A 131,642-nucleotide genomic window follows, 5' to 3' on the forward strand; every position below is an offset into this window, starting at 1 on the left:
TCTACTCCTGGGTCTTCTGTTTACACTGTGAAAGGATGTGAAATCTCAGAAGTATTACTTCTTGTATATTTACATGCCATGAGTACAATGAATTTGCTTGCTCCCAGGGGAAAATCATAGAGCATGCTTATTGCTAGAATCAGAATGCACTAAACTCAGGTTTTGATCTATTAAAATAGACTATTTACAGCAAAGGTTTCCTTTCTGAAGGAACTTCCCTTGTAAAATATCAAAAATTTTTGCACTTGTAGAGTTTGATGGTACCTATATGCTTAGGTGAGGTTCCATCTTTACGCACAGTGCAATTACTGTGGTTTTGGTACTAAAGCTGATCTAGCATAACCCATTTTCTTTTGAACATATAGGCCCTCACCAGAGAGAACAACCAGACTCACCTGAGAAACCCACAATCCCTGTTTGCAGAGGCACAGGTATTTTCTGGAGTAAAAAAGAAAATAAATTGCATTTCTGATGCTGTAGTAAAACAAATTAAGTGAAAAATAACTTCCATTCACCAAAAGGCAGAGAAAATGCCTGACTTTAGCAGATAACATAAGGAAATTTATTCTTACAGCTCTGTAGGCAGACAGAATAGGGTTTTACATTTTTGTCCTGTTCTAGTTCATTTTACACCACTCACCTCTCCAAGTGGCCAAACATCTTTGCAACATCTCCTTGCTCAGAGTCTCTTGGCAATCCACAGCCATTCCACAGCTGCTGCCAGCCATCCCTACCTTTCTGGCAAGTGTCTGCACCATGTAAAAATGACTTTTGGCCCAAAATATCATTTCTACAAAACCAATTTTTAATCAAAATTTCATTTGAGAATCCCTTCTTACCCTAGAATCTGAAGTTACTTGAAGCTAATATTGTGCATATATTTATGATTCATTAAATACTGACCATCCCTTTTAAGTTGGTCTGGTTTTAATTTTTAAGCCTCTCTTAGGAAAAAAAGTGACTTCTCTGAAAGAGTGCAAACAAGAGGTAGGGGTTCATTCTAGACTACATGCAAGGTGAAAGAGTGCATCAGTTCTTTTCAAGGGCAAAAATAGAGATCATGTGAGGAATGTGCCAACTTTCCATAAATAGCCAATGGACAGCAATTCAAGTTCCTAATTGTATTTCTGTTTTCCCAAGGACAGGAGAAAGAGAAGGACTTCAAGGAAATGAAACTCTCCAAGTACAAGTATCAGCATAATTACATTTGCAATATCTGAAAAACATGCATTTTTCTTTCTAAGGACAGAAATAACATGTTCTAACAAGTGACCCTGAGGTAAAGGGCATCACATGAATTTTCTGGTTCACTCAGAATTAATATTTTGGAGTACACAGATTCTCATCTAAAAGGCACAGTAAGCCCTCCTGATGCTGGATAGGCACAGGAGCAGGCTCTTCAGTGGCTAATGCAGCCCTGCTATTCCCAGCCTTGGAAAAGCAGATGAATCAGCTCTCCAGCACCATCTTCCTTATCAGTGCCTGCATGGAAGACATTTATTTCATGGCTGAAGCTCATTGGGCTGAGGTGGAGCTCCTTGTGTAAAATAAAAATAGACCTGGCACACTGCAGATGGTGTTTCACCTTGCTGACCTCATAACCACATTTTTTCAATGTGCATAGAAATGTTTTACTGTACCCTGCATCTCTCCTTAAGGAAGTATTTCCGCTGTCTTGTCAGTAAGTTAGTATTCAAAGCCTAACAAAATAAAGACTATGGATTTTCTTTCAAAATCAGCTTAATCTTTTCCAGTTATAGATACACTAAAACAGCACTGAGCCTGTGTCACACCGTGTTTAGAGGTGCAGTGTGCCAGGGAGGATGGAGGGGAAAGTGGGGATGGTGTGGGCAGGAGCTCTGAGACATTTCTTAACAAATCCCTTTAAAGTGCTATTCTACCACTTATGTGGAAGCTCAGGGGAGGAAAAAGCTCAAGCTTGGATATCAAGCTGAAGATGTCCAGCAGGTCTGAATCTCAAAGTAACCTTTACAGGTGGCTGACTCCCAGCTCATAGAGAGTCTTTGCATTAACTCTGAGGGCAGGACAGCTGAAATTTCTACCTTGTTTTTAGGTAGAAGTTATCAGAATCCAACAATTTTCTGTTGTTTTTCTGCAAAGGGTGATAAACAACAACAATCAGTTCTCAAAACATGAAAACTTCTTTACAGTGTTGGTTATTACAGAAAATTGTTCTTGTGTCCACTCCTACACCTCAGCCAGTGAACAGGACCCAGTTTGGAAAACTTCAACTTTTCACTTGCAGTCTCAACCTAAATTGTGCAGTTTTCCTGGTTTTTGTTTAACTCAGGAAACAGAGTCAATAAGGAGCACTGTTACAGGCAAAGGGAGAACTCATTATTTGAGCTGGAGTGCCACAAAGCTTAAATCATTCTAGTGATTGAAAAGAAACTTCTAGAAAATAAACTTGAACTTGCACAAATTTTAAAATCCTAGCAAGCAGATTATAACTATTTTACCTCAAAGCAACAAATTGCTTCCTACTTAAGGTGATACCTTATTGTGTTCTGCAAGAGCAGTTTTGTGACTTCATAACCAGAATTCAGATTTGTGATACTTAATGAAATTCAAAATATGTATTAGTAGCAATAAACCTGTCTGACAATAGAAAACATACATTTCCTGACCCTGTGAGAAGAACTTGTAGTCTGCAGTCAGAAAAGTGGATTGTTACTCTGATCAGCTGTAATTGTCATTCTGATAATACTTTACCAGTAAGACAAGGATTTAAGTTCCTTCTCATTCCTAAAGGTAACAGTCCATGCAGGGGATCTGTGTAAAGTGCTTGATGCAATAGTTTAAAATAAAAGTTTACTTGAGAAAAATAAATGTTTAGGCCTCAAATCAATAGACTTACCACATTTGTGGTGTTCAACCTTTAAGTTTATATCCTTCTCATTGTAATAAACATTTTCAGAAATCAAAAATGAAGTTGAGTGGTAAAAGCAATATTTTTTTAATCTTTGAATTGCTGGAAGATCCTTTAAAGATTTTCCCCCATGTTCATTAAACACTGTTTAACGTGTTTACATCAATCCAAGTGAAGTGATTTCAGTGCTTACACCAGAGGGTGTTTGATTTTCCAGGCACCCAGAACCCCTGGCATGTACAATTTAAGTAACAGGATGTTTCACACAGAAGAGTAAAGCTAAAGCAGGTAAAAGCAAGGCACATCCCCAGCCAGAATCACAGCATGTGTTGGTAAGGGACTTTCTTACAAGGAGATAAAAAGGCTGTCACCACTGAGGAATTTCATGAGCACCTTTGCTAAAAGAATCTGAAACAACTGCAAGATACTGTAAAATAATTACCAGTGTTTTTGACAGAAGGACCTGTTTGAAGTGTTTGAAACTTCCAACCAAATTTCAATGCTTAAGGAATTTCTCAAGGAGCAAACACAGCAGTTTCAAGAGCACAGTTGTAGTTTTTTCCCCCATTAAAAAAAGTACAGATACAATGTCAAATGTCCTCCATCATCTTCCCAGGGCCTAAAGCAGGGAGATGTTCAGCACAGCTGTGGCAGGGCTCCAGCAGTGGTAGGAGGAAAGCTTTGTCCTGCCTGCCAAGAATGTCAGGCAGGAGATGAGGAGCAGCAAGCTGAACTTTGCCTTACATAGTGGCTGACAAGGCCAGAGGTCTGTACAGCTTTCATATTTTCGTTTGGCTTTACTTGCTTACAGAACTGTTAACTCTGTGGGAATCCAGGGGAAAAAAGCTTTCATTGTAAGTAACTAATTCATGCTGTGCTAAGCCTGTAGTCAGAGGTCAGCTTTCACTCTAGTACCCAGCTACTACAGAATTCTTTTAACATACCTTCTCAGAAAGACTTCCCACACACACCACATATTGCCTGACAGGGTGGATTTATTAATCTCTTAACCTAAAGAGCCCTGATTTGTCAGAAACACACAAGAGAAAACCTCACATGACATGTCCCACGTTTGCATTTCACTGCTGAAGTTTTTCATCTTGCTCGTGAGCAGCTGAGGGAACATGGGACCCCCAAACCTTCAACAGCCATTTTCTTGTTACCTTTACCAAAGGACAATTTATGTATTCTTGGAAGAGTTTTATTTTGTTAAAAACTTCTTGGTTTGTTGCTATTCTGGTGCCATGATGTGACATAACACTCATTCTTTGCATTTCATTTTCATAAACCTTTTACCCCTCTAAAATAGAAATGACTGGGCTGGGGCTATTGCAGTAAGGAAGTTTTGGTGGGAATTTGTTTTAAATCACAGAACAGCTTCAAACAAAATACATAGATTTTCCTCTTCACTGTAGTAAAGAAAAACAAGCGAGTAAGTTGTTGGGAGTCTGACATTTTGTAACATTTTAATGTTCTACTTTGCAGAGTTACTCTTGTTTAGAGGTAACTTTGTATAAGGCTTGGTATTTTGTCTTTCCCAAAATATATTTTGAAGTGTGTGTTCTTTTGTTGGTAATTTTTTGCTGGTTTTGCCAAGAACATCCAAGTGCTTGAGGCTGAGTGAGACCCATGTGTTTGGGATGTTTTTCACCTAGCCAAAAGTCTCTTTTCCCCCAGCTCAGTCACTGAATCAATATCTTGTTCCACTGACTAATGGACTCTTCACATTAGCTCTAGATCATGGACTGAAGCTGCAAAGGCATTTTTGTGCCTGACTGCCACATGAACAACAGGAATCACTGCCTCCACTGAGAACTGGCTGATTATTTTTCACCTTTTCAGCAAGCACTGCACTATCAGGTTGGATTCTTTCCACCTCTCATTCCCAGCCCCTCCCTGCAGAGGAAATACCATGAAATGTTTTCCCAGAGGAACATGTTTGATTTCACAGATACTGGAAATTGCCCACACAGGCTCTTTTCCTCTCCATGCAAGGAATGGGGTGAACATGCCAAGGGGCATCAGATGTGCTTTACCCTATTTCCTGCCTGGAAACTGTGAAGGAACCAGGAAAGCTGTAGCCAGGAGGCCAAAAGGTTTTCCCACAGTGCAGGATCAAATCAGGATTGCTCCCAGGGAAGGTCCTTCACATGCTATGAGCCAGTAGCCACTGAGATGGCAGGACAGGGGGGAGAGGGGATCTGTGCAGTGCTCAGTGTGAATAAAGAAAGGGGATTTAAACTGCTCAAGTTTCTATCATGGGAGTTTTGTTTCCTTTTTAGTTCTGATCAGGATATTTATGGCAAAGGCAGCAGGAACACTGTTTGCCTCTCATGAAGCTGTATTTCTCCTATACAGAGTGAACATGAGTAGTGCACCCCTGCCTGCAGATTAAACAAGAGCTTCTCACACACCCCCTGCATTTTATGATAGTTGAATCCTGGCCTTTTCATTATGCTTATGTTCATCCTTACACCAACAGTTCAAATTTCCAGCCTTACAGCTGACCTCTGTGTCTTTTCTTGACAATGTCAAATGAATAACTGCAACCAGAACCCCAATCCTAAAAAGACATACAAGTTGGTATTAGTAGCCTTAAGAAGGTTTCTAACCTTCCTACCTGCCTGCAAAGTTAGTAAAACTGATATGTTAACCCTGCCATGGGTATATTTAATGGATTTCAGTTATCTTTAATTCAAATTAACTGTCTCACAAGAATTAAAGTTTGGTAAAGAGCCCCACAGATAATTCTATTCAGCAGGAACACCTTTAGTGATCACTGTATCCATTTGACTGATTTCTCCCACTATATTGTATAACTCAATGTTTTCCCATACTGACTAATGAGTGATGCATTAATGGAATTACTATATAACCACAGATAAAGGAAGAAAGGAAAACCATTACTAAGAAACATGTGATACCATGAGTATTAAAATACTCTTGAGATAGGTCTGCACTACTTGCTGGCTAAGAAACTGCTGAATCATGCCTTGAGACTCATACCAAAAATAGCATTGCATTTGGCAGAGCACACACAAGCTATCAACATTCCCTATTATTCCAAACTGCTGATTAGCTGCTGGTCACAGAGCATGAAAAAGCATTCTCTTACCTTTTCTGTCTCCTTGAGAGAAAGAGGACAGCAAATATGTTTTCTCCTACAGTGATTCTCCCTTTCACAATATCAGCTTTTAACGGGAAGTTCCCAAAACCTTTTCAAAGCATTCTGTGAGCTCTCTGCATTTAACACACCTCAGAACTGGTGTGCCTTCTTACCTAGAATGGATGGGTAGCAGATGTCACTCATCTCCCAGCTGTACTCCTCCCTGGTGAGACTGATTTTCTCAGTACATGATCCATAAGTTATTTCTTAGAACTAAGGCGAGAAAAGAACATTTCTTGGTCATTTAAAGACTGTATTAATATGAGGAAAGTGATTCTCTCTGAGATCTAGGAAAAAGTCACTGCTTAATGCCCTTAATGAGGAGGGAAAGGTTTTAAAAAGTTGAGTTGAAAAGCTCCAGCTGGAGTTAATTATGTTCTCTAAGAGGCTTTGTAATTACTGTGTTTCCTGGCCTTCAGCATCACGCAGGTGAAAGGACAGACAAGAGCTGCCTTCTGAGCTTCTCTGTGTGCCTCATTACCTACTCCCTTGGAGTGGCCTGGAGTGCCAGAGCCCTAGACTGAAGTCCTGGGTTTATCAGCAGCAAGGGTGCCATGCAGGCTGCTGGGCTGGACTTGGGCACTGTGGAGGTGGCTGGACACCCCTCTCCCAGCAGCACAGGTGCCACCCTCTTTCCAGCCCCTGTGCCAGTGTGCAGGGCCTCTCACTCTGGCCCTGTTGTACCACAGCTGCTGACAGCCTCACCCTGGCACTGCTAAGGACAGGAATGGAGATAAGGGAAGGAATAAGTCAGGTAGAGCAACCTCTCATCAGAAGTGCCAGGGGACAGGCAATGCAAAATTGTAGAAGGAAGACTAAGAAGGGAAGAAATATTTTCTGAGTGTGAGAGTGCTACTTCCCACCTCTCTGGCTGACTTAACCTCTCCACAGTGGCTGACTGCCATCCATAGAGTATCTGACTATTTAAAACATCTTTTAAGAAAAACAGAAAGTGTATTACCCTTTAACCATCTGCACTGTTACCTTTACCCAGGAGTTTGGGTCTCACACAAAGAAACATTCTCATGTCATTTTTCATACAAGAGGGGTAAGAAAAATGTCTGTGGTGCCACAGCAACTTGAAGCTGCAGCTCTTGCATTTTATCTGTAACTTAGCTGTCATTACGTAAATTTTCTTACAAATAAAATCCATCTTTGAAAAGCAAAATAATCACTAAGCAGGAATAGTGGGTGGCCCAGCTCCCCAGTCTCTGTGGAGGCAGTTCACTCAGAAAGCAGAGGGTGGTGTTTCCAGAGCTTCCTTTACAGAACTGTAACTTGTGGGAGGCTGGGCACATGGGGTCTGTGGAAGAGACAGGCTGAGTTAATTTGCTGCTTTAGCAAAGCTGCTGTGTTCACATAGCATAGGAGGTTATAGGTACTCTGTGCCACATATTTCTGCTATACAGAATGAACCCCCAACACATGATAATCACAGTTAACTTTGTGCTATGTATTTCTCACAAGTTCACGAGTAACTCGTTGAACTCTTCAGCACAAATCTAACTAGGTAATTCCTCTTAGCCTCTGCTTGATAGGCTGCTCTTTTTGCTGAAATCCCCAAACATGTTTTGCTTCATGATCCTAGTCTTTTCGATTTCAACAGCTAGTAACTGAGACATTCAGAATCCAGAAATGGTGATCCCCTGCACTCACTGAGCCTGAGACACAACCTGTAATAATTAGCTTTCAGTCAGTGTCAGTAGGATGGTACACAATTCTCTCAGTCCACCTGACTTCAGAGGCAGCAGGAGGATCTAGAGGCAATTTACTGCAGGGGACTAAGTGATGCTTCAGACCAAGGGACCAGGGAAAGATGGGAATGTTCATGGAATAAACTGACGGTCTGAAGAGTGCAGAGATTTAAATGAATAAAAGAGAAGCAACCTCATGAAACCAATAATCCTTAATCTGCAGCATGTCCTGTGTCACACACTCCTGCTGGGCTGCTGCACTTCCTTCTTCCTTTTATCATCCCAGGCTCCCGTGCCTCTCTTTTCATCAGTCTTACTTTGCTTCTTTGTGAAACCCAGCCAGAACTGTCTTGCTCACTTCAAACTAATGGTTGTACTTCATCCTCCAGGACTGGCTTACTTTCCCTGTCTTGTTGTAGCCAAACTTCTGGCATAATTTATTTAGCATGATGTAACTTAAGAATCACTGAGTCATCCTCAAGCACATCTAATAATGCCCTGTATCACTTCCTCAGGATGGTCTTGAGAAACTGGTCTTTTCCCTTTTTATTAACAGTGTCATTTGCAGAGGTAAGCAAAGCTAGCTGAATAAAAATGCACTGTAGGAATTGATACAGTACAATTGATACTGACTGAAGTAAGATATTTGTCACTATTTTATGGCTTAAACTTTTACTCAGTAACAATTTTCACAAGCAGCAATATATAATAACTAAACTGTTTTTAATGTATCTAACAAGAAGCAGGAAAGCATACTAATATCCTCCTATTCTGAACTATTAGCAAGGAGGATTAGAATTGTAAATTTTGTTATTGATTCTGTCTTTTAATAAAGAGAATTAGAAGACCAAAATGGTAATAATAATTCTCTGAATATGTATTTTTGTTAATTCAGTACATTTGCTTATTGTCCTCTCCCAGTGTGAAGGTTCTTGGAATTTATAATAGTGTATGGAGATCTTCATAGAATTACCTCAAGTAATGCTGAAGTATGATCCCAAGAAATGCTGCACACCTTAGGTGAACTACAGAAATAAAAGTTGCTGTTGCCTTGGCCACCATGTTTGGCACTAGGTCACAAGGGTAGTCCATGAAAACCACTGAGAACCCTGCTGGGTGCCCCCAGTTGGCTGCCCTCTTATCCCTCTTTCTGGTGTTAAATTTGTCAATGCATACAAAGCTATCTTCAGCAAATACGTGACGCACTGGAAATGTACAGACTCAGAAACCAGCACCTATCCTGAACACACAGGCACAACCTCCATGGTGTGGAGCTCTGTGGATGTGGAGGAATGTGGCAAGGCTTGAGGAGAATGCTGACCTGTGCTTCAAATCCTTTGTGACATTTGAGACAATATGCCAGAAAGTGCTGAGGTTACTCACGTGACCTTGCAGCACTTCTGTTTCCATGCTCTGATACTGATCTAATCTCTGTCCTCTGTGACCAAGTGGGAAATGCCAACTAGAAGCAGAGGCAACATGAAAAAGAAGTACAAAATCAGCCTGAAGTTACAGCTTTCTGTTGAACATCCAGCTATCAGCCTCTGGTCTCTTTGCCCTGTTCCATTTAGATAAGACAACATTTAGATTTTATCACAGCTAAGCAGATAAAATGAAACTGTACATTCCTATATAGTCCAGAACTTCAACTGGTAACCTGTACTAAAAATCCAAGTAAATAAGCCATGTTACCGTTTGCTTACTGAAAATTTACTCTATGTTAGCAAAGCAGAACTGGATAAGAATTCATTATTTGTGGAGGGAGGACATACCTAAGCAATCACCTTAAGAAAAGGACAATATTTCTTCTTTTCTAATCAGGTTGCCTTTGGTGTGAAACCAAAAACTAGGCCTCCTCAGGTCTGATTCTGCTATTCACAAATTCTGTTCCTCCTTGGGTCCATACAGTCACAAAGAAAATAAAGAAAATAGAGGAAACAAACAGTGGGAGAACAGTTTCTTTTCCCTCTTTTGGCTTAGATGAGCCTAATGACAGATTCAGGGGAAGGAATGAAAGGTGATGAGATGCACCTTTTTCTTTTGTAGCTACTGTGAATTTTGCATGGAGGCTGTTGGCATCTGCCAGCATCAGGCACCAATCAGAGCAAGAAAGAAAAGAAAACAAAAAAGCCAAAGCATGACTCTACTTCTTTGACAACTGAAAATCCCTGACAAGGCTATCCTTGGATAGTAAAGGCATTAAAATTATAGATAAAGTTCCTTGATGGATGCAACACAAAAATGGCTTTATAGTAAGATATAAGAGAAACAGTGTCTTAAAATGAAGTAAATACAGGCTTCCCAACACATACAAAGTTTCTTTGTATTCCAGAGGGGGAAGAAACTTTTCAAAAGACATTCAGGAGATGTCCTTATACAAAACCTTTCTCCCTGGAGAAGTATTTAATTTTTTTTCTTTTTTTACATTCCTTTGATGTGCATATACTACCAGTGCTATTTTGTGCATTTCTCTCCAAGAGCTGTTTGTATTCCAAGTGCCTCACTGTGTGCAGGGGCACACAGAGATTATGCACAAGGTATCTGTGGAGTGCAAATTGTGAAATTTGCAGGGGGTTTGTGCAAAGCAGCTGTGTCTGTGCTTTGACAGCCACTAAGGAAGCCCCACAACCTGGATGGGCTGCTTGGTGTCTCTTTGCTCCCCAGCTGTGTCACGGTTTGCTCCCATCAGGCATGGCTAAACAATGCCAAGGTCAGTACAGGATGACAGGGAATAGTATGTTGCAGTCAAGCAAATAAAGCCAAAACTGTCCCAAAGAATGGATTCTTTATCTTGATTGGTTATCTTTAGAAGATAAATGAACTGCAGCACACTTCATACTGTAAACAGTAACTTTGACTGGCCTTACTCCAATAGCAGCTGAACAAATATTTCTAACATGGACTTCTTCTCCTCCCTCTTTCCCAGCTGGACAGACCACATATTTGTACAACTCCCTGTCAGTGATTTGTACAACTCCCTTACATGTGATGTGGTCGGCCAGTGGAAGGAAGCTCACAGAAATTAAGGAATTCACACATGGAATTTACTTTTTCAGCAGCCTGAGAACCAAGTTGGGCCTTTTTAGAAGCAGGCCCAGAAAATACACAGTCCCAATTCTCGAAGAGCTGCAGCTCTTACCTAAATCAGCAGGGTATCAACAGCTAAAGGAGCCCAAAGAAGGAGGCTGGACAGGAGATGTACACATTAAATGCAGGCAGGCTCTGCACAGGAATATTATGTGAGCACTCTGAAAAACAGTGAAGATTTGCTGTATTAGCGCTTGTGGTAATTGTGAAGTTTTGACAGTACTAAAAAAATACCCTTAAATTCTTAAACAGGCCTCCCAAACATTTTACTAATCCTGCAGAACTACTTTTATTTGCAAATCCAGAAATTGCTTATGAACTGAAGGTGAACAGTAAGACTAGTCCACTGCCTCAGCAGCAGTACTAGAGGAAACACTGAACTGAAAGAACTGTAGAAATACATCACATGCAATTGGAGAAAAACAGAGCAGGGAAAAAATCATACCAGCTCAGGATTGGAAACTCCACAACTGTTACAAGTATGCTGTAACCTGACTTGGCTAATGCTTGTCTTCTCAAGCAAGATTACACATTATTTCCATCCCCTTTTACACAGGCAGGTATGGTTAGCACTTCACCTCAGTCTCTAAATGTCCTGAATTCTTTCACTCATTTCACAGAATTACAGAATGGGTACAGCTGGAAGGACCCCTGAAAGTCACTTAGTCCAACCTCCTTGCTCAAACGAGGTTCCCTAGAGTGCTTTGCTCAGCACTTCCCAGAGCTCTGACTGCAGCTGTTACACTGTTCTAGCTTCTCTTTGATTATTATTGCTGTTCAAGACACATACAAGGGAAAAATTGGATACAAGTCTCCATTTTTTTCAGTTTCAAAGAGAACAGCACCCTGTATGATTCAACTAATGAAGCATACATGCTACAGATCCCATTTCCATTTATTTTTTCACATTTACCTATGTTTTCTCTTTGTTATGCTATAACCTCACAATTTCTTTCTACAATAGTGGATACCCATTCCCTACCCAGTATTTGGGGAGTCAGTTGGTTGTGCCTAAATATAGGGCCTTGCATTGAATTTCATCTTTTTTTTTTTTTTCTGGACTACTTCATCAGTTTGTTACAATGTGCTGTTGGCAATAGACGTAATGACATTTCACACAGGACATATTTTTACCCACTTTTTCCCAAGGACACAGAACTTGCTCAATCACACTGCTCTCTGCCACCTCCTTCACTTCCTGACAAACAGCTTTTGAACCACTCGGTTAATTCCATCCAAATATGATGAAAGAGAAAGGTCTCCAAGTTTGATTCAGCAGGTGGGCAGAGAAGCCTGGGACTGTTTGGGCTCCCCAAGGTCTTTGGCAGAGCACAGAGCCAGGCAAGGGCTGTTTGTCCTGTCAGATGGTCCATCCCTCCCTCAGAGCTCTCATGGGCCCTGTGCACACGTGGCACTGCCCAGGATGGGAGCAAGGGCTCTGCTCTGCTCTGTGGCACTGCCCAGGATGGGAGCAAGGGCTCTGCTCTGTGGCACTGCCCAGGATGGGAGCATGGGTTCTGCTCTGCTCTGTGGCACTGCCCAGGATGGGAGCATGGGCTCTGCTCTGGGGCACTGCCCAGGATGGGAGCAAGGGCTCTGCTCTGCTCTGGGGCACTGCCCAGGATGGGAGCACAGGCTCTGCTCTGGGGCACTGCCCAGGATGGGAGCACAGGCTCTGCTCTGGGGCACTGCCCAGGATCAGGATGGGAGCACAGGCTCTGCTCTGGGGCACTGCCCAGGATCAGGATGGGAGCACAGGCTCTGCTCTGGGGCACTGCCCAGGATGGGAGCACAGGCTCTGCCCTGCTCTGGAGCACTGCCCAGGATGGGAGCATGGGTTCTGCTCTGGGGCACTGCCCAGGATGGGAGCACAGGCTCTGCTCTGCTCTGGGGCACTGCCCAGGATGGGAGCATGGGTTCTGCTCTGGGGCACTGCCCAGGATGGGAGCACAGGCTCTGCTCTGGGGCACTGCCCAGGATCAGGATGGGAGCACAGGCTCTGCTCTGGGGCACTGCCCAGGATCAGGATGGGAGCACAGGCTCTGCTCTGGGGCACTGCCCAGGATCAGGATGGGAGCACAGGCTCTGCTCTGGGGCACTGCCCAGGATCAGGATGGGAGCACAGGCTCTGCTCTGGGGCACTGCCCAGGATCAGGATGGGAGCACAGGCTCTGCTCTGGGGCACTGCCCAGGATCAGGATGGGAGCACAGGCTCTGCCCTGCCCATAGACCAGGGGAGGGGCAGCTCTGCGGGCCCACCTCGTGGCAGGCACAGGATGACACAAGGCAGGGGCAGGAGCCACAGCTCCTGCAGCTGGCACGGGCCAAGGACACACACAGGGAAACCCACACTGCGCTGGTGGTGCTGCTCAAGGCAGGACTCGCCCTCAGACTCGAGTCTGGCGGCACTGGGATGAGCATATCCTGTTATGCTGTCTCCCTCCCTGCTGACATCAACAATGACTTACCATGAAAAAGTTGGGATATTTCTGAGCCACTCTTTGCTGTTGTGGGTGGGGTTTTTTGATCTTAATGAGTTATGCTTAGATATCTACTGTACCTTCTCTTTCCCTTATCAGCCAAAGGAAGCGACTTCAGATTTTGTAAATGAAGTAACTTCCCTTACACTTTATACAAAGGATTAAGAACTCTTAACACTGCATGTATGAAAACAGATTGCTCCATCACCCTATACCAAGAGTAAAAAGCACACAGTTGCATGCTTCCCTTGTGACCACAAGGGAAATAAAGTTTAACTAGAAAGAAATATTGACCCACACAAGGACAACCTGAAGTATTTGAAAAAGCATTATTGAGCAGCATGCACTTTGTCCATACTGCCTGCAAGCCCTTAGGCAAATATCCTTGTTCAGTTTTTTCTGCCCTTCAGAGGGGCAAAATTGTGTCTTCAAAAGCAGAAGCTAAAGGCATAGTCTTATTCCAGGAATAAAATACTTTTTATTACACCATGCAGTTAAAGCACTCACAAGCAGGAAAGAGAATGAGTAACTACAGAGGGCAAGTGAAAAAAGGACTACTACTCTAATACTTACTACTAACGTCTCTAGTACTGAGTACTTGAGAAAGACATGAATGAAGACAGAGTACAGCACAATATGTTCCTGGAGAATCTGAAGTAGGCCAGCCTTGAGGCAGATAGAAAGGCATTACCACCTCCAGAGTGCTAGACTCAGAAAAGCTACACCACTAGTTGCACTCTTCCCTAGCAGAAACAGTCTTTACTCTGATTCCTAGACATCCACCATATACTTTAAAGAAGCAAATACAGAAGGGACTGTAGTATTTTAAAATTACTTGATATGAACCTACTTTCTCCTTTGGAATTTCTGAGTTAGATTTCTCACCAAAGAAACAAAACAGTTTAAAGCGAAGGGTCTGAACTCACTCTTTTTCCTTTAGGAAGATTCAACTTTCATACCCCATTACCCATGCTCACTTTTTGAAAATGCTTTTGAAAACAAAAGCAGTTAAATATTTCAGAGGAGAAGAATACAGTACAGAATATACAATATACCTTGCCCTCCACAGGCAGGGCTGATATCTCAACTACCTGGTAGGCAAAGTAGTGCAACAAGCAAAAAACAGTGGTAGGTATCTCCTATCATTTTACCTTTAGTTGCTGAGCAGTGAATTCCTCAGGGGCTTCAAAACCTCAAAGCTGTGCAAAATGTTTACAGCTGAGTTTAAAAAAACAGTGAAACCATCAAACAGTACATTGTGAAGGGACTTCTTCTGTTTAAAGAAGTATATTCTTTACCTGTTAAGTACACAATATCATTCACAATCTTTTTCTCTGTACTTTTATATTTACAGGAGTGGATATGTATACCTACATTTTCAAATCAGTATTCTAACACTTGTTCTTAATTTTAAGTGGCAGTGAAGAAGGCAAACAACCATAAAGGTCTGTTTCTAGGAAACTCTCAGTTCGAAGAGGAATCAGTACAGAGAGCTCCTAGTGAACCAATGCAACATCCAAGGCTGATGCTTTGTGCAAACATATCCTAAATGCACAAAGCCAGAATCAGTCCTATAGGAAACATTCTGGGTTTAGCATTGAAAAGTACTTGACTACTAAACCTTGACCACTCCTATCCCCAGAGCTCTCACCTACAGGTTGCTGTAACAGAAGGCCATAATCCCAAATTCAGTATGGTAAAGATACATGGCAAAGTAAAATAATTTGCTTTCTGTTGCTCAGCAGGCCAAGACACAAACCTGTTCTCTTGCCAGTGCAAGATCCAGGATGAGGCTGCAAGAGCTTCATCTATTGTGTCTTAGCTTAGCACGGTGGATGGTAAATAAAAATCAATTCATCAAAGAATAACAAGGTCATTGAAAGTTTTAACATTTGTCATTTGCATCCTCCTCAATGCTCTTTGTTTGTGCTTCATGGCAGTTCCAGCCCATCATACAAAATAGCTTTCTACACAGGATCCATGATAAGTGTAGCATACCCAGATACCCACAAACTGAAAAATACAGGACAAATAAGTTTTTATGCAAATTTATTAATTAGCTTTAACAACAGTAATACATAAATCAATACTATGTCCAGCATAAGGTTGTATAATAAAATATTCTGGTAAGATTGATTTCTAGTGCGTACATTTTAAGGGCAGTTTTCATCCAATTTGGACTTCTTTTTTTAAAAAAATAAATAAATACAAGGCCAAAAATGCTTACTTAATGAAATCCTGCTAAGTAAGACTTCAGGCTCCGTACTGCTTCAAAGCACTACTGAGTACAGGTGTCAGCACACATCTTGGATTCACACACAAATGGGCTGTGCTCAAGCAGCATACAATTTTTTTGACATCCAATGCAGACCAATACACACAACTTTTCCAATTTAAGCTTCCTTGTTTGTCTTCAAACTAGCATTCACTTTTCTATTTTAGGATTGTCTTGCCTTCCAGCTGTGATGTGCACATATGAATCCTAACCACATCATGTTTACCCAGGACAAGGCTCCAGTCCTCTCCTAATAGTACTGCACTATCTAGTGGAACTATTTATGAAACAAATTGCTACTCAAATTAAACAAGACTAAATTGTTCTTGGAGAAAGGAAAAAAAAAAAAAAGCCTTTGGAAACAGGCAGGAACATGGCATGCTCCAGCTCTATTTGTCACATTTTTAGAGCTCTCTAGACTTCAGAAATACATCCTCTCTAGGATGGCTGGTGCTTAGTGCTACAGCATTACATTTTAGGCACCCTGGGTTCTGTGCACTGTAGACAGCACAAAAAAAGCTGCATTTTCAGCTTTGTTTCCCTGATGGCCAATGAGTCCAAGATATACAGTGGCATTCAGATGTTTTTCAAAGTGCAGTATAGAGGCATTCACTGACATTTGGACTACCTTTATTTATATTTGACACTATTACAATCTGGTCCCAATTTAAATTAGATACACATGAGAAAATATATTTGGCAAATCAGAGCTATTTTATTTACTAGTGTACTTATCATATACCACATAAAGCTATCCTTTGGACATATTTATTCTACAAATCTAGATAAGCTTGTTTTATTTGTCTTCTGACAAATTCTGCTGATGGCAAAATTCCCTTTTCCCTAAGTTAGACTCAGGATTGAGTCACAAATTTAAAACCTATTCTAAATTACATATTTTACTTTATTATATCAAAACAAAACCCTAATGCTTGGTTGAAGTATAAACACTTATAAACCTAGTGAAAACATCCCTGAGAAGCTTTCAGCAACATAGAGTAATTATTAGGTTTGGTCCATTAGAGGAGAAAAATCATTACATCCAGTTATTGAAAACTATGGGCTACAAGTGCATTGGTTGTACATTGGATTCCCATTCATTCCATTTCACACCTCTCACAAAACAGTATATCTGAGACAAAAGCCACTAGAGGTTCTTTACATGCTTTGATGGATAATGTCATTGTTACAAAATCTGTGATGACTGGCCTAGATTCAGCCCTGGTGTAACGCCTTTAATTTCAATGGAGTTCACACACTTACATTCCAGGGCTGAGTCTGGCAGCATATATGACCATGAAGGACAGTACCTAAAATTAAAAAAACCCTTAAAAGTTACAGAGGATACTTTTCACAAGTTGCTGACATTATGTTTTCACATACTACTTCTTCTGCAAACAAACATTTTACCAATATTTAAATTTAGAAGTCAGACTGCCAAGCCATAGGAAAACTCAGAACACCACCAGGTTCAACTCTACTGAGAAAGCAAAGTGCGTAATTTCCACAAAAGTGCACGTAGGGTTAATGACTATGGAAGTACTGTGTTAGTACACATGCAGGGTAAAAAAAACCAAAAGAAAACTAACAAAAAAGGCAAGAACTTCTTGAACAGAGGGGAGGTATCATTAACATAGCTCTAAAGTTGCTTTAGAGGGCCTCTCAATCCATCATCTCATTGGTTTAGCAGTATTTTAGAATAAAGTCAAAATTCACATACACATCAGATAAATGCAAATAATCCAACTTCTGCATGAAATATTAACTATTTTCAAATGCAATTGTTTTCAGAAACCCTAATAAAGCCTGATATATTGGAAAATTAACTAAAGCTGCTTGTACTCTGAGGCAAAAACTAAGTCAGCACTAGAATTTATCTTTCTGTACCAGTACTCCTGACCTTAGCACTTTCTGCTACATCAAACCCGAGCAAACCTGCCATTTGTAATTTAAAAGCCATGCTTTGTAATATTACATCAATAGCTTCTGCTAAATGAGGCTGCTTTACTCTAAGAAGTGCAACAAAAGTGTAATACAATATCTTGTACCTAACAGTATTCTAATTTGTAAGGAAACATGCAAAAAACCTGCAAAGGTGTTTCCATAAAGTTAAACCAAAACATAAAATACTATAAAGGTTTTGGGAAAAAAAAAGATAAAATTGTTTATTAGAAGAATCAAGAAGGATCATAGAATACTGTGAGTGAGAAGGGACCCACAAGGACCATCAAAGTCCAATGTTTAGAGAGGATGTTTACACCAGTTTAAGAATAAAGGTGAGCAGAACTGTTCATGGTAAAGGAATATTGGAGAAAAACTCCAAACAATCAAATACTGTATAAAAAGTTATTGTGAAGTAACTAAAAAGCAAAGACCTCATTTTACTCAATGAACACAAGAATTATTCAGAATTCATGGTAAATTGAGTATGTATAACCACTTAACCACAGTATCACTGTAGGGGTCAGCCATGGAACTTGAACAGTATTTTTGTGATCGAACACCAGACTTGTGGGGAACCTTTGATACTGCAGCTGTCAAGATCCAGCCAGGCTGTCCTCTGCCAAACATGAAACCTTTACAGGGTCACTGTAAAACTAATTTTTTCTCTTGGGAAAGCTTCCCCAAAGAGCTAAGTTATGCATTCAACTCTAGAGAAACACCTCAAACAGGGTCATAAAAGGAAGTATATGTGCTTAACCATGGTATTTGTGAAACCAAGTTAGTAAAGAGAAGTGGATCCTTTCAGACAGTAGATGTGTTACCAGGTGGTGAACTGTCAGGGGCTGCTTTGGGATCAGGAGTGTGACAAACAAAAAGTTGTTTTCCCAAGCTTTTTTGAGCAAATCTGAAGTACATTATGTGGCCCATTGCAACAAAAGACACAGAAATAAGCACCAATAAGCCGAAAGCTTCAGGGTTTGGGGCCAAGATGACCATGATGAAGTGCAGCAAGTCAAGAAGATAATTCATGGAGTTTTGGACACCGTTTATGATGCCTCTTTCAGATTCTATGACGTTTTCTTGGAGTAACTGTGTGACAGTCAAATCAAAGGACCAAAGGCCTAGGGAGAGAGAAAACAATTATCCATACTGCTGGGCTTCCCATGGCAAACTCATCACGGGCACAATTCATCTTCCAAGCACTCACTTCTGCCAAAAATGCACAGCATAAGATATCCTCTTGTTGACTAGAAATGATTTCACATTCACAGTCTAGAGCAATTAACTTTCCTTTTACAAAAAATGTCATGAAATAACACATAAATAAACTTGATACATGAAGTTGCCTGTCACATGCTGTTTCATCATGACTAAGGAGTCAATGTTTTACTCATCCTTTTCTTGTTTAAATAGCTGGCTTACAGCTATTTACAGTGTATTCATGCTAGGTGCAATCACTAAAGTTCTGCATTAAAAAAAAAAACCACAAACATCTTTTAAACTATGCAGAATACACATTTCAAATGGGTGATATCAGCTTCCATATTGGTTTAGTCTGTTCATGACTCAGCTTTAGAAGCCTATCTTGCAAAAAACTTAATGCATGTGAATCAAGTATTTTATTCCTCCAGAATTCAGCAAAAACTGCAGAAATTGAGGATAATGATTCTACAGATGACCATTACTGTTCATTACATTTATATGTTAGACTGCCTATTCTGTTGACAGAAACTAATATTATGCTAACCAGCAATACCCCAAAAACTTAAGCTGTCATCCAAATCAAAGCTTCCCTTCTAAATGCCAAGGCAATTTAAATAAATGGAATAATTTAGTAAACTCTGAAATGCAAAGGTTTTCATAGCAGATGTGTTGGGTGCTGTTTCCTAGTAACAAGTGGTTTCATTTGGTTGCGAACAAAAATAATTTAGAGATAAGCTTTCCAAAAAATATGTTACAATAATCTCCAAATGTGGTAACTTTTCTCCTATTAGTGACATAAAATATACATGGAGTTAGTACTGCAGTCTTCACCCTAGTGATACTCTTGCAGCATCATTTCATTTTTATGTGATGTATAATCAACTGGCCCCAGAAACAAGGTGTAACATTCCAATTGTTGGAATTCTCCTATTAGTGACATAAAATATACACGGAGTTAGTACTGCAGTCTTCACCCTAGTGATACTCTTGCAGCATCATTTCATTTTTATGTGATGTATAATCAACTAGCCCCAGAAACAAGGTGTAACATTCCAATTGTTGCCTCTAATTCTAAAGTTCTATTTAGTTGACAGGCACTGTAACTTTTAGAATTAAAAGTAGATGTTAAACCAAATTGTAGAAACATAATACTTACCAACTCTAGCAGCAATGACTCCTGCAAACAGGAGACTAACAGAGATTAAAGGCACAGGCTCAGGACTCATCTCTGGGTCACTGTTAGCAGGAGCAATAGACCCGTTTACCAAGTTGGGCATTCCAGTTGCAAAAATCCTTTCAGGTTCTGGAGATGCTATAGTAGGCAATGGCTCATTTTCAAACAGCCTGGCACTGATGTCAGCAAATGGAGAAACAGTCAGATCCATAGGACTTCCAGGCATAAATACAGAGACGACACATAAGATCAGACAAGCAAACTGAGCGACTCCAGAAATAAGGCCCGTGCGAATGAGGCCGCATTTGCGCCGAAGCCAAGTGAAAGCTACTGTTCCCATGATTCCAGTGACTGCTGAGGCACCCATGAGGAGGCTTAGCACAGAGCCACTCAGCCCCTGAGTGTATGCATAGCCTGTAGTGATACAATCGAACCCAGAACAGTCATATAGAGAAATGCAAGGCCCATGCCTGCAAGGAACACCGGCTGGTTGTAGTACGCAACCCATCCGTCCCGGAAGGTTATGAAAGGTTCGGCAATCCGGGCAGCGCAGCCGACTTCCTTCTCCTGCTGGGGCTCAAAGCCAGCTACATCTTTCTCAATAATTAGCTGCACTCCTTCAGCAGGTTTCATGTCACTCTCTGTGAACAGAAATGGAGCTGTCAGATACACTCCTGCCTGCAAAATGCACAGTGTAAAGCAACAGATGATTGTTTGCCAGAAGTTCACTACTGCAGAAGTGCATCCATCAAGCTCCACTGCCAAGCTTTCTCTTAATTACCTAAACTAAAATCATTTAAAGCCTTCTAAAATCCTATCTGGGGAGTAAGATCAAGTACAGTTTATCCCTATCAGTTTAATTAATTAAACAGTGATAGGAAAAAGCACTGCCTGCTTCTAGACAAGAATGCCCCAGCTCCACAGAGAAATTATTTGTTTAATGAATGCCAGTGTCAGTTGGCATTTTAACACAGCTTTGTATGCTTAAAAGCACTGAATGAAAAAAAAGGCATACTTAAACATCTGTCAGTATCTCATGTCAAGGCTGAAGCCTATCCAGAGTCAAGAGCTTTCAAAGCTTGACTTAAAAAGAAAGAAACAACAAACCAAAAACCTATGCATTTCTACAATTCCATTCTCACTGTACTGAAGGAAAAAGGCACTTCCACTGATCATAAACAAAAATCCAAAAACTCACAGCACTATTTACACTACTAAGGAGGACAAATTCCACAAATGTCTGGATAGCTGAGCAGTGCTTTTACACTATAAAGTTCAAAACTAACTCCACATACAGCAAGTGAGACGCATGAAGTACTTCAACTTTTAAAAACAAGTCTTCTAATGAAATCAGAATATTGCAACAGCAAAGATTAGTAAGTGTTTCCTACATATTGACATTTGCTAAATGCTTCATTCTCCAGAAGTATTAAAAAGCCAAAGCTTTGGAGCCTTCTACACTCTCTTGTTCTCTAATACTCAACTGCCACCAGTCTGGTCCAAAGCTTACTGGACCAGCTATTACCACCATGGATCTGATGGCTGGGAAGACAGATCTCTTCAGTAGTTTTAGTAGCAGCTTTTTAACTCACCATATATTGAAACAAGATTGTTAGTTAGCATTTAAACAAAACTCAGGAATTCTTCATATTTCAAAAAAACCCTAAAAAACCAATAACAAAAGACAAACAAAAACCCACCACCTATGTTACAGCTCGGGGCCATAACATGAGCTTTCAGTAGTGTTATATACTGCTACCTTAAAAATGGGGAAACACTTAAGTTTAGTATTTCAGGATCTGACATTTCTACTACTTCACAATAAAAAGTCAGCTTCTGAATTTAAATTTCTGATATTGAGTCTATCTAAAGTAACTTTAGTATCAATTTCAGTGTTACTTATAGTAATAGCCATAGTCATCTACACTGCAAATCCCACTTATACTGCTTGGCCAAGGAAGCAGAGCTGAAGGCCAAAAGTTTATTTTTTTTCCTCCACCACTTCCTGCAGCATGTAAAAATCATTAAGTCATGCCAGAATAGAAGTATGACCATCTATTCTAGAACCTCCTGAAAGCCTGTCAGTGCTATGTGTAAGCAGAGATGAATTAGCAAGGAATAGTCTTACAGAGGCTGTAAACACTACTGAGCCAAGGGCCTGGTCCAGCTTATTGATGGGTAGGAGTATTCCTAATGGTCAGCCTGAAGTTACAAGGCACACTTGCTCTAAGGGGTTAACAAAGAAAAGACAATTCATTCTGTGGCTGCATTTTATGAAATTATTTTACGAAAAAGCTGCACAAAGTAGTGTTGCTTTGATTAGAGTCTCTAGTATCTATACCCCAAACCTGAAATCTCCAAGCTAGGAGTAGAAAGCTATTTAGCCTCAAAGCAGTGCCTGTGGAAGACAAAAGTCAACACTTGGCTTGACTGATGCAATGAATATACAGTGAATTTGAGTAGTTACATTTCAGTGTTTTCAATACCTTTCTTTACATTCAGCTGTTTCAGTTCCGATGCTTCAACTTTTGCAGATTTGTGAGCCAGAGTAGGGGTTTTCTGGTAAACCTTCCAGAGCAGCAGATATTCCACACACATGGACATCAGGTTCCAGCCAGAAATGAATCCACAGCCAATCATGGGGGAGCCAAATGTCATTATCTGACCAACAGCCATTGGGGCCAAGATATTGGTCAGCTGATCAATTCTTCTTATTGTGGCATTCATATCTGTCAGAAATTATTTGATGATGAAATGACTGGTGAACACTTACAGTGAAATATTCATTGACATAATTGTGAATTGCACATATATAAAGGTAAAGCTACAAGCCTTGCTCCAACTGTAATTGGCTCCAGAGGTAACCAGAGGCACCTTCAGACCGTTTCAATATTTAAGTTCACTGCAATCAACCAAGGTGCTTGTAAGCCAAAACACAACTCCTGTCAGTTTTGCCTGCATGAGGTCTTCCAGGTTTAGCATGCTGGGCTCACAGTGGCACGTTCATTATGAGATGACATCACTTTTACACAGCACTGACACTGTGGACTCTGAGCTCTAGCCCTATAACACTCAAACCTAGCATGCACAGCTCCAGGAATCTCAGAAGGTGGAATTGTTTCTTGGGAAGATAGATTACTATCTCCCAACACTGGAACACTGTATTCTTAGCCTCCTTCATTCACTTCTAATAACTGGTGGCCAAAGAACCACTGTGATAGCAGCAGAACTTTGAAATGGCTTTTACATTTCCTTGTTAAGTCACATTGGTTGATGGCAGTTGTAGGCATCCTTAGATCTTACTGAGCAAAGTCCTCACTCCTTTCTGGTCCTTTGATGTTTACAGTCAAAATAAGCAACCCATTCTCAGCACAAATGCATCTTTCATTTGCCTCACCCTCAATCTTATCTACCTTACTGTCATTAAGCTGTCTGGGTTACAGTAAGTTTCCAATTAATAGCGCCATTCTTCCACTCCTACAAATTGCTAGACAGTGGTTTCACACATGAAGCCCCTTTTAGAGTCCTACTGTAAAACTAGAGCTTGTGAAGGCCAAGTGAAATTCTACATCAGTATGAAGCTGCCTTCATTGAATCTGTAGAGAATTAGTCCTTATCATTCAAAGAAACATTTGGGTTACTCTATTTCAAAGTAAATTCAATGTTAACCTAGTTAACCCTCAGTCAAATAGTCAAGTGAGATACTTGCATAATATTTGGCTCTAAAAATTCCAACCAACTAACCTTTGTTTTTTGAATTGAGTTATAATTCTACTCAGAAAAGGTACAAAGAGTGAGCAGAAAAACTAATCAAGGGCAACAAAGGAGAAGTTAAGGTAATTTTTTATTTCCCTACTCCACTAACTTGCATTACTAAGATTTCTCTTTGAGGAAAGGTAACAATGCAGAGATGGACAACAGTATTTGCTGCAAAGTCAGGGTCAGCACTTTTAATTATTTTTTTCTTTTACATTAGGGAGTTTCAATAGTTTCCAGATTACATCATGGTTAAACAGAAAACAAGCCTGTTCAGTCTGGAAGGGATGTCTCAGATAAATCTGTTGAACTAAGGTGCTTAATCCAGTGATTGTTTTCATTCTCAATCAAGTCATAAGAGAATTCACAGTAATCTCTTGCCTGATTTCTCAGTACAAAATGTAAGTGGTCATACAATTGTGCCTGAGCTCATGAAGCAGTAAAGAGGCAGGACTGACTCCCAGGCAGCAGTTCTCTGCAGGTGTGGTCTGTGATTTATCTCATGTGTTATGTGGGACAGGGATGGGGGAGATGATTTGCTGAGTAAGATCTGACACAGCAAGAAAAGTTTTAATAGTTCTCATTAACTTAAGACTTTTACAGATAGCTGCTATTTTTCTACCTGTGATTCACATGTGTAAAGAAAGTTCACCTGTATTACTGCTCTACAAAAGGCATGACCTAGAAAGGCACTGCAAGGCCAAAATAAAAGATTAAGGAAGATAATTTGTAGACTGGGAAATAAAAGTATGACACTTTTAATGCACCTAAGAATTAACCTTTCCTGGGATGAAATTCTTTCATTGGAGATAAAAATCTGGAATACAGGATTGAAATTTCCAAAAGGACTCTGAACTCTATGGGCAATTCAGGCAGCTTTATACAAAATTAGAGTCGAGAAGCTGAAATGCTGTCTAAGCCTGAAGGTATCTAAACTATAGAGGTGAGCTATAGAGGTCTGGGTAATGTTAAACTGCTCTGTGCCTTGTTTGCAGCTCAGTATCAGTTCCTCTATCTGAGAAGGCTTAAGTCCCCTTATGGGGTTGATTCAGAGTCTATAGAGCCTGGCCAAATTCATCACAAAAAATGCTGCTTCATTACAATCAGAGGAGCAGCACAGCCAAAGATTGCTGTAACACCCTTTGATGCAATTTGTATTGTGCAGCCTTGGTGAGTCCCAGTCTCTCACATCCAAGAAGTCTCAAAACTACCAAGCTACAATAGGATATAAATGGGAATTAATTCTCTCTCCTAGTAGTATCAATGTCACTGTGCAAGTGCAGGGCACAGGGAGAGAAGCAAACAATCTTTTGCCTAGAAAGTACTTCATCTGTAGTCTATGCTCAAAAGTACCCGATATCAAAGGAAAGCAGAGCTTCCAATTCTAGCTGAAGGGAAGTTCACAGCTCTGAGTTAGACATCTAATGCTAGAGAAATGCAAGGTTTCAAATGTGCCTGCATGCACAGTATTACCTACTGGCAATTCCCTAATATAACTACATAACTGTTCTGGACTTCATTTTCATGCATCTTTGTTTGATCCCTATGAGAGGAGCCCAGTTACGCAAGAGTGCTCGGTTTCATTCCAGGGACCTAAAAATAAAGTATTGCAACACTTGGCTTGTTCAGCAAGACTAGTTTTCCTAACAGAGCTGCAGCAGGACTAAGAGGAGGGCAAAACAAGTTTGGGGATACCTAACTGAATTGCAATCACAACAGTAACTTGTGATCTTGGTAGCTGTAGTCCAGAGTGAGGAAGAGCAAAATAAAGGCTGCCCGTTTACTTGTTTTTTTTCTCATAATATCTGGAATTCAAAGATGCACTGATCTCTGTAAACCTCTAGTCTTAAAACAAGAATAAAATCAAGCTTGGAAAGTAAGACATGCAAGGTATTATAAAGGCAATATATTTCACCTGCCAGTTTGCTTCTGTCTTCCCCTGCAACCACAACAATCCAGTCCCTCTGAATTGTGATCGCTGTGGCAGTGCTGGCCAAATTGGCAATATTTGCTATTGTGATAACCAGGATATAGCACAATGTCTAGAGAGATGAGGGGAAAGAGTTATGTGAGAAAACTGATGGACATCTCTACTTTCTACACAAGCAGAAAAGACTTTTATATTTCATTCCATACATTTCAGCATTATTCTTCACACAAAACAAGATCAAATCTACAATTCCTAGCAGAAAACAATCATCATATCTGTTTACCAACAAGTACAGTTTCATTCGCCAGTTTTGGCTCCCAGAAATGTCTGTACAGATTAAAGAATTAAAGATTAAGATAAAAATTCATCCATCTCCCATGCTTCTCAAAGTTTCTTCATAAGCTAATTTCTTATTAACAAGTTGAAGCACTCACAAGAAGCCATCCATGGTATAATGTCAAGAGCTGTGTCTTAAACAAGAAGATAATCATCAGGATAACACCACACAGGATGACAGATGAATTCTGCACAACCAAGGATGTCTGGGCCACTGTTTTAAACCAAACAGAGAGCAACAGTTACGAACATAAGAATGAGCTAGCTATAGCCTTAAGGTGGACATAATTAAGGAACACACACAGATTTATTAAATAGCTTTGTTTTCCTAGTCTCCCTCAAAAGATAAGTGGCAAAAGTATACTTTATAGTAGATTCTGAATCTTCCATTGTCTTAGGGAAAGAAACTAATGTCTAATGTAACTTTGTAGCTCCTGATTTACACTCAATGTAGGTCTTCTCTCAAAGTCCCTGTTTCAAGTCAGTAAAAACCTAACTCAAGCCTCTGAAATTCATCTTCAACCTACCATGGAAAAAATACTATTTTGAAAATTTTTGGAAAGTAAAAATTCATTTGAAGAACTTGATCCTATTTTATTTGTAAAACAGACTACAGTGTATATGCAAAATGCATAATGCAAACACAGTGTGTTTACACTTAAGTGAGAGATGTTTGTATCCAGATAAAAGACGACAAAAATACAGGTGTATGTTAGTGTTTTAACGTAAATAGAATTTGGTCTGTAGCCCTTAAAGTTACATATATTTTACCTTTTGTGTTTCCATACATCGCTACACATCACATGGATTTGGCCTGAGTAACAAACACATGACTTAAAACTGTTTTCCTCTTGTCTTTGAGAGTATCTCTGTGTAACCATCACCACTCTGAAACCATCTGCCCTTCTTAGATGAGCAAGCCTCATTCTCATCTTTGACTTGAATTAACTGCCAGCTTCACCTTTTAAACATGAATTTGGAAGGTAAATAACCTGCTCAAGGCATCTAACCTTTGAGCCTGGAGTTCTTGTCCACCCAGTCTCCAATAAGGGCTCCCAGGAGAAGAACTGATCCCGCCACAACCAGGCCATAGACCGCAGTCAGGAGCAAGCTGTTGCCGTAAAGTTCAACCAGGAACACAGACACGGCAAAATGCCACATCCGATCTCCCTTGAAGAGTAAGAGAACATACACAACATTACTGGTTGCTCTTTACAGGTGCACAGGTTCACTGGTTTACTAAAGCTCTGCCAAAAGTCTGGACTAAAATAGAGGTTTGTTACACGTACAGAGGTGCTGTGGGGTTTTTGTGGTTGTTGGTTTCTTAGGAGTTTGTTGATTAATACATCCTGTCACCATTGATTTTATCCCAGTGTCATTAAGATCATCTATCCTAATCAAGTGGATCATTACAGCTTGTAATACCACAAATCCAAAAATCCCAGATATTTTCTATTAGTATATTACTGGACAAAGTCTGTCACCAGACACATCCAACAAGCCTCAAAAAGCTTACACAAATTCTCTGGCACAGATCAAATATTAACAACAGATTTACCATCACTATTTAAATAACTTTTCAAGGCAGCAGTTTGCTCTTAGATGATCAAAGCTTAACTGCTGCTTTATAACACAAGAGTGAGTCAAGTGAAAACAAGTCATCATACAACTCAGGATAGATATAGGTAAATGTTAACTGAAGTTTCTAAAATCAATGGACTTGAGCTGTTTTTAGTGTTCAGCACTGGCATATTACTCAAGGAGGTAGAATAGCATAGCTCATTTAACCTGTTGTAAACTCACTGCTAGTTCAGCCTATTGCTAATTTAACCCAGTGCTTAAAAAAAACCACATTCGTGTCCTGATAACCACTTGCTACACGTACAAAAAGGACACCCAAATTGTTACACACATCCAAGTGAAGTCATTTTCATTCTATTCAAAACATTCTCAGGTTTGCTAATAAATACATGGAGGTATTTTTGTCACATCTCACTTCACTTTTGAACATATTGCAGAAATACATGACAGAAAAATCCTTTCTGTCATCAGTAAAAAACCAGATGAATAGAAATCATTCATACCACTCTAAGGCACACAGGTTGTTTAATAAGGGTCTCTAACATGAGTCTCCTACAAACCAAACATGAAACTGTTTTCTTCTGTTGCCTTATCTTAAATAAATAGTTGCTATGTGATACAGCAAAGAGTGCAAATTTCTAAAGACTTCAAATATTCGGAAGGGCTGGGGGAGGTGTAGCATAAAACAACTTTTAAAAATCAAAGCCAGCCAGATCTAACCATGTAACACAGCAATCAAAAGCTACATAAAAAGCATACTATTTGGAGGGTCAGAATAATTGCAAAGTGTGATTAGCCCGCAGTATAGTACAGACACAAAAAGCACTTGCCTCTTAATGTTATTTGAGTTCACTGGAGTTTTCTGCAAACATTGTAACATGTAAACTTTGATACTTGTTTCCTTAAACACAGGCTGAAAAAAATTATACTCCAATCATGGGAAGAAAAATTCCATCTTTCCAAATAAACCCCAGGGTATTTTGTACGCTTTTTTAAACTAAATTGACAAATGTTACTATAAGCATGATCATCTTGTGTCTCCTCATATATTATAAACAATTTTTCACTCAAGAGACACCTAAAGACTTCTGTAAATATGTTCCACTTACATTCCATGGCTAGTTAGCAGAAATACATAGAAAATATCCTAGCAATGAATCCACAGGCATATCATTTCCCAATTCCAGCTTTCACTTAAATTTAATATGACCTCCTGAGATGGTACTTTATAGAATTTCACTTAAAACACATGCAGGTGAATTAACCCGGATAACTGTTTATTGAGCTAGGAAAATGATCAAAAAAACCTTTCATATTAATTTTGGGTTTTTTCTTTATGCATAGATGTTCCAGACAAAATGAAAAAGGCACTTTCAAAAAAAAAAAATCTAAGCACGTGCAAGTCAGTGCCAGTCACTACTGTCAGAGTAAAAAAATATGAATTTCACTTCAAACTCACAGAAAGGTTCTTTTGATTCCTGCTTTGCTGCACACTTATCTGAGAGCATGTGAACACTGTTCAACTTTATCCAACACATTTACCCAGAGTATTTTGATCAGGTCAACCCACAGAGAAGATTTCTGGGGAAACCACAGCTGTTACAACCAGAAAGTATGATTTTCTTTCAAGAATTAAAAACCATAAAAAATAGGCAAAGATAAATAAGAACAATATTAGTGAATTGCAGAGCTTTGTAACAGGTATGTTATTTCAAGCTAAGAGCTATTGAAATTTGAACAGCAAATATTCTTTAGAGAAACAGACAGATCCTTCATTACATACACTTAGTCCCACCTTCAAATGTGCCTTTTTGAGAACTTTTAAATAGCTACAGCTGTTCAGCATCACTATCCTTTTAAAGACAGCTCCTCCCCTTCTGTAATTATAATTACCCTTATACTGAATGCATACAATCCACGTCAGAACTCAAGCCAACAAGTTGAGGAATAGCCAGGCCACACCTACTGCCAGCCTCCTGAGGGGCACAGATAAGGCTGGAAGTCGGAATCAGCTGATCTCCAGGAAAACATTAGGCCTGACACCAAGAAGGTGAACCCAGTTCCATGCTGTTCCTTTATTGCTGAGGGATAGACACCAACAGCATAAGGTCAGCCCATTAAGATCCCTGAGGCCAGGCACACATTCAAACACTTGACTGAGCAAGGGCCCAACAGAGTCTGGACTTTGTTCAAGTCTGAACACTTCTGGAGATGTGACATGTTTAATCATTTACAACTTCTCTTGGGATTTGGGAATGGCATAGTAACACAAAAACCTAATCAGCTCTCTCAACAAAGCAAAACCCCGTTTCTCTTGAGTTTTGCATTGTGGACAGAGCCATTCTAAAACAAAGATGATCTATTACTTGGTGTTCTGAAGAGTCAGGTATTTGTTTACTGTTTCTGGTAGCAAAAACTTTCACACTACAGGAACACCAAAGCTTAGGAGATACAAAAGGTGAAGTCCTGCACCCAGTTCTGTCAAAACAAGCTATTGCAGAATAACTTCTGTTGTTTGAGCAGATTTGGTTGGGGGTGTTTTGAGTCAAGATTTTCAGCACAAAACCCACCAGGACCTGACCAGGTTATATTAATATTGCTAAACAGACATCTTGTAGTCTATCACTTGTTACTGTGCACAAGATTGTTTTCTAACTCTGCTTTGCCACCTTTACTCAGGGACTCAGAGCAAGCCCACCACAGAGCTGGGAAGCACTGGCCAGAGAGGAGTAAGCAGGGTTGGCCAAATTGCCAGTGAGGCACTTCGTGGGCATGACTGAAAAAAATTGTGGCAGGAAATAAGTCTTGACTTCTGAAGGAGCTGTTTGGCTCGCTGCTTTTTAACATTAACAACTGCCAAAATATTGCATTTGTTTAAGCAAACATTTGATACCACTCAAAGACTGTTTTCATTAAGAGAAACATCAGTACGACCTTTCAGGTTAGCGAAAGCAAGAAGCTCCAGAGTCAGGCATGCGCTGTTGTAACTGGAGATCAGCCATTTGTTCAACACATACATCAAACCAATCCAAATGTTCCAAGACCGGACCAAAACACAGAACAAAGAAAATGAGGGGAAACCTTCCATTTATTTTTGAACCAAGCCATTGTATGGAGACTTATGATTGTGTTAAAATACACACATATTCTTAATTTTATTCTGTGGAACAGAAGCAGACTGTCTATTATTAGTGCATATCTTAAGGTAGCTTTTTTTTTTAAGTACTCTTCAAGTGAGTAAAAGCTGGTAGAGTAAGTTATATTAGCACAAAAGGAAATAATTTCAAGAGGCAAGCGATTTAACAGAAGACATCTCCTGATGCTGTCAACCAGTTAGCTCATGAGTGGCAGTATTGAGTCCATTGTAAACACTGAGCAATTCACATTAGTAAACATGAGTCCTTTCCATATAACGCTGCAATGGGCTGTCTCTCATTCTGCCCCTCTATAAGGAGTCTCACAGGTTCTACAGTTTTTTAAAAACATTAAAAGGTACAGAACCAGTCCTTCCAAAAATTGACCACTGCACTACAACTACACCTCCTGTAATATATTTTGCAAAGATTATGAAGACTTTTAACAGCAAAGTGTTGTAACAAGACCTCTACGGTGGTGTGCTAATTTGTGAAGATGTTTGGAAAGCACCAATAAAGCTCAGGTAAATCATAGCCAATTAATAAAATCCTACTTTTACCAGGGCAGTATTTTACTTACCCAAGTGGACAGTGCATGTCCAAGATAAAGAAGAAACTTTGCAGACGTAAAATAGGCAATCACAGATCCTAAATGAGAAATAAGAAACAGATGCTAAAGCAAATGCGGGCACATCCACCGCATTTCGGTACAGCAGGCACAGCTCGCTGCCGTGGACACCGTTCTGCGAGCGGAGGCGCCACCGGGACACGGCGCGATTTGGTGCCCCCCACCCGCGGGCAGCCCCGCCCGGTCACCCGCGCCCGGAACCGCTCGGGGCCGGTCCGTCCGCACTGACCGCCGCGCCGCCGGCCCTCCGGCTCCGCTGCCCGCGCCATGCCGGCCCGCTCCGCCGCTGCCGAGAGAAGGGGGGGACACGCGGCTTCGCTCCGTGTTGCCTTCCCCGACTTAGCTAGCACTGTAGCTGAAGTCGGAAAGCCTTGGCCTTATGCGCCGCGGGCGGCGGGGACGCTCCGCCGCGGAGGGGCCGAGCGCCGCTCGACGCCCGGCTGAGAGCTCTGGGCTGCCCAAAGCCGACGCTTTGGGCTGGGAGGCGGCGGCGCAGCGCCTTTTGTAGCGGCCGCGGCACCGCCCCCGCCCGGCCCGGCCCGGCCCGCCCCGGGGGCGGCCCCAGCCCCGGCACCGCCAGAGCCCGGCGGAGCGGGAGGGGCGCCGCGGGCGGCTCCGGGGGGCAGCGCCCGGTGCTGAGCCCCGGCTCCGGGCACCGCGGCTGGCACCCCGGCTGGCACCCCGGCAACCGTGAGCACCTTAGTGCTGCCTCTGCCGCGGCTCTCTGCTGTTCCCTTTTTGTTTTCTGGCATCTTAAAAAACGTGACGTCCTTGAATATGCAGATTCAAGAAGCTGGGGTTGTAAGAGAAGCGCCAATTACCTCAAGCCTGTGGTTGAAACGCTGCCAAGGACAGTGCTGTCAATTCTGAGGTTCCAAGTAAAAAAAAAAAAACGTAAACAGGGTACCAAAATTTAAGCTAATTCAAATGACATTTCTATTCTAATGAAGGTGGTGTAGAATTGACCCAGTTGCTGCTGGCTCAGGCTCTCTGCTTCAGATGAAGCATCCCAGTTCCTACCATAAATACTTTTTTTGCACACTATGTGACCTACTTTTGGTATTGACCACCTCAAAAAACTGCATGTTTATAGAACTTAAGAAACAGTCAAAATGTACAATAAGCTAGATCTTTTTCAGGATACTGTGAAAATATTTAAGAATTATCTATCCCCTTGTGCGGTTGAAATAATAATGATTGTTCTTGCCTGCCAGAGCTGAGATTATATTTTCATTGTGTAATACTGTGAAGTTCCCTCCTCTGTGTGTAAAATTGCTTTTGGTTTGGGTTGTGTGTTTTTTTGTTTGATTTTTTTTTGGTTGGTTGGTTTTTTCCCCCCAAGTATATAGGCCACCCCAGAAGCAAATGCCTGACATAACAGACCAATAACCTGTACTGGTGTTGCCACTCCTGTGATCTTGTTCAAAGTATTCTTACATTAATTAGATGACTTTCTATGCATGAATCATGGATTATACTTTGCATAATGGGAACTATACCTTGGGAAAAAAGAATTCAGAAATAAAATTCAATATAAATATAGGAAGACTACAATTGCTATTTTAATGGGATTGGTTATCCTAGGTGAGTTAAGTGTTTCTTCTTATGGTATATTCCTTTAAATTTTGCAGGAAATCTTTTCTCAGATTGTCATCAAAAGCAGAGTAAATTTTTTTATGTTTTTTCTTATACAGCCTTACTGCTTAAACTGTACTCTTTTTACTAACAGCTAAAAAATAATTACTTTTCCTAAACCTTAACAATTTTAATATTATTATCCCATGTTAAATAAAAACCCTACAGCATATCAAAATGGCTATTTAGTGGTTTTAAGTCTCTTAACTGTCAATTCTTGCACTTCTACTGACAAGGGCAGTGTATTCCACAGGCAGACACAGAGATGAATTCGGGTCTAAGCCCTGGCTGTTACTTGTGTCTCAGCAGGAAGGCAGCAGAATCTGGAGGAGCTCTGTGTCACAGATGCCTGCCCTGCTCCATTGCAGGCTATGCCATTGGACTCACATCTTTTCCAGTCCTGTCCCTGGTGGCACTCGTGGCCACTGCTATGGTTTGGTTACTGGATTGATGGGGTCTGATCTGGTCTGTGAGGTACATAATGCATACCCACGCATATGTGATACAGCAGCAGCAGTAACACTTAACAGCACAGTACTGCTGGTTAGACCTTTTCTGTTACTAGAGAATGATGTGCTCTCTAGTTTCTAGTTCTCTAGAATTAGAGTTTAAATAATCATTTCTGATTGAGTGTTCACTGAACACTCAATTGGATTGTATAGGTGAAATCATCATCTTGGCAATTTTTCCTACTGGTAATGAATTGGGTTTGGGTGATATTTAAGCTATGCCAAGAGGCAAAGAAAACATGGACAACATCCTTTGGTTACTGTATGTCTCTGGGATTTCTCACATGGAAGAATGAGTCCAGCAGGACACAGAGTGAGCACAGAGTGAGTCTGGGATGCTGCTCTAGGGGATGGCAGCGGAGGCTGTATCATGTGTGCAGTGGGGTATCCTGTGTGCAGGGGGTGCTGCACAGGACTGCACGGTGCAGATAAACCCTGCAGTTTGTCCACTGCAGCTCACACCTGTCCCAGCCATGCCAGACTCACTGCTCACAATGACACAAGGCACTTGCAGGTGCCAGCAGGCACCAGCCAGAATTTCTTACATCCACGGGCATGTGTGTTATACCCTTCTCTAACAATTTCCCTGCCAAATGTGCAGAGGACTTAGACATATAGCTAAAAGGCCATAGCTGATTTGTGAGGTGTTTCCAAAAGCAGGGGAGTTGGGAGGTAGGGGAAATTCATAGTTCTTCTCCTAAATTTGCCACCACTTTGCTGATGATCTTCCCAACATGCTTATTAAAGTAAGTCTGTGCTCAGTTTTTTCCCCTTACAGTACTGATGTCCAACATAATACAGTAGCTTGAACACTGTTTTTTACATCTAAGATGCTGCTAAAAAAAGCCTCAAATATTTTTATAAATACTCCACTAAATCCAAATTTTATCAGATTGCTTTGTGAAGCCCCTGTAAATATATTTTTAAAGATGCACATCTTTTTTTCAGGTTGACTGGCTCACCAGAGTCTTTTCACAACATTTACAAATTTCTGATGTATTTAGGATGTTTAATAGCTGGAAGTTGTATGAGAGGAGTTGCCAGTTTTACTTGGTACATCCCTGACTCAGGAGTCTTGCAACAACAATTTACACAATGGCACAGCACAGCAGCCATGGATTTGAGACCAGGCCTGACTAATGGTCACTGTCAGAATGAACATGGACATTTGAATTAACAAGACATATATTTATGTTATAGTCTTCCTAGCTAAAGTTTTTTCAGTGGATAAATTCCATAAGCTTTCTTAAAAATATATTACTAATATAATAGTTATTATTTGAATGAAGAAATATAAACAGAAACTAGTTTTTAGATTTTTAAAGTTTCTGATGTAAATATAAAAAAATTCATTCAAAAGGCATTCATTCTTCAAAGTACTTCTAATAAGACAGGTGTCTAAAAAAAACTCTTATATTTAATTTTTCTGGCAACAAGGGCAACAATTAAACTATAAGATGTAAACAACTGAAATTTTTTTCATTATTGGTAAGTGCATAACTATGATGTCAGTAATAGTCAAAGATACACTTTTAGGAAAGACACAGCTTCAAAAATAAGAAAGGATGTATTTTGGCTTTAAACAACTGCCCACATCAGTGGCAGCTTCTTTAAGCACTGTGCTCGTAATAGAGCTGCTGAATGTAGAACAATAGCAATTTTACCAAATAATACTCACAATTGTCATCATGGTTAAACCAAAGAGGCATGAATCATAGTGAGAGACCTCATGCACACTCAGATCTTACACTCTGAGGTTTCATGAAGTTTAATTATCATGCTGTTGCCATTCTTCATTAAGACACACCTCTTGGTGTGCAAAGTGGTTTTTTATTCATTTAGCTCACATGCAGTCAAGCAAAACTGGAAAGAATATATATAATCTGTGTCTTTTGAAGGGTGAACCTCAGAAGCCTTTACTGCACTGCTCCCTGCTATGACTTAGGCATGGGAAGCTGTGGCTCTGCTGCTCATAACCCCACATGTTCAACTCCCAGAACTGCCATCTGTATCAGCTGACACTCCAAGTTTGCAATGCTCTTGCACAGGAAAAAAGGCAGAAGTGGGATAGAAAAGTCTCCCAGGTTTTACTCCAGACCTGTTCATGTCACTTACATGTTAGCAATCTGAACATCTATACCTACTAATGGTCATTAACTAGACATCTACTCCCTCCCACTTTCTCTAGGATCCACAGTGGGATGCTCTTATGGGATTTGTTACATTCAGATTTCAAAGTGACAGCTCCTGTCTCTCAGGGCTAAATGACAGATCAGTCATTTTAACCTGAAACAATCCTTATTTTCAGGACCAGAGCTAGGCTTCTGTGACAAACTCTTGTGACAAAACCATGCAGAACCTCCAGCAAATTCAGAATTGAGAGCATTGTTTGGAGAAGTTAAACTATCTAGCTTCTACACAACTCCATCTTAGGGAGCTGAACCAGCTCTGTGTTCCCATGAGCAAGCTAAAAGTTTCTAACTGATAAGTGATAGCCTGACTAGTGACCAAAACAACTTAAATAATACCTTATATGTTATGCCATATGTTATAGGACAACTGGTTTCAACAAGAGACTCCTTTTGTCCAATCTTTCTCAGTCATAAGAAAACACTGTACCCTAAACTCAAATAAAGAAAACATCTTGTACCAAATGAGAAAAAAGTAATTAAAAGAAAAGAAGTCACCACATCCACTTAGGGACAAGTGGATGTTTTGCACCCAAATGTCAAGAGTAACATTTATGCTAACTGCCTATATCATACTGCACATCCACTCTCAAGAGAGGGAATTATTTACTTGAACTGGAACACTGTGTTGAGGAAGGGACTGAAATGAGTCTGGAGGGTAAGATAACAGCCTATCTGCAATTTTAGCTCATTTGGTTTGTTTTCTTCATTAGAACTTACTGCAGTTTGTCTCCTATCGGGTGTCATTGTTCTGTTACTAAACAATAAAAGAATGCTTAATAAACAGTATTTTGTTTCCTGTGTGTATTTTAGTATGCAATATGAAAAAGCTGGGATTTGTTATTTTTCCCACAGCCTTCTAATACCTATGAATTTTGCCTTTATTCTTTAATTCATTGTTAAGGAATTTTGATACATACAATAAAATCAAATATGAAAGCAAGTCAGACAGTATTTGTATCCCTTAAAAAAAAAAGCAACTGTTAGAAGTAAAAGTTATCCTTCTCTTAAATAACTTCTATTGGTGGTAATGGTTGACCTCTTTAAGGCAGTCAGGTTTTGATATCCCTGTTTAACTTTCTGGAAAGTTTTGATTCTATGCCAAGAAAATACTTAACACATTTTTAACTTCAGGCACATATTTAGTTCCCATTGATTTCAATGAAATAAAGACCAAACAAAAGCATTTCTAGATTTAAGACAAGGCTGAAAAACTTCTTGGAATAGAAGTGAATCGGGGAATAGAAGTTTCTTTTGACCTGCCACTAGCTTGAACTGAACAACCTGTAGTATCAGTGATCCCACAGCAGGAAAAGAGAAGAGCTTCAGTTGCACTATCAATTTCTGTTTCTGGGTGTCTCCAGAACAGTCTTTATAAAAACATGTTTGTCTTTGGAGACCAAGATACAGTTATGTTCAAACCAGCCACAACTTGAAAGCAATTTTTTGGAAGGTAAAGCATAAAGTACAAGATGTACTTAGAATGACGTGGTGAAGGAAGCATATGCCAACAAACAAAATCATTTATATGAACTGTTCTGGAGTTATGCAAATAACATGCACTTCAACAGCCATCAATTGTGTAGCCATCAATCGTGCAGGTAGAGCCCTTCACCCATATACAGCACCCTGTGTGAACAGGGCTCAGCACTGGGGCATGACACTGAGCCAAGTCCATCTTTAGCAAAACCTGCAGAGATGAGCCTGGCACACAGTTCTGAGTACCAGAAAAACCTCACACTACCACCTGCCTGTATTTGATGTTAGACAGTGATTAACTAAGTTGCCATATCTTATTAAGAATAATAAGCCAGTCTTTTTCCCTTTGCAATGTCATTACCATAACCCTTTGATGTTAGTGCTATATTGATTATTTACAATAATAATGACAACATAATCATCTAGTAATTAGTCATCATTCTACAATTACTTAGCCTTCAATTCTCATAAATCCTAACCTTAGCTTTCAAAGAACAGTTTACCCATCAGATTCAATCAGATACCTTCTTGTCACTGATGGTATATGCCTTCACTAACACAGGAAACTTCAACTAACAGACAGGGAAAGCTGTTCCCACAGAAAGCTTTGTCCATCTTCAGGCTATTTTCTTTAAGGGTGGCAAGCATAATAATCAATTTAAAAGTTTTAAAAAACCCAAAACCTGAAAAATTCAGTTTGTTCTGAAAAGTCTTTTATAAGGGCCCTAATAAGAACATTCATATTAATATTGTTTTGTTAATTTTCTAACTAATGTGAAGTGAAAGTTAAGATAATACCACAGAAAGCACTCTCTTTGTTTCATTAATGACACACAGGGCCTGAATCATATTCCAGAGACACCGCCAGGGAGACCCTGCAATGTCCAAAATGGATTGTGGAATCTGCTAGCAGAAATATATTTCTGTAGTGTGTTCAGGGACAGGACACAAACTCCTCTGCCACAGAAAGTTTTTCAAAAGCTTTGGCCCCAGAGGAGGTTTTAGCCCTCAGTTTCAGCTCTGTGCAAACCCTGTTCTAGCAGAGCTGGAAACGTGGCTTACCTGTTTCTGCAGAGCTCTTATTTTTTTAAATATCTTAAGCACAAATCTACTCAGTACCCTTAATCATCTAACAAGAAAACACACATATGGCTGATAACTTGCTGTTATCTAATACTTCTCCACCCTATTATTATGGCTAGCACTCCCAAATGGATGAAATGATCATTAATAAATTAAGGGAACTGATATGGAAAGTTAGCAACATCATGGGGTCCTGGTCATATGAAGCCTGGCACGTGAGTCTTGAGGTAACAAGAATCCTTTCCTGACACATTAATGTCAGGAAAAAGGGAAAATATTTTCAAACAACTTAAAACAACTAGGAGAAGGAAAAAAATCTGAAGAAGTCTGTATATTACTGGTACTGCCAAGAACAGGTGTATAATAGCTAAATTCTTAAACTACACCACATGGGTTTGCACACAGAAAACATAAAACAATGGCAAGATCAAAGGATTTCAAATTGTCTTAATACAGTACATTGATTTTTTTTTTCTGACCTCTGCTGGGGCTGAGGGAGGGCTCTTGCTTCACTGCAGAAGTGGTTGACTTAAGTTGCTTTTCAAGGTAAATTTCAAGTAGTCTTTTAATTCTATGGGCTGCTCACTAATTATGTCTTCAGTCCTTTAAAACATATAACTGCCCATTACTGTATTCAGTAGAAATACTCAAACATTAATTATGCACGTGCTTCCAAGTGTTTTCAGGATGAGAATCCATGCCAAAGTCAATTAAGTATAGGGCTCCAAAGTGGTTGGGAAATTATAAAGGATAAACAGGCAGAGGATGTTTCTTAAGTGAAGGTGCAATTCTGGATGTCAGACATGGTCAGAAGCATTGTTGTGATGTGTTTAACCTTGCGAGCAAACAGAAGAGTTGTTGTAACCTATAATTATGAGAGACAACGTTGTCACAATTAAACCTCTAACTAATGTCTATTTACACAATATTCACATCCATCCTGAGGAGCACAGGTTTTTCATTTGTGAATTCCATTCTTCTGTAGTCTTTCTGTTTTGACCACATTCTTATTGCCAGCAATCGATTTCATACCTCCTCTTGCAAAACAAGTGTTTTGTTTATGCTTTGTCCATAACAAGTTTCAAGACAGTGATTAATTTAGATGAAAAACTTCACAGTGACTACATGTTATGTAGGGTCAAAATAAGTTGCTAAACATAGGTATGTAACTCAAGAGATCCTGTGAAACTGAAACATCCAAATGGCAACTACAACATAGGTCCTGAAAGCCCCTGAGCTCTACAGGTGTATTAATTGAGTGGCAGACAGGACAGCCTCTGTCATCTCAGATGGTAAGAGTTGTCTAAATTTAGAAAAACAGATCAAATTCCTACTCTATAATAACCTTAATTTGTAAGGCTTTTGTAACTTCAGGACAGCACATGGTTGACAAACTTTTGTCTTTTCTCAGAGTACTTTGCCAATCTTTCTACACTGAGACTCAGCAGCACTTCTGCACTAATTTTTACAGCAGCTACAGGGAAGGACATAGGTCTAGGGAGATTGAGAGCCACCTTCAGTTTTCCCAAATCTACTTCAGATTGTAGCAGTCTTTGTGTCCAGCATTTTCCACTGGAAACCTCTACAAACAACCAATTGAAATGCTATCACTTAGTAGCAATTTACATGTTCTGAGTTTGGCCAGCTTTCTCCAGGATGATCCCTTGGAGCCAAGAGAACCTTTGGATGGAGTTTTAGTGGGGAACCTGACTGGTTTTTAGGAGGCAGTCTGAAAGGACAAAATGAGGCCTCTATAAGCTTCTGCTCTGGTAGTGAATTGCAGTTGTAACTGGATAAGGTACTGACTAAGAAGGTAAGAATCATCCCAAATTGTCCAAGGGAACATGCCTGTCTTCACAATCATTACTCCTCAGATAGTTAAATACATAGCTATAGGCTGTGGGAATCACTGGAATAAAACAGTTGAGATCCTTAACATTTTGTACAGGAACCTAGACTTGGAGATTAACAGGAAACCATCAAAAGAAGTATTTCATTAATTGATTCAAGACATGAGATCCATTCTTGTGATTTTTTAGGTACAGCCATTTAATTAGAAAAATTACATCATTATGCTCTGATATGTCAAATTAAAGAATGTAAGATTCAGTCAATTCAAGGTTTATTACTTTCTCAAAAATGCACATTCCAAGGATAGGGCATAAGGGGACAAGAAGGCTGGGCCTTTACTTAAGTAGGAAGGCTGAGGGAAGAAAGAAAAATGAAAACTGTACCTGCTAATTTGCACATGATCTGATCTCCAGTGAGGCCTGCAGGAAGCAGAAGGCAAATGGGAAGAAAACCAGCAAAACAAAACAATCAAGTCTTTGGCACACAGGAGGACAAGACCACGAAAGAGAGTGACTGCAGCGAGCGCCCAGGAGCGCGGGCGCCGGCCCCTGCTGGATTTTGATCTTGGGTGCCGTGCTGACTCACCAGGGCCGCCAAGCAATGGCTCCACCTTCGTGTTTCAGTTTCCCCCAAGAAGGCAGCTATTTATCTATTAGCCTTACGGACTGCTGTAAAGATAATTAATAAACGTTTGGAAAGTGCTTTGAAGATGAAAGGCCAAATTCACAGTAGGAGGGCATTGAGCTGATTTTTCCATTCCTTTGCTTCAAAAATGGTCTATGCTTAGAGAGAGCAAGCAAGAAATTGGCCTTTGTTATTGCCATCTACTCCCTTCTCTACCTATTTTCACCTATTATTATACTCTGTGTTTAGTTAATATTTGATTCAAGTAAATCATATGTGTACAACTATTTATCAGCTAATCATGTGCCCAACTGATTGTCAGATTAGATTCCAAGTGTAAATAATATACAGGGGACTGTCAATTATCATATATATGACAAATATATTTAGCATTGGTCATCAGCTCTCTGAAATTAAAACCATTTTTAAGGGTTTTTCCTACCGTAGCATCAAAGTAAACTGTTGATCACAGGTGTTTGTTGAAATTCTGTATTATTAAATATATTTATAAAAATCACCACAGTCTGACTTGCCCCAACAATTCCTCTGCTCGAGACTGAAATCTTTCAGGAAGGCAAAACAGTCTTATCTGTTAGGCCATTGGTGTTTTATGGGTGCCATAAATCAACTGCAATTTCCATCCAACTTAATATGCCTGTCTTTTCTATGAATCTACTTAAGGTTTTGTGTGTCAAGTTTTATAGATTCAACTATCTATGAAATCACAACTTGACCTCATTTGGAAATGTTGCGTAACAGAAGAAAGCTCACTTGAGAAAACTCAGTAGCCATGCTGAAATAAAGTTTATTTCTAAATTATTCAAACAAATTATTTCATAAATATTTTGAATTATATTTTTAGTTTGTTGAAAATTAAGATTTGCTGAGTTTGGTCAGGTCTGCCACTGACTAAAGTATATTATTATCATGATCTAATATAGGAAAAGAAAAGTCAGTGATTCAGTATGAATTAGTACATGAAATACCAGATTTGCCACATTAATAAAGTGACTAGTCCACTTCTGTTTTTCCTCTACATAATCAGTGAATAAGCCAAATTTTTAGTTCTAAGGAGAGCTAGAAAGACTGATAAAAGGCTATTATTAAATTCTGAGACAAAGTTTACTTATATAGCTTAATACATTTGTAGTTCAAGGCAACCCAGTGAAAAATAATTTGACATCTCTGCAAGATAATTTGACATCTCTGTTCAAATGGGAACACAACCAAGGACACATATAGGTTTTGTAAAAAACTACAAGAAGTTGTACTAATTTAACAAAAAATAACAACTAGTTTAAAAAATACAGGTTGCATCTCCAAACTATAGAACACAATTGCTACTTTTCAAGAACACCACATATAACATGACATGAGAAGTTGCAGAAAGTGACATTGCATCTAAATCTTCACCACATGTGACTATGAAAGAAAAACAAGGATATTTTTGTGGCTTAACTGGCTTAACTGAAAGTTGGATGGAAGCGCTGATAATTCACTGCCTGCTTTCTCCCTGCTGATACCAAAATGAAATTATCTAGCAGTGTGCTAACCAGTAATCCCAGTAATCTTGGATTCCCCCCACGTGGGGGTCTGTCACTGATGCAGGGCGTATCTCTAATGCTGTCTCTCCCTCCAGTCTCCTTCTGGCACCGTGGGGTTGAGCAGCAGCTACAGTGCCTGGCTAGGAAAATAGGGCACATGCTCAGAAAGCTTATGGTAAGATTATGCTGCCAAACCTACTGGTACCAATGCTGAACTCATGCTGCACAAGCTCCCAACTCCAGGAAAAGCATATCAATAGCTTGTCATATTTTCCTTTAAGTTTCAGCAGCGGCTCAGTGTCTGCAGAGTGAGAATCCACTGGTCAGCCTACTTTTTGTTCTATCATAGGGATTTTCTGTGTCTTTCCAAACAAGTGCATTTTTTGTCTTAATTTCCTGTGCTATAAAAAGGGAGAGATTTTCTAAAGTCTTCTAAAATTTGTGGATGAATAGTGTCCTGCACAGTAAATTCAGAGTGCTGTCATATGCAGGCATGTCTAGTTTTATGTCCTCCAATTTTCTTATCTATAGAATGAGGATTATTCTATGTATCACTAAAATGTTGAATTAATGAGTGCCAGTCAAGTATTCTGAAAACTTGAAAATGGAGACAGCATTCAATTAGTTTGCTAATTAGTTCCACCACATGTATACTTCATGAAGTTTAACTCCGCAGAGAGACCAGGGAAGAGGAGGCATGGAACAGTGATGTTATGGTGAGCAGGGTGATATCAAATTATTGACCATTATAAGCAGATGATACTTTATCAACTGACTAATGTTGTTGGCTATTTGTTGGGAATAGGTTTTATAGAAAATATGTAATTCAGTTTACAGATCTACTGTACTAAAAATGAGCTCCACCCACAGTGGTACCAGTCAAGTTCCTTTGTGGCAGGATGCTGAGCCCTTCTTAAAATCCAAGGAAAAAAAAAAGTTTGCAGGTAGTTTGGGCAGTTTGCAGGATTGACATGTCATGATTTGTCACACTGGCAACACCTAAAACATGTGTTTGTACAGTGTCCACAGTACTGGGTGCTCCTCAGGACACAGGGCACATGGACAAAGTATTGGGGCTACCACTGTATTTTTCCTGACCTACTTGGTTGCTACATATATATAGTAACCAAAAATCTACTGACCAGCTAATATCCAGTGTGTCTGACCTTACTGTAGTTCCCCCAGGAAAGAAGATCCTCGTGTAATGAGTAAAGAGGTGCTAAGTTTAGTGACATCACATTCCCTGAAGGTTCCTCAGAGCCCTCTCCCCACTGCATGCCTTGCAGGCATTTGCTGTGTGCTTTGTGATATGCAACATCTTTTTGGTGGGCAGTCTGCACAGGAATTGTGAGATGAAGTGCAGCTGTTAGAGCAGTGACTGTGCAGCCATACAGCAAAGCTCATAGCTGCAGGATCAGAGGGGACAATAGGAAATGTGGAGTGAGTAACAGTAACATCTGAAATGCAAGATGCAAGCCATTTATTTTAGGTATTAGAAAAACATGGAAATTAAAGAATGGCTGAAGTAGAACAATGGAAGTGGCTTCACTGGCCAGGTCAAAACAAACAGTGTGATAAAAGCATGAAAGGAAGAAAAACAATTAATTGATCTCAGCAGTATTGTCAGCATGGAAGAAGTAAGGAATTAAATTTCAATAGTTAAGCATGCAGAATAAAATAAGGTATACTGCAAATAAGAATATGGTACACACTGTCCATGTTCTCTCCCTCCACTATAACTTCACAGAAGACAAACAGAATTTTTGGTGCAGCCTTGGGGCCAACTGATAAGTACAATCTTTGTATTGGAGTCCATGGCAGATCAGTAAATAAGGGAAATGGGGTTTAACTAGCATTCCACATAGGTCATGTCACAGAAGCAGGAGATGTGAGCAGGCTCATTGGAAAGAGGGGTCATGGATTAAAGGAAGATCTTGCTGGTAAACATTAGGATACACTGTGGCAGGTTTTATGGACCCTGTGAGATGCTAGACACTTTCAAGCTTTTCTTGATCTCAGAAAAATTTCAATACTAGGACAATTCATGTTGGAAAAGAGCTCAGAATGTCTCTTCCCTATTCTCCTGCTCCAAGCAAAGTCAGCTATGAGATAAGGTTGCTCACTCAAAGCTTTATCAAGTTCCAAGGCTGGAGACTGCAAAATCTCCCTGAACAACCTGTTCCACTGCTTCTCTGTCATCATCTGCATCTTCTTTTATCTCATCTGAGAAATTAATTAATGCTTCCAGTTGCCAAATATCACCTATATCTGTTCCTGGTTCATCCAATAGTGGCACCTTGGAATTTTTTATTCTGCTAAGGAGGCATAACTAGCTTTTTTTTTTTTTTTCACTGTTCCTACAGTATGGGCTGTGGCATTGTGAGGAGAATAAAAGTCAAGGAAGATGATGCTGTGCTAAAAACTTAACCCCTCACCTTTGTTCAGGGAATCATAAAGCATTAGAGGATGGCCATGTTATGAACAGTCTCACAGTTGGTATATTCAAATTCTGTAGGCTAAAAGGCTCTAGTGCAGTGCTTTTAGAAGAACCACCTGACTTCTGTACAAGCTGAAAATATTCTCACTGTCATCAGAACAAAGATTTCAGTCCCCAGGGATGTTTTATGAAAGAAAAGTAGCTGTAGAAGCATTCTTGCCAAAATAATCAGCAAAACATAACTATCAGTTATTGGAGTACATGGCTGTATATTTTGCACCCTGAGAAGCACAGGGAATCAAAATGAGAGCAACAGCTGTGGAAGAAGCCATTAAAGCATAAGGGAAATAGAAAAGGATAGCAAGACACTCCATGATAAAGATTTTTATTAATTTTGAGGTATGCCTTTGTGCCCTCTGAGACAGAGGTCAGGCTGCTCATCACCTCAGCAAATTAAAAATCAGCAACGTCATTTGGGTACCAAACCAAACAATGATAAATATTCTTCCCACACCTATGCACAAGGTGTGGCACTCTGATCTTTCATCAAATCTCTGTTTGCAGGAAAACAGCTTGCTAGATAAAGCTACTGCCTAGCAAGAGCCTTTCATAATGACCACTCTACATCTGGCTGGGTTACCCAGGAAATTTCCTCCAGTGAATAATCCTTCCTGTCTGAAGTTGGCATGTTTTGTATAGTTCTGCAGACACTGCAGGATGCTCAAGGACAGAATATTGGCCTGATTACACCACACTCCCTCCTCAGACATAATGCAGAATTTTCAGTCAGGATGTTGCAGCTGTTCCACCGCTGTGCATTGCAGCGTTATGCAACAATTAAGGCCAGGAAATGGAGATTACTTCATACCTAGTGCAGAGTGGGTGATGACTTTTAAATATCCTCAGAAGTAAAGTTTTATTTTACAATTAAACAATAAGCAAATAAACACATGAAGCAATGGCACTGAAGTCAAGCAGGAAGTATCTTAATGACTTTCAAATATGAAGAACTGAAAGTACAGTCTAACATCAAATCACAGTAACACATGGAACATGAATTAACCAGAGCTGAGTTTACCAGAAATATTGCACCTATTGGGTCATACAGAAGATGCTTCACAGGCAGTGAGAGCTACTTGATCCAAACACACAGCACACTGATGAGAAACAAACCATAAAGAATTAAACAAGAAAATGCTTTGCTATGAAGACCTCTGTTCTGAAAATCAGAAATTGACAGATATATAATAAACCCTTGCAAAAAGACCTATTTACTAGACACAGATATATTGCAAAATCTTACTTTTAAAGATGAGCTAGTTAGAAAAACCATGAAAAATTAATTGTGTTAATGTCTAAGCAGAATGCCCTGCAGTTCTATCTCAGGAAAAACTCCAGTAGATGCTTCTGTGGAAAAATAATGTTCTAATGCTAAAATGCAAATGCAACAAACCTCAGGGAATCCAGTTATCTTTAATTAGTCATGCTAATTAGCACAGTGAAAGCCTCAAAAGTGAAGATGATAACGAAAGTTTAGCATTGCCAGCTGCCTATCTTCTGATACAAGAAAACTGAGACTACACTGGCACTTGTGCAATTGCTGGTATACTGAACAGCCAGCACTAGTGAGTGTAGTGCAAGATACTCTGCCTTTTTGTGGATGTTGTTCACTTCTTAACAGGAACATTTGACCCTGCAGTATAAGATCTATCAGATTCACCTAAGTTCCTGACATTCTACTCTGGCCTGCAACAGCCAGTACTACAGAGCAGATTTCAGCAGCTGTGCAACTCACTGTTCCTTTTGTACACATAACTACAGGAGAGGTAGGGGCTTAAATTGATTCCCTTCCAACAATTATTGAAGTATGAGATTTCATTTTCCTTATTTACCTGTATTCTATGAACAAAAAATACCATTAGTGCTCAGAAAATTAGTCTATTTTAAAAAGCCAGCATTTTAAAACTGGGAATTTCTGTGGCATTACATTTCACCAACCATGAGCAACATAAATATTTTCAGTTCTAAATATATTAAAACCCCACCACTCAGTGCCTTTTGTATTATAAAATTAAATTTAAAAGAGGCAACAATCTCTACTATTTGGATGTCTCTTTCAACCATTTTTCCAGTTCTAATAGAGTTGTAAATAATTCTCCCACATGTCAAACACACAGTATCAGTGAAGTGTCAGATCAGAAAGATAGCTACTGTCAACACTGCTAGCAAACATCTTGCCAATCATCTAGCAAGTATTTCCTCATTTTTGTTCTGCATAGGGTTAGATATGCAGGCAGAATAGATGGTGCAACCTGTCATTAGAAGCTCTGCTGGGAAGAGGCTGAATACTACAAACCTCCTCTTCCTCCACTTCCCTATCTACATGTTGGAACACAAAACCTTTACCCTCAGTCTCCTCAGCTTTGTCCTCAGCATCAGAATATGAGACACACTCAAACTCTGCAGTGGCTGGAAACTGAATTGTTCAGTAACTAGAGTCAAATGTTCATCTTTCTTCATCAGCTACGTGCATGATGCAGCCTGGTCAAAGAGAAATACCTTCAGTTTGAAAATCTAAAAGCAGCTTGAGCACTCACTATACTGTCAAGATAATATATTGAGGTATACATTTAGTACTGAATATGCTTGCCAAGATAAATACTAAGACATCCTGCATGGTTTTGGAGTGGAGTAGTGCCTGAAAGAAAATAGCAAACTGCAGTGGTATCAGATGCATATTTAGATCTGATTCATTACGTGTGAAATGTCCTCCTTTGCTGTTCTGTTTGTATGAATTTTAATTTTGTGCAATTGTTAACTCACCTGAGTTTAGGTTTTAATGACTTCTGTAAACTTGAAAAAATATCATTTGAGTTGTCCCTGATGACTTAAAAATCCTTTTCAAAACAGCATCTGGCATCCTCAGAGGTCATCAAGCCCAAGACAAAATTGTGTATCAGCAGGCAAGATAGATGAGATGTGGAGCAAGAACAGCACCTCTTAAGGTATAAAGCTATTTAAAATTCTTTGGAGGTTTTTTGTTTGTTTGCAAGGCTTTTTAAGTGCTTAATATAATCTAACTTTCATATTTGTCCTTATTTGACAACATAAATACACACGAAACAGAGAATTCTGCAATATAAAGAAGTGCTACTAACAATAAATAGAATATCTAGGATTAATATCTAATAGAGTAGGCTTATGTGCATATATATATAAACTTGTATTTCTGTATTCACAAACTTCCACATAGTTAAATTTATACAGATGAGACCTGAAATTTGATTAAATCTAATGAAAATCCTCCAGCAGTAAGATGTTCAAGACTGTGCTGTTTCAATTCCCTGCAAGAAGAATGCAATGGCCCAAATAGTTCTTCACCACCTAAACCTTGCTCATCTTGCTTTGTAATCAAGTCATGTGATTCAAATTATCTACAGGAGGAAAGCAGCAGAATTTAGCTTTGCAGAGTACTATTCATTTAAACAAGCAAGATACAGATCACATATCATAGTTCTTCTGTAATACGATGATAATGACTTTGTTACAGTTTAAAATACTAGAGTAAACAAAAAATAAATGCTTTTTATTGTTCCTACTCAGAACAAGAAATGCATTTCATTTCCCAGTGTCATCTCTGAAGAAAATTTTCCAATTTTTCAGCCATTCAAATAATATATTTTATTCTCGAGGGTGTTAGCTGTTTTTAATACAAGATAAAGGCAGAGGAGCACTGATGGAGGAAGCACACAGTCTGCTGGAGTCTAGTTTAGTGCATGATTGAAAATAAGCCTGGCAAAGTCTCCTGGCAACACTTTGTGGAAAACACAGTAAACAAATAAGTGTAAGTTACATGAACAATAACTGAATGCTAAAGCCTTCCTTTCTTAGCCAAAAATACTCCAATGCCTCTATGTGCAGCTGAGGAGCTGCTGCATCCATTTCAGTAGCAAACAATATGTGTTAGGCTGTATTCAGTGGACATACTTAACAGAGGATTAAAAGTCAATTAAATACTTCAGATAAAAAGTAAAATTAAAAAAAAAAAGAGCAATTATTGTCTCCCTCTGATTTTAAAGAGAGCATGACCTCCTTCTAGTCAATACCATTTTTAATCAGATACCTTAATGTAATCTCTGCAGTAGCTGTGTAAGTAATGGGGTAAATCCCATAGTTGCAAGGACTATGAGGCCTTTTCAGCAGGTGTTGGCCAAACAGGCTCTGCTTTAATTGTGCTGATTCCTGTATAAATTCTAGAACAGTTGAAACAAGATTTATCACTTTAACTCTGCTTACCATTAAGGCAAGCACAGCCTGTGACACCAGGGGCTCAAGGTTTTTTCCTACTAGGACAGAGAATTCAAGAACCCCTGCAGGCAAATCTTAACCATACTCAGTGTCTAAGAGTTGTTTTAAATTTTGAATTGTCTTTTGAGCTCTGAACACTGTCCATAAGAGGATTTTTAACAATTCATTATCTCCTGGATAATAATTTTTCAAGATTTCATTGAAAGTGGAGACAGCAGACAAGGCTAAGAAGATACAAAGGAAATAATAAATAGTTGCCTGTTTTCCCTTCTTTAGGGAGAACTTTCATCCTTTTGGACTGGAATAATTCTAGAAATGTATGTTCCTTCAACTCAACATATTGTCATGGCTCTCTATTTGTTCTGGCCTGCAGGGAATCAAATGTAGTCACATCTTGTCCACGTTGCTAGCAATTTTACCATTTTACTAATGGCCACTCTAAATTTCCCTCCTTTATGCCATGTAAACTGATGCTGACAGGACTGTCACTTCAACCAATTGAGACCTATAAGCAACCTATGAGCAAAATTTGGCAAAGCTTTATTTATTTCTGACTTTCACTGCTAACCAAGTCACTACTTCTCAGTAAGTCTGTCAAGTTACACTGACACTGTCATATTTATAACCTCGTAAAAAGGTTTTAAAAGTTTGCTTTAACAGTATTATTATATATTTGCTTTAACTGAACTTACATTGTGTGTAGGCTGAGATATTAATTTACAAGTATCTAGTTTAGGGGTTGTTTTGTTTTCCAGACAGCTACTGTACTGAGTTCTGAAGTGCTAAATACAGTACCGTTTCCAAAGAAATGTCAGAATGTTAATAAAAAGGATCTTACTCAAATGCTCAAGTTAAAAATTTGTATGATTTTATCTAGGTGGAAGGCTACCTCTCCCACATGTGATAATGTATGTCAATAGCAGAAAGACCTTAATTCTATTACCTAAATTATTGTTAAATTCAGAGACATGGGCAAAGTTTTGCTAAGTATTCAACAATTAAACTACATACCAGTAATTATGCAATGATACCTCTCCCTTTCTTGTGGTTATTCTTGCTCCAAATGACGAATTAACATTTTAAAAATCAGCACCGAGAATACCAGGAATGCAGACAGCATTACTGCATTTTAAGTAACCGTACCAGATATAGATATGGCAAACATTCAAAACCTATCAGCATTTTCCTTGCTGGTTTCTCCATTCTAGTGGCTCCTTGAAAGAGAAGGAAATCTTTTGAGGACTATTACACTACCTAAAACTTGAGATTCTTACACCACACAGTAGCTACAGCCTACCCTTTTGTACAGCCATAGACCTTTCTTCCTTAATTGCAACAGGTGTACTTATTCCAAAAACTGTGTTAAAGTGGGAAAGGGTATAGGATCAGTGATGGTGTTTCACATGAGAGTATTGGGGGAAAGAAGTTACATCTCAGTGATGTTTAGACTTCAAATAAGATGACAATCATTGTGAAACTTAAGGCACAGCAACTTTCAACCAGGGAATTTTGCCTTTTTAAATTTTATTTCAACATGACAAATAGAAATGTTTTGTGCTGTGATAACCCAAAATAAATGTTTCACGAGCTCTCTTCTGTGAGCTTTTCTGTCAGAGGTCACTTAGTTGTGGAATGTTTAGTCTGCTGCTCCATGAGAACTTGGTCAGAATATTTTCTTTCCAGCTACTGACATGAAAGGTCTAGATTGCCAAGCAAGAATTGCCTGATTTTTAAATTGAGGTTTAAAACATTCAACATAAATACTATGATAAAATTAAAATAGATACACATTTGTCATTCAGTGCAGTGAATATTTCTGAAATGAGTAGCTTTCTGACTGTGACTTCCTAAAGCAAAAAAAAGCCCAATTTTAAATATGGAAATAGTAATTTAAACATGGAGATACTAATGTTCATAGGTGGAACATGAATAAAAGCCAGGACCTCCAAGTTCTGTTCCTCACCCTGAAAACTCACTCAGTTTTGACTTAGATTTCCTCTCTGTATTCATTGATCTCAGTTGGGCATTTTGTGTTCTGTGCACCTGAAAGCACTAAGTATCCCATTCACCATAAAAGGTTGGTGAACAAGTATAACCCTCAAGACTGAAAGTTCTACTAAAGGTTCAGTTTCTTTGGTCTCAGGTTGCTTTGCCATGTGTGCAGGCTGATTTGTACCAAAACTTCTAGTAGAGAGAAGAAAAATAAAAAGAAAACTGGAGAGGAATAATGACAGTGGGTAATGGCATAAATAGGAAGGCCTCAGGGCAGCCTAAGACAGAAAGAATGAAGTTTAAAAATAAATGAAGGCCAACAAGCTGTTTGATAACATGGCCTCTGGCACATTATAATTTGAAAACCTTAGTGTTTCCTTTCAAATAATTCCCATCTCCAAACCTGGAAAAACAGTCTCTCTAGTGGCTCTATTTGCCCAGTAGCAGGAGCTAAGTCCAAATGTATGTGACAGTGAGAGCAAAGGCACAAAAAGCACATGAGAGCTACACATTTAATAAATCAACCTAGGCAAGATCCTAATCCAACTGGGCATCTCAGAGCAAAGATCCTTACCTTCCCTCTTGCCTCAGAGAGCCTTACAAAGGTTTCATGCATTTCCCCCTTTCTCCAGCCTGCTCAGACATGTTCTGTTCTGCCCAAGCTCTCACTCAGTTGTCTGTTGTGTGCCTATGGAACGTGCTTTATGGGGCTGTAACCTATCTCAGCTGAAATTACCAATCTCCTGATTCCAGGAGACCCATATCATAGCAGCAAAAGCATGCCTTCAGCCCATCCTGCTCAGGCCTGCCTACTCCTCCAAAACAATCTAATCTCTGGGTTTTATCTCCCAGAAAATATCAGTTGTACATAGTATTAAACACAGTATTTACTCTCATGGAGGCACTCCCAACAGGAAAGAGAGGCAAGCCCATAATTATCCCTCCAGTCTTCTCCAGACTTCCTAATGCAGCTTCCAAAAAGCACTTACTTTTAAGTCTTCACTTGAGTGACTTCTTGACTCTTCACTCAGAGTTTTTGGTGCAGTTCTCTTTTCCTTTTCTCATTAGGCAGAAATACTAGCACTAATTTGATTCTATATTAAGATGCCCAATCCATGATCATCCAAATGAGGCATGTGTCTACCCAAAGTTCCTGAGCAGTTCTAAGCCTCTCATACACCTGCTCTTTGGTGGCACCAACAGAAGAGCTTCCAGCACCCAGGCACCAGGCTTCCATCTTCATACTGCAAAGAAAATGTTTGTTTTGTAAGACACAGCATTTGATTTTTTAGGATCCCTGAACATTCCACTGCTCAAAATGTGTATCTGGAACTCTGATCCCATATTCAAAGTAGTTACTGCAGTAAACCTTTGCATTGGTCATTCAGAGCATGTGAGGGACTGCCCTGCAAGAGACAAACCCAAATCTCATAGTTCTGCCTTTCTAAGTGAAACTAGCACTAACATGAACTTAACTCTCTTCTAAAGTCTAACAAAGCGCACAACAAACTGCTCTGCACTAAGGAAGGAAAAATTATGAAAATTAAAGGTCAAACTGTCTTCTCAACTACAGCAACACAAGACCCTGACAAAGGCTCTCATTAGAGCTGCTTCAGTTTTACATTGAAGAACAGAGTGAACTTGTAAAAGTCTATTTTTAAATCCTCTCTTACTTAAATCATCAGATAAAAGACTGCTGGGAGTATTTTACAAATAAGCTGTTCAGTTCAGCACTTTTAGAAGCTTTGAGGTATGCAATCAGATTGTAAAAACTAATGAGAGACTGATGATAGTTCTCAGCTATTTTGACAACAACCTTAAAATCTTCCATGTGAAGTGATGAAATTCTGCTTTTAATTAGAAAATTAATAAATTAATTCTTGTGAACTACACAGAATTTTTGTGTAAACAAGCTCTCAGATTGCTTTAACAGTGTATCAGAAGTGCTGAAAAAACTGACTGCACTTCAAGACCATAAATGTGCTCAGACTTCTTGTTTTACTTGCAGTTGCAGGACTTTTAAAGTAGAATGATTATAGGTTTTGCAAGGTTTCTTGTGTCATTGAGATTCTAGGTACTAAGGAAACAAACCACAACTTTGCCGAGATTCCAGTGTATATAGCCAGACTGTGTAAGCTAACCAAACTCCCTTCAAATCCTGATGTATCAGACAGATTAGCAGAAGGATTACCATAAAGCAAACCCAACTCATTTCAGCAATTTGAATTTTCTAAGACTGGTGTAAATTAGCAAATTATTAAAATATAGGTTCAACTGTGAAATTAACACAGAGATTGATGCTACATCTCAGAATCTACTTATGTGGATTATGATGATACAGTGTCTGAATACAAAATAACCCAGGATCAGAACTGAGGATGTTCAGACAAAAATCTACATAAATTCAATATCCTCTGACTGTGGTATCTCCTTTTAGAGACCTCATCCACCTGTCTTACATGGCTGGCCCCATTCTTTCCTTGGCTGTCTCTGAGCAGCCAGCAGTTTCAGCTTGCTCTCTTGTGGCCAACATTAGAGCTACAATAGCCCTGGTGCTATTCCCCTCCAAGGACCTGTGTGAGAGGTTTTTCTAAAGCATGACGAGTTTCCTCAGAGTACAGTCACTCACAGCTGAGCCTCAGACTGGAACCCACAACTGATTGTGATGGCTGAACGTGTTCCCAGCATGAACAGACCTAAACCCACAACTGATTATGATGGCTGAACATGTTCCCAACATGAACAGACCTAAACCCACAACTGATTATGATGGCTGAGCATGTTTCCAAGTGTCAGCTGAGAGACACAGAATTGAGTGCCTGTGGATTTTCAGCCCACACAAAAACCAGGGAAGCTTTGAGGCTGCTAGGCCTCCAAGGCAGTATCAGTCCTACCCTGTGCCTCTCACAGCAGCAAAATCCTCTGACACAAATGTACTGCCAACATCACGAACAGAGGCCTTCAAGACTTGAGAGTGTTGTCACAAGGATGTCTCACCACTTCAGTGTGGTTTAACAGCAGCCTTTTGGAGCTTGAGCTTGGTTATTTAAAGGTTACTGTTTTGGCCATGAATTTGCAACAGGTCATGGCAACTTCAAAGACTTTCTGGCATCAGTAACTACTTCTGGTTTTTAGCAGTTTACATGACTTGTTGGGTAATTTGTGTTATTTTTTTAAATTTTTAAAGATGCTAGATATTGAAAAGGTGAGGGCTTTAAGAGACTGAAATACTCCTTGATGTTTTATCAACATTGTGTCAGGCATTATTAACATCCAGAAATAGTTTTATGCTAGTTAAAGAAAAATAGTTTAGAGCGCCAGAGGTGTTCTCAGATGCACAGACACAAGGAGAATGACCAGAGATGTGTCACTGAATGACATTTCCCACTTTGCTGTCAGCCAGATGAGCTCTAAGTGCCCTCCCCAGCTCTCAGGAATAACAGTGCAGGCACATTGCAACACCAGAACTGCAGCAGCCCTGAAAGGAGCGTGAATGGAGATGACACTGCCCTGCACAGGGAGTGAAAAGGTGCCAACCTTTCCCTTTGCTGAGCTGCAAACACAGCTGCTCTTATTGTGGGTATGACTGTAATTTCAGGAGTGATCTTGTCACAGGAATTCATTCATTTTTAAAAGGATCAAAAGCCCACTCTATATCAGTAGAAGAATGATCAATTTGTGGTAAGACCAGAAGTTAAAACCATTCCACCTTTTCTATTATGCCTCAAAACCATTATCATCACTCTTCTGAAACAATTACTAACACTGAGTGATGGGGTTTTGATAAACACTAACTGCATTTATTACTGAACATAAAAAGGATAATCAGTACAGAAATTATACTTTGACTACTGGGTTACTTGATCATCAACCTTTGTAACATATGAACAACAAATAAAACTTGGGCAGCAGAGGGTTGGGAGTTACTCAGATTAAACACATTACTCACCAGAACAACAGTGCCAAACTACAAAGCACACTGAGCAATAGTGCCAAAACTGATCTTTGTGACCCAGATATGTGTATTTCCTCTAGAAGTCAAGAGACAAGCCCCAGAACCACTCCAACCCCTGGGCAACAACTTCCCAACAGCTTCAGCTGCTTTGGGACTGCCAGACTCACAGCAGCACTGTGCTCTGCTGAGAAAAACAGATCAGCCCCTCAGCTGTCCCAGCACACAGCCCCACACCCAGCCATGGTGGGGCAAGGCTGGAGGCACAAGTGTGTGCTTAAAGTGGATGGAAGAGCAAGACTGACCTTTGAGGCAAGTGTAACCTCAGTTTCTCTCTCTGTTAAAAGCAAATAAGCACAGCTTTTGCAAGTAAGTGTATTGCCAAATATTCTTATAGCCAAATTGTCTTTCTTCATCCTTCTGCTAGGAGCCAAAATCCTTGCTCTTCCTCTACTGCTGCCAAAAATTTTGATCAACATCACAGACATTCTAACCAAGCTCATGGATACAACCAAGGATTAATCTTGGTCACAAACTCTAAGTATTATCAAAATATATAATATGTATGATTATGTGAGATTAAAGCAAAAAAACACTCCTACCTCTCTTACTAAACTTGCAAATATTTCAAATGGTTCATGAAGATTTTAACTATATTTGCACCGCAGTCAGTACCACAAGGACAACAAGTGGGATAGAAATTTCATAAAATCCTACAACTGAGCAATTGGTAGCAATTGGTCTGTAAGTTTGGATTACTCTTGAGTGTTTAAAAAGAAGGAAAGGGATAAAAATGAGACAATGGTGTATTTATAAGGACAGGTAGACATATGCATCACTGTGACATATCTATAGTAGAATGGAAGAGACAAAGAAATGTTAGGATCATCTTAGGTGGATGGTCTTAAACATTGATATTGTATAATAATAAAATCATAGAATCCTGGAATAGTTTGGGTTGGAAAGGACTATCTCATTTCAACCCCCTACCATGGGCAGGGTGTCTCAGAGCCCTGTGCAACCTGGCCTTGAGCACTTGCAAGGATGGAGCTGCCTCAGGTTCTCTGGGCAACCCATGGAGTGTCTCACATCCTCCGTGTAAGCAATTTCCATCAAGTATCTGATCTAAACCTGCCCTCTCTCAGTTTGAGTCCATTCCACTTTGTCCTGTCACTACATGCCCCTCTCCACCTTTCTTGTAGAAACATGTCCTAATGATGAACATAATGAAACATATGATCCTAATGTCTGTAAATAGTGTGTGATTCGTATCTCTTCTGGAATACCTTTAAGCAAACCGCTTAAAGGGGTTTGAGAGCCCGACAGCAGCCTGGGGTCACAGCACACCAAGCCGACACACTCCAAAGTTTCCAAGCCTCATTCCAAACATCTTCTCCACCTTGGGCCTGTCCCGATGCGCTCCGGGACACGGCTCCGGGAGCTCCGTCCCGCCCGGCACAGGCCGCCGCACTCCCGCCTTCCCCCAGCCGGGGGCGCGAGCCCCCTCACGATTCGCGCCGTCCGGCCCGCGCCGCCGCGCGTGCTCTGCCGCGCCTGCTGATTGGCGCTCGGTCAGGCGCGCGCTCGGCCGCGCCTGCTGATTGGTGGCGTTGTGCGCGGGCCCGCCTGCGCGCATGCGCTCTGGTGCGGCTGGTTCCGGTGTCTGTGTGTCGGAAGCGAGGCTGTCGCCGCTGCCCGGTGAGCGCGCCCGGTGCCCGCCGGGGTCATGTCGGGGCGGCCGCCGCGGCAGGAGGATGGGGAGGGCGCGGCGCTGCGCCACAAGGAGGAGCTGAGCCGAAGGGTGAGCGGAGGCGGTCCTGCGGGTCCTGTCGCCTGGGGTGCGAGCGGCGTGAGGTAGAGGAGGGCGGGGGCTGTCAGGGACCGGGGCTCCTGTACTCGGGGCTGCGCCCTCGGGCCCCGAGAGCGGCCTGCATTTAGCGAGCCCGTGTTGCCTCGCCGATAGCTCGCTTGCCAGATCGGTATTTTGGGTCTTACTGCTTGAAATGCCAAGTAAGACGCAGTGAGGTTTTTCTCACAGAAAATCGTGAGTTTCGAGAGACGTGCAATGGTCGAGTCTAACTCCTGCGCTGCACAGGACACCCCAAGAATCACCATGTGCCTGAGCACGTTATCCAAAAGCTATTTGAATTTAGGCTGGTGCTGTCACCACTTTCACTGGGGAGGGAGTTCAGTGCCCAGCCACCCTCTGGGTGAAGAACCTTTTCCTGGTATCCAATCTGAACGTCCCCTGACCCAGCTCCAAGCCGTTCCCTGTGGTACTGTCGCTGGTCACCAGGGAGAAGAGATCAGTGTCTGCCCCTCCACTTGCCCTCCTAAGGAACTTGAAGACTGCTATGAGGTCTCCCCTCCAAGTACCCTCACCTGCTTCTCACATGGCTTCCTTCTAGCCTAGTTCAGCTTTGTCTGCCCAAAATGTCCCAAGGGATTTCAGCCACAGAGGCTGGTGCTCCTTATTTATCCACTCTCTCTTCCCTGGTGGCCCACAGCTCTGTTCAGTATGCAATCTGTCAAGCCTGTGGAACTTTCACTCCAAAAAACCTCCTATCAACCTGCCAGTGTTCCAATAGGGCCTACAGGAAGCCAGAGAAGGGCTCTTTGTCAGGAGCTGTAGTGACAAGGAAGACAAGGAGCAATGTATACAAATTGAAAGAGGGCAAATTTGGGTTAGTTTTTGGCTTTTGCAACTGTCCTTCTGATTACTCTTCAGCGTTCACAGCTGTCATTGTAAAAGAAGATGGGAATATCTGCCACATCTGTCAGTGCACAGCAGAGTGGTAAATTCCACTAAGGAAGTTAATGTAAAAATCCAGAGCAATAGAAAGGCTCCCATTGCTAATACAATTTTCTAGAGTATCAGAGTATTTGGATTTTCATTAATTTCATTTTGAATCTGGAGCATACACTATGCAATATATAGTGTATTCTTGATATTATGCTATTTTTAAAAGTTATTTGATGTTGTATTAGTTGTGTACATGTTTTCTTCTAAGGGGGAAAAATGTGCTCTCTGATTCTAAATAGTTATAGGTACTCTGGCTTCCCAGAGGCTTTTGAAGGTAGGAGAAATACCAATGCATGCAGAATAGCCTGTTTCTAGAGAAATTAAGTATGTAATTTTTATACTTACTTTGTCTTCAGTGATTCAGCTAGACATGCATGTTGGTGTCTTAAAATATCAGTAGACATGCTCACCACTAGGATTATACTATGATGTCTTGTTTTTATCATTAAATTGAAATGCATCTTTTGCCTTTCAGATTAAAGAGCAGAAGGTTGTAGTCGATGAGCTTTCTAATTTGAAGAAGAACCGGGTAAGGGTTTTACAAATTTGCTTTTAACTATTTCATTTTAGCAGAAAAATAAATGTAATTTGTTGTAATCCAGATTTTAATAAACATGTGGTCTGCTGTGCTCAGAATAATTTGTCCTGCAAATTATTTGATTGTGTATACTTGGGCAGTGCTGGGGTTTTATATTTTATTTGAGTTATTTCATTCAGATGTTTGAGTTGATCACAAAGATTCGTGAGGTATTCTTACTTTTTCTGTGCATTTGCTTAAAATAGAACGTGATCCCTTGTGGATGAGGAAAAGAGAAATTCAGAATTGTCTTAGGTTGAGCATTAAATGCTTTTGATAGTACAGCATTAGAAAGCTGGTGTTCACAGGGCAGAACTTACCCCTTCACTTTTATATCAGGAGTGTCTCTTTGGACCCACACCAGCTTCTGCTGCAGTGTGGGTCCAGCATCTGCTGCTTTGACTTAATACAGTGTGGGTTTTGTTTTACAGAAAGTTTATAAGCAGCAACCCAATAGCAACATATTCTTCCTTGCAGACCGGACAGAAATGCTGTCTCAGTGCAAAAGTAAGTTTGCAGTGTAAAAGTATCTCAAATAGTTAATGTTTAAAAGCTGTATTTGTAGCTATTTCAAAGGTATGTTAAAATGAGAAAATTGCAGCTGTGTGTCCAGTACAGAGTAATAGGAGAATGGATAATAGAGGTGATGATGGAACAAACATTAGAAGAGTATAAATTTAGAAGTATGTATTTAATTTTCTGGAGTGAACAATTGCTGCTTCTCTTTGCTTTGATTTGGGTTAATAGCATTGCCATTTTTATTGTCAGTTCCCTTTTCCTACTACAAATGTTGAAGTCATACTGATTATATAAGAGTTGGCCATTCTCCTATTGCACTGTGGCTTTCTTTGGAAAAAAATCATCCTTGTATAACTAAAAAGGAATATGCTACAGCAAGCTTATATAGCTTGTTTTAGTAATGATGGAACACAAACATAGCTCTTTGCCTAAGTAGTGTTTTATGTTTTTCACTTTAATTGAACAAGTGGCTGGAATTATTAATGTTGTGGATATACACTGAAACATACCTATGCATAAACTTTCCTGTTTGTGAAACTGATTATTTGTGTAATTTTCTCTTACACAGACAAACTAGATGAATTAAAGAAGGCACATCAGGAGCTGGAAAATTCAGAAAAGGCTAAAATCAAGAAGTAGTTGATGTGAATTCCTCGTTGCAATGTGTGGTATTTGCTGTGTTGTTACCTTGTGCAGCCAGCGTGTGATTCATGATTTCCTCAGTGAGGACATCCTCTGCCATCTAAGACGAAGAGGACCAGACAGTAGCCAACAGTTGATAAAAACTGTGTCTGATCTCTCTTATCAATGTCTGTTTTCAGGCCACGTACTTCACTTGAGGGGCCTGGTGACTCCTCAGCCTCTGGAAGATGCCAATAACAATGTTTTTCTTTGGAATGGAGAAATTTTCAGTGGAGTCCATGTAGGAAATCTAGAGAATGACACTGAAGTAATATTTCATCATCTGGCTTCATGCAGCAGTGAAATGGACATTTTGTCACTCTTCTCATCACTTCAGGGTCCCTGGTCTTTTATTTATTATGAAGCACCCAGACACAGTTTATGGTTTGGCAGAGATTACTTTGGCCGTCGTAGTTTGCTTTGGCAATTCAGTAATGAGGTTAACAGCGCTCTCTGTCTCACATCTGTTAGTGGTTGTTCTGAATCAGGCAACCAATGGCAAGAAGTCCCAGCATGTGGAATTTTCAAAATTGATCTCAAAGCTTGTGCAGCAACTAAATCTTTGTCTTTAACATTGTTTCCATGGAAGTACAGCTGCAGAGAGAAAGCAGTAGAAGAAACACGCATTAATGTCCTTGACCAAGTGTCAAAAGACTTACCAAACCATGTACATCTCGTGCTGAATGAATCAAAGCTGTGTCTTAGAGCACCAGTTATCCCCTTAAATAAAACAGTTTCTAAAGCTTCAGGTGCATGTCCAAGCTCTAATTTTAGCAACATTAACTGTGTGGTTTCTGTAGAAACCCTTCAAGAACTTCTTGCAGAGGAACACAAGAAAAAATTAGCCTGTCAGTTTATTGATGTTTTAAATGAAGCAGTCAAGAGACGAGTCCTGTGTCTTTTTAGAGATCCAGATCAGATAACAAGAGAAGTTCCAAACATGTCTCCTAAGAGAGCACATATTGCAGTGCTCTTTTCTGGTGGCATTGATTCTATGGTTATTGCAGCCCTGGCTGATAAACATGTGCCTGTGGAAGAGCCAATTGATCTTCTTAATGTAGCTTTCATGATGAAAGAGCAAGCTAAGCACAGGGGTACCACTAAAAGACATACCAGCCATGAAGTACAGCTTGATTTGCTTTGTCCTCAAGAAAGCTGTCAAGATCCTGCTGCTGACTCTGGTACTCATTCATCTTGCTTTGATGTTCCTGACAGAATCACTGGTAGGGCAGGACTGAAGGAATTAAAAGCCATTAACCCTTCAAGAACCTGGAACTTCGTGGAAATTAATGTTACACTAGAGGAATTGAAAAAACTGAGAAAACAGCGTATTAATTACTTAATCTATCCACTGGATACAGTCTTGGATGACAGTATTGGCTGTGCAATTTGGTTTGCTTCCAGAGGAGAGGGCTTCATTAGTAACCAAGGAGAACTGAAACCATATAAAAGTCCTGCAAAGGTACTGTTTTGTTTTGTTTTCTGCCTAGTGTTTGACTTCTGAATGTAAAAACAGTTTTCTTGATTTAGAAATCAGCTGGGATTTTTGCTATTCATGAGGCTTCTGAAATTCAGTGTCAGAATGTACAATATTCTATAATTATAGTATTTGTGTAATTCTAGAGTTAAAAATCACATTCAGTTCTATTGTCATGTAATATGCATGGCTTTTCAGTGAACTTGGATATGCAATAATATCCAATGGAAACAAATAACCACCATCTATTATTTTTGATTCTGATTTCTCACTTCTCTGTTCCTGATGGTGTGTGTAGGTGAGAAGGTACTGTTTCATTTCAGCTGTTGACGGCACAGTAATGGGCCAGATGTAATAGTGGTTTTTTCCTTGATAAAACATTTTACTGTACTTACTGAGTAGTGTAAGTCATTTTTACTTTGTGTAACGTAGCTGGTAAATGAACAGTACTCTGGGTGTACATTCAGGTAACTACAATATATGACATTGACTTTGGCAATAATTTTTAAAGGCTGGTATTTAACAAATGCTGTTTATTATACTAGAAACTAAGAAAGACATTCTTCAAATATACTGCTGTATTTGTGATACATATGGCATTATTGTCACGGCTTTTTCCTTCCTCCACTAGCAATATTTGTGTGTACTTTAAGGTCTGATAATTTAAATTACCAATGACTGTACTGGGAATTGTTTTAGGCTTTGTAAATGTGTAAGGCACAGCCCATTCTGATAAGTAATACTTTTAAAAGATGAGTATTAAAATTTTTCTCCTTAAAATGTAGTTAAACCTTTAAGGTCTGTTACAAATTAACTTGCATAGATACTAAGATTTCTTCTAATTCCTCAGGTTGTGCTTACAGGAATTGGAGCAGATGAGCAGCTTGCTGGGTACTCTCGACATCGTGTTTGCTTCACCAAAGATGGCTTAGAGGGTCTTAATAAAGAACTTGAAATGGAGTTAGGGCGCATTTCTTCTCGAAATCTTGGTAGAGATGACAGGATCATTGGTGATCACGGAAAAGAAGCCAGGTATTACTGTTTTAACACGGAGCAAAACTGGTTTTGCTGGTTAGATGCAGTTTTTATCACCCCTAACAAAATCTTAATTGAAACTTCTGTGTGTTTTATTGTCTCTAGTTCAGCTGCAGTTTTGTTAATGTGTACTGTGTTGTGCAGTTTTTGGTTTTGTTTTTTTAAAAATGGTCTGTAGTATATTGTGGAAGAGTTTACTTAAGGAAATTTAGCAACTTGATTTCCATCTAGAAGTTTTAAGAAGGATGTTGAAATAGGGAAATTCTAGCTGGTTTTATAATTCTAAGCTAAACAGTCTTTTGCACAACTTTGAAGTGTTCTGATGTGGACCTTCTGGGATTGTCTCTGGAGAAAGACAGTGTAACAGGAGCTGTGTATTCCTATCCCTGCAGTAAAGCATAGTCACTATCTACCACATTTCCTGGCTGTTAAGTCTGAAGAGTTGAAGAATCATTTTATTTGTGCCTACTTCTCCATGCTACCATCAACTTGAAAAGAATTCCTTAGGTCTTGTCCAGGAGCAGAGGCCACTCAGGTGCATGAAAGGTTTTCTCATGTGATCTTTGTGCCACTATTTTTCCAAGTCTTAGTTCCACATTTTCAGTTCAGCATGAGAACAGTTGCAGTGGTGGATGTGCAGTGCTCTTAACCATGCAGATGAGTAGGTATGAATGCCTGAAATTCAGAATGATACCAGCATTTGTTGTATGAATCTTTTTGTTTCACAGTTACAGTGTAGTTTCACAAGGTCTTTGCATGTGGTAAAGGGGAAAACCAAGATTATTCCTATAGAATTTTTAAAGGATCTTTACCCATGTAAATCTCTCTTTCAGGTTTCCTTTTCTTGATGAAGATGTTGTCTCATTCCTCAATTCTCTGCCTGTCTCAGAAAAAGCTGATTTGACTTTACCTCGAGGAATTGGCGAGAAACTGATTCTGCGCCTTGCAGCCAAGGAGCTGGGCCTGACAGCCTCAACTGTTCTGCCAAAAAGGGCAGTACAGTTTGGATCTCGGATTGCAAAACTAGAGAGCAACAGTGAAAAAGCATCTGACACATGCAGCAGGCTGAAGTTACTTTCAGTAGATGAATTATAGAGCTGTATCTGGAGATGTTGCATTTATTCTATACACAAAGTCAGTAAATCAAGTTTTCTTAGAATGTTTGGTCTGGGTTTTTTTAAACACTTGGGCATAATTATTAATAATCAGAGTTGTACATGTGTATGTGAACGAGGAACTCACTATGAATGCATCCTGTGCTTTTTTTTTGTTTAATACTGAGATGCTGGGTTTTGTTTTAATATTGAATGCTTAGTTTGTAGCAACTGGAATTACTTCGGTGATAGCAACACAGCATTTGTTTTTCTGACAGATGATTTTCAACACTTGTAATCCAAGTATTGTCCCTAAACATAACAGCATTGAAACACTTTTCACTGAGCAATTTATAGTTGCAATTACTTTTATTAAGTACTTTTTAAGATGCCAACCATCGTATCTCTTTTAATTTTGGCACCTTGATGGAATCTTCTTCAACTCTTTTTGAAATATCAATTCCCAGGGGAGCTCTAGAAAACAAAATTATGTATTTGTTAAAAATTAACATTGTCATTGCCATATCACACAGATGTACAGCTTCACAGACCTCTTTTTACAATTAGCAGGAGAGTCAAATTATTTCAGTATATTCCCTGCACTTGTAAGACTGAGACCATTAAAATGGTCTGTACCTGGAAATATTTTTACAATGAGGAAATATTTGTGTTTGTAGCTATTCCAAACTCTAGAAATACAGTTGTGATTTCAAAGCCATCTTCTGGGTCTGTTATTGTATTTAGATTCTGATTTTAGTTGATAATTCATTTTATGTCCTGCCGATGAATGCAAAACACTAGAGATTCACAGGTAACTCCTATGATAATCTTAAATAATTCATTGTCTACAGCAAGTAAAACTTAGTTTTTTATTCACTCAAATATATACAGCAAATTATTTTTGAAGTAGAGTATTTTATAATTTTTCATCTGAAAACTGTAATACAACTTTTTTTTGTATTGAGACCATCCAGGTCTGTTTTTCTGAAAAGGGAAAAAGAAATGAAAAACATCCCAACTTTAAGACCAGCTGGTACTTTTGAGATATCCACATTTTGTTTGGCCTTAAGCCTAACATCTAGACAACCATGGTAAGAAAACACATAGAACTCTTACGATGTATGGTAAATTAAGTTTCTGAGCCAAAACGAACATAAATAAATATCAGCCATGATCATTTGTATTTAAAACTGCCTTGGAAGGCATCTTTTAAAATTTCTATGTGCTGCAGAGAGACTCCTCAGCAGTTTGTGCCTCTTTTTCATGTGACCTGTTCCCCTTTCCAGCCCGCAGTGAGGACAGAGCCTGGGATGAGCAGTCACTTACCTTGGCTCATAGCGGACGCCAGCTGTGCTGTGAAGGACCCCCAGCCCTGCACGTAACCTTTCAATGCCATTCCTGAGCAACAAAGCAATTACAGAAAAATGTAATCACAACTCTGCATACAAGCACATCATTCAGTCAGCACACAAAGCTTCTTGACTCTCATGTCAACTTTGCATGTGCTCCTGTATTATGTGTTAAAAAAAACAACTCTTACCATGCAATCATAACACCATTATCAGTGCAGAGTCTTGGAGGAGGACATAGTAAAGCAAAATCCTTTGCATCTGCCAGATTCTGTAGGACTTTTCTGATATACTGATTACTTGCAACTCCTCCAGATACAACCTGACAGCATTTCAGAAAGAAAAAAGGCATTAATTCAAAAGTACTTATGGGTCACACACAATTAGTATCACGTTTAGAAAAGGGTTATCAGTTGAAGTTCTAAAGACAGCAATAAATGCTGCATTTAAGATTAAAACATACCAGAAAAGAGTATGCTAAGTTTGCTTATTATGCAAAAAGACATTCCCAAAGCACATCAGTCTAATGGAAGGTGTCCTTGCCCCTGGCAGGAGGATTAGAAGTGGATGATCTTTAAGGTCCTTTCCAAGCTAAACCAATCTGTGGTTCTACTGTAACTAGAACAGCCATCAAGTATTGGGCAGCAAGAGGGCAAGTTGTTATAGGAGGTTAGATTAGATTAGATTAGATTAGATGGTAAGAAAATCTCTATCTTAAAGCCCAGCTAAATATTTATATGACTGTTACTTCAATATTGTTGGTATTTTAACAATATAATACATACTGAGATCTTCCTCATATGTCAAAGGTGGAAAGTACAACAAGGCATCTGCATCTTCAAATGATGTTATAGAGTCAGATATAAAAAGGAAAAAAAAAAAGGTATACCCACCAAAGTGGCATTTTTTGATGGCAATATGCTGTTTTTGATGCAGAAGAGCATGGCTCGATACGTCCTCTGGATAATATGAACAGCCACTGCGTGCTGTACGGCAGCAGCAACATCCTTAACACAGGACAGGATCTCACCTTCCTGAATACCTATAAAAGTGTATCGTCAAAGGGGGCTCCTGAGTGTAGGTCATCAAAAGCTCAGTTTGTGTCTGAGTGCCTAAAAATACCTTCTTCTTTTTCTTTCTGTACAATGGCATTATTGATAACGTTTTGAAGGCCGGAGAAAGAGAAGTCGCAGTTCCGATACTGCTGCATGGGCAGTCGGAAGGTGAGCAGTTCCTGGTCCCCAGTCTGAGCCAAGTGCTCTATGGCCTTCCCCCCAGCCATGCTGTGGCACTCTGGGTGCTTTCTCAGAGACAGCCTCCGTGCCACCTAAGGAGATGACAAACAGCAGACTTAGAATCAGTTCCTCCCTGGAATGGCATCACTGTACTGCTGTCCATGGAGTAAAATGTGACACCAAAACATCCAATCCAATGGGAAATTACAAACAGGGCATGGTAAGGCTATCATGGCTGATAACACCAGCCCAGCAGGATTTTTTTTTTCTTGGAGTATTTAGAAATGCAATTCTAGGACAATCTGGGCAAACATGAGGATCAACAAATTTTGCAGAAAATAATTAATGACTCCATTTTTAAGCTATAGGAAACACACACAGACTGCCATACTGTATTACCAGATACACAAGAATAAAGTTGGTTTCAGCTTCTGAAAATCCCCTTTCTGATGCCATGCACTTCCCCAGTTTTTTAATAAATATGCACAAATAGTGTTTAAAAACAGTGCTGAGAACAAAATCAAAAATGACCAATTTTACTGACTGTACTCGGGGACCCAGAAAACTTAAGATTGTGAATGCCAAACCATGCTTTTCAAACTCTAAAAACTAAAAATAGTAAGAAATGCTTTAACATGCATTGTTTTAAACCTGACAGCAAAATAATACCTCTATAAAATACCTCTATAAATCTTCTCTAATTAATAGCACTTCTTTGTATAATCAGTGTCAATGAAACATCCAACACCAGTTTTGGTTATGTTGCCTATTTGCTAACATATAATTAATGTACATATGTTACGACTGATACTTTGTGTACATTTTTAAGTCTTTCATATCTTAAATCTATGGCATTTCAAAATAGAAAAAAAGTTACATAAAACTTGTATTGCATTGAATTGCTGTCCTCAGGCTGATGATATTACTACCATTATGTAGTATAAAAGCAATAAAGAGAGAACAACTAAGGAAAGGTAAGGAAAGGAGATATTACCTTATCCAGCATGTCACCTGGAGCGATGTCGATGGACTGTCCAAGCAGGAGGAAATCTGAAACTCCTTGTGCTACTGCCAAGAGACAGTGGCCTCCAGAGATGAGGAGAACTAAGAAGGGAAATTCCAGGTGATGTGTGAGCCTGATGGTGAGTGCGTGAGCCTCCATGTGATGGATGGGGATGAAGGGTTTCTGGTGCCTGCTGACCAGGCCCCGGCTGTACTGCAGCCCCACGCCCAGGCTCAGAGCGAGCCCAGGTTTCACTGTGGTGGCCACGGCCGCAAGCTCGGCCACAGAAACGCCGCTGGCACAAAGGGCCTCTTGAACCACTCTGTCGATGTTTTCTCTGTGAAGCTGCTGTGCCACCACGGGAATTATTCCTCCTGACCTAGTAAAACCAAGGAATTGCAATGCATTGGTGGTTTATAGCAGAGAGAATGCCATAAAAATAGTTTTCGGGCACCTCTTAACCTTGTCATATCCTGCCTGTTTCTTTAGTACATTCTCAAATGCCTTGTTTAGTGTCAAGGGCACTGAAGGGAGCGTAATTATCAGTGGAAGGCCAGAAAAGGATCTAACTTGACCTTTTCTGGTACAGATGCTTTTTAAATGTATCTCAACACTGTTCCAAAACTATGTAACTTAATATTCACAACCCCTCATTTGTCAGCTCCTGTTCTTAACGACCAATTCTTATATTTGATTAATTTTCCCTTTAAAAAGGGAAAATTAAAATCGCTGATTTTAACAGTAGCAATGTTTTCATCTTTTATTCAAGCTAGAGAAGTAATCTGTCTCTCTTTGAAAGAAAACACTGGAGGAAACTTGTTAAATTCATGGCATTTATTTCCTCCCCCTTAATATTATCTCAGGCAGTATGTGTTGAGGCCAGAGTGATACAGCTTCACACCTACCCACTACTTACTGAGTTTTATGGGACACGGAAGACTTACATATAGATGATATTATAAGTAACAAAACCAGTAAAATCGTTATTAAGCAGAAGCCTTGAGAGAAGCCTGTTCTTACTGTAAATGAACTTCCTTCTGACAGTGCAGTGCTTCTCCCAGAACACAGCCAGCTTCATCCACCACAGCAGCACCGGTGTCGTCACAGCTCGTCTCTATTCCCAAAACCAGCCTGTGAAAACGCTGCTTCCCAGAGTGAGCAGAGCTGGTCCTTAGCCACGCAGCTCGGCCGTGCTTCACCGACCGCAAAACGCTTTTGGCAATGTTGTTCATTGTTTATAATCTACCTGGCGGTTATGTCTAGAAGAGAACTGTACAGTTTATTATTAGTAGAGGGTTTTCAAGCACGTGTTCTGCTCTGTATTTCCGAAGAGCTTTTAAAGTCACAGAGTGGCCACACGCAACATTTAAGACCCTAAGAATAAATAGCTGGGCGGTAACGTCTTGTTTTACCTGAATTACGTGTGAAGAGAGTTCCTCACTACGCTTGGTGACGGTGCCTCTTGCAGCCCTACGGCGGTCGCAGCCCTAGGGGAGGTCACAGCCGGCCCGCGGCCGGCAGCAGGAGCGCTGCCGTGCGGGCAGCACAGGGCACGTCCGGCCGCTCTGCCGGCTCACGGGCTCGGCTCCACCTCCGCGGCTCCCCCGGCCAGGGGGAGCGGCGGCCGGAATCCCCCGCCCTCCCCGAGTCGCGGCGCACTCGCGTCCTCCTCCCCGTGTCGCGATCTGTCGCCACCCCCTCCCGGGCCGGCTCCGCCCCGCCGGGAACGCGGGCGGTGCTCCGGGCCGGCGCAGCCGCCGTGCGGAGAGCGGCGACTCCCCCGCAATCCTCTGCAAGCCGCGGGCTTTGGCCAGCCGCCCCCAGGCACCCCGGCCCCGGGACATCAAATTCGGGCCGAGTATTGCAGTCCCTGCCCCTCGGCAGCGACTGTCAAATGTAGCACGGCCTTGTGATGGCTATTATTTAAAAATCAGCCAGTTACCGCTTTCTGTGCAAGCAACAGGCAGAACTAATTACTTCCAATTGCTAAAGAAAATTCGGAACTCATTACCCTTTTTTAACAGCATCTTTATCGATAAAGTAAATAGCCAGAAAATTGCTGTAGAAAAAAAGTAAGTACACCACAGGCTTGTCTTTTGATATTTTTAATTTTTTTTTTCCAGCTCACTGGCTGCCACTGCAACCAAAATGTAAATCAAGTCTTACATGGGGTCTTCTGTTAAATCTGAGCTGGTTTGGGCTGGCAGACACACAACAGACTTCAGAAGTCATCCTTTTGCCATGACAGAGAAATAAGCGCTCAGAGCAGTAGATGTACCTCCTTCACTCTAATTCCAGAGCTGATAATATACAAGATTACCCCGTACTACACAGTACCCCTAAAACACAGCATTCCTCCACATTTCCAAGACATGCAAGTTATCTATACCTTTTTCTGCAAAAGCATAGTTAGTCCATGTGATTTGCCTACTCACCTACTTCTAGTTCAGCTTCTATTCTAGCTTATGACCTACACAGCTTCCATATTCAGACACTGCTCTGTAACAGAGCACCTTCTCCTAGGACAGCAGCAAGCCTTTCCCCACCACCTCACAGGCCTCTCACCTACTGAAAAATAACCCATCAGTGAATAGCAGAGAAAACAGTCAAAAATTCACACCTAAAAAGAAATTGCAATTTTTTAGGATGTCCCACTTACACATAGAAAAGTCAGTATCCTGGTAAGCAAAATGAAATAAACACATCAGTGGCAACTTGTAAAAGCATACATAAACTGAGCTCTTGAGTTGATGTGGAACTCCCCTGAGCTGGAAGTTAAGGACTTTGTTCAGTTATTGTGACAAAAAAAAAAATTAAAAAAAAATCACAGGAACAGAGAAGGCAGGAATTACACCATCAATTTACACTCGCTGTCACAGTACTTACTGTGGGACAAACTTTTACAATGCAAAAACAAGCACAACCACTCACAATCCATTACAGCAGAAACTACCTAATTTCTCTTAATCTAAGAACGTGGCCTCACCAGTCCTTGGCATCGAGGATTCTGGATTTAATGTAAAGTTACCACCTGCATTATGGATGATGGGTATTTGTGAAACTCTGCTCTCCATTTCAGCTGTTACTTGAACCTTCCTTACAAGCCACTTGCATCAGCCACATGTACAGTCTTAGTGGGGATTAGGCTTTAGAACTGGGCCTGCCCAGTTCTTCATGAAAATCTTTCTTCTACACATTTCCAGTCCACATTGAAGTATCTGAAGGCATCTTCTTACAAAGTCGATTTTCATCCCAGACAATGCTGCAGGAAGCAGGAATTGTATCTCAGACGTAAAAGCATCTCTCCCTGGCTATGATGAGATACTCAGCACAGCAGACTACTCATTTCCTTCACCTGGGGAGCAGCAGTAGCCATGTCAGGGGCAGCCAGTGTTGAACCTTCTGCTCAGTATTTATTGATGCCAAAGATACGAACCCCATGCAACTGTGGCAGCTTGGGGATAAGCACGGTCAGGAGAGAGGCTGTGTTGAGGATAAAGTGTGTGGGATCATACTTTGTATAGAAACTCGTCAGGAAGTACCTGCAGGAGAAAAGAGAACAAGCTTAGCTGATGGCAGCCCTGTCTAAAACACATACAGAGCATAGCTGAAAGAAGTGCTTTAGTGATTAGTAAGATTTTACTGGTTAACATCTGTATCTGTATTAAATATCTCACCAGAGGTTCTAGAGTATCTACAGCAAAATTATGGTCTAAGTCTCTTCTTCCCATACCTCTCAAGGTGCTAAAAAGCAACTCTTAGTTTACTATTTTCTTCCAGCACTTCTCCCCACCTTGAGGAGTTGCATATATTTTCTCAGTTTCTGTCCTTTATGAGCCAACATTCTAAACATCATGGAGGATCTTCCCTCCCCTCTCACTGCCATATAAGTGGACACATAAATTTTCTTCAGGGACAAACAGAAAGATTTTTAGAGTCGGATATTAAATATTTATCTAATTTTTCTTAGTTACACAACCATACTTTTGTCAACAGAGACAGGTGTATAGAATTCCTACACCATTTGCATAGTGTAAATAGAAGACAATATGTACAAAGCAAAACTGATACCAGATCACATCCACGGAGGAAATGACACATTTTTAGCTTACAAGTTGCAAAACGGTTAATAAATGCTGTCACACAAGCAATTAGTTTAGATTTTCAGTATTTATGACTTCACAATCTCTTAAAGAAATTCAAGAGTTAACAGTAAGTTTTCCTCACAACATTTCTAATCATTAAAACCTGCCCCATTAATACCTGTTTACAAACTTTGACTTCAGTATGTGGAGTGTCAAAAGCAGAAGAAAGATTGTTGATTACATAGCCTGTAAATAAATACTCCTACAGCTGTGATGTAGAAATAAACAAACAAACAAGAAAAAAAGACAGAAAATGCTTTTAGACTGTAAATTGCAACCCATCATGTTGCAGCTTTTGAAATCATGGCTTTATGTGTCACTTGATCTATAATACAGTTTTGAACTCACAGAATTATAGGAGAGATTGTGAAGAACTTCCTTGAAGATGTGAATTGTACTCCATAATCCAGTTGTTCCCAGTGTGTTAGTAGCCTAGCTTTGCCCTGATCAGGTGTTTCAAAAGGAGTTCCCTTTACTGCATGCAAAAACACATACATTCCCTGGGGAAAATAAAAAGTGAACACAGAGGCACTTTTAGTGATATTTTAAAATAATTGTTACATTGTTCAATGCGTTATAAAATTTAAAAAATAAAATTAAAAAAAAGGAGAGTGAATTCTCACCCAGAAGAGCTGCTAGCCTGTAATGACAAATTATTGAAGAGGAAGGAAGAGACAAGAAGTGATTTGCCTGAGACTGTGCAGAGTCTGAATTAAAGCCCAAGTCTGTGTGGCATCCAGTCCACTCCCTTGCCTTCTACACTAGTAGTTCCTTGAATTCAACGGAATTTTAACAAGCACTGTAACAAGTGTGGATTTGTATCACCACTTTCCTAGCACAGTGTTAACAGAGTGATGAGTAGTAGAGTGTGCATAAAGCAAAAATCTACCTACAAACACTGACAATATCACACCAACTCCTGAAAGCTTTCTCAGCCACTTACCAGCTTCAAATCCTTAGAAACTGACTAAGCATTCTGCTGAATACCATCTGTCCACGTCTTTGCTGCTTCTCCCTAAACATGCTGGACTCTCCTTGTGACTGTTCCTGTTTGATGGGAACATGCCATGTATGGTTTCTTCTGAAAAACCAACTTGGGCCTCTTGGTTTCAAACAGGAGAGTACACCCTCTTCCAGATTTAAAAAACACTTGTTTTCTATCAAAGAGAGCACACCAACTCCAGGGAAGAGTCTCTATGAGACAATATCAAAGATTCCCTTCTCTTCCTATGCACATTAAAAAATTTTCATAAGAAAGCTTTATATAGAAAAAAAAAATCACATTTCTTCCAAACTCTTATAATGGAGGTGAAATCTCAGCAAATCACTTCATGTCTCCTTCCACCTTTTTTTGGAACAGCCTCCAGACCAGAGCCCTGTGAACCTAGGACAATTGATTTGCTTAATTAATTTTTTGATTCATGAACATTTGCAGTGTCTATTTTAATAACCATAAAGACACTTTTAGGACAGATCCAACTGCTTACTCCACATTTTATTTCCCAGTGGTACTTGCAGAAAGAACCATCAAAAATGCTTTCAAGGTTAGCTAAGAGTTTTCCATTAGTGGAAATCCAAGATTTTTTTTTTGTCAAACCATTTGAGGATTGTTTCCAAAAGAAGTGCCATTTAACTTCTGAAATATCCAACAGTGCAATTTATACTCATCTTCTAGTGTTTCACTACAAAACTACTTGCCAGTGCATGCTCTCATCCCTGTTGTCATTACAGCTACTTGCAATGAGTTCAGTAAGGCATGTGGGAAATATTTAGTAATACTTGTCTCTGCCAACATCTTCTGAAGTCAGACATGTCTGATGCTGTCAAAGATAACACACAAAATGCTCTAATGACAGTTACAATTCCACCGGTAGTTTTAAACCTATCTACAAAATCAAAAAGCTCAAATAAAATTAAACTTTACGTTCAAGAGGCTATTACCCATCCTCAGTGAACTATCATTTTCCTCAATAAGGAAGGAGCTATCTTTCTGTCTTCTTGGTTGGTAATGTCAGAAAGCTGAGCTAGCAAACCTCTAGTATGATCTAAATTGCTGGGTTATGGCCCTCTTTTCTCTGAGCATGGCAGGACCAATAAAGATAGCTGCACTACTTTAAGTGGCTACAGGAAAATGACAGCATCCTGGGGAGAGGAGCAGAAAGCAGCTCACAAAATCTTTTGCATACAAAAGTCATTATGCAAGTCACAACCCTCTGAATAACAAATGGTTTCAGGGCTGGGGTCAAAGTAGTTCAGTTTTCCCCACTGCTTTCAAGTGAGATTTCTCTAATGTCCTGTATGGTGACAACATTGTATTCTGAGCTATGCAGCTTGGCCAGAAAGCAAAACTAGAAGAAACAGAATAGAAGCATTTCTCTTAAAGAAAATAGGTAGGCTGCTAAAATTAAACATTTTGGGATACCAATAGATTTATGTGGAAAAATTAGTAAATAGTGTCCAAGAATTAAAAATGTGGTAGTTTATGGATTCAGCACAGCTGTCTAATAATATACAGAACACTGTGAAAGTTGGCTAGCATGATGATTTTATGTTTGCAACCTTCCAGCCTAATTAAACACCATTTAAAAGAATACATAAAGAATATTTCATGTCTTTCATGCTTAAACTGAAAGTGGTTGTGTATCATCCCTCCTTCCCAAAACAGCCAATCCTTTGTGCATAGGCCAAAGAGAGGTGGTGTTTTGGACAGGATTTCATTGTCCATACAGATTGGCTACTTTCCTCTTCCCTTGCTACTGAAAATAAGTATTTATGAACAACCACTACTCCAACTCTGTTCCAAGAGAGGGTACTCACCAGGTTGTGAATGACATTTGTTAAAGTCCAGGCGACAGGGACACTAAAGAAGGGAATGCTGAGCAGGACAATGTGCAGCATGCCGACTCCCAGCGCGTATGTCAGCCACATTCCACGGCTGTTCATCACCCGAGTGTTTGGATTTACCTCGCTGTGGGCAACTCCTACATTCATTTTTACCCTATAAAACAGATCTGTTTGAAGGCTGAGACTACTGTTACAGAGGAGTACTTAATATATGCAATTTTCAAATGTGGGAAAAAGCTGCTTTAAAGAAGCAGGTCTGGAGAGAGCACAGATGTACCTCAAGATCTTCAAGCTATGGTTTATAGAGAGATCAGTACAAAGGGACAGTTGGGAACCATTTGTTTAAAACAAGTTCAAACCAATAAAATTCACAAGCTTGCTACAGAAGGGACATTTAAGAAAATAGTAAGCTGTGATGTCAGAAGCCACAGTTGCAAAGCTGTAAGAAACCAAGCTAATAACTTTCATCCTCTGAATTAAGTTTCTCCATCCATGACAATATCCAGAGCTCTTGTCCACTTCCCACGTCAGACAATCTTCCTCCTCTTTCTTGTTCATGTAATGGTTAGTGAAGAATTCTGCATATACCAACTGCCCAGCCACCTACTTCTAGAAAGAGTAATGAAGGAATAATCTACGCCTCTTTTTCTTGAAGCAAAGTGCAGATTCCCTCCTCTCCCCATCTATTAGTTTCCAGACAGACATTTCCATCTCCTAAATCTGGCTGAAATTAGAAAACAGGTTCAAAAGTTTTCTAAGGAACAGACACATGCAGAGATACACAGGATAATTTCATATGCTGATATATCCAGGAAACTGACAGAACTTACCTACAATGCCACTCTCATCCTATTGTGGTAAAATTTGTAATTATAATTTTTTAAAAAACCCTAAACTATTACTTACTTAAAACTCACATGATCTCTGAGACTATGGATATTTATGAGAGTGGGATGAAGTGGGTTTTTTAGCAATCATCTGAATCAGAATACAAAAGCACTGTTTAACCAGCAAAAGAAAGTTTGCTTTCAGTAGCAAGTTTGTTTCTGACACTTATTTAGTGAGGTCTGAAGTATAAAATAAATATAAAATATAAATATAAAATTCTGCAATATGAACAGCAGTAGACTAAAAATAGCTACGCTGAAGCTGAACCCGAATCGGGGCACTGCCGACCTTACCCAGAACCTGTCGCCAAGCATTCCAAGCGGTGCACACATTACCTGGGATGGGCAACTCAAGGCTGTTCCTCTCTGCCCCCGGATGCAGCACCCGCCGAGCCAGCACCTAGACAGACATCTTGACGTGACCCGCCATCCCTTCCTATTCCACACCACGATTCCAGCCCGGCAGCTCGCCGCACCGCCGCCTTTCCTCTGCCATCCCTGCCCTGCCGGCCCCGCTCCGCCGCCGCCCCGGCCCCAGGCCGGCCGTGCCCGTGGCCTTCTCCCCAGCCCCGGCGCGCAGGCGGCCCCGGCCGCCCGTCCCTCCGCCCCCCGCCGCGGCCCCACCTTTCCGCAGCCCCGCGGCCGCCGAGGAGCCGGAGCGGAGCGTCGGGCGCCGGCCGCAGGTAGAGCCCGCGGTGCCCGTGGGCAGGGCCGGTCGGGAGGGGAGCGGAGGGGCCGGGCCGGGCCGTCCGTACCGCCCACGGGCGCGGGGCGGGCGCGCAGGTAGCGCAGCCGCGGGGCGGGAACGGGAACGGGAGCGGGAGGGAAGCGCCGCCGCCTCGCTGAGGCCGCGCCGGGACCGGGGCGCCGCTTCCCGCGGGCGGCCCTGGGCAGAGGCCAGGCAGGCCCCGGGGAGCAGCGGGCCTCTCGCAGCCAGAACCGGGAATTGCGGACGGCTCTGTGGTCTGGGGTAAACTGGAGGGCCCGCAGGGTTTATCTGCAGCTTTTCGCCCGTTTTTTCGGCTCGTAAACCGAATAAATGCCTCAGTGCGCGCTGAGGCAGGGCCCCTGATGAAGGCGGTGCTCGGAGGGGGGGGCGGGGTTCTTGGTGTGGCTTCAGGCTGCTGTGAGGCCGGAACTGTGAAATTTAGGGAGATTTTATTCCTGGTTTAGCTGAGGATGTGTAGAACCGCAGTTGTTGGCATGTGGGACATGTCTGTAGAAGGATCCAAGGGTTAGGTCAGCGATGGGGCTCCCACGCAGAAAATGCTGCGCTTTCCCACAGAGCAGAGCTGGAACGCCTCTGGTCCGGGAAGAGTTACAGTAGTAAGGTGGCTTGAGCTGAGATACGTGTCTCTTAGCTAAATGGCATTATAGGTGGGATGCCTTTTCCATGGGTAGGACATCCCAGATGTCCCTTTGTGCCTCCCAGGAGGTGTTCCCGAGTTGTGGCCAGCGTTGTGTCCCTCAGTCGGGGTCCAGGGCAGGGGACGCCACACGGCCGGGAGCTGATTCCCGAGCTGCCTGCATCAGTCACACCTCATAGAAAATTTGTCTTTGAGGTCTCCAGCGTTTTTGTTTTAAGATCCTCCCGTATCTTAGTCAGTGTCTGGAGAGACATCCAGCTCCCATCTGACTTACTCCCATGAGTAAACTATGAAACACTTGACACAGGAGTTCTGTACAGTGCATGAATGCCTCAAAATCGGCCTCTCTGAACACGTGTATATGATATTAACATCGGCTCGTCTTCAGCAATACACGTGTTCTCCTGCTCCTCTTGTTTTCCAGTTGGTGGAAGAACGATTCATCGGATCCTTTTTACCACATTTGAAAGGCAAACTGCCTTTGCAATGTAAATAACAATAATAAAGAGAAACCGCCTTTGTAGCTGTTCCTAGAAAAGTTTCAGTGCTGCTTGTACTTAACAACACTGTACTTCCTCCCCCTGCCGCCCCCCCCAAGCCAAGTAACCACATTTTTACTTTGTCTTTTATGTTTAAAGAGTAGCTGTCTTTAGAAGGATGTTGAGGCAGAGAAATGTCCTGTAATTGTTGTATCAGCTGCATACACCCTGCAGGGCAGTGATGCTCAGGGGTGTTGGCTGCAATCTCTCACCAGGACCTGGCTGTGTCAGGAGGAAATCTGTGTTTGTTCCATTCCTCCATGTGTGCTCATATCCTTGGGGCAGGTGCTGAGTGTGCAGTCTGTATTCTTCAGCAGATACTTTGGACTGAATCAATGGGAAAGCCAGGACTGCCAGGATTGTTTGCCTTTCAGTGTAAATAGCATTATATAACATAAACCAGAGAAGAAACCTGTCTGAACCATTCCCCTGCCTCTCTCATATGCATATAAAACTGTGGTTGAATTCTTTTGTGGCAAGCTACAAGGATCAGCAAAGCAGTTTTCCTGGGGCTTGGCTGTTTGTGTCAATGTAGGTACTTAAACAGAAATGCATGCTAAAATTCACAGATCAGTGTACAGTCTTCATGGGAGAGTGTCTCTATAATATAGCAATAATTTTATAACTCTTTGTATTTCCAATAATTAAAAAAAGAAATCTCCACTGGTTTCTAAGGCGTCTTCATTTTCAAGCGATAGAGTGACATAGAAATAAATGCCCTGCCTGAGGGCACACAGTACATCAGATCAGAGAGGCAAGACTATAATGGAGAACTCTTTTGGGTTTGGTTTTTATTTTTGCCAGTAGATCCCATTGCCATTGAATATGGCTTTTACTCAGCACCAGTGTGTTGCTTCCCCATTTCTCTCCCAACTCCTATTGACTGCAAAGGAAGCTGGGCCCTACTGGAACTTGAAAATTTTACTTTCCAGCCATAATGCTGTGTTTTTCTACATTTCAAAGTTCCTGTGAAACAGTTTCTTAGAAATGTGTAATTGTAGTGTTCCTTTTACATTCTTTTTCTGTTATTTTTCTGTGCAGTTGAATCTTTGCACCATGAAACAGCTGCCTGGAGAGACAATTCGGCTCCTTTCAAGTTCTCAGGTGATTACTTCAGTTGTCAGTGTGGTGAAGGAGCTGATAGAAAATTCCTTGGATGCCAGTGCTACAGGCATTGATATTAAACTGGTAAGTCTTTTTCTCAGAAAGAATTGGATATAAAGTAAGATGCCAAGAAAATTGTTCCACTGCAAATGTGTTTTTTTAGGCTATTGTGATTTGGGGAATGGCAATGATTATTATATATTTATATGTATATATTTTTACCTCAAGTAAAAATGGTACAAAATTAGTTTCCATTTGTGTTTTTGAGGCCCTGCTCTGGAACAGTAAGGCATATTTGTGTTTCTGAGTGTATTGTGGGGAAAAAACTGCCAGCTTTCTTAATCCTTCTTTTCCTACTTAAAATTTGTATTTTCTGACTAATAGCCTGTTTTAAAAGATGTTTGACTTAGGTTTACTGTCAGGCTGACATATTTAATTCTCATTACAATGTATTGTAAGAAAGGTAAAAATAGAGAAAGGTAAAAAGTGGAAAAGGTTGATGGCCATTCAAAACAAAAGATGTTTTTGTAATACAAATCACTACCCTGTCTAATTAGCATGGTGAACTCTGGCTACTTCTAACTCTTTATGTTTATAAGCTGTTCAAAAAAGTTGACATGTCATTCAGGGATAGTTTCTGACAATAGAAAATACTACTTTTAATAAAGAATTTGAGCCTTTTTTCTCAACAAATTGGGTGAAATGGGTAACTACTCAGCTCCTCTTGCTGGCCTATTTCTGCTTTTGCAGTCTTTTGTCAGCAGCTGTAAAGTAGCAGTATCTCCTGCTTAGTAAGAAAGAAGTGTTACTATATCCTGTATAAATGTATGTATTCAGGATAGTATCCAATATCTCTGCAAATAACAGTGGATGCATAGGATATTCTTGAATTAACTGGTAGACAAATGCTCTTAACTTGGAGGGCAATTCAATTTCTCCTTGTTTCCTTGACCATGTCTGCTGTATTTTCTGAATGAGTCTAGAGTTGTTCCATGTGAGAATGTTTTCCTGTAGGTGCCAAGGAACTTGTTTGTTACTGCTTTACTACTTTGAGTGAGCTGAAGATGTTCTGTCTTTGCTATGGCCTCTCATAATCTCTGTCTTCTCAATATTCAGATTGCAGAGTGTCTTGCTTCTTGAGTAACTCCAAAGTGAGTAGTGTGTACACAGTTTTGGGGGTGCAGGGTATTGGGATCAGATCCTGGGAGCTGATCAGTAGCTGCAAGGAGTGAACAGAAAGGTGTTGGAGTGTTCCAGAATGGTTGGAACAAACCTTGCAGAGGAGAGAGCCCTCTAACTAGTGTGGGTTTCACAGCACAGTAACCAGCTTTATCCCAGTGAAAAAGAGCATTTTTAACCATTTTCAGTGCATGGGTCATCTATACTACTCTGACATTCTTGTGTCAGTCCAGCCCAATCCAAAACATTGTAGTTCCAAACAAACAAACATGGCTTTATGCAAGTTGGCAGCAATTAAAAGAAATTTGATGATTGTTCTTCTGTGGGTAATAGGGGAGAGGAGAAAATCTGCACTCTGTACAACTCTAGACAGTAATACTGTAAAACAATGGATTTTTTCTGGTATTTTTTAATGGGAAATTAAAATAACTCTGACCATGTAATAGAGGTCCATGACCACATTAATTCTGGATTACTTCAAAACCATAACAGAGAAGAGAAACTTTGAAATTCCATTTTACAGCTTGATGGGTTTTGCCTGAAGCTGCAGCATTTTCATTGTTTTAATCTTTTTCAGATGGAATAGGAGGGCATAGTTTATCCAATTTGCTTGAACAAAGATAACAATTCCTTTTTGACAGACAGACAGACAGACAGGAATTAACCTGCAGATGGAATGGGTCTCAGATAAGAGTCATGGCAGTGGTGAACTGTAGTGGGAAGCTTTGGCTGGTGTTTCAGTCTTGATTGGCCATAGGTGATGTTATTTGGCATCTTTGCACTGTGTACCAAAGCTGAATCATACTGATTGGCATCAGTGACCTGGCAGAGCAACTGAAACATTTCATGGGTTCATAACCTTGGTAAGATTCAGCTCATGAAGGAAGGTGTTACAAAATACAAAGTTTAATTATGTTTACATAATATTTACATAAAACACACAAAAGTAAAAATTAATAAGATTAAAAGAGAAAGAGAGAATCATTTATGTAACATTTTGATTCAAGATAAATCTCACTTTTCTTAAACAACTAACTGGTCAGAAGGTAAAAATTAGAAAATAGGGAGTCATTGTAAAATTCTCATACCTTTCATTAGCAGATACAGCAGCAGGGTAGAGGGTTTCCTGCCTCTATTTCCTTATGTGTTTTTGTGCTCAGTTGAGGTGTATTGCTTAGTTCTGTTTTGCTGTCCAGTAGCAAGTTGACCCAAACATGAGCAAAAGCATTGTTTTTCACCTGAAGACAGCTTTTGCACCATTCATTAAAACAGAAAGTGAAATATACCCATATGTCTGTTGGTTTTTGTGTATTGTGGTTCTGAGCCTACCTCAGAGGCTTTTGATGTTTCCTAAATCAGATTATGTGTGAATGCAGATGGTTTCTTTAGATCCCTGCATCTTTTTTTTTTTTTTACTTCAAGAAATAACCTTGTGAGAGTACATTATAATTTTTACAACCTTATAATGAGAGTACATTATAATTTTTCATAACTGTTTTCAGCATAGGCCCAGGTAGGACAGCAAAGTTTGTTCTGTTTAATCAGCCTGCTTTCAGTGATCACCATCACATGCTCTGTCCAGCATCAGTGACGGCAGCCACTGTTTTAAGACAATCTTTCTAAGCAAAACTAATTGTAAGGTCACCTGGATGTATTACACACTACAGCACATTTTTTTTGTGTGTTGCATCATAATCTTTTCAAAGAGCCAGCCTTGCTTCTGTGGAAGAAGCTTAGTTAGTGATCCTGCAGCTCTGATTACTTTCTCTTCCTGGCTTGTGATTCCTCTGGGGGCTGCTCACTTGTGCAGACTATAGTGTAGCTGGAAAGAAGAATTTTTTCCTGCACTTGTTTGAGATGTTACGGAACCTAAATTTCATCTTTTATTTAGCTGTTGTAAATATCTGGGCTTCAGAATTTTACCATATTTATGCTGGTGCTTACTGGAATGACATATTTAAACTGGAATTCAGTAAAATATGCCTTACATGTAAGTAAAGGTAAATCACAGAAATTGAACTTTGCTTCATTGAATGCTGTTTTAAAAGAGCCTCTGGGAACCTTTACTTCTTTTGTAAAATACTGTATCTCTTTACAGGGTTTTTTATTACTCTTACAATTCATGCCTTGCCCCACATTAGAATTTCAGCTTCTGGGTATTGAACTTGGAAAGCAGAACTTAGAAAATGTAATGGAATCACATCAATCAAAATTGAAACTGAAAATGGTGTGAAGTGAGGGTCTGCTGCATTCAGTGGATGCAGAGCTGCATTCAAGTGATTTCAAAAAATCGATACCAAGTAGGTAAGAGAAGTGAAAAGAGACAAAAACATCTTCAGCTTTCCAGCTATAGGTCTCCTTTTGGGTTTTGCTGTTTCCAAATCACAGGAGATGAATTATGTTATTAATTAGAGAAACCATCACTGTTATCCTAACATGGTGTATTTTTCCTTCTCTTTTTTTTTCCTTAAACAGAGACATTTAATGGTTGCTCAGTTCCTCCAAACAAGCAAAGCTTCCACTTCTGTATGGATAGTTAGAAACTGTAACCTTAGCTGCTTCAAAATTACCTCTTAATTAATTTGGATGTTTTACTGCTCCTTCATGTTTTGTTCTTTTTTCAGGAGAATTACGGGTTTAGCAAAATAGAAGTAAGAGACAATGGCAGCGGAATCAAGGTTGATGATGTCCCAGTTATGGCCATCAAACACTACACCTCAAAAATCAGCTCTTCTGAGGACCTTGAGAGGCTGACAACATACGGCTTCCGTGGGGAAGCTTTGGGATCGATCTGCAGCATATCAGAAGTGAGCACTTGCAATAGATGTGGAGCCTTTGTGTTATGATTTTTGTTGTCTGTATGTGTTCATGGAAGTTTTATTCTGTGCAAAGAGTTTAAATGTTCCAGTGACTTGCCAGGGATGTGCTTGTGTAGGCTGCTTTTCTCCCCAGCCCCTGAAGCCATGTCATAGAAATTTCTTGTTTGTGTCAGTCCTGCCTTTCTGTCACACAGTGCTCTGTTTATTTTGCTTAGTCAGAACAGGTAACAGACAGATTGTGTTGTATTTTCTTTCCTTTTGTGTCAGGGAGTATCATGTCAAAGAGTATGGCTGGCTTTGCTACTTGATTTAGAGTAGATCAAGAAAGGAGCAGCAGGTGATGGCCAGGAGAAGTCATTTCAGGGAACTGATGGCCCACATTGCCATCATTGCAGTAATGATTTCTGCCTTCTTATCTAGGTGATCAGCAGTCATGAGATCTTGCTGGGCTCCTTATTGCTCTTTGACATGTATGTGACTGCAGTTGCACAAACTTTGTCCCTGTGAGTAAACAGGAACCTGCTACCTGACCTAGCTGAGTCTGAGCCACGTGTTTGTATTAAGAGGATTGGCAGTGTACTGACATTTGCTACTTAACTTGTTGGCTAAAAGTAAATATGTTTGTTCAAAACCATCTGAAAGGTGTTCAGGCTGCTGAAGGCACAGCATCTGCCAGATGTTTTTCTTTTTCTGAATTCATGCTGCACCAAGGCCATGTTTTTGGTGCAAGTCTGCTGAAGATTAGATCATGCAGGAAGATACCAAAGCCTGTGTCTGGTTGGAACCATCAGCTGTTGAGCTCAGGAGAGATGATGGTACAGCTTCACTCCTTGGTACCTTGGGGTGCATTCACATTGCACTAAGCAGGAGTGGGTTGTGTATTTGGATGGAGATTTCCAAAGATACTATCAAAAGTGTTGGTGTTTTGATAGATGATGACAGACCTCAATCATTGGTTCCTTCTAATGAGCTCTCAGAGCAGAATCCATCTGTTCAGAGCTTCTAATCAGCTCTATGGTACGTTTCATAAGAGATGGGAGGTGGCCTGAGTGTATGAAGGCTTTAATAAGTATTACTCCTTGTATCAGTAATTGTGTTAATTAACACTCCTGGCATTAATTGTATTCTGCCTACTCAAACTGCCCCCTGAAATTTCAGTTTGAAGGTACTTTGCTATTGGCCCTTAAGTAGGCTAAAGTAGGTCTGCAATACTGTAATTCCCAGTTAATCAATTATTGTTTTTCTCTCCAGGGGCATGACTGAATGCTGAATGATTCATGTGAGACACTAAAATAAACCAAAATATCCTGAAACTCTGTATGTGTGTTAAACTGTGTCTTCCAGGTAGTTAAAGGGCAGTGGTTCTGTTAGTCACAGTGTTGGTAACTGAACTCTGATTTATGACTGCTCTTGCTAAAGCAATCTGTGAATTACCTTAATAGCTTACAAAACTTGCTGTGACTGATTGCCAGATATGTTTAGGTGTGGAAAGAAAATATATTGTTTGTTTGAGAGTAGTCTTTAAGTTTGTGGAATCTCACATGAATTTGTCATAATGTGTTTATCTCACAGAGGGTAAAAATGCAGAACTGTCAATTGATAAAGCTTGTTTAATCTGTGCTAGCATAGAAGATAGAGCAGTGTGTGTTGTAGGTAGCAGGAATTGCTGTGCTTTGTGAATCAGCATGATAGAAATGCTTTTAGTTAAATGGCAGGAAACATGCAGAATAATGCTGAATGTTTCTGTGCCTGTAAGAAATACCTGTTCAAGAGAAATTTTATAAACTAATTAAATGTAATTATGGTGACTAAAGTAACAGATTGGTGTGGTGAGTGTGGTAGCAAAGCTTATCTAAGCTCATTCTGAACTTTGTCTATCTCTGATTAACATAGGTTTTTTTACATCACTCTCTTCAGGTTTTGGTCACAACAAAGACAGCTGCTGATGATTTTAGCATTCAGTATGCTTTGGATAGCAATGGACGTGTAACCTCTAAAAAGCCTTCCCATCTTGGGCAAGGTAGGCTATCACTGTTCTGGTGTTGCAAGGTGACAGGTGTATTTTGTGTTTCTCTGAGGCTCTATCTGATGTTGAAATACCTGTTGGGTACTTAAAGGCTGAGTATGAAATCTTTGCAGCTGTAAACCTTTCATGCCTTGTGTCTGTCAGCTGAGAATGTGTTGTCATAGCGTAAGAAATTATACCTCTTGGAAGCTGTTCTAGATTGTAATTATAAACTAGTTTCTCCTTCTCTGACTCACTTCTTCAAGCTGACAGGGGAAATAAAACCTGTAAAAATTAAATGCTCCTAGTCTGTGTAAGTATATGAGAGATTTCTTCAGGACCAAAATAATGTTTCTGTATGTAGCAAAATCCTTGCATAAAGGAGGGAGACTTGCCCTGCTGCCATACATAAGAATTGCTGGAAGCAGCGTGGCTGTAGGACCAGGCAAAGTCACAGTTCTTTCTAACCTGCAGGAAGAGTATGTACCTAATTTTTACTAAGGATTCTTTTTAAGATTTACACTGTATAGTGTTTTCCACGGCCAGAACACCTGCAGGTTGCAATGCCGTGTCTTTCATTGAAATTGTTGAATTCTCTGAGATATCTAATGCTTTGCAATATCCTTATGGGCTAGGAATTCATGTGGTTGTGTTGGTAGATGAATATTCCTCCTCCTACTGTGTACTGTACCTTGAGCAGAGGTATTTGGCACTTCAGGTGCTTCCCTAAAGCAAATGCTTGTGAAGGCCCTTAATGAAGCACAGTGTTCCTTTGCCTCCAGATATGTGTGATTAGATTCTAGTCTTTAAATTAATCATTTTGCTAATGAAAGCTAACTTATGCATTGAGACAGCTTTAATTAGTGCTGGTTCTTGCTGTTGTTAATTTGTATGAAAGAAAGCTTAATGCTGCAGTCATAACTCTAAATAAAGGAGAAGAATCAAAAGTCTTGAGATACCTTTTGGGGGGGGAATGATTGGTAATTTGGCATATTTGTTCTCATGCTAATAACCTGATTTAGTGTAGCAGCATACAAACATGTCTGTTTAAGTAAAAATAGTATCCTCAATATCCAGTCACTGATTTGCTTTCAGTGTAATTTCTGCTTTATTTTTTATCACCTTCTTGCAGGTACTACAGTAACAGTCCTAAGTTTGTTTAAGAATCTTCCTGTAAGAAAGCAGTTTTACTCAACAAATAGAAAATGCAAGGAAGAACTGAAAAAAGTCCAAGACCTACTGACAGCATATGGTATCATAAAACCAGACCTGAGGATAACATTAACACATAATAAGGTAATAATGAGGTTTTTTCTGTCAACTGTCTTAAGAATCAGTTTCTGATGAACCCATGCAGTTCATGTGATACTTACACAAAATGTTTCATTCCTAAATTTTTTCTTTCATCATAGCTTTGTTTTGCACTTCCACTTACTTTATCCTTTCATAGGTGTATATTTATAATGGCTACAAATTTTGATGTTAAGCTCCTAAAACTCAGTCTCAGGTATTTTTGGTCTCTTGCAGGAGATGCCTGGCTAGACATATGAAGTATAAAAATTATTTTACATGCTAGTGATTAGTAAAGATGGTGGTGATGTTTTGCAAACCATGTGAGATCTTATGAGACCACGGGCCTGATAAAGTGTTAACCAAAGCCACCTGAAAAAACTTGCAAAACTTACTATTTTAGACTGTCTACCTGGATAGAAACTATAGTTCATACAGGCAGCTTGCTGTATTCTGAGTCATAAGAGCTCAGTACATGACAATGATCTTGTTTAAAAAGGCTGGAAAGTTCAAAACAATTAGTGTCGTTGGTGTAAGAACAGTAACGTGTTAGAAGAAGAACATTTAGTTGACCTTGTTGCTCTTGGTTAAACTTGGGAGGATGAATGCAGGGGTTACTTGGAGGTTACTTTGACTTCACTGCATGCTGAATGGGACTTCTACATCACAGCTATAGAAATGACATGTTGGGCAGTTCCCCTTAACCTGACCCAAATTTAACAGAACAGATTTCATTGGCTGTACCCTGGCTTTTTACACCTCCGAGGGGGAGGCTGTGCTAATGAATTTCCAAGTTGCCACAAAGTAGAGAGTGACATCTCGTGGCCAGATCCCTCAGCAATTCTGTTCCTGTTGTACAATAATGCTGTTTGTTGATATTGTCATGCTCACTGAGACTTGATCAGTTACCCCATCTATCAAACATTCACACTTCAGTTCCTTTGCAGTGGGAGTAGGAAAAGGCACTGTACTTTTCTGAAATGACAAGAGATTTCCCTTGCTCTTCTGGACATGTTTAACATGCTTTGATTGTATTTATGTATGTATTTTTAAATATCACTGTGTAGATACTGTGAAAAACTAAAGCTGGCTACAGAATCAGTATTTAAGGCTGAGAAAGAGTAGCTACTTGCAGTCTTATTTCATTGAGATCACTGAGAATTTGAAACCAGACATCTTGGGGAGTGTCTGCCTCCAAGACTGTATTGAGCTCCTTGACATATCTACCAGTGGTTCACAATACTGATGTTGGTCAATAAAACTAATTTTGTCTTCTTGGTGGTTTGTTTTTGCCCTCTTCAACAAGTCACAAATGCTATTTCCTTTATGGTATTTTGATTTCATCCCTTTGATCAGAGTATTGAGTATCTTGGGGTGGTTTTTCTCTGCTTGTTTTAATACAGTGGCAGTAAGGTCCAAAAAGGTGATTACATGTATTTTTCCCAACACTTCCTGCAAAAATGGTGTGAAGGGTGGCATGATAGTTGCCATTGCAAATTGTGGATTTTTGGAACCTCACTTATTAGCTTCAGAGGTACATTCTTCAATACCCAATTTTAGGGACTATATGAATGGGTAAAAAAGTTTAATTCATTGTAATGATAAAGATGATGCTGGTTTTTTGTATTTTACATTTTGCACTGCCAGCCTTTTGTTCATTTAATTTATTTTTTAAAAAGAGGAAAAGAAGTGAGAACGTGCTCAAACGTTTCATCACAAGAGGTCGCTCAGTAGCCATTACTGAGACAGGAAAATTAAAGGCTTAAGTAGACAGAAAGTGTGGTCTGTCTCTGTGCATGTGGAGATACTTTAATATAGTCTGAAAGTTAAAAACTGAACTAAGCTTTATAAAGTTAGTATTCAGATTCCTGTCTTTCTACTGCTGTTGGCATTCCGTGCAAAATAAAAAGTCGTCTGTTGTATCACATCTTTTAAAAGATTTGAAATTCTGAATTTCCAGTGTGTAGCAACTTGCAGTACGGTCAGTGGTGCATTTGTTTTAGATTATCACAGAATGTGAATATTCTTTACTTCTTTTGCCTTTATATGCTAAATACTGTTGTCATTACAATAGCCAATTTGGATCAGGAAAGTGTTTTTTCCATACAGACACTACAGCATATTTGTGCTATAGTAATACTCTGCTGAACAGTGTCCTTGGTGATTTTATTTGTGTGTTTGTTATATTTTTGTTAGAAATATACTAGAAGAAAGAATCAACTTCTTAGAATAGCTTTATTTTTTTATGTAACTCATAGGTGATGTGTTCATTTAAAAGACAAATTGTATATGCAGTTATTCAGAGGACTTGTTAGGATCCCAAATTCTTGAGGCTGAACCAGTACTTTCTGTTGCAATGGAAGAAGGTACACCTTGAGAGTACAGTCAGGTTCCTGGGCTTAAAAGGGCAAGAAGATAGCAGAGATTAAATATTACAGTAGGAGACAAAGAAAGATGGATTGAAAGACTAGAAAATATAGTAAGTGAGAAAAGTAAATAAAAATGTATTTCAAGGAAGTTTTCTAAATAAATTACAAAACCGATACTTAAAAAAAAAAAAAAAAAGCCATGCCAGAGAACAAAACTAAAAACAACCCTCCCCCAGGAAAACCAAATCTCCCCAGTTTTTACAGCCCTGTATTTTATATGAAGTTGAAGGAAAATGGTGGGTTGGATGGGGTTTGAGCAGCAGGTCTTGAGAAACATGCCCATGGCTGGGGAGTTGGATCCAGAGATCTGCAAGGGCCCTTTCAACCCAAACTATTCTGTGATTCTGTGAAAGCATAGCCCTGGCTTTATTGGGGAGGAATGAGTAAGGCTGAAGCTGAGGTTAGGCATCTGAAAATGCTTGCCTGATGAATTCCAGCAGAAACTTATTTTGAGCTGCTGAAGTATAGGTGGTTTTAGCATGCATGCTACATTGCATAGTGAATTTCCACCATGTCTGATTGAGTTTTTTCAAAAGGTGTGTGTCTTATGCTTTTGAATGACATTTCCAGAAATTTTTTTTTCTTCCTACATTTCATGTCTGTGTTAGTTTGGAAAATATCGATTGCTGTTAAGTGTGGTTCTTCACAGAAAAGAACCACCTCATCCAGCCTTTGGTTGATTTTTAGTGGGTAAGAAAATAGATATTCTCTATTCCTCCTCAGATTTATTTATTGTGGAGTCTCCATCAGTTGCTTTCCAAGATAGGAAACAGTCAATTGCTGTTTCTGCTCAGAATGTTTTGTTTGCATTAGCAATAAATAATGAATCACTTTGCAGATCAAGCCTTGAGGTACTATTGCTATTTTGACAACTTGGATTAGCTAGTGCTCCTTCTTTTTATGAAGGTTTATCCTGCCAAGACATTCTTTGAATACTGATAATGTTGATCCTCTTGCCAGTATGGTTATGTTAGAAAGAGGTATTTTTCTTCTTTCATCACCATGTTCCTTGAAAGCATATTGAATAATGAGACAGCCAAATGGAAATAATTTACATGAGTATTCAGCAAGTTTATTTAAAGTTAATGTTATCTGAAGGCGTGTTAAGAACATTTCAAAGTCAGCTACTGCTTAAACTGCCTCAAACCCTTCAGCCCCAAATGCTGTGTTCTAGCAACCTGTGAGCTCTGGCTGTGTTTTACCCAAGGTGGTAAAACACAGCTTTTAGTAGTTCCAGCTCTTCTCTAGAACTGCAGTTTTCACACTCTTCTCTGTTTAATACCAGTAGCCCTCAGCTCAGGCTCTATAAACCACTGATGTTGAAGAAATAAAAGGGTATTTCATCAGTGTTTTCTAAGACTGGTGATAGGGAATGCTTTAATTCTGTTTCAGTTGTCTTTATTCCACAAATGCCAAAATGAGCACGGGCATCCAGGAGCTATACTTATTTTAACAATATTAGATATAGTAGAGCCAAAAAAATTCAGCAACAGATGGTTTAGATGGTGCCTATCAGCAGGTCATAGGGTGCACAAGTGGTCCCATGTCTTGTGCAAAGTACAGATGGACCATAAGTAGGCTCAGTAAATTTTCCAGTTCCTGTTGTGGAAAACTTGGCATAAGTGAATTTTTTTTCCCAGTGTTTTTCACACATAACATTTGAAGCTTGGTCACACGCAGTTCTGCCTAAAACAGTTTCTTGTTTGTTTCTTAAGAGAGTCATGAGTCAGAACTTTTGGATGCAAAGTCCATTTAAAAAGTCTTGTAATAACTGTGAGTAGTGTCTTCCCCAAAACCTCTTTCGTCAGTGGTGTTGACTTAAAGGATGCCATCTTTGTTTTCTTTACAGTAAGTCTCCTCTATTTTCCAAAGTTGCATAATCTTAACCACCAGTTTGTATGAAATAATCCAAATCCAGGGTTTATTTCTGTGTCCCTGTCTTCTGTAATAAGTCTGGATTTTTAGAGAGGGAGTGCGTTAGGGTAAATTTACCATTTTTAATAATGGCAGTATACTTTGCATTCATTCATTGTGTTTCCAAAGTCTGCTGTAACTGCATGTTTAAAAAAAAATCTGAACTGAACAGAAATAGCAGCACACAAACTCTATCTTGAATTGGAAAGGCTACTCTGTTTAATGTAATGATGATGAATGAAATCCCTCCCTAATCTGTGTGTCTTAAAATATAAAGAGGAATTATGATTAAGAATCTGCAGTGCTCTGCAGCCAGCATGCTTCCATTCTAACCTGGAATACAGCTCAGTCTTTCCTTCTATTCGTTGTTCAGTGGCTTTGCTGAGAAAGCCAAACAGAGAGTTAATTATGGTGTTTTTTTGTGCTGAGGACACCTGTCCACTAGGAAATGCGCTGAGACCCTCAACTCAATTTACATCAGCCAGAGAACAGCTGCCAGATGGTAACTACTTTTGGTCACTACCAACCTGATTGAATTTGAACTGGTGACCCAGAGGTGAAATGCTTTATATCCTATTACTAATTCCTTGAGGTTTCCAGTTTCTCATCCATCACTTTTTACAAATGACAGCACAGTATATGTCAAAAATCTCAAAACAATTACTGTTTCACATATGCGGTGTGTATTGCAGAATCTGAGATGTGCCTTTGCAAGGCTTTTGCACTCACACTGTCGGCTTAAAAAGGTACGTGATAAAAAAGGATGTTTCCAAAGCTGCATGGGAATTTTCCCTCTTCTTTAGCAATGTACTTTGTCACTGTTATATATGTTATTTTTGTTAACTGCTGTTTTACAAAGGGCTTTAAAACCTTCCTTTGTTTAAATAGAATTCACTGTGATGTTGTACATTTTCTGAATCACAGTTTTGGGTTGGAAACTGGGTGTTGACAGTAGTTTGATTGTTTAGGAGGCTTTATTTGTTTTTTCCTCCTGCTAGGGAAGTGGAATCTAATAGAATCTTAGAATATCTTGAGTTGGAAGGGACCCACAGGGCGCACTGAGTGCAACTGCTGCTCCTGCACAGGATGCTCCAAGAATCCCATCATGTGTGTGAGAGTGTTGTCCAAATGCTTCTCGAACTCTGTCATGCTTGGTGCTGTGAACACAGGCATGGAGAGTCTGTTTAAGTGCCCAACCACCCTCTGAGGGAAAGAACCTTTTCATAGAGTCTGAGAATCATTAAGGTTGGAAAAGACCTCCAAGAGCATCAGGTCCAACCTTTGACCAGGTACCACTGTGCCCAGTAAACCTCATTGTGAAGTGCCACGTCTGCTCATTGTTTGAACACTCCCAGGGATGGTGACTCCACCACTTCCCAGGGGAGCCTGTTCCAATGCCTAACCACTCTTGCCATGAAGAAATTTTTCCTAACACCTAACCTGGACCTCCCTGGTGCACCTTGAGCCATTTCTCCTTGTGCTGTTGCTGCTTGCATGGGAGAAGAGCCTGAACCCTACCTGGCTATGACCGCCTGTGAGGTAGTGAGCAATAAGATGGCCTCTGAGCCTCCTTTTCTCAGGCTAAACACCCCCAGCTCCCTCAGGCTCTCCTCATCTCACTTGTGTTCTAGCTTCACTGCCCTTCTCTGGACACACTCCAGCACCTCCATGTCTTTTTTGTAGTGAGGGGCCCAAGACTGCACACGGGACATGGGGTGTGGTGTGACCAGTGCTGAGTATAGAAAGACGATCACTGTCCTGGTCCTGCTGGCTGCACTATTCCTGATAGAGGGCAGGATGCTATTGGTCTTCTTGGCCACACACTGACTCATGTTCAGCTGCAGTCAACCAGCACCCTCCGGTCCTTTTCCAGTGGGCACCTTAATAGCCCCTCTTCCCCCAGCCCATAGTGCTGCAGGGGGTTGTGATCCAAGTTCAGGACCTGGCACTTCATCTTGTTGAACTTCACACCACTGGCCTTGGCCCATCAATTCAGCCTGTCCAGATCCCTCTGCAGAGCCTTCCTGCCCTCCAGCAGATCAACACTCCCTCCCAACTAGATGTTGCCTGCAAACTGCCTGAGGGTACACTCAGTCCCCTTCTCCAGATAATTGGAAAATATGTTAAACAGGCCTGGCCCTGATTCTGAGCCCTGGAGAACACCAGTAGTGACGAGTTGCCAACTGCATTTCATTCCATTTACTACCACTCTCTGGGCTTGGCCATCCAGACAGGGTGCATCCAAGAAGAGTGCACCAGTCCAAGCCATGGTTTCTCCAGGAGAATGCTGTGGGAGACAGTGCCTAGAACTTTACTGAAGTTAAGGTTCTATCCACAGCCTTCCCCTCATCCACTGGGTGGATCACCTGGTCCTAAGAGGGGATGAGGTTCTCTGAACACCCGTGGCTGTACATGTGTGATTAAAGCAATCAAAAAGCATGTGACTCTCAAGAGTCTTTGGAATTCTTGAAAGGCTTTGAAGACAGGTGTTACCAGATGAAGATCCTTGGCTCCTTGTAATATCTGTTAGCTCCTCTCCTAACTTACCTCCTAACTCCCAAATCCAAGCATTTCTCCACTGTGTCATGCTCAAGACAGTCTTTTTGTTGGGAGGATGTTCTTGTGTCATGAAAGAGATATCTGACTAAGGAATACACCGGAATTTGTAGAATGAACAGTGCTGTGGAACGTAACTGTCTTTCAACAAATCCCCTTGATAGCTCTAATATGTGATGCCATGGGATAGACAGGTATGTAGCTGCATCTGATGAGGGGAAAAATGGTGCCTTGAGTTTCTGTACTGCACTATATCTCCACTGGTAATTGTCCCAGCATCATATACAAATGGAGGGGGCAACTGATTCCTTAGGGGTGAGTGTAAAATATCTAGGAAAATAATTGATTAGTTGCCTAATTTTTTAATAAGCTAAATTGAAAAAAAATTGTGATTTCTGTTTTCAAGGGCAGTTTATGTAAGGGTTCCCTTTTAGTAGGGTAACTTACCACTGGTTTTAAAACAGGACACCAGTTAAGGCATGGAGCTGAAAAACAGCAGCGCTTCTCAAGGCTGGCATTCTAAAGAATGTGGTGAGGACTTCACATTGATCAGTTTTAAACTTAGCAGATGAGTTTTCTTCCACTGCAGAGTGTGCCAGCCCTTGGAGCTGGGTGTCTGTGCATCATTAAGATGAAGAGGTTATAGATATAGTATTGGAGGATGTGGTTTTGTTTCCCTTGGGTTCAATTCAGTCTTGGGATATTGCTGCCTAGTTTTGTTCCTGTTTGTGTACTCTCAACAGGTAGGCAGCAATGCTTCCAATTGAAACCTAATAGGCTATTAGGTTTTAGGTCAAGAAGCTGAGGAACATACTGGCCCAAAGAGTTATCTGCAGTGAGATCTCAGATGCCAGGGTGACAAGATTTTTGAAGCATGTAGCACAAAACTAGAGACTATGAAATGCAGTTCTCTTCTAAAGAGCTAACTCAAGTTACGTTACCAGCCTACAGCTCATGTACAACTGCTTGCTCAACTAGACTTGAACACTCCCAAACCTTATTACAGGGTGAATAATATGACTGTCATGAAATAAAGAAAATAGGTGGGGTTTGGGTACTAAAACTCTACTTTAAGTGTACTGCCATTATGTAGTAATAAGGTAAATGAAATGAGCTGGTTTAACTCTCAGCATCGTAATTGTGCTGAAGTAGCCGCAGTTGGAAACGTGGTCCCAGTGTCTGGTCCCACCTCTAATTAAGATTTTCCTTTTATCTGGGATTGCAAATCACTGTAGCTGCTGGTAGAAACTCTAAAATATAAAGGATGGTTAGGGATGCAGATCAACTTTTTTTTTTTCTCTGTTCTTTCCTTGGGGTCTTTCAAGAAACAAATACTGAGCAACTCTTAATTCTCTCTAGTCCTGTATAGGCAGGGACCCCAGTGGGAAGAGGTTGCACACTCTTTCTCTGCACTTCACACATTTTTCAAGGAATCCTTCTGCACTATATGTGTTCATCCTGAAATAACAGCTACCTAGTCTGTGTGTGCATGGAGTCATACAATCATTTAGGTTGGAGTGTACATTGTCATCCTCCTAAAAACTATGCCTGTGTCCTAGGGCTGCATGGGGTGGAGGAATAGGTACACACAGACACCCACATCATTTTCTTCTGCATATGTGCAATAGATTTTATATTCATTAGGACATTTTGAAAGATCTGGATCATGCAATCCCCTTCAATGAAGCAGAGAGGTGGAATATATTTGGCTAGCTCTTGCAGAATCTAAGATGGGCCATATGTAATAATATATCTTTGAGTAGGCTGTTTCTGCAGCATCATCATACTGACTAGAGTCAGATTCTTCCTTGGCTCATCCTAGACACCCGCTTTATATGACCTAGAAAAAATATGGGGGGTGTGTGAGAGGGGTGTATTTTTAGCTAAACTAAAGGGTATAAGCAAGGTTAGAAAAATAGGGTAATGCAGGAACCTCATGGCAACACTTTCCAAAATAAATGAAACGGAACAGGCATTGTTTCTCTGATTTTTTTAATGCCTGTTGATACATCTGGGCAATCTAGAAAAATAATTTTCTGTAAATTACCAGCTCTTCCTATGTTGTTGCTTCATAATGTGCAGTCAGGGCTAGAAATGAATACACATTCTATTCTGTCTTTATATAGTATAGAAATTTAGGAGTTGCATGGCCTCTCTAGTTTGTGACTGTAATTTAACCCACAGTGATAACTATTTCCTAAAATTCTGTCTGTAGTACTGAGTATCTGGTGAGTATATGACTATTTAAAAAACTAATCTGAACCTATTACAGTATCTACTTTTAGCAAGTTTGCATTTAATAAATTCTCATTTTCCACAGCTTTCTTAAAACCACCTTACTCAAGTGATCTTTTCAAAGTCCTGAGTATCAGCCATTCTAGCAGGTCAAGCTGTGTAATAACCTTGCATTAAACAGCAACTAAGATTTATATCTGTACCTGCAGCATCACACTAGGATACCCGAAAATAAACAGCATGATGTTTATGTTAGTCATGTAACAAGTGTCTTTCTCAGTTTGGTCACATGCATTTAATTTAAAATACATCCAGTAAAGAAAAAAATCACTTGGCACTTTCTGTTTCCATTTTAAGTAATCAATTTTAAAATAGAAGCAGTACAGGATATGTTTTATAAGAGGAGCTATAAAGAAGAGGACAGATTCTTTCATCACTCCAGAGTGTCTTTGAGGAGGCTTAGAGCAGGTGTAGAGGAGAGAGGCTGAGGCAGCCCTGGGCTGTCCTTTACCTCTGCCTGCTCTGGAGCACGGGGGTACTCCCTGCCAGAGCTGTGGACACCCAACCTGTGGCTCTCCTTACTCACTTCTCCCCTTTTTCTGTTCCCTGCCCCCTGATGTAAATTGTGTTTTATGTTTGAGAGGTTCACCTCGCTGTGGAATAACCAAGCTATGATCCAGCATGTGCAAAGGGCTGTCAGGCTGCTCTGTAGGAGATGAATTACATTCAGGCAGGACTAAAAAGCCCCACTTCACAATTGCTGCAGAATGTAGTGGAACTGGAAAATTAAAGATCTGGGGAATAGTTTAGGGTCAACAGTCTCAAAGCTTTACAATTCCACCTGTCCTGTAGGAAGGGAATATCATGTTCCAGGAGAACTGTGTTCTTCTGTGGAATTCACCCCTGAAGGCCAGCAAATATTCCACTGGACAGGTGGAATTTTAAGGCTATGTATAGCATTTCTTGAGATGGGTGCTTGTGTATTTTTTGCTCTCTCGCCACCCTTTCACTTAACAGCATGTACTTGAATACTGTGAGCTTATTTTGAATTTATTGGACACCTATTTATTGGATACCTACTGAAAATATAAATTTCAACAGCACTGTAACATCCAATTTAAAGTGCAACATGCTGCATTATTTTTCCTTCTGTATTTAAAGGAAAACCTTGAATACACTCAGGCAGCTAACAGTGGCAAAAATGAAGTGGACCTGAGTGTAGCAGTCTCAGTTACCTAGAAGCAGAAAACCAACCAAGGATAACATTTTTTTTGTTGATACACAGCAAAGAAAGTCAGCAGATTCAGAATTAAATTTGTGACTATTTGGCATAGGAGTTCTCATTAGTGATAGACAAAATTTCACCTCCCAAAGTAAGTAATACCTTCTGTATGCATAAATAGACTTGACAAGTAACTTCTGTTGCAAGTTGCAGTTCATATTGCCTTACTGTATTTATTAAGTCTTTGTAATTATATTTCAAGACATGTAGCTAATACAGCAGATGGTCCTTCATCCTTCTAACTTGTAAAAGTTTTCATTGGACAAATAACTGCTTTCCTAATATATAGTTCCTTAGAAACTGCTTTTCTTTCTAAATGGCAGGCTTATCACAGACCTAGAGTATCCAGATGTGAGCTATGGATGGACAGCTAATAGCCTGATTTCTACTGAAACAAGCTCTTTGGTATAAGTAACTCAAACATTGCAGTCCCCACTTTCAAATATTGACCAGCCTGTGAGAGATACTTTAACTGCTCAGGAAAAGCACAAATCCCACTGCTGTATATCTAAGAGGAGAAGTAATATTTGTATTGACTTGGTTTTTAACAGTTGCCCTCAGGTACAGAAGTCCAGAAGAGCCACAAAACATGCATGAATACAAGCTTTGCTTAGTTTTCCAATTGCTGTGTGTCTGAATAAGTAACAGAGTATGAGAAGACGTGTCAAAAGGTACCATATCGAGTCTGTTAACACTGAAAGTTGTGATTTTCAGAGGGTCAAGGTACAGAATGTTACATATACAGTGTGAGTGCAGTTGCATATGCATGTTCATAGACATGACATGAGTTCAACAAATATAATGTCAAAAATTTGACTCTGTGCCATTTGTTTCAGGCAGTTATTTGGCAGAAGACCAGGGTATCAGATCACAAAATGGCCTGTATGTCAGTTCTGGGAACAGCCGTTATGAGCAGTATGGTACCTTTTCAACACTGCTGCGAATATCCTGAGGTGAGTTTTAACTTCCTTATCCCAAATTCACTTCAGGTCTCTCAATGAAGAGAGATAAAGAAATACTCAAAAAGAAGGAGACTTCGAAGAAGAAGGTGTGTCTCCAGATTGACATCTGATTAATGCATTTGATTCTATTACTGTCCTCTCTATAAAATTAATTGGTTTGGTGATTGAAAATCCACTCCAAGAATCACCTCGTCAGGACTCATGTGGCACTGATCAAATGGCAGTAAAAACAGTTGTGATGACAAATGCAGAATTGCTGATTGCTCAGAGCTGTCTCGGGATTCCAGGCCCACAGGCAGGTTGTGCTCTCATTAATATCTGAGCATTTAGATGGTTCTCATCTTTGTGGCCTCTTAGCCTTGTACTCTAAAGAGTATTCCCTCAGTTTCAGTGGGGGCACCTGAGCAGTGAAAGGAAACACATACTTAGAAGGGCAAGTTATGCAAAACTTCCACCAAACACGTATTTCAACTAAACACTTTAAAATTTTCAAAAAATTCTGTGTTCTTGGCTTCTTTTTCCCCTTCTGAAAATGAGGGAATTCTCCATGATACCCTCCTTTGTCTAATGTTTTCAAAATTTTTTATTCTGCTTCCATTCTTGTTGGAGAAATTTTTTATTAAAGGAGAATCTTGCTACCTTTGAACCTTGTAAGCTGCATTTTCCTGTATCACGTGGTAGTAAACCTTGACAGGATGAGATGAATCCCTGTCAAGTCACAATGGCTCTTAGACACAACTTACCAGTGCTGCATTCAGCATGGTGCACAGTAATATTATTCAGATTTTAAGGTCTCACTGTTTATATGTGCAGCTTAATAGCATTATTCAGACTTAAATCTTTGTTTGCCAGAGTGCTTTTATATATGCAGTAGAATGAGGGGGAGCAAAGCAAAGACACTTCTTGTACTTTACAAAGTTTCATTTGTTTATGTCTGAACTGAACATCCAGAGCTATTCTTACCTGAATGTAGCTTGGATGTGCCCCCAGGACACGTGCAGGGGGCTCCAAAGGGAAGATGAGGGGGTATCTAGAAGGGACTAGTTTGGAGGAGGCACTTAGGTTCTCACATTACTTCTCTGCTATATCGTGAGGCATCCATATTCCTTGAATAGAAGTTGGGGAACATTCCATCTCTCTCTCTGTCTCTAAATAGTGTGTAAAATACCATGTGCATCATTTATAGGTGTATAAGTGATCCATGCACAATGTTGACGTTCAGAAACTGTGGACATTTCTAAACTAGGCAGCCAAACACTACGGAGTGACAGAGTTAAGTTGCCTGTGTAATCATTTTTTCCTCCCTTGTGTGCAGGTATTGGAGCAGGTATTTAAGGGCAAGGCATATACTGCTTTTTTTCCTTCCCATTCAGTCTGTCTCTTGTTTGCTACACAGACCATAGGGCAGCTCTTTAACTCTTTTAACTCCTGTTTGTTCATTGTGTAGCTGCCTGTTCCTTTGCTGCAGGGTCTGCTCTGAAGACAAAACTAATCTTGCTGTTCCTTACTGCAGAGTTAAAATTTCTTCAACAAGTGATCCAGGGATTTTAAAGACTGGACTTCTTTAAAACAGCTCCATTATGGGCACTGAATGAATCAGGAACACATTTCAAATTAGCTTTGGAGCATGCAAACTTGGGAGCTATGTGTAAAATAAAAATAAAACCAAGAAAATAAGGAACTGAAACAACTTTTTAAAATTTTCAGATCCCCAGTCTTGTAAATGGATAGATTTATTTGGGCTGAAAACTTTCACACAGGAAATTTCCCTAGTGTCTTCCTGTGGAGGCTGTTCAGCAGCTACATGTGCCACTGGGAGAAAGATAAGTATAAAAGAAAGGCATTCTGCTGTCCACCTGTCACAGATATATTTTAATGAATATAGAAGTTGTAGTTTTTTTAAAGTATTAATTTTGAAAACAGTTGATCTAGTATGAAATCAAAGTTTCATTAATATATTCTAGTCTCTGTAATTTTGTCTGCATACTTCATATACTTTCATATATGAAAATTCTACTAAGACTATTATTATAAATTGTAGATAACTTTTAATGAGCATACTGATATTCTGCATGGCTGTAAATAGTAACAGCAGTCAGCCATTTCTAAATCTGTCAACTTGTTAAATGAGTTATTTAGAGACTTTCAGTTTTGTTTTAATGTTTTCTGTATATAAAAATATTGTTGGAAGTGAAAGACTCGTACAAATATTTGTGAATTAGAAAAAGAAGCACAGAGGAACATTGAGGGAGGATGTGCTAAAGCTGCAGAATAAAATCTCAAAGTGCTGCATGTTGTTTTCTGATAATCATCCAACAGATACTTGACACCTCTTTAATTTGACCAGTGGTGTTTGGTTCTTTGCGACGTTGCTGACCAGAACACGCCAGCTTTAGCACAGAATGCTTGGTCCAAGGTCAGGAGGGAATAAGGGAGCACATGAGCAGATAGCTGCGTGACGTAGATGAATGGGAAGGGTAGGCCAAGTCCCATGGATCTTAAATTCCATTTCAAATGCATGATAATTTGGATTTTAGCAAATACAAGGGGTTCTGCCAAAAGCAGAGCTTATGAGGACTCATTTCTGTGTTCAGTGATCCACCCTGCTACCAGAACATTCTCCAGACTTTCTCATATCTCCAAAATCCTCATGCTGCCCCAGTGTTCTTTCACCTGTTAGTTTGGGCAGGTGGAGAAGGGCAGTGTGTGGGGCAGGATGTGGGATGCCCAGGATGTCGTTTCTTGCATGCTGCTGTTCCTGGCTTTTGAAAAGTTCCAATTGCCTTTTCTTTAGTAAGGTCATTATCTTGAGGCTGTTCTCTCCAAACAGCTGTCAGTTATCAGAGGAATTGTGGAAATACATCTTTGGGATTTCTGCTTCTTTATCAGATTGATTTGAAATCCATCCAACAGTTTCAAAGTTGCTTAGTGAGGGAGAGGGGGAAGAGATGAGACAAGCAGCACGAGTCATCAGCCTTATTTTGACCTGAAAAACCTGTTAAAGAATCTCAACAGAAAAATCTTAAAACTTGGAGTTCATGTTAGGTACACAAATCATGTGCTGTTTCCAAGGCTCCCTGGCAGTGCTGTGCTCACAGGTTCTGCTGCAGCCTGTGAATCGTGGGTGCTCAGCACTCTTGAGAGTCAGATGATTTGGATACAGGTGGCGTAGGTAAATTTAGGTGCCCTGAATAAATGCCCTGTGACAGGCTATTTAAGGTGCTCTCTACATAGAGAAGGAGGGATTGTGTGTTTTGGGCTTTCCCTGTAGGGGTGGTTCACTGCTGCCCTGGCCAGGTTGGGCAGCACTCTGTGCCTTTGGCTTGGACAAGGCTTAGGTTGGCAACCCCACAGTCAGCAAGCCAAGAGCTGCTGGCCTGGCTCTCCACAGTCTCAGCTCCAGGCAGCATCCTGCTGCAACTGGCAGTCCAAATGGGACATAAGTCAATAAATTGACCAAGGGAAATAGATACAAACCCATCTTTCTTATTTTTTTTTCCCTCTACTGTCTTTATCTTTGTATATTGTAGCTGTCAAGAAGCAGTGCATGCATTTGAATGACTTGGACTCCCATACAATTTTGTTTTACTATCTCACCTTTATAAAAAAACATTTTGAGTTCTTTAAAAGACTTTTGCACTGTCTTTGTTTTATCATTGTAGATAAATCTTTCTGGATTTCTCCCAAAAGCTGACTCAGATACTTCTTTGACAAGCCTTTCAAGTTCAGAAAGGAGTTTCATTTTTATAAATAATCGTCCGGTTCTTCAGAAGGAAATACTGAAGGTAACATCCTCTAGCTTTTAATTCAAGGAATAGAAATGTGATTTCTTTGAGGACAGAGACACCTAAGCAATCTACAACTTTTTTTCCCTCATGCAACAGTTTAGAGTATTACAGGTGAAAATACTAGCATTTACAACAGAAAGCCCCTCCACCAGTCTGACACTGCTGGTGCTTCAGTTCTATTCCATTTGCTGCAGTCAGACCACAGAGCTGGAGGTTGTGTTAACAACCTCCTGTTGTTTAACAAAATTATTTTCAGATGCTTTATGCAAGATACCAGAATAGCTGATTCTTTGTATTAGCCTGTAGAAATCACCTGTGCAATTCCCTATAAGGGAATTCTGATTTTGTCCACTTCCAGCTGTGAGCTTACCAAGCAAGCACCCATGCTTTCCCTTTAAATTTGTGTATGCATTGGGTAGAAATGAAAGTGATAGTGCAGCAGCATTGGCTACAGCTAGGCATCGTGTAGGCAGAATTTGATACTCTTGGGTTTCTCTCACTACTGAACCTTGCAGCACTTCACTTGGAGCAGCCTTGCTGTCCTAATCCTTGTCATCACCAGGGAAGAAAATCATGCTTATGCCAAAGTGTTCCTGCAGGTTTTAAAGTGGACACAATGACAGTTTTCAATTGGCAGGCAAAGCTTTGTGTATGTAAACCCTGAACTTATGTTGGTGTGTTAAATGCTGAATAAGGTAATCCATCTCCATGTATTATTTGATGTGCCTGGCACTTCTGGGAGTTCAAAGCTTAGTTTGAATCCCATGACAGAGATGGTTCCTTAACAAGAGCAAGGAAGACAGGATTCAAGGTGGGATTCAGCACACAAAGTAAAAATACAGTGCCCTGCGTGGAAAATAGGCTATATATCACATTTATCTCCATGCTATGAAGGCATGGAAACCACCAGGAACTGGCCTTTTGGTGATTATTCTGGCATACATGAAATGAGGACCTTTTAAGCGTTTCTTTAAGTTGAAAAACCGACAAAACCAGCAAACCAGTTATGCTTTTATAATGTCAGAATTTGTTTCTGTGCATTTTTGCCTATTTTATTGCCTTTACTGACATCTCTTTATTACATCAATCTCTAGTTAATTCGACAGTACTACAGTCAGGTGACACAAAAGGACTGTACTCGTTTATATCCTGTTTTCTTCTTGAATATTACTGTACCTGCCTCTGCTGTGGATGTGAATGTAACACCTGATAAAACACAAGTTATGCTGCATTATAAGGTAATTAAGGTTTGTTCTGTTTCTGAGTTGTCAGTCCTTACATAAGCATGATAAGGGCCCTGGAACTACCAGAATGTTCAAACATAAACACTGTCACTGGGTTTTTGGGGTTTTTTTTTAGTTACATGACAGCTTGCCTTTGTCAGAGCACTGTTTTGAACAAAAAGTACTAAACAGGCTAGCTGGGGGATTCTTCAAAATTAGTTTCCCAGTTCATTTCAGAGGTTTGATGCTGTCAGATATATGTATGTACCACTTTGGTTTCAGATGGCTTTACAGGGAGAGAAGCTAAGTGGAATTATGTTATGTGGCCCTGTATAAATTGATGCTTAACTTCGTATTTAAACCAAGTAATCACTGTTTCAACACCACCATTAAGGTGACGGTGGGCAGGAGGGGAGTTTATTTCTCATCAAAGCACTATTTTGTCATTATGTGTGATATATTATTGATGACATCAGTTAAGTGCCACAAAATTAGAAAGGTTGCATTGGTGGTTATTAATGTGCTTATTCAAAGTGAATATAGGTAGTCACACCAATATGTTAATCCTCTTATTCATAAAAACCTTTTGTATTTGTCTGTGTTATTCTTGTCAGTGTCCTGCCTGTTGAGGGTCACTTGTATGAAAATTAATACAGCATTTTTACACTTGATCTAGTTTTCCTTTGGCATTGGAAAAAGGGTTGGAGTTTCTTTTCTCTCTTTTCTTTTTTTTTAATTTCTTTTTATTTTTTTACGGGTTTGGGTTTTTTATCTTGCTCATTTCCATCACTTGGTGTAAAGTTGAATTGGAAACATGGACCATGAAAGCACATCCACATGAAATTGGATGTTGCTGTGCACCTGTTTTGGCTGTAAACTTCTAACTCCATATAAGGTAGGAATAACTTTACATGATACTGGTTTAAGTCAAAACCCTGTTATAAAGAAAGCATTTAATTTGCTCTGTGATATCGGAGTAAACTAGTGAAGCAGAATGTCCACAAAATATTGGAAGCTGAAAGTGTCCAGTTCAGAGTCTTTAGGAATGTGTGAACAACTGAAATGCAGTGATCAGCCCAGACATGTCTAAAGATTATTCCAAATAAGAGCACTTGGCATATTGTTCCATATTCTTGGTATCTGACAGTTACATTTTTAGGTGCACTTGTGTGTGTGTGTTTTCTTCTTTTTTTTTTTTTTTTCTAGGAATCTGTCTTACTTGCAGTTGAAAATGTGTTGAAATCACTGTATGGGCCACTACCTGCTGCAGTCCCTGGTGAAAGTAATAAAACAGATGTTACCTCAGAAGACATGTTTGTTCATAGAACAGACCAAACAGATGTGGCTGCTAATGAAATGGGACCATCTGGAAATGATGAGCTACACGCTCATGCTTCATTCCTTTCACTCAGCAGTGATGTGCAAAACTGTCAAGCAGGAAAAAACGCAGAGATCTGCTTAAATCATCAGACATTTAGTGGTGATAATGTACACAGTTGCCTGGACAAAAGAGAGGCTTCTAAGAGTGATGCCTTTCCAGACAGTTCCTTAAATTTATTGTGTGAGGAGGAACAGAATGGACAGAATATGGCTGATATTCAAAGTAATAGTGTTCCTGTGGACCCCGAGTCTAAAAAAGCCAATGAGCATGTTTTGAGTTCTGATAATATTGACAAAATAGATAAAAATGAGGAAGCCTTAGTCCCTAAAGTCTTACCTGAGATCTCTGCTGATAGTTGGAGTATGGGAAGTGCATTTAAAGACATTCTAGGAGACAAGCTGGAACCTGTTAAGATCTTGATTCCTGAAGGTGGAGGGACAGTTAATAAGCAAAATGAATACACTTGTGAAAAAAGCAGTGATCCGCAAAGCTCAGATCAAAGCATAAAGAAAAAAAATGTGATAAGTGAAAAATTTGGACGTGTGACAGCTTATGACTTAATTAATAGCAAAATAATAAAGAAACCAAAGTCTGCATTTGAATTTTTCACACATGAGTGTCGTCCAAAATTGATAGATGATAATCCAAAGACCAGCATGAATGACATCCTGCTGACAATTGAAGAGCAGTGGAAGAATTTGAATGAAGAGGAAAAACAGAAGTAAGTTCAGGCTGTGTCTTGCTTCTGAAGCTGGAAGCTACCAAAGAGTCACTTGTAATGAATTAAAAAAATTGTAATGTTCCAGTTATTGATGAAAAAATAGATAATGAATTTTGACTTCTCAGGATCAGAATCGGTGTTTTTTCACATTAGAGTTGTGTTTTGCTGTGTACAGTTGTGCACTGCAGATTGGAATTACTCCTTCTGCCACTGTGCTGTGCAGCAGTTGGATTAGGGACAGCAGTAGTTAGGGACAGTTCTGCTGAACAGTTATTTAAGATAACAGGCAAGAAACTTTCTGAATCCTACAAACTTCTAAGGGCAGCCTTTACAGTATCACTCCCAATGCACTGTCCTTGAAAACCAGCACGGTGATGGATGATGCGCTGTTGAGTTCTTCAGAGGTTTTTCAACTTTTGTTACTATAAAGTGAGAATTCTTTTTTAGGAACTTTGGTACTCAAACATTGGGTAAATTCAATTCCTCTAAATTTCATTTGTATCCCAACCAAGGCTATCCCAGAATTGTATTTGCAAAACCCAGTCAAATGACACAAGGAATTACTTTTTCCCCTAACCAGCTATTCCATTGCTGGTTCAGAGACTATAGCACAGTCTAAATTTTAATCTGTTTCAAACAAGACCAAGTGTCTTCCTAGATTACAGTCTGAATAGCTAAATTCCATATTTTTCTAAAATGAATTGTCACTGAGTTTTTGAAATCCATTTGCAAGAAAAGGAAATATTTTAATCAGACATCTGCATTGCTCTGAATGTTAGCTGTATCAGAGTTAATTGAAACCTTTTCCCCCAGCTTCTGGTTAACCTAATTTAAAGTTTACTGTGCAAGCAACATGCCATGGTCACAAACCCATACATGTGAGAAAGTGTTTTGTCCATCTCTGCATAAGCAGAAATATTAATGTAATAGTAGAAATCTATTACAATTATATTCATGCTTTTAATGAAATGAAACAAAAGGTTCTGCCAGCTGTTTCAGAAAATTTTAATTTGCTCTGCTTTAGCTTTTGAGATTTCATGGTTGCTTTCCTGGTACAACTGTTATGTTAAAGAGTGTGCCTACAGATTAACTTTGCATTAGTTCAGGAAGGAGACCTCTGGCAATCAAGTTTTCCTTATATGTGGGATTGAATGCAATATATTACACACAGTGTATATATATTTTCCTTATATGTAGAATTGAGTCCCATGGCTGTTGAAGGAAAGTAGGAATTCACCACTAGCTGTATCTATAAATACCAGCTTTGGTTTACCTTTCCACATTTATGATCCTAAAATTGCCTCAGAGAATAGCAAATAGGAGGAGATACACAGACAACTTTTCCTGCAGAGCAGCAATCCAGAAGGACTTGTGGCAGAGAACATGAGTCTTGCCTCCAGGTACTCTGGATAAATTGGGCCACCTAGAGGTAACAACAAATGTAAATACATCAGGGCAGCCAAGTGCCACAGCTCTACTTTGTGCATCATGCTGGCACAACCCCACATTTCCTGGGCTCCAGTCCTTCATCCTTCTGTGATAAAGTCCTGCCTTGTGCAATGGTTTCAGTATCTCTGTTTCTCTGTGGCCCCTCCATCGGGTCTCAATTAATTTAAATCCCTTTTGGGAGTAGTACAAGCACCAGATGTCTCGTAGTGACACAGGATGGCCTTTTCAAAACAAGCCAGCATTTATTACACAACCGGAATGTCAAATGTTATGGTCTTTAGGTTATAATAGAGGAGGAAAGCTCCATGCATGTCCATGCTGGCAGCATCACATATCCCCCCCCCCCGCTTTGCAAAGGATTTCATTCCTTGCAGTCACTCGCCTCTTACTTAATACAGCTTGCATGTGTTTCTGACCTTCATGTTTCCTGCACATCAGGCTCAGGTGGGAGTGGGAAAATCCCTCCAAGTGCCATAACAGTGGCAGGAGTAGTTACCCTGAAGGTGTAGGAAAGGTTCAAAGTTACACACATTGTCATGGGACTAACAAATCACCTTGTCAGCACTCTGCAGTAATTCTTCATGAGTAGATTTGTACCTTGGGAGAAATATTTTTTCAGGTAGCATGGTCTTTGCTGTCAGAGTTTGCAGCAAATACTCAAATTGAGATTATTTGTCTTATAAGGGCTGAGAGATATACATTAAAAGGGGTTTCTTAGTATGCTTATTATTTTGTTTGAGTTTACATTGCAAGGGGGAAAGAATATATCATTGGTCCATTTTTCTAGTTAAACCAAAGCTGCCTTTGAAACTAGACTTCATTCTACTCTTCCACTCTCTGCTTACATCCAATTTTGCAAATTTTCATGTCTTTAGGTTTTGTAGCATCAGAAAAAGATCCTGAATTTGCAGTCTTAATTCACAAAGCAGAGAAACACTGTTCTTGTAGCACTTGTTGATTATATGTTCCTCTGTGGAAGGATTTTCAGAAAGTCAAAGATGTTCTTCCCTCATAGTTTGTAAATCTGCAGTTTTTCTTTGGTTCTGGGCAAATCACTGATATTAATATGTATGAATTTGGAAGATGCTCACAATCAAAGTTTGGAAGACTAGAATTTTTCTGGTGGTAGCCTAAACTGACAGGCAAGTTGGACTTGTTGGAAGTGCTTTCATTTTGGATTATCAGTGATCACTGAAGGCTCAATTCTCCTACATTTAAATATTTTCCTGCATTACAGTTAGGTCTGTTCAAAACAAAGTATTTATTGATCTGGTCAAAGCTGTAAATGAATTTGGGATTAAAAAAAATTCTGTTCAAGTGATTTCATCCATTCATTTTAAAAGGAGCAGATGTTTTTTATCTTAATGTTTGCTCCATATTTTCTAGGACGTGATTTATTGCAAGAAACTATTTAAGCTGACTTTTTTAGTTAACTAAATATTGGTACCATATGTGAGTGCTAGCACATCATAATTAATTGCAAATGGTGACCCTTTTGTTGACCTTAATTTTCCAGCGTGCATACACATAATTGAATCAAACTGTTCCAGCAAGTAGCAATAAATAAATATGACCAGCTAAAATACTTATTTCCAATACTAACATATGATAGTACTGCTTTTTTTTGGTTTTGTTTTAATTGAAGATTAGACTGGTTTGAATTACCTTCTAGAATTCAGGTATCAAATAAGGGCAAAAAGAGGGAGTTCAGCAAATCACAACCTTTGCTTTCAGAAAAGTAAAATTCATAAGCAGTAGACAAGCATAAACCTGGGACCTATAAAAGTTTAGTTATCTCACTGACATTTATAAACTCATTAAGAATCCATTCATGTTGTAGAGGTTTAGTATGTAGTAATGTTTTAACCATTTAGACAGCATTTAGGAGTAGCTTTTTATTGACTGCTTTTGAAAAACTTTTAAGATTGATTATTACTTACAGATTTCTGTGATAATCATTCATATCCTCTATTCTTACACTTCATCTGGCTAATTTTAGGCCATTTGAAATCAAATACGCTTCTAAGTAAGTAAGACCCAGGGCTTGGGAATTACTCAAGCTCCAAAGTCCTGCTGGCCCCATGGCCTCCCCTGCAAGGCTGTAGAGCTCTAGAAGCTCAAACTACTTTGTGAGTTGAGCTGGATGAGCCTGTGACAAAAAACTCCTTTGCGTTTGATTGCAAATTAAACAAGGGACTGAAGTGAAAAGAACCTTGCTGTAGGTCTTTATATGATGTACTCTATTCCTTACAGTAATAGTTCCTCCCCTTACAGTAATTGAGGTTTTGCTGGCTGTCTTGAAGGAAAATTTCCAGCTTTTGTTCAAGATGTGATGTAATAGAGGCACCATCACCATCTTCATCGTGGTGGGCAGTGTATTGATGTGGGTACTTGAATGGACCATGCATGTGGTTCTTGGCTCTTGAAATGGTTACCTTTTCTTCTGCTTTAGTGTGGTAGGGGTTGGGGTCTGGAGCTTTTTATCTCCTGATGCTACTGGTTTGTTTTCTCCTTCAAGTTATGAAATAAAAGCCACTAAGGACCAGGAACGGTACAACAGAGAGGTCAAGAAAGCCAGTGCACAGCCAATGCACCGACCAGCAAAGGAGGCAGAAAAACACAAAGCCAAGCTGAAGAGTTCTGCATCTGACCAGCAGAAGCTTGACAAGATATTTCATAACCAGATTGAAAAGAAGGGGAAACTGGAACAGCCTGTGAAAATTGTGACAGTGCCTTTTTCACTGAGTTCCTGTAGACGTCATCTTCAGAGACAAGAGAGAAATGTTTCCGATGAGCACGAGCTTTTCCTGATCCGTCGTCAGAGTTTTCCTGATGTCTGGATACTCGCTACTGAAAAAAATGTCAAGTTGCTGAATCCATATAGACTGGAAGAGGCCCTGCTATGTAAGAGATTATTGGTGAACCATAAGCTTCCAGTAGAGAAACTGGACAATCCAATTGTGTTAACAGACAGGTATAGTACTATTGAGCAAAAATGTATATATTACTTGAAACATCGGTTGATAATTATTTACAGTAAACTCTGGCAAGGCCCTGTTTGCTAATGCTGGGCTTATTTGTGCACTCACTTATCTATTAAAACAGAGTTTGGGTTTTATACATTTTATCTTGAAGTACTGAGCACACTTGGTCTTATTCTAGTTGAAATAAGTATGATCTTTGACCAGTTTCCTTGGTAGTGCATCAAATACAAATTTCTCTCCCAGAAGAAAATTAAATGCTCCACATTTTCACAACTTCACTATAACTGATTTTCCTCCAAGAATTAGGAAATGGCTGATAAAATTATTATTACTGTATGCCTAAGCTCAGTCCTCTCACTAAGATAAGTGAATAGTTCTCATTTTCTTTCTTTAAACAATTGTTTTTCCAAAATACTTTATAAAATCTGGATGACTCCTTATCACTTGATATCTTTTTCTGTGGTTTTTGTACGCTTGTAATTTTCATATAAGGGATGTTGGTTTTTAACGCTTGGGGATTTTTTTTTTCCAGTCTTATTGGTGGATCTCAGTATATGGCTGCTCTTTATAAAATGCCGAAGAATTACCAGAGTTTCCATGGATCAGGTTATTTGTCAGATCCAAGGCTTGTAGCAAATGGATTCCAGATAAAAGTGATAGAAGGTATGATGGTTTTAAAATCTATTAGTTGCATTGGAGCTTGCTTCCTATGATTCAGTGATTTAAATTATTGTTAATATGGATCATGTTATTCTGCATCACCTTGTCATTTAAAGCACTAGCATTCTGCTTTCCTTACCATTGAGATTTTGTTTCTTGGCAGAGAATGTAATCCTCCACACAGAACATGGAGTAATGGAAACTGATGACTGAAGAGAAAAGTTAAATAGTATTTCAAAGAATGCTCTGAAATGCATGTTTTCCTCAATTCTTTCTTCTTTTCTCAAAATGCTCAATGCCCATATCCTCAGTTGCTATTCTGATATAATTTAGGTTAAACTGACAGGAATTCCTGAGCCCAGGCACCTTCTGCAAGTATGTGCTTTAGCTGACTACTTTACTGCTGAGCATTATGGAGGTCCAGTAAGGAGCTGGATCCTGGTTAATGTCATACTTTTCTATTAAAATTGTAACCCAGAGCCCAAAGGGGCCAGCAAAGAGATGGTCAAGGATCACCACACCTTTTCTCAGAGTTTGATCTGAATACATTTTGAAGGAGTGTACTTTTCAATACCTCTCTGTTGTTCACAGAAAAATGCATTTCATAGATTTTTTTTTTTTTACTTTATCAAGAGAAGTCAAAGGTCTTTACATATTTCTGAAGAATGTTTTCTAGGATGTGCTGGAAACACAGGGGTGACCCAGTGGAGGTTCTGCAGATCACGAATTCTGTAGCAGAATTCCAAGAAAAGCAAGCTTCCTTGGGGGTAGCACCTAGCTGACAGCTCAGGGAAAAGATTGGCCATAAGAGCTATTAGAAATGCTATAGCTTCATGTGTTACAGATCCCCACATATGTACAGTGATGACAGATGTACTGTAACATATGGGATCTTTTAAGGGTAGGTACAAAAAAGGGATGTAGACTAACTCCTTCACTCAGAGACTGGCTCTTGTGAAGAACTGAGCCAAAGCTGTTTTTCTTACTGGATCATGCACAGCAAAAACAGGGAAACTTCCTTCTGACTGACTAAATCTCTATATAAATAGCAACACCTCAGGAGAAGAGGTGTTGATATTAATCTTGATAATAATCATGGAGTGAATGATTAGGGAAATAAAGCATGTACTGTAATAGGCTGCTCTTACATGGTTTACTCAGACAAGCAGATCAAAAGCTGTGGACATCTATGATATGTCCTTAGGCAAGTATGGGAGAGAGGGATTGTGGCTTAGCACTTTTGCTCACCAACTTTTTTTTTTACCTCCTGATATTCTAAGTTTGCTCAAAATCTAATTAATGTACCTAGAGATGAATAAATTGAATGTGAAAATTTGAAGATAAATAATTTTTCATCCTGGATGAAGAGTTTAATTTCTAGTTTATTTCTAAGCAACAACAGAAAGTTGTTGACCAGTCTTGTAGTACTGCAGATGTCTCATGGTTACACAGCCAGCTGCTCAGCCCCACACAGCCACTCATTCACTCCCCTCTCAGTGGGATGGGGAAGAGAACTGGAAGAGTAAAAGTGAGAAAACTTGTGGGTTGAGATATAAAGACCATTTAACAGGTAAAGCAAAAGTTGTGTACAGAAATGAAACAGAAAAAGGAATTAATTCACTGCTTCCCATGGGCAGGCAGGTGTTCACCTGTCTTCAGAAAAGCTGGGCTCCATCCCATGGAATGGTCATTTGGGAGGACAAACATCATCACAGCACTCCACTTCCTTCTCCTTCCCCCAGCTCTATGAGCTTGGTGCCACATGGTCTGGAATGTCCCTTGGTTCAGCTGGGATCAGCTGCCCAGCTGTGTCCCCTCCCAGCTCCTTGTGCACCCCCAGCCTCCTCGCTGGTGGGGTGGGGTGGGGAGCAGAAAGGGCCTTGATGCTGTGTAAGCCCTGCTCAGCTGTCACAAAAGCATCCCTGCCCTTACCAGCACTGTGTCCTGCACAAATCCAAACCAGCCCATACTAACTACTGTGAGCAAAAGTGGCTGTCTTGGCCAAAACCTAATGGCAAACTATCTTTAAGACAGCTTGCTTAGTTTAAGAGCAGCATTTTAACACTATAATAGCAAAGGACTTGACACAGTAAATGGGATGTAGTCTTCCCATCCTGTGCTCCTAAGATGTAAATTTAAGAAAATGAAACCTCAAGGAAACTGTTCTCGTTTGGTTTACAGTTAGTGAAAGTGCTTTGTATGCACTGTGGAGGTTGATGAACCATAGGAATAGCCCAGTAAAGAATGGGAATCTAATTCAGTTCTTTGTCCCACTTTTCTATTTTAACTACTTGACTGAAAAGTTAAGAACATGAGTCTTGTCAGTCATGTTTATAAGCTTCTACTGATGACATTATAGTGGTTACAGCCTTTTTTATTTAAAGAGCATGCCACTGTAGATGAAGGTAGAAATACCAGCAAACAAATGGAATTTCTTTCTTCTTCCCAGCTTTTTTCCAGCTGACCTAAGGATTTCTTCTTAATCAGTTTCTCCTCTTTTTCTTAAACTTGTCCCTGAAATACACTATCTTCTACAAATATTTATTAGAGTTGATTTTTTAGACACACAGGTATTAATTTTTAACATTCCTAATGTGTCCTTCTCTGGGAATTTCACTATGAAGTTTAAGGTTATTTAATTCATAGATTCTTGTATAATCTTTACAGAAGGGGACTTGCATATCAGGAGTGATTTGTCCCACTTACTCCTATTCTGTAGGAATTCTCAACTCTAAAGAACCAGTTTGTTTCATAAAACATCTTTCACAATCCTTATTAGAAGCATTACCTTTTTTCACTGTCTGTATTCAGTGTCTGTTTTTGTGGGGTTTTTGAAATTCAGACACATCCTGAAAGAGAGGCATTCTGATGTTTTTGCACTAGGATTTCCTTCAGAAAAGTTGTATTTCTTCAGGATATATTGTCAAGTTTTTGGGCCAGAGGTTCCTACTTTGCATGGTGGATGATGCTTGCTGTGGACAGGTCCTAGAATGGAAATGTGCCATTAACCCATGGTAACTGGAGAGTTTCTCCTTAGCAGCATCCATAGGAGCACAGCAAAATCCCATTCTCTGTGCACACAACCTTTGTAACTAATTTTTTCCTATCTTTTTGGATTAATTGGATCAGTCCTAGTATTTGCTGTTTCTCAGCTGAACTGAACTACCAGCTCTTTCTCTCTGCCAGGGTCTGATGCAGCATATTCAGAAGTCTGTGTTTTCCTCTGGGACTTCAGCCCTGATATGGTCATAATAGATATTCCTTTCTGACTGCTGATTGATTTATTTCTCATTAATAGACACTTAGAAGCACTTGTTTATATGCATGGCTTCCTTTTTCATCCTGAGTGAAGAGTTTTATTTTCTGTAGTAGAAAGTTTATTTTTTCTGACAGAGAGATCCTCTTACATCACAAGCAAATTTATTGATTGGTTGATTAATTGATTGATTTCTTTAAGTTTGAATTTCAACGTGCTAGTGGTATTTCTAGTAATTTCTTTTTGCAAAATAACAAGCCTTTCTGTTGATCCATGCAAATAAGTCTGTGATGCCATCATAGCTCTAAGATACCTCCCAAAACAAGAGCAAAGGAAATTTAGCTGCTCCAATTTGACATTCAGATGTTTTAGTCATAGAAGAGGCTTTCCTTGACCCATGGTGGTTTCTTAAGAGGACTGTCAGTCTAGTAGGTTGCACTGATTATTTGTTTAAATCTCTACAGATATTCTTCTACCAAAGAGAAGGACCCAGAGTATTGTTGCTCATTGCCATATATTAAGTCTACTCATAATACCCAGATGTTAACTTGGAACACTGGACCTCTTGTCTTTGGTATTGCACACTCCACTAGGACAGTTTCCTAGATAACTATTGATGCCTTAAGTTTTAGCTTTCATATTTTTCACAATCTGTACTGCCTTAGTGTGTAACTCTAAACTTCATATAAAGTGTGAGCAAGTTCTCCTCACAGTTTAGTCAGACAAAACAATCCTTTTCCAGCCTGAGAACCAAGGACACCATTGCAGCTTCAGGCCCAAAAAGCGTAAACATTGGCAAATTGAAGAGAGCAGTCTGGGAGGATGGGACTTCTTAACCTCAAGCTGTAATTGAACAATTAACCCCAATATTTAAATAAATCAAAACTTATAAAAGTGTGAAAACTTGTGGCTCAGGGTCCCTCTTGGGTAGAGCCACAGCCGGGCTCTTGTACTTGCCCAAAGTGTATCCTTTGAAGGTCTTTTAATAAATTCCTGCTTTATTCCTTTAACTCTGTCCAGCCTCTGTTCCAGGTAGCTCTCTAGGCATCACTATAGCAATTTAAATTTAAATATAGGACCATAGGTTTATTCCTTATTTCCTTGGGGTGTTTTGTAGAACTGACTGCTTATTTATTTAAAAAAAAACTGAGCAGCTGCCTTAGTCTGGAAGGTGACCAGTAATTCCTGTGTTGCATTAGGTTTGCATCTCAACTGATCTTTTTTAAAAATGCTTCTTTGCAGTTCAGAATCTTAGCTTCTGGTAACTTGTGGCACAGAGGGGCTTTTTATGAAGATTTTCGTACTTATGGTTTCTTACTTGAAAAAGAACCCACCCAGAAAGTATTAATGTTTCCTTACTTGGATGACATGTTAGGGGCACTGTCATTCATAGGATAAAAAATTATTCATTCATTAATCTTGCATTAATCCTGGGATTAATACTCAGAAACTGAATCTTATTTCTTTGCAGTGCTTGGAATTCATAGAAATATAACTAAGTTCTTTAATGGCCAATACCTTTTAGCTAGTGGAGTAGTTCTGAGCTTTATTTACTTTAATAATTTACCAGGAGTCTTTCTCTCAGGCCTTGCTTTGAACCCCATGGTGCCATGTGGCACTAGATAAACTACTCCGAGTAGGCTTTTGAAAGGTCTAATTAGCTGTTTACTTCCTGGAAGGAACTCAGTTCCACGTGGAGTTTTGTTCTTGTTCTGCCATTTTGGTGGGGAAGCTCCTTAAATGTCTTTATTTTCACAAATGCACCTTTGGATGTTAATTTTTGCAAGAGTGTGGGAGTTGGAGGCCTTCCTTGCCTATTGTTTCATTTGAGGCTGTCTGCCTCTTGAATGTGTTCTTGCTAGAAGACAGAAAGGTAATCTACCTTTACTCTCTTCAGAGACTATATGACTGCAGCCAGAGTTGTTCCAAATATCCTAGATTTTGGAAGTGCCCCATCTGCTTCATGTTTTTGGTAGACTAAGATCTTTGTATTGTCTCCCTGTTTCTCTTAATATTAACTGCTCATCAGTCTAAGGAGTTTTCAACTAGATTTTTCTCTGGATAGCTCACAGTGAAAAACATGTTGTGAAATAGCCAAGAAAACACTTCTTGCTGTCAGTGTGTCAGTTAGGCAAAATCAATGGTTTCTTTGTGGAATGTGCCAGTTGTTGTAATTTGCAAAGCTGTGACGCTGAGCTCCAGTCTGTCTTCCACTGCCCTCCCACCCCCTCATGTTCTGGCCTTACTGAGGCTTCAAGTGATGCTACCTTTGGGAGAGCAGTCTGTTTGCTTTTACTTAATAAAGCAAATTACTTAATACTCAGTGTTCTGGGACCTGCCAGGCATTTGTTTGCTCACAGTGACCCCTACGTGCAGGGAACACTTCAAGAAGTAAGATGGATTACTTTCTGTCCAGTTCTTCTTAAGATGTGTTTATTATATGTGCCTTCACTGCACATCTGTCTGTTTGCCTTTGGGAAAGGCCTAGAGAGAGATGGGAATTCTTGGCTGGAGAGGAACTGAGACCAAGGAACACACCTTAGCTGGTATTGTATCAATGCTGGGTCTTGGGCCATGCTCCAAGGCAGGCTTTTAGGGTAGAATTCTCTGCCTCATGTAGTCAACATGAGTATGTCCAAAGAATGTGCTTATAAGGCCTGTAAGAGCAGTAATAGTTAAATAACCCATTGTTCTTGGTGATATGAACTGCCTCAGCTCTTGTAATCCACCAGTGGAAAACCACACTGCAATTCAATTTCAGTTTGATTCTGACCATAGACTGGGAGATAGACAGTGTTATAGTGTCACCTAATCTAGGTAGCAGCTGGAAGGGAGCAGTTTTTCCTGGCCATCAAGAAGCAATTATGCAAAGATGATTGTAAATGCTTCATTTGGAAGGAGAAAGGGGAAATTCATAACAATGAGAAATCCACATTTTTACTCATTTGAAAGCTAGTTTATTTGTTCATGGAAACACTTTCCTTGGAAGTTGCAAAGTATTTCAGAGAAACTACTATGGCAACTGTTTGAGAACTGCTCAAAAATCCTAATATATATTTTGTTAAAAATTTACAAGTACATTGAGGCTTGGACATCTGCTTGAATCATCAAATGTTGCCAATATCAGAGTTCTTGCAGAGGCTTGCAGATAAATACTTGTTAATCAGCATGCAATGGGGCTTCTTTGCAGTTTAAAGACTGTTAGCAGAAAAGAAGAGTGGCACACAAACAGAAATACCAAAGAAATAAACCTCCCTTAGCCAGAGTTTGTATTGTTTGTTCTTATGTTAAACTCTTTCAAGCCCACTTTGACTTTTAGATGAAAGAGGAAGATGGTGAAGCCAAATCTGGCTGTCAGAATTTGCCGATGGAACAATGGCTATTGGTGAAGCTGAAGAGTATATGAGGAAATGTTTTGCAAATTCAGAACCTCACTGTCATATAATTTTAAAAGGAACTATGGGAAATACAGGTTTATAAACAGAATGTCTAAATACCTGAAACTTTAAAAAGTTTGTGTCCTGTCTTTGGTAGCAAATAGAGGGGTAATTATTAAAAGGTTTTCAAATAGACTAAGTTATAATTTTAGAGAGAAAGCAGCATGATCAAATGGTCTGGAATAGTTCCTCAAATCTGATCTGTAATTAAATCAAAAATAGGACAAAAAGTAAGAAAAAATAGCTGAAGGTGATTTTGAAAAGAGACTTTATATTTTCCTCCTGTCCTTTACTGACAGGCTTGCCCATGGGGAAATATTAGTATAGTACATCATCTTTTCTCACCTTTATATCTGGCACACTTTCATATAATTTAACATTTTGCTTTAAGCTGAATCTGACCACAGGTTTTACAGTATTATATAAAAATACGTCTCTGCTTGCTGGCTGCAATTAGGGAAAAGCAGCTTGAAAAAGAGAAGGAAGACAATGCTAGGTGAAAAATGAAATAAGGTTTCAGATGTAAAGCAGTGTTTATTACATAGCTGGAAGAAGGTTATGTGATTTTTGGGGGGAGGGGGGATGAGGGGCTGTTCCCTATATCAAATTCCCACTGGTCAAAGTATCTCATGCCATGAAGCCTAAAGAGGCCCAAGAGCATTATTTACCCAGTGACACACCAGTATTTAGGAAAAGTTTCAACTTGCACAGTTATCCTGTTCATCTTATTTAATGACTGTCAGATAGTGCCTGGACATGGATAACTGAGCTTCATTCTACCAGTAATGAAAGTACATCTAGCTGACTTATGATGCATATATATTTTCTCTCACTTCTGAAATATTTCATGGTTTTGTTTGGATTAGGAACAGGAATTATCCCTTGTGAGGGTTTGTTAGTTTAATCCACCTTGGAGCAATCTATTTGTCTCCAGCTCTTTTGACTTTACAAAAACCATTTATGACTTGAGCTGAAGGTAATTTATCCTACCTGGAGCCATTACACGAGAGTGGATTTATTTTCATTAGTAATTCACTTTTTCTATGTCTGTGTCAAAGTTTGTACTTGTTAGGTTTGTACAGGAGGAAAAGCAAAGGTAGCTGTGCTTGTTGGGCTGAGGTTTCTGTGCACACAACATGAATGAGAGGATAGTCTGAATGAGAATGTGAGCCTGACCACCAGAGAAGTTGCTTCTAACTGGCAGTGGAAAAAAGTTGCTATACCAGAACAACTTCAATCAATTTTCTTTTCCTGAAATGTGAATAAGAAGGGAAATCATATAGACCTCAATGCTTAAATAGATATTCTGTTAGAAAGGCTGTTTAATTTTCATCATTCCTACTCAAAGTGTTACCTGCTCCAATAGTGATACCATATGAATGATAATATAAAGTCAGTCACAGAGCCTCTAGTTATATGGGTTGGAATTTTTCCTCAGATGTGGTAGGAGAAAAAACTGCTTTTTATTTCAATAGAATCCAAATTTGTTATGATAACATTTGAACTCTACAGATGTTTAAACCACTTACAGAGGAAATAGTGCCAACACTGTTTTAATTTTTTTCAAACTAAATTGTGTTTTATTGCTAGCTTCAACTTTAATTTTATGTATGTTTAATTAAAGTCACAGAAGCTTTCATTAAAGCTGTGCTCAATACTAGGAATGCTGCAAATGTTTTAAGCATTAAACAGTGCCAGCTAGGATTTGGATTAATGTAAGCTGAGACATTTGTGATGTGAATAAACACACATCATCATAATGAAACATTGTGCAAATAAATGCTTTTCATTCCAAGGAAGGAACAAAAAAGTTTCCTAATTGTATTGGACTAAAGTACTAAATTACTTTGCATCAGTTTAATTTTCTGTGAATTGCTATAGAATAGAAATCAAAGCAGTGCATGAATTACTGTTTTGTTTTTGTATTTTCAGGTGTTTCGGCTGCAGAAAGTCATCTGGAAATAGAAGGGATGGCAAATTGTCTGCCATATTATGGAATTTCTGATTTGAAAGAAATTCTGAATGCAGTAGTTAACAGAAATGCAAAGGAAGTATATGAATGTAGGCCTCTGAAAGTGATAAATTACTTGGAGGTGAGACAGAAGCTTTCTTTTAGTGTTAGGCAGTTAAACTTGTAATAATTACTGAAACAGCTTGAAAATCTTTCTTCAGCTTTGTGTTCTAATTAATTTCATTGTGTTCTAAACAAGTTGCTCTTGAAAAAGAGTGTCATATCCTCTCTGAGTTGTGTATCCCTTACCAAAATGCTTCCATCAGTTATACCCAAAAGCAGTCACCCAGTGTGATATAACACATACCAAAAGGTGATTTTCCCAAAGTGTTTCCTCTGTAAGGCACTTTTCAAACTGGAAAGGCATTTCTCCATGTTAGGATACAAAACTGCCACAGAATGGCAGTGACTCATGTTAATGTTTTCTGTGCAAATAAATAAATTGTCCATCCAGAGACAATAAATGCATGAAGTTTCAGAGACAACTAATAGATGTGGAACTAGTTAAAGCTGGAGTAACCAACAGTAGTAGTAATCACTTCCTGTCTAGCTGTTTCACTAATGCCCTTCAATTCCAATTCTTTTCAAAAAGGTTACTAGAATATATGTAAAGTCTCTTCTTACTTAGGCCTTTATAACATGCCTCATTTATAACATAAATTGGGTTCCTTCAAACTGGGACCTAGGCACATACTTACACAGGGTATGTGTTTTATCTTTTAAGCATTATTACACAAACCTTTCCCTATCTTTTGAGGGTGGTAAGCTGCCTTTGCAGCGAGTGATTCTGTTATGTACTCATGCACTCAGAAAGAAGCTTAAAGAAGGATAAGTTCAGTGTTGAGACAGGAATGGTTTGTAAAAAAACTACAAAACTGTTATTCAGAAATAAGCACTGAATTTTTTGACCATTCTGGGAGGTTAAACACTGGAATTACCATTCACTGTCATGTTCAGAATCACTACTTTAATCATTCATTTCATGTTTGAGCAGGCAGCATGTCTGCAGCTTTTGCTGTCAGTGGATAGATGCAGAAGAAAGCATAGGGTTATGGTTGAAGCAGCAGCCTTCCAGGGTATAAAACAGGCCACAGTGAACTTTTTCCCACTTGGAGGAGTGGGAGAAAATGTCAGACAAAGAAAATGAGATGATTTAGATGAAATCATTATGAATGGTGCTCAGGTTTGTACAGTATGAAGGGAGGCTGTGTGCCACATACATTTCTGTCCAGGTAACATGACTTAAGTACAGAAGAGAAGGCAGTGGCAGGAAGGCCCATCTTGGAGGAGGAAACAAAACTTCTTTTTGAAGTTCTTTAGTTCTTTGAGTGTGGGTACTTTAGCAGTCACTTCTGCTTTCTAGTGTTAAGCGGATGCAATAGACCATAGTAAATACAAATTAATCTATGAAGTTTTGCTGTAGTATTTTTCAAATTGTTTATTACATAGCTTGAAATAATTTATGACTTCTAAAGTTTGTAGTGTGAAATGTGTCTTGTGAACTGCTAAACATGTACAGCTGATGCTGGTGACAACAGGAAATCAGAAACACAAAGCATCTTGCAAAAGTAGGCTAAAGGAGTGCAAACATAACCAGGGGGCTGACTGTGCATGCCTCCATTATAGAAATGTCATGAACTGACCAATAAGAAATGTTTAAAGTTATATTTAGATTTCTGAGATTTGAAATATTGAGCTGCAGAAAAGGATGACCTTTAAACAGTGAGTTTTTAATTCCTGCTTTCTGGTAGCCACAGGCTGATGTGCTAAAAAGTGGTACTTTAAAACTATTGGGGTTTTGGTTTTGTTTTTCCTTTCCACAGGGAGAAGCAGTACGTTTAGCTCGGCAGCTGCCCTTACATTTGTCAAAAGAAGATGTGCAAAACACAATTTACAGGATGAAGCAACAGCTTGGAAAGGAAAATAAAGGCTGCGTTCATGGTCGTCCTTTTTTTCATCACTTAACAGATATTCCAGAAGTTGACAAGCACAACTCCATGGAAATTACTCAGTAAATGGAACATTTTGTTTGGGGTCATACTTCTCTTGCTTAATTTTGATCACTACTCTGTAATTTCAGTATATTTTGTGTAAAGCTTTTGTTTAATGACTTTTCATTGTTACATGTTCACATCCTTAAGACTTTATTTAAATAAAAATTCTATTTGAAAACAGAAAAAAATACTGTAGAAAACCAACTCACCACTATTTTTTTAAAAAGAATTTATTAAAGAAATGTTCTCAACTGGTTTCCTCCTTCTCTTACTGCTGCAGGTTTAAGAAATACCAGTATGTCAGAATTTTTTTAGATGTGAAGTGGTTAGAAGTTACTTTCAACACAGCATGGCAAAGTTTATTATACTAAGGACATCAGCTGTTAATATTCAAAGGAATGCCAGATAGCTGTAAGTATTTGAATATGGCATTGCCATATGCAGTTATTATAGTTAGTTATGCCATATGGAGTTACTATGCTGTTGTATTTCTATTTGGAAATTCTTAGCTCATGTAAATGAGTATTGACAGTAGTAATGTCCAGTCTCCAAAAATTCTACATTTACAGAAGTATGGTTCTCAAAAGTTCAGTACAAAAGTTTTAAAACTTCAGATCAACAAAAACTGGCCAGTTCCATGAAAGCAGAATGGATGTGAGTCACAGGAGCACAGGTTAGCACTGAAATCAGGTGCCCATAGATGTTTATTGGTGCAGTGCTATACACAAACTGTTTGGGGGTGGGAAACATAAACTGTCCTCCCTCAGGGAGAATGTGGCATAACTAGGGCATAGTCTGCTATATAGAGAGCTACTGATTTTGGTAAACTGGTTCATTCTCTTCTACCAGAACACAATGTTTACTCCTCTATTTCAAGTAGTGGCCTACTTCTGTAAACCTACCCCCTAGGCCTTCTGTGCACAGCAGATGCCCTGTCTCTGGAAGAGTATGTTTTAAAAGTTTCAAACTCACCTGAAAATTCCTGTTTATCCCCTGCTGTTGTTTGCAAACCTTGGCACTATGAAAATGTGGTGGTAGGACCTAGCTGTGTAGTGTTTCTGTGGCTGCAGGGTAAATGGTTAAAGGTTGCTGAAAGACCCAAGTGCAAGTTAGTTTGTGGACAGGAGTGTTGGACCACACAAGTCAAACGTAGGGTTTGAATGTTTAAGTCACTGATGCTGAAGTGGTGAACTAATTCAAGAAATCACATCACAGCCATACATCACAACATGTAAATTCTAACCTGAAAGGCAATGATTATCTTTTTCACAGAGCCTGTTGCAACAGAACAAGAGGTAATTGTTTCAAACCAAAGGAGGATCAATCTAGATTACATATTAGAAAGAAGTTTTTTTTACAATGAGGGTGGTAAGGCACTAGAGCAGGCTACCCAGACACACAGTAGATGCCCCATCTGGAGAAATACTCAGGGTCAGGTGGGATGGGGCTCTAAGCAACTCGATCTAGTGAAGATGTCCCTGCTCCCTGCAGGGGGAGGGGACCTTTATGATTATTTCTTTATGCCATTAAAGTAAGTTTGTCCTTTTCATAAAGAGCAAGGATGAGCAGAGGGCATAAGCAGGATGTCTTTCCAAGCTTAATGGTAGCAAGGTACAAAATGAGAATGTCAATTGCAAACTGGACACTTGGCTCTAAATGTCACTCAGTGCAGAAGATGTGAATTTTTAGAATCGAAGTGACTAGGTGGATGGAGATAGAGAAAGGAGACGTGACCCTTGGCTCTGATGGGGAAACAGGATCCCAGCCTTGCATGGGATATAGAAGGTTATAGTTTGTTTATTTTTATTCTTGTTGGAATACAAATTCTGAGAGTTTAGAGAGGTGCCATTACAGTTAGAAAAGCCAGAAGCAAGCTGCAGAATGGCAGAATGGAAGTTTATCTCCTAAGATTGTTGGAAATTAAATTAATGTCTGCACCACTTTAGTCAGTTTGGAGTATAATATACTCAGTATTTAATAAGATAAATAATTGCTGCTTCTTTTCCAAAAGGTAAGATAGCTATATCCTAATTATACTGAAGCCAGTGCTAGCATCTTTCATAACACTTGAGTCTATATCAAGAGGACAAGTCTTAATTGGTATTCAGGCCCTAGACTGAGGACTGAACGTGATTGGCAAATGGTATTCACAGGTGCCAGGGTCATTTAGTTGCTATGGAAGCAAATTAGCACGAGGATTTTAAGTGCAGGTGCTCCAGGTTAGGTAATTATGAGTTGGAGCTTCTTTCCTTGCTGTGTTTGTTGGACTTGCACCTCTGAGAGCTGCTCTGGAGTTCTTCCTTAGGTACGTGTAGATACAGTTTGTTTTCTGTCTCTGGGGGATGTTGTGTGGCTGGGTGCCAGCAGTGACTGCTGGAGCATGCCTTTGGAGCTGTAAGTCTGGGTGTCTCCCCGCCACACTACTCGTGGTTGGCACTGCAAGCTGGAATTGGGAGTTGTTCTGCTGATGGGAGATGGCTTTAGATAGGACAGGGTGGAGGTCTCTCCTTGCTTTATCCGGTGTGAACAAAAAGAATTGTTACTTTCTGTTCTTAGAGATGTTCTCACTGATGCCTCTAATGATGCATCCATTTTATGTTCTTTGTTCAAACAATGGAAATACCCCGGTTGTAGCTTTCCAAGTTGGAAGCAGTTAAATGGTGTGCCTGGCCTGAGGCAGGAGTTCTGGAGAAGGATTCTGCCATTGCATCAGCACGGGTGCCACACGGTGAACCCCACTAGGCTCTCGGGGAAGCACACAAAGGCTGCCTTTGCCTGCAGTCAGTCCATCCCCACGGGCACTTTGTTTAAAAGGAAGAGGAAAACCTGAAATGTGCAACGTTGGGTAGAGTTGCATATTGCCATCCTTGACCTGTTCCCAGGGAGGAAGAGCTGTGGGGCCTGGTGGGTGCGTGTCCCAGCGGCCAGCGAGTGGCAGCCACCTCCTTGTCCCCCACGCTGCTGCTTCCCCACGAGTGGCCGGGCTGGGGCATTCCAGGGACTTGTCGTATTTGCGCTGCCCTCTGCTGGCATTTCGCTTTTGTACAATTTGGACTTAAATTAAGGTCTGGAGCTGACCATGGATGAGCATCATTCCTTCCTTCCTTTGCGTTGCCAGCAGGTGAAAGCGTTATTGCTTACCTTGCTCCTCGTGGTGTGCATGCTTGCTTTCCTAAAATACACCTGGGGCAGGTAGCAGTGTTCCCTAGGGGAGGGTCAGGAGCTTTCCAGACTCGTAGGAAAGCTTCCAAAGCCTTTTGGTCATATGTAGCTTTGCATTTTTCAGAGGATTGTTTGTATCATTGGTTGGGGCAGGTTTGGTTCTGGTAGTGCGTTTGCAGCTCATGTGTCCTCTTCACATAAATCCCGAGAAGTTGTATGTTCCTTTAATGGGAAACAGCTGAATATAAATTTGACTTTATAAATAGAGGAGAATCTCATTGGAAAAACAATTCTTTTTCCTTGCATGTAAATATGGGTATAACCATGAAATTGAGGTACCACCTTTTACACCTGTCTTTTCTGAATGTTGTAGGAATCTTATTAATGAAGTTTCTGTTCCAGTTAACCAGTGTGTATGTGAAGGAGTTTGGACTATTTCTTGTTTGGTTTTTTTCCCTTTATCGTGAATCATTCAAAGAACTATAGCAAAACCAGAAGGAATGTTGAAGTTATTTCAGGAGCACCTAGCAGTCATTGGCAACAGTAAAATCTAGATGATGGAGTTTGAGATTTGTTAGAATGTGGAAATAGAGCAGAATCCATTCTGATACAGAATATTTAAAATATCTATCAATAGGAACAATATTCCCAAGGAGTTTATTTAGTTATACAAGCAAATATTCCCTAGTCTCAAGGATTTCATTCCTTTTTTTTTCTCCTGCAAACTTTCTGGTATTATTTTAATGAAAGTTAACTTCAACAAACAACTTCTTAGGTTTTTGAAAGGGTTGTAGTATTGGTCTTCAGAGTTTGTTTTATCTTCTATAAAGCAGGTCAGGTTTTGGTTTTGTATTGAGGTTTGGTTTCTTTTGCTAAATAAACTTATAATTCTGAATTTATTTTTTGGTTTCAATAGGATAGTGGAGGGTTCTTGAGAATTTTGTTTCATTTGTACCCAGCATTTAACAGGATGGATTAGCAATTATAAGAAACTTCAGGTACATCCATTTAATTTTGCAAATGGAAGGCTACCAGAACTTTTATTTTTTTCCCCTCTCCCTTTCTCTCTGTAAGTATGGAGTATCATATCTGAAATTATGGAGAGTATAAATGTGGAAATGTTAAATCTTTTGTTAATGGCTTCGAATTAAGCACACATTGTTGCAGATGATTTGGAGGACTTATTTAAAGTAAATATACAATTTCAAGCTCAATTATCATTCATAGTTTAACCGAGCATAGTGAGATATTCAGTCTGTGAATTTGATACAGTGTTACTTCATAATTACGATGCTTTTTTACAGTAAATTTGATATAGAACAGTTGCTAAAGGAAAGCTGCTGAACAGTGTGACCAACCATTTTATGGGACACATCTGGTGCATTAGTTCAGGATGTGCAGTGCAGGAGAACAGAGCCTTTTGCCCAAAAGGAGAAGGAAGCTAACTCCACATGTATATGTTTTGGGGACATGCAGAGAGGTTAAACAATTGCGAGTTAATTGTGTAAGCTAATAGCAGGGGTGTTTGTAATGTCATTTCAGAATAGCTAGGGAGGAAACAGAGGAGAATTATTGTTTTAAAATCTCAAATGAATGGTTTACACCTGTTAATGTTACATTTAGAACAGCTGTTTCTTTTATTATCAGTAAACAGATGCAGAAAGTAATGGAATGTTTTAAAGCAATATGTTAATCCTCTCTTCCACTACTGAATATTCTCATAATGTCGTGATTAAATATTAACTGTACTGCTGCTGTCATCTGCAGTTAAAGAATATTTACTTACTTTTTTAATCACTTTTTATCTGAAGTTATAAATGTTTATCCGAAGTTATTGTAGTCTTTCATCAACCCAGCCTAATTGTTTTTTCACATCAGTAATTTTATTGATGATTTCATTGGATTGAGCTACTCAAAGTAACCCTGATTTTGGTTTTGCTCAAAGGTTATTTCTGTATTTGAAATTTCACCTGAAATGAAACAAGCTATATTTATAAGGGGTGGGGTGGGGGAATTGCTCTTAAGGGCCCATTCTAGCACATTAATTTTATATGAACTCCATGTGAAGTTGATTATAGGTGAAGCTTTCCCAGAGTATACTCAGGTTAAGCACTGCAGTTGGAATAGTATCAGTTAGGTGGTACAGGAGAGGGTAGGGGTTTTTTTGGGTTGTGTGAAAATAGTTCATTTCAAATGTGTTGTGCTGCCTCAGTTTTAAAGAGAAGCTATGAATCTGACAGTCTCTTGGAAAGAAATATCTAAAAACTGCAGACACAATATCATGTACTTAGAAAACAAAACCAAAACAAGTATTCCAAAATAATTACAAATTATTGCCTAAACTGACCGGAAGTTTCCTCAAAACTGTAGTGTCCACTAGATGCTCAGAGGTGAGAGCAGGCATTCTTCAACTGGAAATGCATGTCTTAATCTTGGAATGGCAGTGTGTGTGTGAGTGTTCTGAAGCGTGCAGCATTGCGGTGACCCAGCGTGCGTGGGGGAGCGTTACCGAGTGACCCTCGAAGAACGGAAGCCCGGCAGATTCATGCTCTGTGACTTGTTTGGCAGATTAGTTTTCAGGAAATGCACACACCAACGAATATGGCAGCTGCATTATTAAAAATACTGTATTCAAGCCCAGGTCAAATTGTTCATTCATGCATGAAGTAACTCAGCATTAATTGAATCATTGCATTTCTTACATATTTTAGATCACTGATATTTTTTGCTTCAGCACTTGAAATGCCTGATAAATTACTATATTTACAAGGGGCAAGCATTTTGACAGAGGAATGCTTTATAAAGCGTTTATGTGTGAGTGTTTGCTCATCAGGTCATTGCAGTAATGAAAATGTATTGGTAGAAACAAGATTGTGTTAATTCTAATGCCAGGCAGTCTATTCTTGGAGGATTTCAAGATGCTTAGGTAAAAATACCTAAAATTATACAAAATAATTAAAATTAATTAAGTAATGTCTTCCTTAGTTCTTATTAGCTTGATACTGCTTATATTAGATAAATTACAGATGTTCCTGGTGAAAGATAAGAGGGTTTATTTTCTCAATTAAAAAAACAAAATGGGACAGTAGGGAGAAACCCTCTCATGTCCATTAAGTAAATTTAAGACTCCTGTCATATCACTTCAATAGAATGGAAAGGAAAATTCTTTGTGAAATAATTTGAGCTTTTCATATAAATTAGTTTTGAAAGGCTAATAATTCCAGTTTGTGAGGAGCAAGTCTAGATCTGATTCTTATTAGACTTTGCCAAAACAGACTAGTAGTAAATAGATTATTTCAAAGGAACGTTTCGTAGGAGGTCTATTCTTCCTTTAAGCAGAGTGAGTAGAAATATTATTTAGTCAGTTAACATTCCTGATGCTCCCTGAGACCTTAGGTGTGTATAATTTAGAACAAGAACCATTTAATAGTTACTAAGACAAACTGTAGAAAACTGTTCTCTCATCAGAGGAATTCACTCAGTTACTTCTCCCACAAGAGAGTTACAGAACCTTTCCCTGAGGCTTCACACTGAGCTTCAAAATGCCCTTTTCCAAAAGTGGTTGTCCCAGATCCCATTGCCATTTAGGAGAGCCATATCTTCTATGCTTTATTTACAATGACCTTTGAGCAACTGAAAATGCTGCCAGCTCCTTGAGAAAGTGTGACTTTGAAATTTCAATTTTGATCTATGTTTGCAAATGAGCAACTGTTTATGCATTAACTATAACAGCAATAAAATGGATACTGACCTTTTACAATAACAGTGCTTTATGCTCTTAGTGAGCTTCAGTGTAGAATCTGAAAATGCTTAATAGTGCACCAGCCACTTGTAGTTTCTGGAAACTGAAGAACCAGCTCAGTCAACCATGAGAGGGATGCAGAGTTTACAAAGGTGAAAACTCCAAATGCTGCAATTCAGATTTACACTTGTATTTTTACTAGGATGAGCATGAACCTAGTGTTTAATGGGTGTGTGCAGTTCATTCTTGCCTGATTGCAAACTTCTTGTGGAGTTCTCAATATCATTTCTTACTCTATATTAATCCAAGTCATCACAAGTTATGCATCTTTTCATTATTGTTGTGTCCTGCTTCTTGTGAGTTTTAGGTGCTCTATAGCAACAAAGGTTGTGTTAAATTCCTTAATCATATCAAGTAATGAAGGTTTCAAGCACCATGAGATTTTTTTTTAATTTATTTTTTTAAGCCTCTGTGGATGCAGAACTAATAAAAATCAAGTCCATTTAAAGAAAGGTTTGAATGACAAAATACAGTGCAATAACTCTCTTGCCAGTTTTCTTCTGGTTACCAGTCTAAGTCTTTTTAACTCTAGCTCAGAAATCTGGAGCAAGTATTTTGGCATTGCAGTTTGTTGTAAGGAAGATTTAATAGCTTGTTATGTCCTATTTCTATAAACAGAAGTCATTTAGAGTTCAGCAGATATATTTAGAATCAGCATTTGTGCTGGTAGTTACAAGCTGAATAAAATAATCTTTGAAAAGCTCAATATGCAGAAGGGAATATTCAGATTCAAATTTACCTCACAACAAATTCTGTTTTAGGAGACTTAGGGATTTTCACAAATAGGAGCCTACAAAATTGAGTATCAGACTTTATACTTCATTTTAAATCTTTTTAACAATGAGGTTTTGTTGTGTGCAAATGTTAATAGTTTTAAGAGAACTATGTGGCTACTGCTGTTCAAGAGGTCAGGTCCTGTACTCTTTACTCTGGCAAAATTCCCTAACCTTCAGGGAGGGACATATCCCTGTCTCAGGGAGTGCAGAGTAAGGCCCAATAAAATGGACAGCCAGAAGCTTTGGAGAGGTCTCCTCTACTCTCAGCTGGTTTGGGACAGAGTATGAATACAAGTTTACTCTGAGTGATTTGTAATCTAACCTCTGGTTTGTTGATGTCAAGGTATGCGTGATAACTGAGAAACATATGCAAAGTCAGTTTAAGAGATGAGTTTTATAGCAAATAGTAAATTAAAACCATAGTGACCTTTTAGTCTTGCTGATCATGTGCAGAAGGATGTTCATGTGGTGCCCTGTACTAATCACAGTAACAGGGCTCTTGCTCAGGGAACAGCAGGCACAAGCAGTACTCTTGTGTATTTGTTCTACTACATTTTTAATTGAAAAAATTTTGCAACTAAAATGTTATTCCTTGATGCAATTTTTGCTTATTCTCTTCTGGAAAAGATAGCACTTCTTTTCTTATGAAAGATGTTTTTACTTAGTGGTGCAAATAATCAATGCCCAATTTCAGTTGTTATTGTTGGCTCTGGCCATGTTTGATGCAAAGTAATGATTTTTATTATACCAATTCTTGTATAAATTTTGCTAGACACTCCAGGAGCTTGAAAGCTACTAATTAAAAGCATCTTAGATATTTAACTTAAATATATTTTTCCTCCTGTATTTTAACACAGTAATAACTGCTGTAGCTTATTTTATATTGAGTATCCATGCTTTCAGCATCACAAAAAATTGCGCCCAATCATATGATCACCTCATCCTTTAAAAAGTGTCTTGTAAGGATGGTTTTGCAAACAACAAAAGCCTTCATTTTCTCTTCTCATATCTAAGCAGGTAATTTTTCAGTTTATCTCAGATTTGAATTCTGATTGTTTCAGTAAGCCTCACAGAAGGCTTCATGTAGGTGTATTTTTTAAAATGTCAGTGCTGGAGAGAGAGAACAGTACTTTTTTCCTCCCATGTTTTCATTCTCTATAATGTTGCTAGCTGTTCACCATAGTGTCAGAAGTGTGAAGCTGTGTACACAAATGAAGTTGTGTGCACAAATGATCCTTGTGATGCCCTTTTGTCCCCTCATCAAACTGGAGTATTGGGAAGAGCACTGGCAGTGTGGCTGGCTCTTGGCAAATCTGGTAGCTGAACACACTGATAGTTTCCCCATTTTAACTACATGGGGACTCTCCTTTAGGGGGAAATGATATGCTGGTACCAAATGATCTATATGATGTGCAACACAAAGGTTTTCCTGTTTGGTGGGGGTTTCTATGACATGACCTGTGGGCTAACTGAAGAAAACATCACTGGGAAAGTGTTCCATATACAGATACAAGTGCTCCTATTGATACATTATTTTTCTAAGATTTTGCTGAGTAAAGCTCTTTCCATACATAAGCATTTTGGCCATCTGCAACTGCTTGTCAGTGAGGCTGGTTTGAGAACACTAGCTGTAATTGTAACCTCAGGAATGTGTGACCAGCTCGCGGCCAGCTGTGCATGCCCTGACTTTTCCCAGGTGTTAAGATACATGGCCACTTTTGTTCCCCTTAACCAATGGGGCAAAATACAGTCCTTGTTTTTCTGCACCTTGTATTAAGCCTAAGAACTGCTGGGTTTTGTTAGTTTTTCAATAGGTCATGGCAAACAACTACGTGAAGTTGTCCGTGTTGTTTAATTATTGGGCATCTGTGACACAGTGTGCTGCATCTGTAGGATAACATGTATTTTGAGAAATACAAAAAGGGTACTCAGTTCATCATGGCCTTGCTATAAATTAGCAGTGCTGACCCTGCAAATCACATAAGTGCTCCTTTTTTATTGTTGTTGCATGGAAAAGATTTTACTTACGTTTTGATGGCCTAGATATTTGTAGAGTTTAAGCCTCCTGAGCCAGAGTGAGTTTTGATGCATTTTTCAATTGGTCTTATTTTAATGATTCATTTCAAGTTCAGAGGAACACTTAGTAGCCGTTTGCTGCACAGGAACCTAATTGGAACAACTCCTAAATCCAACCTGGAGTTGTCTACATAGAGTGTTCTGCATTTTGTAATTACCTGTGTAGCACTTTGTTTGCTTGTGTAGCAATTACTATGTTCAAAGTGAGGCACGAATAGCTTGAAAGAATGTGTATGCTCACAGGTCTCCTCCTTGGAGGTACTGGGAGGGACAGCATTTCTAGTAATCACAAGGACAAAAATTGCTCCATGGCCTGTGATGCTTTAGTTAAGTAAAAAGTGAAAACATGGGATTAATTTATGTACACAATAATTTGCACAGTGTGATCATTATAAAGGGATAAATCCACGTCTCAAATCACTGCTTTTTGCTCTTATTTGCCAACAAGCTGATGTGATGTCTACATTGTAGATATGGAAAAGGAGTTAGTTTTTAACTTAGACCAATTCTTTACGTGCTCAAAGTTACACATATCATCTGCAAAAGTAACCTACCTATTTGTATCAGTTTCTATGTCCGTGGAATGAACTCAGGCCTCAGAGCAGATCTGTACTCTAACACATTCTGAGTTCTTGAGTTACAAATTTCTGCCTTTTATGGGCTTTCAAAGCTTGCAATTTTGGTTTTGGTCATCTTTGAACATAAGAAAAGGAGACAGATTCTAAACCAGCACTGGAGTTTTTCGAAATGCTCAGAAGTCAGGGATGAGCACATGTGAAAAGTTTCATGTGCCTAAATGCTTTTCAAAATCTAGTTCTTAGGGACTCAAAAAAGATCATGTAATCTTGAGACTCAGTGAAAAATATTAGGCTCCTAAACAACCCTTGAGAAATACACCAGAGCTGTTTGGGGGGAAGAGGAGCACACCAATCCAGTACTGAGAGCTGTTTGAACATAAACACCTGTAGCAAGACAAGTTCTCCCTTATAGCTGCAGGGATATGGAGCAGCCTTGTATGATGGGCTTACATAAAAGACTGAAAGATGTGCTTTTTCAAAGGTTTTTCTGTAGTTAAAAGTCCTGGTCTGTGAATCCTCTTAAAAAAGCAGGGGCTGTCCACTCTTCCCCAGAGCCCACAGAGCTGATGAGTCTGGGATAAGACTGCATGATACAAATCACTCATGATTTGTGCCTCTGGCTGACGTTCCTCCAGCGAGGACTCCCAGATATGTACCAGCATTGTGGGATTCCTGTAACCACTGGTCTTCGGTATTTCCTGTGAAACTTAAACCTAATGTTGGAAATCTGCATCAGCACTGAACTGTTCTGCCCTTTGTTTTCTGTTCGTCAAGGTGGCTTTGCTAATTAGCATAAATCACAAAGCTCCTGCAGCAATTGTGTTGTCCATGTGATATACAGCATCTCTGCTGTGCCCAAAGAATATTTACAAGCCAAAGGGCTCTGCTTTGCTTGATTTGGAGAAGCCTCGTTTCTTCTTTCAGTTTCTCATTATAAGATAAAACAAATAAGAGGCTTTAAGAGAAAATAATGTACAATACCATGATACTTTTATTATTAGGCATGTCTGAAGTGAACAAAATAAATCAGCTAAAGGCAAAGCAAATACAACCCTGGAGACATTCAGAAGTTTAAAAACAATGAAGTAAAAAAATCTGCACTACGTTACATTAGACTACAATAAAAAAATTAAATTACTGTGAATTGTGTGGAACCTAGTTGAAAAACAAGACTTCTGTGGGGTATGGATGCATAATGTAAACTATTTCAAAGAGTATTTGGCAGTCTTAGAATTTGCTCCAAATGCTTTTGGTTCAATGGGAGTGAAAAGCCATGCTCCATTACAGCCTCACTTGATATTTTATTTTAGAGCAAAGAAGCTTGGAAGCAAGTCTACTTTGTTTTTAAAATTGCTTTAAGGTGACAGTGGCAAAAAAGTAAGATGAATTGCATGCTTATATTTCTTTTACCTACTCATCTTTCTTATTTTCATTGTTGCCTTTTCTTGCTCTTAAAAATGAAAATGCACATGCATCAGATATATTAGAATAATTGGTGAAAACTGTTAGTTTCATTTAAGAAACCAGCTGATCTGTACACATGCTTGAGTTTCATGCTCTTTCTCAGAGGCTGATTTGGAGAGGGAATAGGTGTTTCTGATTTTGTATTCCTAACCTGTTTATCTTTGTAATGTTTATTTTACACCATCTGAGATTATCTTGAGTGCTTTGTGTATGAGGAGTTAGGACCTTTTGGAATAGGAAACATTTTTGTTCCTCTATAGCTTTAAAAAGATCAATTAAGAACAGCTCTGATTCTGTGCACTTTTCATACATGTTGCCTTCTGCTGCATTTTCATGAAGAGTTGCAGCCTAAGTAGCATTAATCTGCTTAGTAGTTGGGTGGAAGCAGAGAACAGCTAGAAGTTGATTTTCCCCGTTTCCTGCAGCGCACAAACCCAGTTGAGCAGAGCAGTTAGCCTTGCTCCTGAGGGCTAATATAAATTAAAGGTCCTGAGCACTAGGGGTTGTTAAAATTCTCAGAGGGCTCTTTATAAGATGTTAACCCCCGTGGTCTGGCCAGGCTCCAAACGGGGTAATTACATTCTTCCTACCTAAATTCCCCCTGCAATTGCAATTCGATGTGCTGGTATTCCTCACTTCCTCTCCTCTGCCGTGCCCCGTGGAACAGTT

The 131,642-nt window shown here is 39.7% G+C and overlaps 6 protein-coding genes across 10 annotated transcripts; 3 read left to right on the top strand and 3 right to left on the bottom strand.

The window, feature by feature from the left end:
- Positions 1 to 15,349: 15,349 nt before the first annotated feature.
- On the bottom strand, positions 15,350 to 31,734 carry SLC40A1 (solute carrier family 40 member 1). The gene is given in 9 exon segments (XM_036386743.1): positions 15,350 to 18,657; positions 19,896 to 20,351; positions 20,354 to 20,554; positions 22,400 to 22,642; positions 25,585 to 25,711; positions 26,034 to 26,149; positions 26,946 to 27,105; positions 31,231 to 31,298; positions 31,508 to 31,734. Coding segments are annotated over 9 exon segments (1,731 nt in total). The 5' UTR covers positions 31,548 to 31,734; the 3' UTR covers positions 15,350 to 18,337.
- Positions 31,735 to 56,541: 24,807 nt separating this feature from the next.
- On the top strand, positions 56,542 to 59,446 carry ASDURF (ASNSD1 upstream open reading frame). The gene is made up of 4 exons (XM_036386637.2): positions 56,542 to 56,682; positions 58,160 to 58,213; positions 58,693 to 58,768; positions 59,349 to 59,446. Exons 1-4 carry the CDS (start codon positions 56,608 to 56,610, stop codon positions 59,417 to 59,419), a joined length of 276 nt encoding a protein of 91 aa, XP_036242530.1. The 5' UTR covers positions 56,542 to 56,607; the 3' UTR covers positions 59,420 to 59,446.
- On the top strand, positions 59,442 to 63,785 carry ASNSD1 (asparagine synthetase domain containing 1). Its single transcript, XM_036386635.2, has 3 exons — positions 59,442 to 60,923; positions 61,789 to 61,970; positions 62,807 to 63,785. The coding sequence occupies exons 1-3, from the start codon at positions 59,442 to 59,444 to the stop codon at positions 63,066 to 63,068; spliced, it is 1,926 nt and encodes a 641-aa protein (XP_036242528.1). The 3' UTR covers positions 63,069 to 63,785.
- OSGEPL1 (O-sialoglycoprotein endopeptidase like 1) lies at positions 63,418 to 68,315 on the bottom strand. The gene is made up of 8 exons (XM_036386636.2): positions 68,067 to 68,315; positions 67,675 to 67,924; positions 66,646 to 67,033; positions 65,539 to 65,743; positions 65,310 to 65,458; positions 64,608 to 64,738; positions 64,394 to 64,465; positions 63,418 to 63,541 (listed from the first exon to the last, which is right to left on the bottom strand). The coding sequence occupies exons 2-8, from the start codon at positions 67,884 to 67,886 to the stop codon at positions 63,451 to 63,453; spliced, it is 1,248 nt and encodes a 415-aa protein (XP_036242529.1). The 5' UTR covers positions 67,887 to 67,924; positions 68,067 to 68,315; the 3' UTR covers positions 63,418 to 63,450.
- Positions 68,316 to 68,743: 428 nt separating this feature from the next.
- On the bottom strand, positions 68,744 to 75,586 carry ORMDL1 (ORMDL sphingolipid biosynthesis regulator 1). 2 transcript variants are annotated; one of them, XM_036386461.2, is made up of 5 exons: positions 75,155 to 75,586; positions 74,867 to 74,930; positions 73,617 to 73,797; positions 71,148 to 71,299; positions 68,744 to 70,196 (listed from the first exon to the last, which is right to left on the bottom strand). In XM_036386461.2, the coding sequence occupies exons 3-5, from the start codon at positions 73,788 to 73,790 to the stop codon at positions 70,061 to 70,063; spliced, it is 462 nt and encodes a 153-aa protein (XP_036242354.1). In that variant the 5' UTR covers positions 73,791 to 73,797; positions 74,867 to 74,930; positions 75,155 to 75,586; the 3' UTR covers positions 68,744 to 70,060. The 2 variants fall into 2 exon arrangements, with proteins under 2 accessions (XP_036242354.1, XP_036242356.1); XM_036386463.2 differs by lacking the exons at positions 74,867 to 74,930; positions 75,155 to 75,586 and having other exon boundaries at positions 73,617 to 74,832.
- On the top strand, positions 75,180 to 119,366 carry PMS1 (PMS1 homolog 1, mismatch repair system component). Of its 4 annotated transcripts, none has more exons than XM_036386460.2 (13): positions 75,180 to 75,213; positions 77,478 to 77,624; positions 81,344 to 81,526; positions 83,456 to 83,558; positions 84,676 to 84,839; positions 96,086 to 96,202; positions 99,874 to 99,996; positions 101,094 to 101,237; positions 102,429 to 103,324; positions 107,292 to 107,747; positions 108,290 to 108,420; positions 117,043 to 117,203; positions 118,945 to 119,366. In XM_036386460.2, the coding sequence occupies exons 2-13, from the start codon at positions 77,493 to 77,495 to the stop codon at positions 119,134 to 119,136; spliced, it is 2,802 nt and encodes a 933-aa protein (XP_036242353.1). In that variant the 5' UTR covers positions 75,180 to 75,213; positions 77,478 to 77,492; the 3' UTR covers positions 119,137 to 119,366. The 4 variants fall into 4 exon arrangements, with proteins under 4 accessions (XP_036242353.1, XP_054371338.1, XP_036242352.1 ...); XM_054515363.1 differs by lacking the exon at positions 75,180 to 75,213 and adding an exon at positions 75,249 to 75,313; XM_036386459.2 differs by lacking the exon at positions 75,180 to 75,213 and adding an exon at positions 75,356 to 75,500.
- The last annotated feature ends 12,276 nt before the right edge of the window (positions 119,367 to 131,642 follow it).

Source organism: Molothrus ater, chromosome 7, assembly GCF_012460135.2.
Source record: "Molothrus ater isolate BHLD 08-10-18 breed brown headed cowbird chromosome 7, BPBGC_Mater_1.1, whole genome shotgun sequence".
NCBI lineage: Eukaryota > Metazoa > Chordata > Aves > Passeriformes > Icteridae > Molothrus > Molothrus ater.

Excerpts from the sequence above, each read along its gene's own strand:
- ASDURF (XM_036386637.2), top strand. The coding sequence starts at position 56,608 with ATGTCGGGGCGGCCGCCGCGGCAGGAGGATGGGGAGGGCGCGGCGCTG. Across the intron at positions 56,683-58,159 it reads AGGAGGAGCTGAGCCGAAGG|ATTAAAGAGCAGAAGGTTGT; the intron begins GTGAGCGGAGGC and ends TTTGCCTTTCAG. Across the intron at positions 58,769-59,348 it reads AATGCTGTCTCAGTGCAAAA|ACAAACTAGATGAATTAAAG; the intron begins GTAAGTTTGCAG and ends TCTCTTACACAG.
- ASNSD1 (XM_036386635.2), top strand. The coding sequence starts at position 59,442 with ATGTGTGGTATTTGCTGTGTTGTTACCTTGTGCAGCCAGCGTGTGATT. Across the intron at positions 60,924-61,788 it reads CATATAAAAGTCCTGCAAAG|GTTGTGCTTACAGGAATTGG; the intron begins GTACTGTTTTGT and ends CTAATTCCTCAG. Across the intron at positions 61,971-62,806 it reads GATCACGGAAAAGAAGCCAG|GTTTCCTTTTCTTGATGAAG; the intron begins GTATTACTGTTT and ends TCTCTCTTTCAG.
- OSGEPL1 (XM_036386636.2), bottom strand. The coding sequence starts at position 67,886 with ATGAACAACATTGCCAAAAGCGTTTTGCGGTCGGTGAAGCACGGCCGA. Across the intron at positions 64,739-65,309 it reads CATCAAAAAATGCCACTTTG|GTTGTATCTGGAGGAGTTGC; the intron begins GTGGGTATACCT and ends AAATGCTGTCAG. Across the intron at positions 64,466-64,607 it reads AATGGTGTTATGATTGCATG|GAATGGCATTGAAAGGTTAC; the intron begins GTAAGAGTTGTT and ends TTTGTTGCTCAG.
- ORMDL1 (XM_036386461.2), bottom strand. The coding sequence starts at position 73,790 with ATGAATGTAGGAGTTGCCCACAGCGAGGTAAATCCAAACACTCGGGTG. Across the intron at positions 71,300-73,616 it reads CAAATGTCATTCACAACCTG|GGAATGTATGTGTTTTTGCA; the intron begins GTGAGTACCCTC and ends TATTTTCCCCAG. Across the intron at positions 70,197-71,147 it reads ACAATCTCTCCTATAATTCT|GTACTTCCTGACGAGTTTCT; the intron begins GTGAGTTCAAAA and ends TTTCTCCTGCAG.
- PMS1 (XM_036386460.2), top strand. The coding sequence starts at position 77,493 with ATGAAACAGCTGCCTGGAGAGACAATTCGGCTCCTTTCAAGTTCTCAG. Across the intron at positions 96,203-99,873 it reads ACTGCTGCGAATATCCTGAG|ATAAATCTTTCTGGATTTCT; the intron begins GTGAGTTTTAAC and ends TTATCATTGTAG. Across the intron at positions 103,325-107,291 it reads AATGAAGAGGAAAAACAGAA|TTATGAAATAAAAGCCACTA; the intron begins GTAAGTTCAGGC and ends TTCTCCTTCAAG.